Source organism: Sorex fumeus, unplaced genomic scaffold, assembly GCF_029834395.1.
Source record: "Sorex fumeus unplaced genomic scaffold, SorFum_2.1 ptg000093l, whole genome shotgun sequence".
Lineage (NCBI taxonomy): Eukaryota > Metazoa > Chordata > Mammalia > Eulipotyphla > Soricidae > Sorex > Sorex fumeus.
In genome coordinates, this window is record NW_026606150.1 from 4,403,198 (window position 1) to 4,525,093 (window position 121,896).

A 121,896-nucleotide genomic window follows, 5' to 3' on the forward strand; every position below is an offset into this window, starting at 1 on the left:
AAAAAACCTTTCATCAATTCATCAATGCTCCACAGAGCCCTGAAGCCCACCAGCCACACAGAGTGACTGCTTGGAGGGAACATCTTGGGGTGAAGGAAGGAAGAGCCAAAAGTCCCCATCCAGGACCAGAGCAAGAATCCAGAGGGGAGGGTATTTGCCTTGCACATAGCTGACCCGGGTTCGATCCCCAGCACCCCATATGATCTCTCCAAGCACCACCAGGAGTGTAGAGCCAAGAGTAATCCCTGAGCATTTCTGGGTATGACCCGAAAAGAAAAAAGCAAAATATAAGTCCCCATCCAGAGGCAAGACAGGATTCCAGGGGCAGCTGAGACCTGGGAACTAGGGAATCTGGGGGTTGTGCCCGAGCCGGGGGCCTCCAGGCTGAGGTGGAAGGATCCAGGAATGGCAAGTACTGCTGAATTTGATCTGATCCGCCCTGGAGATGCTCTCTGCTTCCTCTGAGGTCCTGAGGAAAGAGCACTGCGATTGATTGGCCAGGTCTACCGCCTCCTGCTGGATGAGTGATGCCTGCCTGGGCACCCGGGGTGCAAGGCCCGCGGGCTGCTTCCACCTGGGCCAGGAACTTCCAACAGCAACCACCAGTCTTCGTGTTTTTGGGGTTCTCACAGCCTGCTGGAGTGGCAAGGAAATAACCTCTGATACTCAGCAGCGCCCCCTGGCGGTGCTCTGCGGTGGGGGGGCAGCGTGCTCGGGGCCAGGGCTTGGACTGGGGTGGGCTGCACGCAAGGCGAGGTGGGCTGCTCGAACTCTCTCTCCCCCGCCAAGCTGTTTCGGCAAAGAATGAGATGAAGCCGGTCTTTATCCAACTGTGCGGGCCGGCCTGGCTTGCAGGGAGCTGGGGCACCCATTTCTCTGAATTATCTCTGTTTCCCGGAAACCCGGAGGGCTGGGACACCTGGTCCCGGGCAGGCACCTGAGCGGCTCATTAACGCACCCTCGAGGGAGGCTGGGGGGGGGGGGGGGCGGCTGGGCGGGGCAGAGTATGATGTAATTGCGAAAAAACACCTGCAGGAGGGCTGGGCCCGTTGTCCCCACCCCAGCCCCAGGAGGCCCTGGCCTTGGTCAAGGCAGGCGGAAGCAGCAGCCTTGAGGGTTGAAGTCCCCAGGGAGGCGGGCGGAGCCCTGAAGGGCGGGGCAAAGCCTCCTGCAAGCTGGGGTGACTTGGGTCCGGGCTGTAGTACCGTGGGGAGCGGAAGGGGGGGTGGGGGGAGCTTGCCTTGCACGTGGCTGATGTAGGTTCGATCCCTGGCATCCCAGGAGTAATTGCTGAGTGCAGAGCCAGGTGTGGCCCCTGAGCATCGCCAGGTCACTGGGTGTGACTCAAAACGCCAAAAAGAAAAAAAAAAGATGGGGTGGGGCTGGAGCGATAGCACAGCGGGTGGGGCGTTTGCCTGGCACGCGGCCAACCTGGGTTCGAGTCCCAGCATCCCACGAGGTCCTCCGAGCACCGCCAAGAGTAATTCCTGAGAGCAAAGCCAGGAGTAAACCCTGTGCATTGCTGGGTGTGATCCCCCAAAAAAGATGGGGTGACTTCCCAGGCTGGGAGGACAGGCTTGGGGGCACCGCCCAACCTCTCCCGGGAGGCACCACCGTCCTGTAACAGGGCTGGAGTGGGACACCAGGACGTCCCCCCTCCCCCGTCCTCAGCCCTGCTCCCCCGACACGAGGGCCAGCACGTCCATCTCCAGCCCCTCTGAAGCCTCCCCAGGCGGCCTCCCCGCTGGAGCTGTTGTCACTTCCTGGACACACCATTCCCACAGGACCTAACCAGCTCTGGATTTTACCAGAGAGGAAACTGAGGCACCGGGGAAGCAAGGGCGAGCCAGTGCTCTGAGCCAAGTCCGTCTACACGTCAGGGCATCCCGAGCTGCCCCTTCCTACCTGCACCCTGTCTCTGACGCCCGACTGCCTCGGGGCGCCTTGAGGAGCTGATGGAATCAAATCAAGGGGAGAAGGTGGGGGAGGGGCGTGAGGACCCAGTGTCCCCACCCCATCCCGCGCCTGACCCTCCTAATGTGGCATCTGCAAATAGGACTGAAGACAGATGGGAAGTTTTGGTGGAGCTGGGAGCATGGAAGGGCCTAGAATGTGCTGGGACCAGTCCTGGGACCAGCGCACCTCAGCCACACCAGCAAGTGGTGAACTCAGAGCAGAGGGGCTTGTATGTAGTGTCAGGGGAAAAAAAATGGGGTGGAGGACTGGAGCGATAGCACAGCGGGATAGCACAACGGGTAGGACGTTTGCCTTGCCTTGCAATCGACCCGAGTTCGATTCCCAGCATCCCAGATGGTGCCGTGAGCACTGCCAGGAGTAATTCCTGAGTGCAGAGCCAGGAGTAACCCCTGAGTATCTCCGGGTGTGACCCAAAAAGCAAAAAAAAAAAAAATCGTTGGCTTGCAGGAACAGGGATGGGTTTTTTCCCTAATGAAATAGCCTATCTTTCTTCTCTTCTTTCCTTCCTCCCTCCCTCTCTCCCTCCCTTCCTTCCTTTCTTCCTTCCCTTTTTCTTTTTGGGCCACATCCAGGAACACTCAAAGCCTACTTACTTCTTTTGAGTGGCTTGCGGGGGGATGGGGGAGAGGGAGAAAGAGGATTTGTGTGTTACTGCCAGTGATACTCAGGGAACCACGAGGTCCCGTGCATCGAATCCGGGCCTCCTACCTGTAAACCATACGCTCCAGTCCACAGCCCAGGCCCCTTGGTTTTATATGTCCTAACCCAAGCTCAAATGACTACCCAGCACAGAGGGGATGAGCTTCAGGCCCAGCTGGATCAGGGCGCCACACACTCTCCTCGGAGCAGACAGTGCTGACCCATCCACTCTGCCCTGGGCTGATTCTACAGCCAATTCAGCAGCCATCAGAAATGCCAGCTCAGTGTCTTCAGGAGCGGGGACGGGCGTCCGGGCCCCCACTGCCCGCCGAGTTCCCACACTCCCAGACCCAGCTGGCCTTGGCCTGGCCTGAGTCCCGCAGCTGTTCCTGACCCTACACGGGCATGGCCGGGCATGGCCCCTCCCCACAGGCCCTCACGGGAGAAAGTGTCACTTCCAGAGGGCACAGGTGCTGTGGGCAGGAGGGAGGAGAAGGATCACCGGCCTTGTCACACCCCCAGATGGGACAGACTGCCTGCCTGGGTGACACCAAGTCCGGTCCCCTCTTTTTCTTTGTTTGTTTTTTGGGTCACACCCGATGATGCTTAGGGGTTACTCCTTGCTCTGCACTCAGGAATTACTCCTTGGGGGACCCTATGGAATGCTGGGAATCGAACCCAGGTTGGCTGCGTGCAAGGCAAACGCCCTACTCGCTGTGCTATCGCTCCAGCCCCATGTCACCCTCATTGCATGGCTTTGTCGTGCCAGGGCGGCTGGCGTGAGGGCGGTGGGTCGCGCTGAGCTGACCCTGCTGTCAGGGGCCCGTGACAGAGGGAGCTGGACAGAGGCTGGTGGGTGACAGGGCACAGGAGAAAAGGCCTGGGCTGCTCCCAGACACTCACCGCCTCTGCAGTGGCACCTCCGGGAATGGGGTGACGTCACCCCGGCACTGTGACCCCATCGACACGGTTCCAGCCGAAGCAGGAGCCCCCAGCTGCTGCCCCCAGCCCTGCCAGCTGCAAAGTCTTGTACGCCGGACTCTCCCGGTTCCTGCCACGCACTTTCCTGGAAGCGGCCTTGAATTTCGGAAGTGATCAGGGAACATAAATAAACAGTGGGGCGCAGAGGGGTGGGGGGCCGGGGCGCTGGGGGAGGTGACAGCGGTGACCAAGAACCACCAACTTGGGCTCAGTCCTGTCTGTCCAGCTGCATGACAACGGACGAGGTCCCGGTTCCTCTGGGGCTCAGTCTTCTCATCTGTAAAACAGGGATAAAGCTGACCTTCAGCCATCGGCCACAGACACGGAAAGTTCTGTGGATAGTGGTCACCAGTGAGCTCCTGCCTGTGCCGAGGGCCTCCCCGGGAATGTCACTGCCTGAGAAGCCCAGGCTGGGGGGACCCCGATGAGATCCTGCACGCTGGAGGGACAGGCCTATCGCGCACCTCTGAGGTGCCCTCTTAGCTTCTGCGTCTGTTCCCCGAGGACACCGGAGCATCCCCGGAGGGTGGTGGGGAAGGGCCGCATGGCCTGGGCTGGCGGAAAAGGCCCTGGCAAGCCGGTGACCCAGCACCTTCTCGGCTCTGGGGGATGCTGAGAGCTGGAGATGGGTAAAGGGCAGCCCCCCATCCTCCTGCATCTCCTTCCCTCCTGCCACCGCCTGGGGTCCCCCCACAATAAGCACTTTTCTGCCACTTGAGCTGAGTAACACCCACTTGGACCCTTCCCCACACTCTCACCCAGGAGGGTGCAGTCCACTGAGGGCTATGTGCACACTCGGACACACACCACACCCTGCACCCGCACCCCACATTCCACTTCGTATCCCTCACCCCAAAACCCCACACCCCCATATCCCACACTCCCACATCCCACACCCCCAAACCCCACATCCCACCCTCCAACACCCCAGACCCCACACTCACCACATAAACGACACACACCAAACCATACACCAAATACTACAAACCACACCCACCCCACGCCCACCCCACACACCTCACATACACACGTCTCTGATATACCCCACAGCCCACACAACACATACACAACACACACATGCTCACACACCACAAACAGCCCCTCAGGCTTCTCCACAACTGGCAAAGGGGGGTTTCAGGTCCCCTCCTCAGGGCCCACTAATGTGTGAGTGTGGCCTGTGAACGTGGGGGGCATGCTGCCTCAGTTTACCGATCAGTTCTTTTTTTTTTTTTTTTGCTTTTTGGGTCACACCCAGTGATGCACACGGGTTACTCCTGGCTCTGCACTCAGGAATTACTCCTGGCGGTGCTCAGGGGACCATATGGGATGCTGGGAATCGAACCCAGGTTGGCCGTGTGCAAAGCAAACGCCCTACCCACTGTGCTATTGCTCCAGCCCCTTACCAGTCAGTTCTAAAAGACAGAACAAAGAACGCCAATGAGCCACCAGAAGGCAGAGACTCAAGGGCGCTGAGCTCCTTTCGGTGGGACTGGGGTGCCTTGTGCTCCCGGCAGGGCGCGCCTGGTAACCGGAGCTCCTCTGAACCCTGTAATTCAGGGACTTCCTGGAAGCTTCCCCAGTTGGCATAACCCATGGTTAAGTCCATGTTCCATCCATCTCCCTTCTCCAGAGAACGGGGATGGGCGGTCACGGCTGAAAAGCCCAGACTAAGAAGCACGGATGACCGATCCCCACTGGGCAGAGCCAGAGCTGTCCGAGCAAAGACGCCCCAATCACGCAGGAAATTCCCACTGTTGTTGGAGAGCCTGGTCGGGAAGTGGAGGCAAAGGCCCAGGAGGCCAACAGAACCGGCCTCCAACATCGAGGTCACCTGCGGGGGAGAGTGGCAACTGCCAAAGGGACAAGGGACAGGTGAGGGCGGGGGTGCGGCTGCTGGCCAGGCTCAGGGGTGCCAACCCTTCCAGACTTCCCTGGTTCTTTTTCTTTGTTTTTGGATCATGCCCAGCGATGCTCAGGGGTTACTCTTGGCTCTGCACTCAGGAATCACTCCTGGCGGTTCTGGGAGGACCATATGGGACTATATGGGATGCTGGGGATCGAATCCGAGTTGGCTACGTACAATCTAGGCAGGGAGCAGCACACGGAGCCTGGAGCGGCCCCGCTGGCCCGCACAGCCCAAGTCCATACTGAACTGGGGCTGCCACGGCCTCGCCTGGGGTCCAGGGAAGAAAATGGGCATCTGAGCTGGAGCGGAAATGGGAGTTTTTCTCCTTGAGGCCTCACTTCTCTGTGAACATAATGTGAACCTTCCAGACGAGAAGAACCAAAGAGAACCCTGGCCTAGAACAGAGGCTGCCAAACCTATTTGATCCGCTGCTCCCTTTCCAGGGAGGAAAAAACTTGGGCTGAAGAAGGCTGGAAGACTAGTACAGCGGGGAGGGCGCTTATCTTGCACGTAGGGTATGCGGGTTTGATCCCCGGCATCCCTTGTGATCCTCCAAGCACTGCCAGGAGTGACTCCTGAGCACAGAGCCAGGAGGAAGGCCTGAGCACCACTGAATATAATCCAAAATAACAAACAAAAAAATTGGGCTGGACAATTCAATCAGCCTAATCAATGGCTGAATAAATAGCAATACTCCTACATTAAAATAAATTTTAAAATAAAATTTAAAAATTTAAAAAAAAATTTGAAAAATTGGGCTGGAGAGAAAGTAAGGGTTAGGGCACATGTTGGGTCTCTAACACCCCATGTGGTCCCTCTGAGTCCCACTCAAGAGTGATTCCTGAGCACAGAGCCAGGAGTAAGTCTTAAGCATCGCTGGGTGTGATTCCCCTGACTCCTGAAGAGTGTTAAAAAAAACCTGCTCAGGGGCTGGAGCGATAGCACAGCAGGTAGGACATTTGCCTTGCACGCAGCCAACCCGGGTTCGATTCCCAGCATCCCATATGGTCCCCTGAGCACCACCAGAAGTGATTCCTGAATGCAGAGCCAGGAGTAACCCTCAGGTGTGACCCAAAAAGAAAAAAAAAAAAACTGCTCACGACTGGCTTGTAAATTTACCTTATTTGACTTAACCAGAAAGCATTCTGCCCCAAACGGCACGCAGGTTACCATTTCCCCTGGATCACTCCAGCGCCCCCTGGTGGGCACAAGTACTATCAGCCTCGGGAAAGGTGAAAATAAAGCAAGATGAAAAAACAAATTTTTTTTTTCTGATGTGGGGAACAGCGAGATAGTACAGGTGTTAAGAAGCTTATCTTGCATATGGCTGGAAAAAATAAAACATAAATAAATAAATAAATAAAATAAGCACTAATTTATAAAAATATTGTGTGTTTCTTGCTTGTACTGAATGATCAGCAACTCTATTTTTGAATTATTCTTATTTTTTTTCTTTTCTCAGTTTTTCTCCTGCAATCATATCTGAGCGGGATCTTCTCCTCTGGCTTTTGTTGTTCCAGAACAAGAAGACTTCTGTTCACTTCCCCCTCGTGATTAACAAAGGCGATGATGCATGGGAGAAAGAGGCATCAGTGAGGCTATCTCTTCCCTTGCTGTTGTTGTTTGTGATGTTTGGGTCACACCTGGCAGTGCTCGGTGCTCATGAGTTACCTCTGGAGGTGCCAGGCACCCACCACCCCCAAGCCCATCTTCCTCCCCTGCTCATAAACTCGTGTTTTCATTTTTATTTATTTCGTTTTGGGTCACACCCGGCAATGCTCAGGGCTTATTCCTGACTCTGCACTTAGGAATTAGTCCTGGGAATGCTCAAGGGACCATATGGGATGCCAAGGATCAAAGTCAGGTTGGCTGTGTGCAAGGCCCTCCCCTCTGTACTGTCACTCTGGCCCCTGATCTCGTTTTTATTTATTTTGTTGTTGTTTGGAGTCCACGCCTGGCAGTGCTCGGGAGTTACTCCTGACTCTGAGCTAGGGAACCTCTCCTAGCATATTCAGGGGACCATTTGGGATGCTGGGGATTAAACCTGCAAGGCCAGCTCCCTACCCACTATACTATCTCCCCAGATCGGGGACTGAACCTGGTTTGGGAATCAAATCAGGGTGGCTGCATGCAAAGCAAGTTCCCCACCTGCTTTGCTATCGCTCCAGCCCCACCTCGTTTTTTTTTGGGGGGGGGGGTCACACCCGGCAGTGCACACCTGGCTCATGCACTCAGGAATTGCTCCTGGCGGTGCTTGGGGGACCATATGGGATGCTGGGAATTGAACCCGGGTAGGCCGCGTGCAAGGCAAACGCTCTTCCCGCTGTGCTATCACTCCAGCCCCCACCTCGTGTTTTTCAAGGCATCAACACTCTGTATTGGTTCGAAAGCTTCCAAGCCATCTCTGTCTCATTAACAAAAGTTATTGGAGAGCTGGAGAGTTGGTAAAGGGCTGGAGACTCTAGCCTTGCTTGCGGCCTCGCCTGGTGTGATCCCCGCCCCACCCGTTCTGATCCCTGAGCTCAGAGCCAGGAGTAAGCCCTGAACACCGCTGGGTGTGACCCTCACACAAATAAAAATTAAAATAATAAGAATCCCAATAGCATACTAAATAATGCCTTTTAGGTCAGGGGTTGCGGCCTATGAAATGACCAGAGTCACATGTCCTCGGCATGCTGTGGCCGGAGGTTCCAAAGGATGGGGCAGTGCTGGGCATGGGGCCAGGCTGGCTGTGTGCAAAACAAGCGCCCTATATGCTGTACGACCACCCCAGTCCCTATTTGAAGTTTGGTTTTCTTTTTGGATCACATCCAGTGATGCTCAAGGGATCACTCCTGGCAGGGCTCAGGGACCATGTAGGGCCAAACCCGGTCAGCTACATACAAGGCAAGTGCCTTACTTGCTGTACTATCTCTCTGGCCCATATTTTAATTTTTTTATAAGGGCCTCATTCTGTGGTATTCAAGGGCCACTTTGGCCACTCTCGGCAGTGCTCAGGGGTGTCTGATGGAATTTGGGGCCCTCTACCAGTTGAGCTATATCTCTGACCCTAATATTGTTGTTATTATTCTGTATATGTGGCGGTGGACTTGAACCCCGCCAATATTGTTAACATTAAAATGAGGGCGGGTACCATAGTACAGCAGATAGGACGTGAACTTTGCACGAGGCTGGCCCAGGTTCGATGCCTGACATCCCATATGTAGCACTGCTAGGAATAATTGCTGAGTGCAGAACCAGAAAAAAAAACCCTGAGCACTGCCAGGTGAAGCCCCCAAACCAAAATAAATAAATAAACATACATTAAAACATAGGGCTGGAGTATTAGTACAGGGGGTAGGGCTAGGGGCGTTTGCCTTGCATGCTGCCGACCCAGGTTCAATTCTTCTGCCCCTCTTAGAGAGCCCAGCAAGCTACCAAGAGTATCTCGCCTGCACGGCAAAGCCTGGCAAGCTACTCATGACGTATTTGATATTCCAAAAACAGTAACAAGAAGTTTCATAACTTGTTGTGAGACATTACTGGTGCTTGCTCGAGCAAATCGATGGACGGGAAGACAGTGCTACAATGCTACATTAAAACATACTGAAATTTGGGGCTGGAGCAATAGCACAGCGGGTAGGGTGTTTGCCTTACACGCGGCCAACCCAGGTTCAATTTCCAGCATCCCATATGGTCCCCTGAGCACTGCCAGGGGTAATTCCTGAGTGCAGAGCCAGGAGTAACCCCTGTGCATCTCTGGGTGTGACCCAAAAAGCAAAAAAATAAAATAAAATAAAAAAACATACTGAAATTTGCTTCTTTTCACGGAATGCGGCACAGACATACTGGCAAGGTTCAGCTCCATCTCACCCTTCCTTTTGGGGGTTACACCTGGCGATACTCAGGGACAACTCCTGGCGCGGAGCTGGGGGGGTCATTCCAGGGACCTCGAGGTGCCAGGGATGGAACTCGGGGCGCCTGCATATAAGCGTGTGCTCCAGCTCTTTAAGCCCCCGCCCTGGGCCCACCTCACTGTACTTTGTGGCTTCGTGGTCTCCACCACGGCCGCAAACAGGAAATAACACCGAGAGTGTCCTGGTGGCGATGTCCCCAACTGGGCCACCCCGAATCTGTCATCAGTGCTCACGTGTCTGGGGATTTCTGTAGGCTCTTTCCCGGACAGGAAACCAGGAGCCCCATTTGGGGGGCTTGTGGTGTCTTTGCGCCTTTGAGTTTTGCTGGGAGGAGGGTGAATGGGGCTGAATGAGTCTCCCACCCAGCCCTCAGGTGCCCACAGCCTGGACGGGCAGGGTGGCAAATCCAAGCTCAGTCCAGATCACACCCTCTTGGGGCTGTCATCAAAGAGAAAACCATCCTCTACACTGACACCGCCCGCCAACACACACACACACACACACACACACACACACGATGGAAATGGATGTTCAAGCTCCTGCCAGTTTCTGGGAGCCACGATCTCATCTCCAAAAGAAAAACCAGCCTCCCAAGAACGCCCCAGGAGGAAGGGGCAAGAGGGGAGCTGCCCGCACCCATCAGCCAGTCGGGGCGCGCCTGGGCCCCTTCCCAAACTGGCTGCGCTGGGGTCCTGCTCGCTCATCTGGGTCTGAGCTGGGGAAGGGGCGCAAGCGCTCACCCCCCAGGGCTTCCCACCAGGTCTCCCTCTGCTGCACTCAAGGGCCATGGGGGTTGGGGGGGGACTCCGGGCAAAGCCAGTCCTGGGACAGCAGCCCTTTCCAGAGGCAATCACGGATCACTGTCGCAATCAGTTTTTCTCCTTAATAAAAGCAAGATCTGAGCTTCTCCATAGAGAAGCCGAGCGCAGCCAATTGCTGGCGCGGGCGTGTTCCCTGCTACAGGGACAGCTCGGTGGCGCCGGGCACGCTCCCAGGACGGGGCAGGCTCGTCCTCTACGGGAGCAGGGAAAGGAGGCGTGGGGCCGGCCGGCTTAGGACGCGGCCGGGACTCCTTCCAAACGCGGCGTCGGACCCGGATCCTGCGTCCTTCCAGTGCCCCGGGACCAGCTCGGCCACCCCCTCGGGGCTCGGCGCCCTGAGTCACGCCGCCTACGCAGGGTCACCGACGCCGCCCGGCTGGGAGCTTCAGGTGGGCATCGGCGGCCTCATTCCTGGGGTCCTGGGGAGGCGAGGCACGGGGGTGCCCTGGTCCCCCACTCCCCGCATCCCCGGGGTCTCGGGGGCAAACGCGGCCGATCGCGCGCCAGCTCCCGGGACCGCTAGAGGGACCCGGACCGGCTGCGCCGCCGGCCGCTCGGCGATCACGTGAGGAGGAAGGCGGGACCAACGCGCGGACCGGCCAATCAGATGCGCCGTCAGCAGGAGTGCCAGCCAATCGGAACAGGGAGGGGGGGTCCAGGACTAGGAAGAAACGGCGGCCGGGAGGGGGCTGCCGGGACCATGGGGCTTCTGACCATTCTGAAGAAGATGAAGCAGAAGGAGCGGGAGCTGCGACTGCTCATGCTGTATCCTCGCGCAGCCGGGCCCTTCAGGGGCGCAGGGGGTCCCGCCGGGCGGCGGGGCCGGGCGCCCCCTACTGGGCGCGGCCGGCCCGCACCAACTGCCCGGCCGGCGTCACTCACGTGGGTCCGACCACTGGGCTGCATCTGGGGGGCCGCAAAGAGGTTGTGCCAGTGGCTCAGGCCGGGGTTGGGGGCGTCGGTTCTCCAGGCCGGAGTCGGGGGCCTCGGGGCGCCGCGGCCTCAGACAGTGTCTCCGTGCGGGGGCGAGCTGGGGCCGGGAGGAGACCGGGATGCCCCCTCCGCCGTCCCTCCGGCCCGGGGCGTCCTCCCGCCCCTGACCCGCCCGCGGCTGACCGTCTGGCCGAGCCGTCGGGCCCCGCCCCCTCCCCCGAGCCAGCTTGCGATCGCGGGGGGCGCGGCCCCCAAGGTCGGCGTTTGGGGGAGAAGAGGGTGGGCTCAACCGCCCCCGGGGGGGGTGGTCCCCGCCAACCTTGGAGTTCGGCTGTGCGCCGGCCCGTTAGGGGGTCGGTGATCCACAAACCCGCCCGACCCAGACCCTTGGGCCGCGGGTACAGATACGGGTAGAGATGAAATTGATACCGTGTGTGCTTGAAAAAGCTCAAAGACGCGGTGACTCCCGAGCTTAAGGTGTCCGGCTCCCGGGTGAGGGGGAAACGCCCCAACGGAGCTGGGAGAGCAGGGGGCATCCGGCCTGGAGAATGCACCGAGCAGGAGGGACCCCACCCCAGCTGGATGCTGGGCCCAGGGAACAGTTGAGAAAGGCCTGGAAGGAGAAAGGCGGCTGCGGGAGGCCTGCGCAGTGCTTGGCCGCTCCTCTGAGCAGCGGGATGGGACCCTTTTGGGCGGCATCGGGGAGCAGGGAGGTGGGGGGCTGGGGGACCCCCCGCGGGCCGGCTGCTGTCAGCTGGGAGAGGGGGAAATCAAGTTTGAGGCAGCCCCCTTCCAATGCAAGGAAAGAGAAGGGGGTGGTCTCTGCTCTGGAACAGACAAACGCATTTCAGCTCAGCAGCAGACGGTTTGGAATATTCCAGAAACAGAAAAAGATAGATGGTTGCTTCCAGATACTGTTCTTTTTTTTTTCCCCCTTTTTTTGTTTGGGGGTTGGGAGAGAGGTTGGTATCAGGCTATGTTCAGGGCTTCCTCTTGGGTCTGTGCTCAGGGATCACCCCTGGCAGTGCTTGGGGGACCCCATGGAACCAGGGTTCGCTGCATGCAAGGCAGTGAGTGCCCTACCCACCGTACTGTCTCTGGGACCCGGACACTTGGCTCTTGTTTAGTCTTCTAGAATGTTCTTCCCCTAGTCCTTCAAAATCTGGCTCCTTGTGGTCCTGGGCTCAGTCAAGACCACCAGGGCCTCTGACCCGGTGGCATTTCTCATGCACCCCAAGATTAGTCTGTGCAAGGAGAGACTGTCTTTGGTGACCCTGGCACAGCATCAGAGGTGGGCCTGACCCAGTCAGAATTCAGTCAGCCAGCAAGAGATGATACTCTTTTTTTTTTTTCCCCCCCTGCTTTTTGGGTCACACCTGGCGATGCACAGGGGTTATTCCTGGCTCTGCACTCAGGAGTTACTCCTGGCGGCACTCAGGGGACATATCCGATGCTGGGAATCGAACCCAGGTCAGCTGCGTGCAAGGCAAACGCCCTACCCGCTGTGCTATCACTCCAGCCCCAGAGATGCTAAATACTCTTAGTCTCACTTTCCCGGGGGTCAGCCTGATGGTCCACCAATTTTGACAGCTTAGTGACAAAATGACGAGTCCCCAAAGAGCAGGCCTGGGCGGAGCTGTCCCCACCCTACCGGGCACTGAGCCTTGTCCTTAACCTGGCACACCAGTGGCCTAGACAATGCAGGCAAGACCACCATCCTCAAGAAATTCAACGGGGAGGACATTGACACCATCTCCCCCACGCTGGGCTTCAACATCAAGACCCTGGAACACCGGGGGTGAGCAGGGGACGCCCCTGTGGGCAGGGGGTGGGGGGGAGGTGGTGCCAGGCTGGGGCCCGGCTGACCCTCACCGTGCACCCCTCCCCCCTCTGCCAGATTCAAGCTGAACATCTGGGATGTGGGCGGCCAGAAGTCACTGCGGTCTTACTGGCGGAACTACTTTGAGAGCACTGACGGCCTCATCTGGGTGGTGGATAGCGCTGACCGCCAGCGCATGCAGGACTGTCGGCGGGAGCTGCAGAGCCTGCTGGTGGAGGAGGTGGGCAGGGCGCTGGGGGGCCGTGGGGACACTTCCTCAGAGTGACAGCAGGCAGGTCCGTTGGTCCCTGGGGACGCAGCAACCCCTCATGCCCCAGGTTCCAGGAGGGCCACCACACTGCAGGCGGGCCACAGTTGACCAATGCCTGGCTCCACGTGTGACCTAAAATCCTGTGGCATCACTGCTCTGTGTCACCGTGAGCCTCAGGGTCTGTCCCTTGAACCCGGGTTCTATGAAGAGGACTCAGGTGCCTCAAGCCTGGTTAGGAGTCTGGCAGCCTTTGCTGTGTGACCCCAGGCAAGGCGGCAAGGCGCATACCCTCTCTGAACCTCCTCTTCCAGAGGTGGGCATTGTCAGTCACATGAGCTTATGCTTTATTTATTGTCTGGGGAAGAGCAGCGGGGGGGGGGGGGTGTTTTTTTTTGGTGGGGGAGTTTAGGCTACCCCTGGCAGTGCTCTGGGTTTCCTCCTGGCTCTGCTCAGAGATCTCTCCTGCCAGCAGGGACTTGCTCTGGTTTCGGGGGTGGAACCAGGGCCGGCTGCATGCAAGGCCAGTGTCTCCCCACTGCGCCATCGCTCCGGCCCCCGAGCACAGTGGGCTTTGGCAGACTTTGAGCTTTACAGAACAGTGGCAGAGAGAGCGGCTTCCCCGTGCCATCTTCCCGAGGCTCGTCCAGACCCAGACCCGCCCCGGCGCTTGGCCACTGAGCCGCAGATCCAGTGGAGCGGCACCCCTTTCTCCAGTAATGTGCGTGGTCTGTCCCAGGATTCGAACCTGAACCATCTCCGCGTGGAGTGGTGCCCAGGACAACTCTGTGAGAGTGAGAGAGGGAGTTCCCACTCGTACCGGCCCGTGCGGGAGTGCCCCGGGCAAGACCGAGATCCCGAGAGGACAGACCGTGAGGGCCCTGTGGCAGAGGCCAGGCCCAGGCCTGCATCAGGGCCAGGGGCCCCCCATGGGGAGGGGTTCTGAGCCCCAGAACCAGAGGGACTCCGCCCAGTGAGGCCTGCTGGGAGCGGGAGAGTTACGGGGTCCCTGAATGGAACAAAGAAGGCCCCTTCCAGCAGGGACCCGTGGACAGTCGCATCCACCCCTCATGGAACCAGCTAGAAGCTCAGAGGGCTCCGGGCTCTTTTTTTTTTTTTTTTTTTTTTGCTTTTTGAGTCACACCCAGCAATGCACAGGGGTTCCTCCTGGCTCTGCACTCAGGAATCACTCCTGGCGGTGCTTGGGGACCCTATGGGATGCCGGGGATCGAACCCGGCTCGGCTGTGTGCAAGGCAAACACCCCACCTGCTGTACTTTCACTCCCGTCCCTCCGGGGTCATCTTGTGCAATGCCCACCCTGGTTTTGGATGAGGAAACTAAGGCCTAGAGAGAGGTGTCCCTGTCCTAGCCAGGGCCCCCACCCCATACCGCCTGACTGCCTGACCCTCATCTTCCAGGCTGCCCTCTGATCCCGGATGTGCCTCTCCCCACTTTCTTCTCTCTGCAGCGCCTGGCTGGAGCGACCCTCCTCATCTTTGCCAACAAGCAGGACCTGCCAGGAGCACTGTCCTCCAGCGCCATCCAAGAGGTGAGCAGGTTTTTTGCTTTTTTGGGTCACACCAGGCGATGCTCAGGGGTTACTCCTGGTTTATGCACTCAGGAACTACTCCTGGCCGTGCTCAGGGGACCATATGGGATGCCAGGGATTGAACCTGGGTTGGGCCGCGTGCAAGGCAAATGCCTTTCCCTTGTGCTATGGCTCCAGCCCTTAAGTTTTATTTTTTTAAATTTAATTCACTGTCACTGTCCTCCCATTGTTCATCAATTTACTCAAGCAGGCCCAGTACCGTCTCCATTGTGACACTTGTTCCTGTATTTGGCATATCGAATACATCACAGGTAGCTTGCCAGGCTTTGCCATGCGGGCGAGATACTCTTGGTAGCTTGCCTGGCTCTTCGAATTAATTCATTTATTTTTTGCTTTTTGGGTCACACCCAGTGATGCACAGGGGTTACTCCTGGCTCTGCACTCAGGAATTACCCCTGGCGGTGCTCAAGGGACCATATGGGATGCTGGGAATCGAACCCGGGTCAGCCGTGTGCAAAGCAAACGCTCTGCCCGCTGTGCTATTGCTCCAGCCCCTGGTTTATTGACTTAAGCAGCACTTTGAGCGCCTCTGCGGGGGGTGAGCAGAGGGTGCCTCCCTGCCTCGGGCGCTGGCAGACCTGGGAAGAGACTGTTGCAGGGGGTTCAGCCAACCGGAAGAGGATGCTTTCTCTGCATGCACCCACAGCACGGATTAGCTTACACCATTCTGACACACTGCTGGAGAAGTGGCAGCTGGCAGCTGGCCTGCTTTGAGGGGTGACATCACCTGCCCGAGGTCTCCCAGCTAGCAAGGAGACCTGCTCGGACCTCCTGACCCCGCTCCTGCCTCAGCTCTGAGCACTAGAATGAGTGCGAGAGGGGCAGGCTGAGTGCCAAGGCTGGGCTGCTGTCCCTGGCACCACGTGAACCCCAGCATCGCTGGGAGTGACCCTTAAGCGCAGAGTCAGGAACCGCTGAGCACTGCTGGGTGTGGCCCCGAAAAGAGAAGAAAGGGAGAGAAGGGGGTGGGGGACGCGATAGCACAGCAGGTAGGGAATTCGGGTGTTTGCTTGCTCGCCGGCTGACCCGGTTCAATCCCCGGCATCCCATGTGTTGCAGAACTGGGAATAACCCCTGAGCATCACTGGGTGTGACCCAAAGCAAACATGAAAAAAGACTAAGGCCGATTCCCCTGCAGTTGTGTGACCCTAGGTGGGGCGCTTGAGTCTCTCTTTTTTTTTTTCTCTCTTTGGGGCCAGCGATGCATGGTTCTGCACTCAGGAATCACTCCTGGCGGTGCTCGGGGGGCCATATGGGATGCTGGGAATCGAACCCGGGTTGGCTGCGTGCAAGGCAAACGCCCTCCCCGCTGTGCTATATCGCTCCAGCCCGTGCTTGAGTCTCTTGAGCTTTCAGTTCCTTGTCAGATGTCCCCGGCCACCCTTGGGTCTGCCGTCCTTGGTGGCAGGAAGGACCAAGAGTCCGCGTGTCAGGCGCAGAGCCCGGCCCGGGCCCAGGTCCCCGTAGCTGCCCAGCCTGAAGGGGCAGCGCAGAGCCCCACACCCGGACAGGGCGGCTTCTTCAGGGCCCGGGAGCCTCCCCACTGGCGGTCTCACCCGCACCTTCGCCCCCACAGGCCCTGGATCTGGAGTCCATCCGCAGCCACCACTGGTGCATCCAGGGCTGCAGCGCCGTCACCGGGGAGAGCCTGCTGGCCGGCGTCGACTGGCTCCTCACCGACATCTCCAGCCGCATCTTCACCACCGACTGAGCAGCCCCGAGCAGCGCGCCCGGCCCTCTGCGAGCACCACCGTGGGAGGGGAACGGGCGCGGCCCCCGCCCAGCTAACACTCCCAGCGCCTGCTGCTGCTCCTGCTGCCCCCGTGGCGGGAGGGCTGCCCCCCAACCCCCCCGACCCGGCCCGCCAGCGGCCGCCACCCGGAGGGCTGGGGCTGGTCTCCGCTGCGGCCGAGGCTGTGGGCCTGACCCTTTGCTCAGATGTGAGAATAAACCTTTCCTTGCCCCATGCCCCAGCTGCCAGCCACCACGGCGCTGACCCTTCCATCAGAGGGGGAACTGCTACCCCGTCAGAGGGATGCGTGTAGACTATAGATTCACAGCACCCAGCGAGAACTCAGGTGCTTGCGAGAATCCAGGTGGGCTTCTTGGAGAAGGAGACGTTAAAGTCAGGCATGAAGGCTGAGTCCAGGTGGGCCACCCAGTGCCCCAGGGGTGGGGGTGGGGTGGTCACTGCAGGATGCCCGTCCTCCTGGGGAGCCCTGGGAGACTCTTAGCCTCTGACAGTATTTTAGCTTTATAAAGTGAATTATGGGGCCAGAGTGATAGTACCGCAGGTAGGATGTTTGCCTTGCACACTTCTGACCCAAGTTTAATCCCCACCTCCATATACAGTCCCCGAATCCTGTCAGGAGTGAGTCCTGAGCACAGAGTCCTGAGCACTACCAGGTGTGGACTAGGAACAACCCCCCCCCCACACACACACACAGTAAATTACTATGAGGGTGTGGTGTTAGAATGTGGTATATTGAAACCTCGTCATTGAGAATATTGTGAATCCTGGTGACTTTGTGGGTGGGGGGCTTGGGGCCACACCTCGTGATGCTCAGGGCTTATTCCCTGGCTCTGGGGATCACTCTGGGGCCAGAGCAGTGGTACAGTGGGCGGGGGGGGGGGTGCGCATTTTGCCTGCATGTCGCCGACCTGGGTTCAATTCCTGGCATCCCATATGGTCCCCCAAGCAATGCCAGGAGTGATTCTTGAGTGCAGAGTGACCCCTGAGTATTGGCCAGGTGTGACCCAATAAGCCAAAATAAATAAATTATTATTATTATAATTTTTTTTTAAAAGAATCACTCCTGGTGGGCTCAGAGGAGACCATTTGAGATGATACAGATGATATCTGGATTGGCCCCCCGTGCAAAGCAAGCCCCTTACCCACTATACTATCTCTCTGGCCCTAAAGTAAGAATTTTTTTAAAAGGTGAATCAGGGGGGCTGGAGCAATAGCACAGCGGGTGGGGCGTTTGCCTTGCACGCAGCCAACATGGCCGACACAGGTTCGATTCCCAGCATCCCATATGATCCCCCCGAGCACCGCCAGGAGCAATTCCTGAGTGCATGAGCCAGGAGTAACCACTGAGCATTGCCGGGTGTGACCCAAAAAGCAAAGAAAAAAAGGTGAATCAGGGCCTGAGTGATGGTACAGCGGGGAGGGTGTTTGCCTTGCACGCCGCTGACTCTGGTTCAATCCCCAGCATCCCATCTGGCTCCCAGAGCCCACCAGGAGTGATCCCTGAGTGCAGAGCCAGGAGTACCCTGAGCCCTGCAGGGTGTGGCACAAAAAAGAAAAAAAAATGTGAATAACAGGGCAGGGAAGTGGCCCAGGGGCTGGCTGCTGGGCCTTGCATATGAGACCCTGGGTTCGATTCCATTCTGGCATCCCATATGGTCTGAGCAGGATATGGGATGCTGGGAATCAAACCGGGTTTGGCAGCGTGCAAGGCAACGCCCTACCCGCTGTGCTATTGCCCCAGCCCCGCGGCAACATTTTTTTTGTCTCCTCTAACAACACTGGGCAGGTGTGACCCCACGACCCCGTGACAATGGGGAAAAAAATAAAAAGTAGACCAGAGTACTAACAGGAGTGAAGGCACTTGTCCTGCTTGCAGCTGACCCTGTTTTGATCCTTAGCCTCACATACGGCCTGAAAACCCAAAATAAAGTTGGGGGGGGGGTTGGAAGTGTTAGAGTTATGCTCGTCTATGCTCAGGGTTTACTCCTGGGACTACGCTCAGGTATCAATCTGGTGATTCTCATGGGATCATGTGTGGTTCTGTGGCTCAAACTCACGTCGACCACATTCAAAGCAAACACATTAACCCCTATACTGCTCCAGTGCCCCAAAAAGGCTTCAAGTTTTTTTTTTTTTAATTGGAGGGGAGATGAATTTGAGTTTGACCTGGCATTGCTCACGGCTTACTCCTGGCTCTGTGCTAAGGGATCACTTCCTGGCATTGCCCAGGGGACCATATGCGATGCTGGGAATTGAACCTGTGTCAGCCATATGTAAGGCAAGTACCATAATCCCTGTACTATCTCCCCAACCTCCTCCATCAACTTTTAAAAGTCAGTCATGTGGTTAGAGACAAAAGCATCCAAGTTTTCACGGCTCACAAACACCAGCAGGATGCAGGATGCGGAGTGTGTACAGTGGCTGAAATTGCATCATAGGGACGCGGAGCCATAGTACAGCTTGCTTTGCAAAGCAACTGACCCAGGTTCGATTCCCAGCACCCCCCAGTTTCCCAGCTCTGCCAAGAGTTATCCCTGAGCTCAGAGCCAATACAGTTGGGTATGAACCTAAAACGAAGGACAAAAATATGTTGCCGCGGGGCTGGGGCAATAGCACAGCGGGTAGGGCGTTGCCTTGCACGCTGCCGAACCGGGTTCGATTCCCAGCATCCCATATGGTCCCCTGAGCACCGCCAGGAGTAATTTCTGAGTGCAGAGCCAGGAGTAACCCCTGTGCATTGCCGGGTGTGACCCAAAAAGAAAAAAAAATGTTGCCGTATATTATCAAGTATCCCCAGTGGGAATGCAGGAGCGGAGACCCCACTGCCCGGTGTTAGGACTTCTCTCTTCCACCTGCTAGGAGGCTCTTGTTTGCTTCTCCTTGGGGTGGAGCTGGGCACAGGTGATGTGGAAATCAGTTGCTAAACTGGATGAGGAATCTAGCTCGGTATGGACTTGGCGGACCGGGCCAGCAGGAGAGAAAGGGGGGAGGGGGAAAACTGGGGAAGGGCTGGGCTGGTGAGGGAGGGGCCAGGCGACCGAACTCAGTCCTGCTCCCCAAGCCTTGGAGAACAGGAGCAAGGACCAGGGACTCCAGGGGAGACTGGGTGTGTTAGGCCAAGGGCACTACCGGCCCATCCCAGCGCCCTCCTCACCTGTGCCCTGCCCCAAGTTTTGCACTTGGCCTGGATACCGGGGCTCCAGCAAACACACCTGAGTGGCCGTGAGCGCCTCCCCGCGGGGCTCAGTCTGACTTGAAGCTCAGCCTGGACCCGGAGGTGGTGTGGGCAGCATTCAGTGGCCTGGTGGCACCAGACACAGATGACAGCTGCCCCCCGGGAGGAAGGGCATTTCTTGGAAAGGAACAAGGGACTGAGGGGATCTCAAGGAAGCCAGGCCTGCAGGCTCAGACAACAGTGCTCCAGAGGCTGGGTAGCCACATCCATTGTCTCTACTGTCCACTGCGAGGGGAGGGGGGGGGAGGCCGTGCCAGTCTGTGCTTTGTCCCTCATAGGAAGGCAAAGTCTCAGGGGCCGTTCGCCAAGGAAAGGCGCTGGCGCCTCTGATTCTGGGGTAGGTGGCTGCAGGGCGTCCCCCAGGCAAACATGGGGTGCAGACAAGGACATGGGGTGAATGCTGGAAACAGCCGGGGGAAAGAAACATGCAGCGTGGTGATGGTGCCAGTAAACATCCCCAGGCTGGGGGGAAACTGAGGCTCTGGAGTTTGGGGAAACCCATCCAGCTCCCAAGAGGTTGTGGCCTCAGGACCCCAACACCCTTGGGGTTCTCTTTCTTTCCCCTACCCTTCCAGAAAACCTGAATTGGCCCATCTTGCGGAGGGAGACAGGGAAATAACTGGACACGGTAGAAGTTTGAGTAGACGGAGAGAAGGAACCGGGAAGCAGGGGAGAGAGCCTGCTCTGGAGCAGAGAGCTGAGGGCTGCCCCTGGGATAGGGTGTGTCTGATCTCGGGGCACAGATGCACCGGCCTGCCCGCCCCGGACCGGACTCCGCAAACGCCCAGTTTTACGCTTTCCTCCCAGTCGGGAACTTTGCAGACGCTCCCTGGGCCGGCCGGCCGGCCGAGAACTGCGCTGTCACTTGCGCCGGGCTCCCTGGGCGGGAGGACGCCGGGCGCCGAGTCCCGGCGCGGCGGCCAGGACCGACCCGAGGGAGGGGCGGGGGTGGGGGCGGCGGCCAGCGCGGCGGCCGCGGCCACGCCATGTCCCGCCAGGCCAAGGACGACTTCCTGCGGCACTACACGGTCTCCGACCCCCGGGCCCACCCCAAGGGCTACACCGAGTACAAAGTGACCGCGCAGGTGAGGGGCGGGGAGGGTGGGGCCCCCGGCGCGCGGCCGGGCCCTTTTAACGGGAGGCCGCCGCGTCTACCCTTAAGGCGCGGCGCCGCGGGACGCACCCTTTTCGGGAGGCAGAAATGCGTTTCCCCTTTAAGGGGCGGTCGCTCTTCGCGCCTCCGTTTACGGCGGCGGGCCGGGGGCGGGGCCGGGGGCGGGGCCTCATCCTTTTAAAAGGGCGCGGATGCTGCACTAGCCTTTGCGTTAAGTGTGTGCCCATACCCGAGGCCGCCCGTCCTTCTGAGCTAGGGACTGTGACTGTTGCGGGTGGCCTGGAAAACTGCAGCTCAACCCCAGTATCAGCTAATTCTCCAATCCGAGGACTTTTTGTTTCTTTTTCTTTTCTCTTTGCTTTTGGGGTCACACCTGGCGATGCACAGGGGTTACTCCTGGCTTTGCACTCAGGAATCACTCCTGGCAGCGCTCAGGGGACCCTTAGGATGCTGGGAATCGAACCCGGGTCGGCCGCGTGCAAGGCAAACGCCCGACCCGCTGTACTATCGCTCCAGCCCCCAAGTTTTGTTTCTTGCTTAGCTTGCCGTTTACATGAAAGGCTTATTATAAGGCATTCATTTTTCATGGCACGTGATTCCGGAGAATTTAAGGATCAGGGCTGCCAGCATAAAGAAGGAGGGGGAAACGGAAAAGTTTAAAACAGAAACGCATCCTGCCCCTGTAGCAGGATAAGCTGGAAGTCTTGGGGGAAGAATCTTTTGGGGTACCTTCAGGATGTTAAAATTAGGCAACTTCAAATGGTGACTATTGAAGTAGTTTTGGTCTGGGATCACTTCGGTGGTGCTGAGGAGTTGGGGGGATACCCTCTGCAGTGCAGGGGCCTAGGAGATCTGGGCCTGAGCATCTCTAATGTTTGTATATCCCTAAGGACTCTTCCCTGGGAGAGGCAATAGAGAGAAGAGTGATTACAGGACCCCCATCAGTGGAGATTTCCCCTCAGTGATGCCAGTGGAGTTGGGCCGTGTAAATCACTCTATCCAGCCCCTCTCCTTGGCCCCATTTCCTCATCTCTCTTTTTTTTTTCTTTTTGGGTCACACCCAGCCATGCTCATGGGGTTATGCCTAGCTCTGCATTCAGGACTTACTCCTGGCAGTGCTTGGGGGACCATATGGGATGCTGGGGATTGAACCCAGGTCAGCCACGTACAAGGCAAACGCCCTACCCACTGTGCTATCGCTCCAGTCCCGTGTATTCTTTTTTTTTTTTTTTTTGGTTATTGGTTATTGGGTCACACCCAGTGATGCTTAGGGGTTATTCCTGGCTCTGCACTCAGGAATTACTCCTGGCGGTGCTTGGGGAACCATATGGGATGCCGGGGATTGAACCCAGGTTGGCCGTGTGCAAGGCAAATACCCTACCTACTGTACTACCACTCCGGCCCAGTTTTCTCGCCTCCTAAATGGGCTGCGAACTGGGCCTGCTCCCCAGGATCAGGCATGAGGCTGTCCAGAGCCCCATGCTTCTCTCTGCCTCTACCCCAGGGCACCCCAGATGGTGTCTTGTATCTGGGGGTTCCAGTTTGAGCACAGGGCTTTCTTCTTTAAGGAAGGAGAAGTACAGGGGTGAAGGTGCTCACCTTGTATCCTGCTGAGACCACTTCAGTTCCTAGCACCGCTAAGAGTGACTCCTGAGCACCGAGCCAGGAATAGCCCCTGAGCACTGCTGAGTGTGGCTACTGCCAAAAAATGGAGGAAAAAAGAAGGGGCTCCTAGGAACAAATCTCATTTCTTTCATGAACTTGGAGGTTCTCTGATTTCAGAAGATGTAGCGTCTTATATCCTTACAGACTTGCAGGAACTGTGGCCGCGAAGGATGTGGTCTAGGGGAATGTTAGACCTGCTCCCATTTGACAGAGAAAGAAATTGAGGTGCACGGCAGAGAAAATGAGCTCAGAGTTCTATGCAGAGCCTGGACACAGGACACCAGGATACCAGGGACCAGTAGCCAAAGGGACCCACCATGGGAGAGTGTGGGAACATCCCAGCCCCCAGGGATCATGTTGGGCGGAGGAGTAGGTGACCCCTGCACTGACCTGCCCTATCTTCCTTCCTCAGTTCATCTCAAAGAAGGATCCCGAGGATGTCAAAGAGGTGAGGCCCCACGAAGGGCGGCCACTGCTCAGTTCAAGGGCCAGTGAAGGAAAGCACGGCTGGTCACTTGGGTTTTTTTTCATTTGTTTTGTTTTGTTTTTGCTTTTTGGGTCACACCCGGTGATGCTCAGGGGTTACTCCTGGCTCCGGACTCAGGAATTTCTCCTGGTGGTGCTCGGGGGACCCTATGGGATGCCGGGGATCCAACCCAGGTCCTCTGCATGCAAGGCAAATGCCCTCCCGGCTGTACTATCGCTCCGGTCCCAACGGCTGGTCCCTTGGAGAGGAGGCCAGCCCCCGCTTTCCTCCTGGGCCCGGGGAGGTGGGGGTGCCGGGGCGGGTCCCTGCTCCCCGCTGCCCTGTTCCAGTCCCCATGTCCCATCAGGTGGTGGTCTGGAAGCGCTACAGCGACTTTCGCAAGCTGCACGGGGACCTGGCCTACACGCACCGCAACCTCTTCCGCCGGACCGAGGAGTTTCCCGCCTTCCCGCGTGCCCAGGTGTTCGGTGAGCCTGGGGAGGGGAGAGGCGGGCAGGGGACTCTGCTGGAGGGGCGCGACAGCCACCCCGAGAGATGGCTTCTGTCACACACAGCTTGCCCAGAACAATGTCCAACATAGGTTCGATCCCCCTGAGCTCGGAGAGCCGCAGAGGGTCCCCCAAGCTCCACCAGGAGTGACCCCTGAGCACAGAGCCAGGAGTAAGCCCTGGGCACCGCTGAGTGTGGCCCCAGAACTGAATTAAATAACCCCGGGAAACTGAGGCTCGCGTTGCCTGGTGCACTGGGCTCTTTAAATGCCTCATCCTCATTCGCCCCCTTGCTAGACAGGGACACCGAGGGTTCAGGAAGTGACAGAAATCTCACCCCGGGTGGGACTCCCCTAGAGATGTGTCCCATCCAGAACCAGCGAACGTGTGCCCCAGGGTGCTAAGGGACCACGTACTGGGGGTGTCTGAGCTACTGGCCACGCTCGTGGATTTTCTGTTCTGGCGTGAGTTGTGTCTTTCCCTGCCTGGCCCCGGCCCGGTTCTGTCTCTGGCCGAGGGCACTGACCTGTTTCCAGGTCATTAGCCTTGCGGGAGACGTTTCTCCTCAGCCTGGAGAAGGACCCTGGCTGGTGGGTTGGGCTCGGGAGTGGACAGAGCAGAGATGCTCCGGGACCCCCGGCCCAGAGTTAGAGACTCTGCCTGCCCGCCTGGACACAGCGCTGGGGCCACGAAAGGGCATGACGGGCAGTGCTCCCTCTCTGAGCCTCCCCCTCCTCCCGGCCCTAGGGTTGGCGCATCATTTGCTGCTGCCCCCTGTGGTGTGGGACACCAGGAACACTCATTTCTCTCTTTATCTCTATTTTCCTTTCACTTCTGTCTGGGGGCCACTCCCGACGGTGCTCAGGGCTTAACCGCTGGCTCTGTGCTCAGGAGTCATCCTTGGCCGTGCTCGGGGTTGCGGGGACCATACATAGGGCTGGGGATTGAGCTGGAGTTGGCCTCCTTCAAGGCCAGTGGTCCTGTGAGGCCAACTCACTGTCCTGGCTCTTTGGCCCTCAGTCACCTTCAGATTCTCCCCGCCCTGTGCTCAGACAGTGACCCTGGCGGGGTGGCTGGAAGCAGTTAGGGCTAGAGGCTGTGCCCCCTCCTCTCCGGCCCCCTAGACCGTGGCCTGGAGGCCCTCACGAAGGTTACTGGGTCTTTCCTTTCTCATCCTGGGCCAGGCCGGTTCGAGCCATCAGTGATCGAGGAGCGGCGGAAGGGGGCAGAGGACTTGCTCCGGTTCACCGTGCACATTCCGGCGCTCAACAACAGCCCCCAGCTCAAGGAGTTCTTCCGGGTACGCCCCCTCGCCCCCCCCCACCTCCCTGCACCCTGAAGCTTCCCGCCAGGCTGCGCCCGGGACTCCCTTGGCTGGTCTTTCCCTCCTGCAGGGTGGGGAGGTGACCCGGCCCTCTGACTTGGCCCGAGACCTGCACATCCTGCCGCCCCCTCTCATCCCAACACTACCCTCCGACGAGCCCCGGTCTGAGGACTCCCGGCTGCCCCAGCCCCTGCCCGCGGAGAGGAGGGGCCTTGAGGAACTGGAGGTGCCAGGTACATTGGGGTGTGGGAAGGTGCCAGGTGGAGGTTGGGTGGTCCCTACCTGTCCTCGGTGACCTCCGGGAGGAGCCTGACTGGGTCCCACCTCCTCTCCCCTGACCTGCAGGGGTGCCCCGGTCATCTTCCATGTCTGCGCTCTGAGTCCTTCATCTGTGAACCAACGCCCCCTCCACACACAGATGGGCTTTTGTGTAGCCGTGGGTGCCTCGGCTCAGGGAGGGGGGAGGGTCCTTCCTGACAGGGGGCACGGGGGCCGGAGTGATAGTACAGCAGGTGGGGCATTTGTCTTGCACACAGCGCACCCCGATTCAATTGCCACCACCCCATATGGTCTCCCGCGTCCTCCCCCCCGCCACCCCCCATGATCCCTGAGCCAGGAGTTAGCCCTGAGCATGCTGAGTGGTGTGGCCCAAAAGAGAAAACTCAGGGGTGGCTTAGGGCAGACCCGAGACCCGAGTGTCCCCCGTGGTTTGTTCTTCAGCAGACCCTGCGCCATCCAGCCCAGCCCAGGAGGCCCTGGATCTCCTGTTCAACTGCGGGAGCACTGAGGAGGTGTCTGGCTCCCCGGCCCGCGGCCCCCTGTCTGACGCCGAGCTGGCCCTCTTCGACCCCTTCTCCAAGGAAGGTAACTGCTGGGACTAGTGAGGTGGGGTCAGGCAGAGCCAGGCCCTGGGCACGGTGCTCCTGAGGCTGAGAAAGCCCCTGTGGCCCGTAGGCATCATAGGTGAGAAGCAGGAGCAGGTGGCATGGTCCTGGGCGAGGGCTCCTAGCCTGGCCAGCTGGTGCCCCCGGTACGTGCCACTATCCAGGAGGCTGGAAATGACGGAGGTGCCAGGGCCTGCAGGGGTGCGAGCACCTTCCTTGAAAGCGTAAGAGAGGGTGTGCGGGCAGGCGTGACCAGAGGCGGTTCGAGGTGCACCTGTAACTCGCGTTCAGTCCCCAAGCACCACAGACGTGGCCTAGAGACGCTAAACAGTCCATTGAAAAATCCCGCTGCCTGGCTCTGCAGCAGGTCCTGCGTGGCCCGGGCACTGCCATCCAGCCCGGGTTCTTCATTTCTCTCTGCAGAGGGTGCAGGCCCCAGCCCTACCCACGCAGGCTTGCTGGCTGCCATGGAGGCTGAGGCGCAGGGACCGGCCCAGGAGCCCTGGGAGCCAGGAGGGCCGGAAGAAGAGGAGGAGGATGGGGATGGGGGGCCCCCCCCTGCCTATCTGAGCCGAGCCACGGAGCTCATCACCCAGGCCCTGCGCGATGAGAAGGCGGGGGCCTACGCCAAGGCACTGCAGGCCTACCGGGATGGGGTGCACATCCTGCTCCGGGGTGTGCCCGGTGAGTAGGGGTGAGGAAGGCCGGAGGGCGGGGAGGGGGAGGGGGAAAGAAGCACTTCAAGGGGCAGGATTGCACCTCACAGGCCAGCTGCAGATCTCAGCTGGCTCCTCCCTCCCTCCCACCCTCCCTCCCTCCTTCCTTCTTTCCTTCCTTCATTCCTTCCCTCCTTCCTTCCTTCCCTACTCCTGGTGGGACCCAGGGGAGCTGCAAACCAATTTTTTTTTTTTTTGGATCATACCCAGCATTGCTCAGGGGTTACTCCTGGCGGTGCTTGAGGGACCATATGGGATGCCGGGGATTGAACATGGGTCAGCCGCCTGCAAGACAAACGCCCTCCCCTCTGTACTATCGCTTCGGCCCCTCTAGGTGGATCTCTTATGCCAGGCAGGAGCCCTGCACTGTGCCTTGGGAGAATAGACACGAGTCCCAGAAAAGACGAAAGATGTGTGGTTGGTGAACTCCGTGCTACTTCGTGAATTAGAAGGGCTTAGATCAGGGCTTCTAGACTCAGGGGCCTGGGCCCAGGCCCAGGCACTAAGCCTTTTTCTCTCCCTAGATGACCCGTCCCCGGCCCGCCGGGAGGGCGTGAAGAAAAAGGCAGCCGAGTACCTGAAGCGCGCAGAGGAGATCTTGCACCAGCACCTGACCCAGGTCCCGCCCTGACAAGCAGCCGCCCGACCCCAGACTCTCGTGCCAGCACTGCCAGCCACACCTTCGTCTTCTCCCTGGTGCCCTTCGTCTTCTCTCCTGGTCTTCTAACTCCTGGAGCCTTTTCTGTCTGTAACTGGACCAAGAATGAGAACAATGAAATTCCCCCCTCCCCGACCACGCCTGCCACAGTGGAATCTCCATCTCCCGCCTCTCATCTCGTCTCTTATGTCAAGGTTCAAGCAGCAGTGCAGGGCTCAGGAGGTGGCACAGAGGGCTGCGGGTGTGGACGCTGGTACCGCGCGGTCATCCAAGCCCAGACTGCCCAGCCTCCTCCCCAAAAAGCAGCAGATCCAGCCACTAAACTTCTGTTTACACATCTCATCTGCAGCCACATGGGACCCTCTGCCTTTGTAAAGTCCATGACCTAGGATTGTTTGGGGACCACCCCTGGTGGTGCTCAGGGGCTATTCCTGCCTCTGTGCTCAGGAGTGACCCCCACAGACTCAGGGGATCTTATGTGGTACTGGGATTTGAATGCAAGGCAAGTGCCATAGCTTCTGTACTATCTCTCCAGCCCTTCTGAGGATTTTACTTTCTTTTATAGGGAAATTTATTTATAGAGAGAGGAACTTTATTTAAATTAATGAAGGTCTGTACCGATGGTGCAAGGTTTCTTTTGGGGGGCCACCATCTGGTGGTGCTCAGGGCTTACTCCTGGCTCTGGAGTTCCTGGTAGGGCTTGGGAAAGCATATGGGTACCGGGATCAAACCCAGGTTGGTCACATGCACAGCAAGGGCCCTATTTACTATTGTTCCGGCCTCAATGCAGGTTTTCTTTTGGGTGGTTTATTTATTGCTAGGATGAGTCACATGGTTTTCAGCTGCCTGAAGTTGTGTGTTTCTGATTTCCTGACTTGTGGGCCTGCCAAAGATTTTCTTTTCCTTGGCCAAATTTTAGCCAAGCTCCTAAACGTTTTCTTAGGTTGCGTGCTTCCTGTAAAATTCATTTTTACAGTTCCTCTATAGAGAACTTCTTAACGAGAACTGCCCGGACTCGCTATGTGATCAGGCGTGTGTCCTGTAGCATCGCACAGGTGAAGTCTTATTAACCTGGAGATTTTTAAATGTTTTCTTTAAGCAAATAATCTGAAAGATGCAAATCATTCCAAACAAGTATATAAAAATATTGGAGCAATTAAGTTCACTAGTTTTGTGTGGGACAGCTTTCCTGCCACACTGGCATGGTTGAATGGCTGCAGAATCGAGTAGTTTCCACCTGCAAGTCTCAAAACATTTATTGGGGTTTTTGGGGGGAGGAGTGGCAGAGGGGAGAATTATTGGACCACACCCATGAGTAACTCTTGGCAGTGCTCCCTGGATCATATGCGGAGCTGGGGAATCAAACTGGGTCTGTCCCTGCATGGCCAGCCCTTAAATTTTCCTGCACCGTATTTCCGCTGACCCTTTACTGATAATTTGCTGATCCCTGTTCTAGAAAATAGGGACGTTAGCTACCAGGGGAAAAAAAGGCAGTGAGGGTAACTGAGCCAGCTTACTGGGCGAAAAAGTTAGAGATGAACCCTTGGACCCAGAGTGCCCATCTTGGGGGAGGGGGTAGGAAGTGCAAGTGGGGAGAGAGGCAAAGGCGGGGATGGCTGGAGGCGGGAGCCCTGGCAGACGCGGGGCGTGGCTCCGCCCTGCCCCGCCCCTCCTGCCAGGCGATTGGTTGCCGAAGGAACTACGAACCGATGCATCCTGGGAGTGCGCCGGGCTCGCGCGCGGCGCACAGCGTTACGTCACGGGCGGGGTAGCGCGGAACTACAACGCGGTGCATCTCGGGAGGCGCGCCGAGGGGCCTTGTGGGAAGGCGGCGGGACGAGGTGAGGGGGCCGGGCTGGGCGGGGCCGGGCCGGCCGGGCTGGGCGGGCGTCCGTCGTGGGCGCGAGCACCCGCGGGGCCTCGGCCGGACTGGGCGTCCCCGCGCGCGGCATGGGGCGGGTGGCCGTGGCCGAGCCCGGGGTGCTGAGTGCCCACGCCCTCCCCGCAGCCCAGCCATGCGCGACTTCGAGCTGCCCGTGGGCACGTGCCCCGACATGTGTCCGACGGCCGAGCGCGTCCGGCGGGAGCAGGAGCGCCGCCTGCACCGCTTCGAGGTGACGCCGGGGTGCGGCGGGGCCCGGCCCCGCGCCGACCCGCAGCGCGTGGTGAAGGAGTACAGCCGCCCGGCCGCCGGCCGGCCCCCGCCGCAGCCCTGCCAGCTGCGGCCGCCGTCGGTGCTGCTGGCCACGGTGCGCTACCTGGCCCGCGAGGTGGCCGAGCGCACCGACGCGTCCCCCGCCGAGGTGGCCAGCTTCGTGGCCGACCGGCTGCGCGCCGTGCGGCTGGACCTGGCCCTGCAGCGCGCCGGCCACGCCGAGGCGGCGCTGGTGCTCGAGGCGGCGCTGGCCGTGCTGCTGGCCGTGGTGGCGCGGCTCGGGCCCGACGCCCAGCACGGCCCCGCCGACCCGGTGCTGCTGCAGGCCCAGGTGCAGGAGGGCTTCGGGTCGCTGCGGCGCTGCTACGCGCAGGGTGCCGGGCCGCACCCCCGCCAGGCCGCCTTCCAGGGCCTCTTCCTGCTTTATAACCTCGGTGAGTCCGAGCCCCGGTCTGCGCAGCCGCGAAGAAGGAAGGACGGTTCCCCGGCGCATCGTTAGCCTCGTCCCCGACCCCGACCCGCCTCCCGAAGGGGTGTCGAGTCCGTGCAGAGGATCACGGAACCCCGATGTGGGCCTTTGCGCCTGCCCCGTTTTCCCGTAATAAAAGCGGAGGGATCGGGTTTGGAACCGGCAGGTTGGCACTTAGTGATACACCAACTCTGGGGGGGACCGGAGACATAGTCCAGGGGTTATTAAATGACGCTTGCCTTGCGTCCTGCCAATTCCTGCACCAGTCCCGACTATACAGTCCTCAACCCAAGGGAGTCAGTCGCTACTGCGCAGAGCCAGGAAGGGCCGCAGGCGCGCTCCCGAACCCAACAAAATGAAACAGACTTGTTTTGTGGCCACGCGGGGCAGAGCTCAGTGCTGTGCTCAGGATTGCTGTTGATGCCGGGGACCATGCAGTGCTGGGACTCAACCAGGCTTCCGGCATATAAAGCAGTCTCCCTGCCCTGGCCCCCTGCGCTGATTTTCAAACCTCTTTTTTTTGAGGTGGTGATTTTTTGTGCCACACCCAGTGATTCTCCCGGAGTGCTCAGAGAACCATGCTGTTCTGGAACTCGGGCTCGCTGTGTGGATTTGCCTTTTTTTGGGGGGGAGGGGGTCACATCTGGCAATGCACAGGGGTTACTCCTGGCTCTGCACTCAGGAATTACTCCTGGTGGTGCCCAGAGGACCATATGGGTTGCTGGGAATCAAGCCCGGGTGCGCCATGTGCAAGGCAAACGTCCTACCCGCTGTACTATCGCGCCAGCCCCCTGGATTTGCCTATTGAGTCCCCTCTGTGTCCTGATTTTCTTTTTTTTTTCTTTTCTTTTTTTTTTTTTTTGCTTTTTGGGTCACACCCGGCTCTGCACTCAGGAGTTACTCCTGGCGGTGCTCAGGAGACCATATGGGATGCTGGGAATCGAACCCGGGTTGGTCGCGTGCAAGGCAAACGCCCTACCGGCTGTGCTATCTCTCCAGCCCCTGTCCTGATTTTCAAACTTTTAAAATACCTCAGTCATCAGGTTCAAAACAATTGAGCATATACATAACATCTGCCCGTGAAGCTATCTGAAAAGTTTCTAGACCAGGACTATTGGACAGCAGGTAGGGTGTTTGGGCATGTGCCTTGCTGACATGGGCTGATCCCTGGCATCCCAGATGGTCTCCTGAGCACAGCCAGGAGTGATTCCTGAGTGCAGAGGCAGGAGTAATCCCTGAGCATTGCCAGATGTGGCAAAAAAAAAAAAAAATTCTAGATCCTTTAACCTCTGTCCTATTGTAATAAATGTGGTTGACGCCACAAATGTGCTATCTCCAAGGTTCCAGTGGCTGCTAGACGGGAAGGCCGTGGGGTCCACTTCCATATAATTGTCCAATCAGCAGGTTGTTGATTAAATTATCCAGGCCTGCGCCCTTATCAGAAACCCTGCCTGAGTGCCAGAGACGGTGTCCAAGGGCAAAGGCTCTTGGATTCCGTGACGCTGACCCTGAGTGGATTCCCAGCACTGCATACTTTCCCCTGAGCACCGCCAGCAGTGGTCACCCCCCACTACACCATCCTAAAAAAAAATCCCATCTGCCTTATTACAAAAGGAGATGAGCTTAGTAGAGGCAGAGTGGGTGGCTAGACGGGATGTCTGGAGGCTGGGCCTGACCCTGGAAGAACCTGAATCCCAGCCCTGCTCCCTGCTCTCACAGGCTCCGTCCAGGCCCTCCATGAGGTGCTGCAGCTGCCCGCTGCCCTGCGCGCCTGCCCGGCCCTGCGCACCGCCCTGGCTGTGGACGCCGCCTTCCGAGAGAGCAACGCAGCCCGCCTCTTCCGACTGCTCCGGGCCCTGCCCTATCTGGAAAGCTGCGCCGTGCGGTGCCACGTGGGCCTCGCTCGCCGCCAGGCCCTGGCGCGCCTGGCTCGGGCCCTGAGCACCCCGAAGGGCCAGACGGTGCCCCTGAGTTTCCTGATCCACCTGCTGGCGCTGGACGGGTCCGAGGAGGCACAGAGCCTGTGCCAGTCCCATGATCTGCCCCTGGACGCAGAGCAAAGAGTCGTGTTCCTGCGTGGTCGCTACGATGAGAAGGGGCTGCCCCCTGCTGGGGACTGCACTGTGCTATTGAGAAGCAAAATCGAGGGGCGCACCCTGGAGGATGTGGTCATGGCCGAGGAGGAAGACGGGGGTGTGGGCCAACCCATGTCCCCAGTATGAGGAGGGCCTGTGGCACCTGCCAGAGCCCAAATGCCTGGCCAGTTTCTTTGTCATCATTCTCAGACAATAAAAGAACTTCCTAGTTTTTTTATTTATTTTTGTTTTTGCTTTTTTTTGGTTTTGTTTGGGGGCCACACCCGGCAGTGCTCAGGGGTGACTCCTGGCTGTGCTCAGGGAACCAAATGGGGTGCCCAGCATCCGTCCCGGATCTGCTGCGTGTAAGGCAAACACCCTCCCCGCTGTACTGGATTTCCGGCCCTCTTGGTTTCGTTCTTGCCTTTGGACAGGAGTGAGGCGTCATTTATTGTGAGGGTGGCAGAGGGGTGGAAACAAGGGAGAAGAATACAGACTGGCCGGGCCCTTTCCACTCTGACCTCGGTTTCCCCACATCCCTGAGGCCTGGCCGTGATGGTCTAACATGGGTCCAGTACAACCCATTCTCACGGGCCCATCACCAGAAGCTGGCGGGGGGTGGGGGAGGGTCACTCCGTGTCCCCCAGCTCTGGGTGTCTAGTGTGTGCCAGCAAGGGTCAGAGACATCCATACTGGGCTTGTTGCCTCTCAGGTGTCCATAACTGATGGCTCTTGAGGTCATGCCCTCTGCTGGCATGAGGGGCAGGGCGAGGGCTCACATCCTCCACTCCTCTGGGAAAAGTGGGGGGGGGGGGGAGCTGAGGGAGAGCTGGGGTCAGAGGTCAGCCACAGGCCTCATCATAGCAGCTGCGCCCTCCAGGGCGGCCACCACGATGCTGAACTGCCTCTGCACCTCGGCCCACTGTGGAGAGCCATCAGTTGTGCCTAGGGCGTTGGAGTAGGCGTTGGACAGGCCCGGGAACGTGGGGACGGAGCCGGTGCGGGGCGCCCAGAGCACGTGGCTGGAGGAGAAAGGGGGTGTCAGAGTCATGCCAAGACCAGGGAAGAGGAGGGCTCAGTTCTTCCCACACAAGGCATGAACCACCTCCCGTTGCCTCTGACAGTGGAGGCCCGGGCAGCAAAGGGGGTGTCAGAGGTCAGCTCTTAGTGCCCATTGCCCTGGGCCCACCTATCGGTCTTTGGGAGCTGGGCTGAGCTCAGCCCCTTGCCCACGCGGTCCGGGGCAGCCTCACCTGTAGTACAGTTTCTCAGGGAAGGCTCGTGGGTTCAGGAACGTCCGCTCCAGGAGCATCAGCTGGTCATTCAGCATCCGGACCTGCAGGGGCCTGGAGGGCACAGGAGCACTGAGTCACCAGCCTGTGTGGCGCGGGGCCACCCTCCCGGAGACCCGCGGGCTGCCCTGGCTCACTCGGGGTTGTTCTGCAGCTCTGACTGGTGTTGAATCAATGCCTCAGCGGCCTTCTCGAACTTCTCCACTGCGCTCCCCAGAGGCCCTGTGGGGGACAGCCAGCTGGTCAGTCCGGCCGCCGGGCTCCCCACGACCCCCACCCCCCAGTCCCTGGGCCCCAAGCTTCCAGGCCAGGCAGAGTCCGCACCCAGGTTGATTTTCTTCTGCGCCAACACCGCCCCTACTTCATTCTTCACTGTATCATAGAAGCTGCGGAGGGTCTCGCTGTAGTCCTTGACATTGAGGGGCAGGAAGAGGCTGTCGCTGAGACGAAGAAGCACATTCCCCGCCACCCGAGCCACTGTCTGGTGGCTGCTGAAGCCTGCGCGGAGAGTGACAGGCCAGGCTCGGTCTGCAGCCTCCCCCTCCTCCAGCCTCATGACACCCCCTCCCAGCCCCCACCGCACCGGGATCCACAAACTGGTCCACGTAACCAAAGGTGTCGAAGGCTGTGTGGTAAGTGGGGTAGATCCGAGCTGAGGTCTTGCTCTGTAGGAACAAGGCCAGAGATGTCAGGTTTGGGCTGAGAAGCGAGAAGAAATGAGCGAGGCTGCAGGAAAATGATCTCAACGAAATCACCACCGTGTCCAGGCAACTGTTTCTAGAAGGCCCCCTTGGCAGAGGAGGAAACAGCAGCTCAGAGAGCACGAACGGGCCAGGGCTCACGTCCCCAGGGAGAACATGGAGAACAGGGTGGCTGTACAGTTGCTTGTAGGGTGCAAATTCCAGCCCAGCATGAAGAGTAGTGTGGCCAGGAAGGAGGGAAAGGGAGACAGACATCCCTGATCTCTTGTGCCTCCTAAACATGTACACTTACAATTCTAGCCGTTTAAATTGGATAGAATAACACTTGCGCAAAAAAAAAAAAAATGCGGACCTGAGCGACAGTACAGCGGGTAGGGTGTTTGCCTTGCACGGGGACAACCCAGGTTTGATCCCCAGCATACCATGCGGTCCCCACCCCACCCCAGCACCGCCAGGAGTAATTCCTGAGTGCAGAGCCAGGAGTAACCCCTGAGCATCGCCGGGTGTGACCCAAAAAGTAAAAAAAAAGTATGCTCAGTGAGGTTAAGCAACTTAGCCCAAGTAGTACTGCCGCTGACTGGTTCAGCGGACTGGGAGCAGATAATCAAGCCAGGGCAAACTCCCACTCACCCGGTCATAGGTATAGGCGATGTCCATGGAGGAGATGCCCAGGAAGTGGATGAAAGATGCGTAGTCGCTGCCAGCGCCCAGAGAGCCCAGGCTGAGGGAAGAGGGCTGGTCTGTAAGGCTCAGGGACACACCCCCACTTACCCCTCACCCTCGATCCTGTCCCTGTCCCTGTCCCTGCCTCACTTGGGGATCACGCCATGCACGGGGCTGCTTCGGTTGAAATATTGGATCCAGTTGTCATAGACGCTGAGATTGGTGCCTAGAGCTTGGATCTGGGGGGAGAATTGGGTTTCTAGGGTAGGTAGCCACTCCCCTGGCACAACCTCCTAAAGGGTCCTCCGCCTCGCTCATTGGCGCTCCATAGGGTCGGGGTCTCACCTTCAGCCCGCCCACCAAGTACTAGCTCCAGCCCCGCCCCAGGTAACCCCGTCCATAACCTAGCCACGCCCACATGCCCGGTCCCGCCTCTAGTCAGGCCCCGCCCCCCAGACAACCCGCCCACAAGATTGACACGCTCTAAACAGGCCCCGCCCCAAAACTGACCACGCCTCGGTGGGCCACGCCCACAAAATAGTCCCGTCCCAAGGCCCCGCCTCACGAGACAACCACGCCTGCTGTGTAACCACGCCCCATCAGGCCCCGCCCACAGCCACCCAGGCCCCGCCCCATTAGGCCCCGCCCTTCCCACCTGCCGGGCTGCGGAGAAGATCACGCTCTGCACCTAGGGCGTCCCCTGCGCCCTCAGGGTGGCGTTGGCTGCGGGAGGGAGGGACGGAGAGCGATCACACCCGCGTCCCCCTCTCCCCGCCGCCCCGCACCCTGCACCCCGCGCCGGCCCGCCGCGTACCGAACACTGCGATGTCCACGTTGATGTAGGCCACGGTGCGCTCCTGCAGCTTGTTGAAGAACTCCTGCGGGCCAGGGGGGAGTCAGCCCGGCCGCCCGACCCCCACTATCGCGCCCACCCCTGGGGGGCCCACTCACTTCCGTGAACTCCGTGGAGCCTATGAGGCCAAACTCCTCTGCCCCCCAGCTCGCGAACACGATCGACCTGCGGGGGGGCGCCAGGTGCCTGGACAGGGAGATGAAGGGTTAGGGACGCTCCTCCCATGCTGGGGGCATTGAGGAGAAAGGTGAGGCACGTGGAGAGGAGGGCAAGGTTGGAAGGCGCCGCTGTCGCCGTTCCAGCCTTCCCTGAGCTTCCTCTTACACTGCCCCCCCTCCCAACCCCCATTTGCGGCTTTCTGCCCCCCCCAACACCTTCCGGAATTTTTTTTTTTTTTTTGCTTTTTGGGCAATGCACAGGTGTTACTCCTGGCTCTGCACTCAGGAATTACTCCTGGCAGTGCTCAGGTCACCGTATGGGATGCTGGGAATCGAACCCGGGTCGGCCGTGTGCAAGGCAAACGCCCTATCCGCTGTGCTATTGCTCCAGCCCCTCACCTTCCGGAATTCTTGGGGCTCTATCCACACTGAGCCAATCCTTATGTTTCAGGAAGAAAGGGGGGTGGTTGAGGGGGGGACCGGTAATGTATATTGGGGGAAAATATCATCTGGAACTAAAAGGTAAAGGTAAAGGCCCTCCCGTTGATCGTCGATTTGCTCGAGCGGGCCCAGTAACGTCTCCATTGGAGACTTGGTTGTTACTGTGTCTGGCATATCGAATACTCTCGGTAGCTTGCCGGGCTCTCCGAGAGGGGCGGAGGAATCGAACTCTGGTCGGCCATGTTGGCCGCTTGTAAGGCGAACGCCCTACCCACTGTGCTATCGCTCCAGCCCATCTGGAACTAAACCAGCCCAAATTGCTCTGAGACCCAGGACCCATCTGAGGGCCTGGAAAACCAGCTCCTGGTACTATTCTTTAGAAATGGCCCTGCCAGTGGCTGGCGGTGGGCAGAGCAGAACCTACCCCTCGGCCACTTCCCAAGGCTCCAGGTAGATGCCAGCCCCACCGGCTAGGGTGACAGGGCACCTGCTCATCACCCCCACCACCACCACAATCACGGGCAGAAGAATATGCCATTTAAAATTTGAAAGTGGGGGCTGGAGCAATAGCACAGCAGGTAAGATGTTCACCTTGCATGCGGCCACCCCGAGTTCTATCCTCACCCCATATATCCCCCAGGCACCGCCAGGAGTGATCTCTGAGTGCAGAGCGAGGAGTCAGCCTGAGCATACGGACTAAACATCCATCAAGAAAATTTAGACAAGGGCTGGAGCAATAGCACAGCGGGTAGGGCGTTTGCCTTGCACGCAGCCAACATGGCCGACACAGGTTCGATTCCCAGCATCCCATATGGTCCCCTGAGCACCTCCAGGGGTAATTCCTGAGCACAGAGCCAGGAGGAACCCCTGTGCATCGCTGGGTGTGACCCAAAAAGCAAAAAAGAAAAAAGAAAAAAAGAAAATTTAGACACCAGCATGTCTCACAACTCAGCTCCTCAGCAGCTTCCTGTTACATTGAACCAATGTCCGCCACTAGGCTGCAAAACCCCGGGGGCAGGTCCTGTCTGCTCCGGGCCCCACTCCGGCTCTTTGCTCCCAGGCCTGGTCCCCCCCTTCCCCTGCACTGCCTTCTGCACCATCAGGTCGCACCAAATGTTTTTCATAGCACTTTTTGTTTTGTTATATTTTGTGGTCACATCTGGTGATGCTCAGGGGTTACTCCTGGCTCTGCTCTCAAGGCATGTTAGGGGATGCTGGGCATCGAACCCGGGTTGCCTGCGTGCAAGGCAAAGCCTTCGCTGCTCCTGCCGTGCAGGGAGCAGGTGTGTTCTGAGGAGCATGCTCCCAGGCCGATTTGCGGGTTATGATTGGTCTGACCGAGACAAGAAGACACGAATCTCACCATGCCGTTTTCGACACTGGAGAAGAATTGTTCCTCGGAACATGCGATAAAAGAGGTGTTGGAGGCGTCGGTGTCCTTGTCAACACAAACTTGGCCAAGAGCATTGATTCATTCGAATGCCTAACAACCCGAATCGGACGTTTACATTTGAATAGATGTGGCTCACTGCCTGCAGTTTCTATCTTCGTTGTCTACGCACCAACATCTCATTATGATGAAAGAGAAATCGAGAAGTTCTACATGGAGCTAGAGAAGTTCTATAAAGAAGACCACACCTTCTACAAGATCATTGTGGGTGATTTTAATGCCAAGATAGGACCGAAAAGATCAGCTGAAGAACTTCACATTGGAACCCATGGCCTAGAATGGAACGAACAGGGTGAGAGACTGTCTGAGTTCATCATGTCGACCAAGACCATTCATGGTAACTCACAGTTCCAGAAGGCAGAATCTAAACGATGGACATGGGAGTCTCCCGGTGGACGATTCCACAACGAAATAGACCACATCATATTCAATCGACGGTTTTGCCTGACTGATGTCGCTGTTGTCCCAAAATTTCGAACGGGATCGGACCACCGTCTCCTTCGTGCAAAATTCTACTTCACAGAGCGGGGAGAAAGGGCTGCAAAGTTCAAAAAGAGAACTCCCAGAACGACCACCAACTGGGAACTCTTTGGTACTATTGCGGCAACATGGGAAGATGCCATTGTTGACAACATTGACGAGGAATACGATCGACTGGTTCAGCACCTCCATGAATGTGCGAGGAACGCCAAGAGAGAGATAGCCACAAAAAATCGCCTATCTTCGAAAACTCTTGAGCTAATTCGCCAGCGTGGTTTGGCGCATGCCTCAGGCAACCGCAAGCTAACGTCCGAGCTCGCAAAGCAGTGCAGAGATGTGATCAAGGAAGACCTCAAAGAGAGAAGAGAAGAAGTACTGGTAGATGCGGCAGAAGCCGGGAAAAGTATTCGTAACGCCCGCCTGTCCTTCGCCAACTATAAGACCAAGATGACTGCCCTCCGACGTCCTGATGGATCCATCACATCCTCCAGAACGGCAATGGAGAAGATTATCCATGACTTCTACTCAAATCTCTTCGATAGCCATGTCCACTTGCCGACATACCAAATTCCACAGGATGGGTATGTCGTTCCCAACGTTCTCCCTTCTGAAATCCGACACGCCATTTCATCAGTAAAGAAGCAAACAGCACCCGGCCCAGACAAGGTCAGACCTGAACACCTGAAGAACCTGCCGTCAGTACTCATCAATACACTGGCTCGGCTCTTCACTCGCTACCTGTCTGAATGCAAGGTTCCATCTCAATGGAAAACCAGCAGGACCGTACTACTGTTCAAGAAGGGAGACATCCATGACATTGGCAACTATCGCCCGATCTGCCTATTGTCTGTCATCTACAAGTTGTTCACTCGAGTCATCCTGAATAGGATTGGCAGAACATTAGATGAAGGACAACCATGTGAGCAAGCAGGGTTCCGCAAAGGATTCAGCACCATCGACCATATCCACACGATAACCAAACTCATTGAGGTTTCTCGGGAGTTCAAGATGCCGCTCTGCTTAACGTTCATTGATTTAAAGAAGGCCTTTGATTCTGTTGAGACGGAAGCGGTCATTGAAGCCCTAGCCAATCAGGGCATTCAAGCCCAATACATCAGGATCCTCCGTGAGCTGTATTGCGGATTCACTACCAGGATCTCACCATTCTACAAAGAAGTGATCGTTGATGTCAAGAGAGGGGTGCGGCAGGGTGATACCATTTCACCAAAACTCTTCAGTGCCACCCTCGAGAACATCATGCGACGACTGGAATGGGAAGGAATGGGAGTGAAGATAGATGGTCGGCAATTACACCACCTACGCTTTGCTGATGACATTGTTTTAATAACACCAAACATCAGCCAAGCGGCACAAATGCTGGCCGACTTTGACCGTGAGTGTGGAAAGGTAGGACTACAGCTGAATCTTACGAAGACAACGTTTATGAGAAACAGCCTCGTTCCTGACGCCCCATTCGCTCTCAACGGAACGACCATCTCCGAATACAACAGCTATGTGTACCTAGGTTGAGAAGTCAACATGACAAATGACCTGGCACCCGAGCTGCGCAGGGGGAAGAGAGCGGCTTGGAACGCCTTCAAGAACGTCGAAGAAATAGCTAAGAGGACGAAGAACCTCCGGCTCCGGGCACATCTCTTTGATTCCACTGTTCTTCCTGCATTAACATATGCCTCAGAGACCTGGGCCCTACGCAAACAAGATGAGAACGCCATTCAGGTCTCCCAAAGAAGAATAGAAAGAGCTATGCTTGGAATATCACGTTTCACTCAAATGAGAGAACGAATCTGGAGTTCTGACATCCGTCGACGATCAAGGATCAGGGACGCTGTCTCATTTGCCAAGGTGTCGAAAATCAGATGGGCTGGTCACGTAATGAGATTTAAAGACGACCGTTGGACTAGAGCTGTTACTGATTGGATTCCACGGGATGTCAAGAGACCGCGTGGCCGCCCACCTACCAGATGGTCAGACTTCTTTGTCAAGGTCATGAACGATCGGTTTGAGGCCCTCCATGTTCCCGGAGCGAAGAGATGCCATTGGGCTACACTAGCACGCGACAGGGACAAATGGAGACGTTACTGGCGCCCACTCGAGCAAATCGACGACTAACGGGAAGTTAAGTGATTAAGTGATTAAGTGATTGTCCAGCAGATGGGCATGGCCTGACTCCATTGCAGGGGTCACTGCTGCTGTCGTATGACTGTCCCCGGCCCCACCCTGGTGACCTGAGGCCAGAGCCATGTCCCTGCTGCCCCGCTTAGAGGGGTGACTGAGGAGGAGAGGGAGCAGGAGGAGGAGAGACAGGAAGTGCCCCAGCTCAGGGAGGTGACCCTTGTCCCAGCTGGAGAGGACCAAGGGGAGGGGACCAGCTCACCCTTCTTCAGCAGGGTCCCCAGGACCCGGGTGAGCTCCAGGAGGACAGCCGTGCCACTGCTGGGGTCCACGGCCCCGTGTACCCAGCTGTCCCTGTGGTTCCCGTAGATCACGTAGCGGTCTGGGGGAGGGGACGGCAAGTGAGGCAGCGGAGTGGGTGGGGGGTGGTAGTGGGGGGTAGGGCAGGGCAGGGGGTGGCGGGGGCAGGGCTGGGCTCGGGGAGCGGGCTGGGGCGGTACTCACCAGGCTCCACAGCCCCCCGGATGATCCCCAGGACGTTGGAGGAGTTGCGCAGCTCGACGTAATTGTGGATACTCATGTTCACCTTGCTGAGGGGTGTGAGGGGTGGTGAGGGGCGCGGCACTGCCCCCCAGCCCGGTGCAGGTGCCACTGAGGAGAGCAGGGTTGGGAGGGGCCCCCAGGGCAGGGAGCCGGCGACCCAGAACTCATCCGTGTTGGTGCGCTCACACTCATTCGCTCGTTCACTCATTCACTCACTCGTTCACTCATTCACTCATTCACTCACTCACTCGTTCACTCACTCGTTCACTCCTTCACTCATTCACTCGTTCACTCATTCACTCACTCGTTCACTCATTCACTCATTCACCCCTTCACTCATTCACTCACTCACTCCTTCACTCATTCACCCACACTCAGTCACTCCTTCACTCATTCACTCACTCACTCGTTCACTCATTCACTCATTCACCCACACTCATTCACTCCTTCACTCATTCACCCACACTCAGTCACTCCTTCACTCATTCACTCACTCACTCGTTCACTCATTCACTCATTCACCCACACTCATTCACTCCTTCACTCATTCACTCACTCGTTCACTCATTCACTCACTCGTTCGCTCATTCACTCACACTCATTCACTCATTCACTCACTCGTTCACTCATTCACTTATACTCATTCACTCATTTACTCACACTCCTTCACTCATTCACTCATTCACTCACTCGTTCACTCATTTACTCACACTCCTTCACTCGTTCACTCTCATCCTCCCCCCTTACTCACTCTCCTTCATTCCTCGTTCACTGCCTCTGACTCACTCACTGGATCATTCCCCGGGTAAATCTGCATGGGACACTCAGTGTGGGCCAACACCAAACTAAGATCTGGGCAATGACCGCCCCCCCGAACCCTGCCCTCGGGGGGCCCCCTCTCCTGAGGACAGGGAAGAACCCCAGGAGGTGACCAGGAGGACACGAAGAAGCCACGGAGATGGGATGGTGGAGAGTTCAAGCAGGCAGGGACAAAAAAGGGTGCGGGGGCCCTGACGGGGGGTGGCTGGGAGTGGGGCTGAGGGAGAGGGGAGCCCCACAGGATCTTGCAGACGCCCCGCTTCTTGTCTGCTCTTGGTGGATGAGGAAAGAGGAGGGATGGGGGAAGCTGGCGAGGGAAGCGGGCTGCGTCTTGGGGTGCCCCATCTCACCTGTCTTCAGAGAAGTTTCCGTACATGAAGCCGGGCCCCAGCTTGTACTCACAGCCCAGAGCACCCTGCCAGGAATCGGGTGCTGGGCCTCCCTGGAGGTTACTGTGGGATGGGGGGACACCCACAGGGTTAGCCTGGGTGTCATCGGGGTGAAGTTCAGAGGCCGGGGACCAGGGGAGCCCCCAGGGTCCCAGCTCACCAGAGAAGCATCTTGGCATCCTCGAAGCTAATGGGCTGAATGGGAATCGGGGGGAGCCCCGGGACGCTGCCCTGGTCCAGGCGGAAGGAGGAGGGGGTCGCTGGAAGATAGGGCGTCAGGGGATCCCCAAAGTTCTCAGAGAAGGAGCCTCGCTCCACCCCCGACGGAGGCATGTACCAGGAGTGTGGGAAGGTTTCATTTTCCTGGCTCCTGCCATCATTGATGTTGGCGGGGTCCGTGTAGACCAGCACACCCGCCACCCCGTACTTGAAAGCGTTGATGGCCTGAGGACAGAGGGCCAGGGACTGTGAGGGGGGGGCTCCCTGGCTGTGGAAGAGAGACAGACCCCCCTGCCCACCAGTGCGCTGCCCCCTGCGTGTCCTGATACTGCCTGAGATCAAAACCGGGGGTGCCGGGTCGAACAGACCGTGCAGCAGGGAAGGTGCTTATTTTGCACGCAGCTGAGCCCCAGAACCACAGAGGGTGCCCTGAGCCCCTTCAGGGATGGTCCCCTCCCCCAATAAAAGCTTGTGGGGGTACAGGCTGTGTTTCTCAGAGGGTGTGGCTGATGAGCAGGAAACCCCCACACCAATTTCTCCATGGGTGGAACAACATTGGGTGTGCACGGCTTGTTCCCGCCCAGGGTCCAAAGGTGGAATTGACCCAGATGGGCGGCCATAGGTGAGTGGGAACCCATAAAACAAAGTTCCCACAGGTAAGAATAATCTCTGAGCAATCCAGAGTGATCTTTGGCATGAGGAGGGCAGATAATTCTCCTGCACTAAAAGTTTGATAGTTCCCTCTTCAGAGGAAGACATTCTAGCTGAATTTTTTCCACTTTGGGGCTGGGGCTCAGCAAAAGAGCATCTGCCTTGCGTGTGCAATGTGTGAGGCCCGGGGTTCCATCCCCAGCTCTATGAGATCTATTACTTAATTAAAATGTTTAGACAGGGGCTGGAGTGATAGCACAGCAGGTAGGGCATTTGCCTTGCACGCGGTCAACCCAGGTTCGATTCCCAGCATCCCATATGGCCCCTGAGCACCGCCAGGAGTAACTCCTGAGTGCAGAACCAGGAGTAACCCCTGAGCATCACTGGGTGTGACCCAAAAAGCAAAAAAAAAATGTTTAAACAAGGGCTGGTGAGATAGTATTGCGGGGAAGATACTTGCCTTAGGAAGGAGGGGGTGAGGAACAAAAAAAAAGAAGACGCTTGCCCTGCATGCAACTGACCCAGGTTCAATCCCTCGCACCCACTATGGTCACCCAAGCACTTCCAGGGGTGGTCCCTGAGCACTGCTGGGTGTGGCCCCCAAACAAAAAAAAAACAAAAACAAAAATAAAGTGTGCAATTCAGCGCTATTTAGGAAATTCTTCTCATCAATGTGCAAACACCACCACCACCATGCTCTAGAACATTCTTTTTTTTTTTTTTTGCTTTTTGGGTCACACCCAACGATGCTCAGGGGTTACTCCTGGCTCGTGCACTCAGGAATTATTCCTGGCCATGCTCAGGGGACCATATGGGATGCTGGGAATTGAACCTGTGTCGGCCATGTTGGCTGCGTGCAAGGCAAACGTTCTACCCGCTGTGCTATCGCTCCAGCCCCTCTAGAACATCCTTGATTTCTTGATTTTGCAGATCTGAAACTCTTCACCCTTCGCGCCAACTCCCATTTCCTCGTTCACCTTCCTCTTTAGAAACACAGTTTGGGCCGGATAGAGAGCAGAAGGGATAAGGTGGTGGCATTGCAGCCGCCCAACCTCTGTCCAAAGCCCTGAGCATGGCCAGGGGTCACTTCTGAGCATAGAAACAAAAATAGCCCCTGGTGTGGCCCAACTCTGCTCCCCAAAAAGAAAAAGGTAAAGGTAAAGGTAAAAGCCCTCCCGTTGATCATCGATTTGCTCGAGCGGACCCAGTAACGTCTCCATTGGAGACTTTGTTGTTACTGTGTCTGGCATATCGAATACTCTCGGTAGCTTGCCGGGCTCTCCGAGAGGGGCGGAGGAATCGAACTCGGGTCGGCCATGTTGGCCGCTTGTAAGGCGAACGCCCTACCGCTGTGCTATCGCTCCAAAAAGAAAAAAGGAAAGAAAAATCAGTGTGAGCCATGAATACATCACAATCCTTAGTCAAGGGCCTGGCAGATAGCTCCGTGGCTGGCATGCACGGCGGATCCCCAGGGCTGATCCCCAGAACTGTGTTGTCCCCTAAGAACCATGGGAAAGAGGTCCAGAAACCGGCACCCCGCAAAAAAAAAAAAAAACGACACTAGTGAGAGCTCAGTGCGTGACGGCTGTGTTCTTCAGCCTTTTGACTCCTGCAGACACTGCCTGTCCCACACTGGCAGAGTGAAGGAAGGCACCGAACAGCGGTTTCCAACCCTTCTGCGCCTGGGGTCCAGGGGTTGAAGCTTATGCTTCGCTTGCCCCGGGTTTGGTCACCAGCACCACAAACGGTCCCCTGGGGCTGGAGAGACAGCACAGCGGGTAGGGTGTTTGCCTTGCACGCGGCTGACCAGGGTTCGATACCCAGCATCCCATAGGGTCCCTCGAGCACCACCAGGAGTAATTCCTGAGTGCAGAACCAGGAGTAGCCCCTGTGCATCGCCAGATCGCCAGGTGTGGCCCAAAGAGAAAAAAAAAAAAAACGGTTCCCTGAGCTCTGACAGGAACGACAATGAGGGACAAGCTGGGCCTAGCCCTGAACACTGCCAGGTGTGACACCCCCTCCAAATCAAACCAACCCTCCAAATGCCTGGCCCCAAGTTGCCATGGGCCAGACTCAAACTGGGTGGGGGTGGGAGGTGCCACGAGCACTTTTAGGGGGTGCTTAGGTAAAGCACTGCTCAGGGATTTGTGCCCAGAAGAACAAAATGGCAGTTTCCACTGCCCAGGGACACGCCAGCCCTGACAGCAGACACAAACACAGCTTCATCCCTTCCTGCCTGCCCCCCCCAGGACCCCTTAACTCCCCAGCCCCGCGCAGAAGGTGACTCACCTTTTCCCCACGCCCAGCACCCCCATAACGGGTCAGAGCAATCGTGTTCCTGAGATCCAAGCCTCTGTCACGGAGCACCCTGAAGTCTTCATCCGTGCCTCGGTTGGCATAGACCAGGAAGCCCTAATGAGAGAGATAAGTCTCAGGGCAAGGTGGGGGTGGGGGCAGAGGGGAGGGACAGGGAGCGCCACCATTGATTCTGGGTTCCCTGCCAGCTCCCTAGGGGGGGACAGAGTGGCAGCCTCAGGCCTGCCAGGAGGGTTTTGTTTTGTTTTGAATGTTTTATTGAGTTTATGTTTTCACTTTTTGGGTCACACCCGGCGATGCTCAGGGCTTACTCCTGGCTCTGCACTCAGGAATAACTCCTGGCAGTGCTCCAGGGGGACCACATGGGATGCCGGGGATTGAACTTGGGTCAGCTGCATGCAAGGCAAACGCCCTCCCTGCTGTACTATCGCTCCGACCCCAGGAGGGTTGGTTAAAAGACTGAGTGTGAGGGGCTGGAGAGATAGCACAGAGGGTAAGGCGTTTGCCTTGCACGCAGCCAACCCGGGTTCAATTCCCAGCATCCCATATGGTCCCCTGAGCATCGCCAGGAGTAACTCCTGAGTGCATGGGCCAAGTAACCCCTGTGCATTGCCAGGTGTGACCCAAAAAGCAAAAAAAAAAAAAGAAAAGACTGAGTGTGGATGGATGGAGTCTGCAGTGAGGACTGTGACGTAGGGACTTCCTGACACACCTTTACATTTCCGCCCGGACCATAAGCAGCATAAGGGGGCACCACGTTGGGGTCCTCCTGCTCCCCTGTCAGGTTCTTCTCCTTCTGGCGGCAGGAGAAGAGAGTTTTGCCAGCGGGATCCACTGTGGAGGGATTTTGGGGGTCAGGGCTGACCCAGCAACTCCCCCAACCCCGGGCGTTCCTGCGACCAAGCAGGTCCTCACCCACGGTCACGGTGTTGGGCTGCCCCTCCTGGGGAAGGACAGCAGCACTTCGTACTGGCAGGCCTCGGCTGCGTCCAGCCCCGACTCTGGGTTCCTCCAACGCTGTAGCAGCAGCTGCACTAGCTTCTCGTCCTGCGGGGTGGTGGCCAGGTGGGGCTCCCGGGAGAGTTCCCTGTGGGGTGAGGGAGAGACCCCCGGTCAGGCCGGCGGGATGGGGCCAAGGGAGGCTGTGGGTGGAGTACGCACCCTGGAACTCACCTGAGGTTGTCCCTGATCCGCACGGTGTCCAGCTGGGCCATGACCGTCTCCAGGACCTGAAAGTCCAGTTTCTGGGAGACTGTCTCCTTTGGAGGACTGCTGTCCCCCTTGGGAACCACATAGTGGCCCAGGATGATCCCCAGCCCTAGAAAGGCGGCAGCCCCCACGACACCCAAAAGCACCTTCACCCACTGCATCCTGCGGCATCTCGGTCAGCTGTGGCGGTGCCTTATATGTGCCCGCTAGTTAACCATTAGCAGGGGTGTCTCTGTACTCACACCCGGCAATGCTCAGAGCTTACTCCTGGCTCTGCACTCAGGAATTACTCCTGATGGTGCTCAGGGAACCATATGGGATGCTGAGCATCAAACCCGAGTCGGCTCCATGCAAGACAAACGCCTTACCCGCTGTGCTATTGCTTCAGCCCCTGCACTGTCCCTTTTTTTTTTTTTTTTTGGCTTTAGGGACACACCCCGAGGTGTTTATGGGTTACTTTGTTTCTGAAGTCGGGAATCACTCCTGGTGGGCTCGGGGGACCATAGGGGATGCCGGGGATTGAACCCGGATTGGCCGCATGCAAGGTCAGTGCCCTTCCCACTGTACTATCTTATGGCCCCAGTATTTGTTTGTTTTTTTATTATCACTAGTTGGAATTGAACTCAGGTCCCTTGCATTGAAAGCATGAAGCCATACACTTTGCCACTAAGCCACTTTCCTGGATCTCTGCACTTTATTATTTGGGGGAGGGGGGCTTGTATTGGGCAAACTCCTAGCAGAGCTCTGCCTGGTATAGGCTGGCAGTGCTCATGCCTACCTGGGCCCAGGGGCCACATGGTGCCCGAGAGGAAAATCAGGGTGTGAGAGATGCTAGGCTCAGTCACTTGAGCAATCTTCCCAGCCCTGTTTCTGCCTGTTGACTCCCCAAATGGCGGGGAGGATGAGGGGGTGTCTGTCCTGCAAGACGGGGAGGAGAGATTTACATCCACCACATCACCAAGAAGGAATCACCCAGAAGTTGAGTCCAAACAAAGATCCTGAGGTCCCAAGAGGGACGAGGTCTCCTCCAGGGCCTCAGAACAGAACTTGGAGTTATCAGTGACCTTGGGGCCACTGGACTGCCAGCACCTGTAGCCCTGACATCCTCTCCAGCCTCGCTAGAATAAACGGTGACCTTAGACCATTCACTTCGCTTCTAATTCCTTCTTCGAATCTAATTTCTTCACTGTAAAACCGGGATAACAGAATCTCTGCCACAAACCCGTGATGCCGTTCCAGTTCAACAAGACCTCCTCGTCAGGAACATCTCACCCTAGGGAGGGCAGAGAGGGCAAATTTGGCAGCTCCTCGGTAAATGATTTCCTCCTGAACCTGTCAGGATTCCATCTGTCTCTTCATCTATCCATCCACCTCTTTATCTGCCTCGCCTTCTCCTCGTGTCTTTAACTAATTATTAAATTAACCAGTTAGGGGGCTGGAGAGATAGCACAGCGGGTAGGCGTTTGCCTTGCATGTGGCCGACCCGGGTTCAGATCCCAGCATCCCGTATGGTCCCCTGAGCACCGCCAGGAGTAATTCCTGAGTGCAGAGCCAGGAGTGACCCCTGTGCATTGCCAGGTATGACCCAAAAAGCAAGAAAAAAAATTAACCAGTTAAATGTTAACTAACCCTCCTATTCACCCACCCACCTCCCCTTCCATCCATCCATCCACCCATCTACGCCTGTGTGTGTCCACCCATCATTCTTGCACCCATCTTCATTCATGCACTCATGTGTTGGATAGCATTAGTTTGTCCTTGCTCCTCTCACAGGGATCTTAGGTTTATCGAGTTACACCTGTCACAATGCTCCCAAGGCACCCATCAGGCACTCCCAATCCTCTGTGTTCATCTTTAACTTCTCTGTGCTCTTCCTCCCCTAACTGTTAATCACTTATTGTGAAAACTCAAAAAAACGGCAGCAGTGGTCTATCTCTCCCGCTGCCCGTGTTCGGTAGTCTCACGCCAGCTCCCCCATCCCCGGCAGGTCGATGGTGATGGACAGGTCCAGGAAGGAACGAGGGCCAGGCTGGTTGGTCTTAGTTGCAGCTTATTCCAGTCCCATCTCCATTCTTCTCTATTTCTCCTCCTGCTTCTTCCTCCCCCATGCTACTTCATTCTCTTCCTCAATTCCCCCTTCATTCTCCTTCTGGCTCTGGAATCTGGATCCCTTTCTCTTCCTTCTGGAGTCTGGATCCTGATTCCCCAGCCCACTCTTACTGTCTAGTTATATCCCCAAACCATGAGGGGTTGGGGTAACAGTTACACATAGGTGTGGTCACAATCAATGAGGGTAGAGTTCTTTTCCTCGGGAAAAGCCACTTCTAGGACAGACACTCTCTCAACAGGATGACGCACCCTAGAGGGAATCCCCTGGGTGTGTTTCTCCTCTCCTTGTCCAACAAACATATAAGCATTCATAATATTAATCATTTTGTATGGACACAGTAAGAGATACATTAAGTTTATAGAATTGCTCTCCTAGGGTCATTTCAATCTCAGACTACAGTGCTCAGGCCAGATAGTCTTTCCTATCCCTTGCCGGGTCCTAGTCTCATCGTTACTTTTGGACCATGACAGCATTTGTCTATGATCAAACTCTTAACTTATAGTTAAGAATCGTGGCGCTTTGGCCTGGCCCATTTCGATGCCAGGATAGCTCACAGCTTCTCTGGGTCCATTCAGTCCCTCGTCAGGACCCTGCTTTTGGGGTGCTAGGAACTAAGGGCAACGGAGGCTTAAGTCGAGAAAGCAGATGCCTGGGAGTGAGTAATATTCAAAGCCAGTTAAATCCTAAGTTACAAAAGCATAATATTAACTGTCTTTCTATATCTATACAAAAAGAACATTGCTTTAAAGTAAACTATTCCATAAGACATAAGGAGAGGAGAAAGGCAATATTAACTTACAATACAAGTTCAGTGTCCCAGAAGGATTTAACCTTACAAATTAACAGTTACTGATTAGGGGAAATGATGATTAACTGGGTGGGGAGGAGAGCATAGAGAAGAGTTTACAGATAAACACAATGGAATGGAAGTGCCTCAGGAGCACTGTGATACAACTGAGTTCCTTGTGGCAAGGGGGGAAAGGCAAACCAATGTTAAGCCTAAAATATTTGGAGCTATAGTCGAACAACTTACGTCCCTAAATCAGATCCTGTGACTTGTAAAGTTGAGTTCTTCTGAGGGCTTTGGGTTTTGTATATGTAAGTGAAATATCACGATCACGATCACAATCATCCTGTTGTTCGTCGATTGCCTCGAGCAGGCACCAGTAACGTCTCCTTCGTCCTAGCCCTGAGATTTTAAAAAGTGCCATATTCAAGGCTCTTTCAGGGTTAGGAGAATGAGACTCATCATTGTTACTGGTATTTGGCATACTGGGTCCGCTACGGGGAGTTTGCCAGACTCTGCCGTGTGTGGGCAGGTTACATTTGGTAGCCTGCCAGATTGTCCAAAGTAAGAATGAGAAAGTAAGAATGTGAGGGCAATCTGGCTGCGACATCTGTCACCCCATTGATAGCCAGGGTTGATTCGGCTGATCTGGCTGGCTAGGCGGGTGTTCCCTTCCTCCCTCACCGCTCCATGTGCGTCCCTCCCGAAGCTGCTCACTCGGTCGAAGAGGACAGCCTTCCCCGAATAGAGACGGACCGGTCTTCGGTCGAGGGTATACGAGTAGCTGCGCTCCCCTGCTAGAACCTCCAAACAAGCTCTCAAGTGAAATATCACTTTTTCTTTTTCCTTTATTGTCCTTTGCATGGTTAGCAATATCCTTTTTGTATAGACACAGGAAGACAGTTGATGTTATGCTTTTGTAACATGGGAGTTGACCCCGAATAATATTTACTCCTGGGCATCCGTCATAATCCAGTGGGTTCCTGATTAGCGTGAGGTATGTCAGGGAAAATCCTGGGTGTCAGGGAGATGCACCCAGAGCCCGTGAGGTGATTGCTCTTCTCTGTCACCTGAACTTGGCTCTTAGCAGAAACCCATCGAGGTCACATATTGGGGTGTGGACACATTTCATAGATAGCAGAGTGATTTGATGACTGAAACCCAACCTTGGACAACTTTGTAAGTATTTGTATCACGATGATTTAATTTTAAAACAATACTAAAGTTGCATATAAGTGGATCAACATGGAAAGTATCATGTTAAGTGAAATGAGTCAGAAAGAGAGGGACAGACATAGAAAGATTGCACTCATCTGTGGAATATAAAGTAACAGAATGGGAGACTAACACCCAAGAATAGTAGAGATAAGGACCAGGAGGTTTACTCCACGACTTGGAAGCTGGCCTCACATGCTGGGGGAAAAGGCAGCTCAGATAGAGAGGGGAACACCAAGCAAAGGCTGTTTGGAGGATCCGTTAGGGTTGGGAGATGCATGCTGAAAGTAGACAAAAGATTGAACACAATGGCCACTCAATGCCTCCATTGCAAATTATGACACCCAAAAAGAAAGGGAGAACAAAAGGGAATGCCCTGCTCAGAAGCAGGGTTTGGGGGGTGATGGGGTACAGGTGGTGGGAGGGATGCTGAGATCATTGGTGGTGGAGAATGGGCACTGGGGGAGGGATGGGTACTTGATCACTGTATGACTGAAACGCAAGCACGAAAGTTTGTAAGTCTGTAACTGTTCCTCACGATGATTCACTATTAAAAAAAATGCCAAAGATATCGGGGTGCTACAGCCTTACCAAGAGAGTCTGGAAGTGTGCCCTCCTGGCCTCTTTAGGCTTTGGAGGAGTTTGAGGTCAGGGCTTCACCCTTTGGATGTTTGTTAGAATTTCCCGGTGACACTGTATTGGTGCAGACAGAGGGGTAGAGACAGTGGAGACAAAGGAAGTGGGAGAGGGAGGAAGGAGAGGGAAGAAACAGGAGAAGTTTATTGGGATGCTCTCCCAGGCGGGCCCTATTGACCTCTAGTGAGGTTGGGGCAGAGTGGGACTTTTAAGTTGTCATAAAAAACTAGAGAGGGGACCCGAGTGATAGTACAGCAGGGAGTGTGTTTACCTTGCAGGCAGCCGACCTGGGTTCATTCCCCAGCATCCCATACGAAGGTCCCCCGAGCACCACCAGGAGTGATTCCTGAGTGCAGACCCAGGAGGAAACCCTGAGCATCGCAGGGTGTGGCCTTGGGGGACAGGGGTGCGGGGTCTGGCCTGCTACCCTCTGGAGGAGCTGGATGTGAGGAAGCCCAGGATGCAGCCCACCACTCCCTGTGCGGTGCGGGGAGACTCATCCTGGGACTAGGGGAGCTCAGGATCCTTTTTTTTTTCCTTTTGGGTCACACTTGGCAATGTACAGGTGTTACTCCTGGCTCTGCACTCAGGAATTACTCTTGGCGGTGCTTAGGGGGGGGCCATATGGGATGCTGGGAATCGAACCCGGGTCGGCCGCGTGCAAGGCAAACACCCTACCTGCTGTACTATTTCTCCAGCCCCTCCGGATCCTTCTTTGCCACCGTCTTAATCTGGCCTGAAAAACGTTCTCTTGGGATGGTTTCTACTTTTACTTCTATTCTTTATTTTTTTTGGAGAGGGAGGCACACCTGATGGTGCTCCCTGCTGGGCTGGAGGCACTCAGGCGAATCATATGTGGCGCCGGGGGTCGAAACCGAGCCAGCCACATGCAAAACAAGAGCCTTAACCCCAGTCCTATAGCACCCGCCCCTATTGAGGCTTTCACTCCGTTCTTTCCTTTTCCTCTTTTCCCTCTCTACCCATTTCCTAGGTGCCACCTGGAGGTTCAAGGTTTAAATATAAACAGGGTTGTGGCCCAGTAATAAAGCAAATGCCTTGCATGCCGGGTACCGGCACCACAGAAATCAATCAATCCTTGGGTCAGAGAGATAGTACAGTGGGGAGGGCATTTGTCTTGCATGTGGCCAATCCGGGTGATATTCAGCTTATGACCCCATTTTTGATTTTAATTTAATATTTTATATTTATTTAGTCTTCAATGTCTTTTCTTTTTTATTTTATTTTTGGTTTTTTTTGGGGGGTCACACCTGGCAATACACAGGGGTTACTCCTGGCTCTGCACTCAGGAATTACTCCTGGCCTGGCAGTGCTTGGGGGACCATATGGGATGCCGGGGGTCGAACCCAGGTCGGCACTTGCCTTGCACACGGTTTTCCCGGTTTCAATGCCTGGCACCCCATATGGAACCCAAGCCCTTCCAAGAGTGTTCCCTGAGTACAGAGCCAGAAGTAAGCCCTGAGCACAGTCAGGTGTACCCCCCCCCCACACACACACACATAAAAAAGAATTTTTTTTAAATAAGTGATAGTGCTGGGAGGTAAACCCAGGACCTTATGGAAGACAAATGTTCTACCGCTGATCTATACCACAGCCCTTTAAAAAATGTTTTATTTTTTCACTGTGAGATACAGTTACAAAGTTGTTTATGAGCACAAGAGGTAGTGCAGCGGGGTGGGCATTTGCTTTGCACACAGCCAACGCGGCTTTGATCCCCAGCATCCCATAGGGTCCCCCGAGCACCGCCAGGAGTGATTCCTGAGTGCAGAGCCAGGAGTAACCCCTGAGCATCGACGGGTGTGACACCCCCCCGCCCCCAGAAAAAAGATTAAAATAATTTTGGGGAGTAGCTGGAGCAATAGCACAGTGAGTAGGGTGTTTGCCATGCACGCGGCCGGCCCAGGATCGATTCCCAGCATCCCATATGGTCCCCCGAGCACCACCAGGAGTGATTCCTGAATGCAGAGCCAGGAGGAACCCCTGAGTATTGCCAGGTATGAGCCAAAAAGAAAATCAAAACAAACAAAAAGAAAACAACAAAAGTTGTTCATGGTTGATTTTTAGTCATACAATGGCCAACATCCGTTCCTTCACCAATGCACGTTTCCTGCCACCCATGCCCCCGTGTTTCCCTCCCCCTGCCTCTACAACCAACCTTTTTTCGGTTTTGAGGTCACAGGGTAGTGTTGGGGACTACTTCTGGGTTGGTGATCAGGGGTCACTCCAGGCAGTGTTGGGGAGCCTGCTGGTGGTGGGGATCAAACTGGGGTTCCCAGGTGCAAAGCCCGCACTCAGCCCGCGGACCCCCTCCCCCTCCACAAGCTTTCATTTCACTGAGGCACAAAGTTCCCCTGGCCAGAGCCCTCAGTCCCCCAACGTCCCGCCTCGTCTCCGCTCTCAGACACCCGCTGCTCTGGACTCTGTCCCCAGAACCGGAGACTCACACTTACTCATTTTCTTACTCTGAAGTGCTTTCAGGGGCGGTGGGAGGGCTGGCCCCAATTTTCACTTTCTGAAATACTACGCCCCCCAGTTATCTGCAGACCTGGGGGTGGGTCATCCCTGCCTGACAGCTCTGGGCTTCCGGGGTGGGGACCCAGATCTCGCTCAGGCCAGGTGTGTATGTCTTTTGTGATCTTCCTGAATTGTGGGCTCCCTCCTCCCTCTCCCTCCTCCCTCTCCCTCCTCCCTCTCCCACTTCCTTTGTCTTCACTGTCTCTACCCACAGCCTGATATAGTTTGTTTGTTTGGGGGCCACATCCAGCTGTGCTGACTCCTGGCTCTGCACTCAGCAGAGTTCAACGTTCAAAGGTACCATCTGAGGCACCAGGGATGGAACCCATATGGGCCATATGCAAAGCAAGTGCCCTCCGGGACTGGAGAAATAGCACAGCGGGTAGGGCGTTTGCCTTGCACGCGGCTGACGGGGTTCTATTCCCAGCATGCCATATGGTCCCCTGAGCACTGCCAGGAGTAACTCCTGAGTGCAGAGCCAGGAGTAACCCCTGTGCATCGCCAGGTGTGACCCAAAAAGCAAATAAATAAATAAATAAATAAAGCAAGTGCCCTCCCTGCTGTACTGTTGCTCTGGCATCTCTTTTTGGCTTGTTATTTGTGTGTGGGGGGCACTTCTGGCAGATGCTAGGGGCCATGTGGAGTCCTGGGGATTTGAACTTGAGGTGCCATGCTTGGTAGGCAGGTCTTGGCAGCCCCGAGACATCCCTCTGAGTCCTTACTCATTCCTGTCTCTCCACACCCTCCAAAGCAATGATCTTTGTTCCACTCCTGCTAATGTCTGGAGCGCATGACCAGTGCTCAGTTGAGAGGAAGACCTTGGGAGATGTTTCTAGAAGGGATGAGATGCTGACCTCAGCTGGTGCCTTCCTCAAGGCTGGGGTATCTCTGGTTGGGATCTCGGGGTGTCTGTGGGCATATCAATCAGTCCTCTGAGCAGGAAACTCCCCAGTGAGCTGCCTCTGTGGGGCTGACAGGGTGCCACAGCGCTGAGGCGCACACTGCCACCCTCCTGTGAGCCTCTAGGCACCAATGGACCCCCACAGCGGGGGCATGCACCCACCACCTCAGCTGTGCCCGGCGGAGCAAAGACGGGCATCAGCGAGACTAGGCCCTGTTCCTGCAGTCTCAGACCAAGCGGTGCCACCGGTCAGCCACAGGTGGGGACAGGCGGCCTCTGCACCAGGCACCCTCAAAGCGGTGACAAGCAGAAACATTCACTGAGAAAAAGTTCCCATGGCCAGAACCAGAGGACGGCGGGTTGGCGCTTGCCTTGCATGTGACCAGCTGGGTCCTATCCTGGTATCAGATATGTTCCCCCAAGCCCGCCAGGAGTGATCCCTGAGCACCACAGGGTGTGGCCCCCAAACAAAACAAAACACGTTCCTAAGGAACTTTTCCTAAGCTCTGGAAAAATCTATCCGTTCACACATATTTTCTCCGTGGAAGGAAGGAGCAGGGATAGAGGGAGGAGGGTGTGGCTGGCGTGTTCAGCCCGTGGGTCCCAGGATTGGGGGTTCCAGCTGCTGCTGCGGACTCCCCCGTCCTGAGGCTGGGGAGATGCGGGGGCAGGGTGGGCGTGGCTGGGCCTCCTACTTCTGTCCTTTGGAGTTAAAGCAGGTGTCTCCCCTGGCCTGGAAAATAGGGCGTGTGTGGGCACCCACCCCCCACAGTGCCAGCCTGGGGCCTATCGCATAGACTTTGCCCACGAGAAGACACTGACCAGTATCGCCTCTGCACAGGGAGGAGCCCAGGGGAATGTGGGGTTCATGCCAGAAAGTGGACCCCAAGACATGTGGGCAGCGAGGCTGGTGGAAGCAGTTTATTGCTGGGGTTTGGAGTGGGGTGAGCGGAACAACACCCCCCAGGTAGCGGCCAGTCTTGACTTGGCTGCTGGCGTTGTGGGGTGCACTAGGTAGTGGGGTGCACAGTGCTGCTTTCTGGAGGCTGGGTTGCTGCAGGTGAGGGGGCTCTGGAGAGGAGTTCTAGCAGGCACCCCAGTCCCACCATGAGCTCCCACACAGCAGCCTCTGTGCCTGGGACATCGCCGGCCTCTCCGGCTGGGGGTTCGCTTTCTCCACCGCCTCTGACCCCTGGCTCCTCTCGGGGGGTGTTCTCCTTCTCCGGGTATTCGTTCATTTCCTCCAGGAATGCCTTCATTTCCTCCTGGACAGCCCCTACTTCCTTCTGAATGGCTTCCATTTCCCGCTGGACGGCCGCCACTTCCTGCTGGGTGGCTGCCACTTCCTGCTGGACGGCTGCCACCTCCTCCTTCAGACACTTACACAGCGAACCGGACTGAAACACAGAGATGTGGGGTTCAGAGGTGGGGAGCCCCCGGGGGAGACGGGAGGAGGCGCCACAAAGGAAGAGGGGACACAGGGGTGGATGAAGAGATAGCTGGACCCGAGCCAGAGTGGAGAGGGCACTTGCCGTGACACAGCACAGCCGGGCTTGATCCCCGGGACCCCAGGAGTGACCCCTGAGTGCAGAGTGAGGGGTGTGCCCTGAGCACTGCCAGGGGTGGTCCAAAAGCCAAAAGGCCACCCCTGACCCCCCAAAAAAGAGAACGATGGAAGGACAGAAAGATGGATAGAGACATGGATGGACAGACGGATGGATGGATGGATGGATGGATGGATGGATGGATGGAGAGGCGAAGAGATGGCTGGACGGGCAGATGGAGAGATGGATGGACAGATGGATGGAGAAATGGACAGATGGAGAGATGGATGGCAGATGGAGAGACTGACAGATGGAGATGGATGGACAGAGGGATGGACGGATGGATGAACTGACAAGGTGGATGGACAGGTAGATGGAGAGAAAAGGAGGCAGGGCGGGGCTCACCAGGCTCTGCAGTTTCTCCTCCAGGGCCAAGTTGTCTTCGAGGTTGGCGTAAGCTGAGTCCCAGAGCCTAGGGGCGAGAGAGCCCCCCTCCAGGCTCCTGTGCTGCCGCCCCCCAGGACAGTCGCTGAGGACTGGAGCCTCCCCAGGAGCCCAGAGTGCTGCCAGCAGGAGTGACACTGCAGGGGCCCCAGCCACGAGGGACCAGGCCTTTTCTCTTCTTCGGCACGTGGGGGACAGTGCCACCCTATGGGCTGGGCCGGGGAGTTCCCAGGGCCCGCTCCAGAGATCCCCCCCACACACACACACCCCATGCAGTAAGTGCTTGGAAATTGCAACTGAAAATGAATAAGCATAATGGAACGGATTTGATCAGAGGCTGAGCGAAACGAGAGTCATGGGCCAGGATGGACTCCAGTGGCAGTGCTCGTGCGTTGCGTGGAGATGCCCTGAGTTTGATTCCTAGCACGGTATGACCCCCCGCCTGAGGACCCCTGGATGTAGCCGCGGTGTCCCCCTGAGCACCTCTAATCTGAGCAATTTAGCACAGGCCTGAGCACAGAAGCATCAGGTCCTATCACCAACAGACCTCGCCCAGCCTCCCACGGACAAGTGAAAATAAACCCCAAAATGTGAAAATCCATAAAAAAGGGAAAACAAGGGCTGGAGGGACAGCACAGAGGTTAAGGCATCTGTCTGACATGGGTCTGGTTCATCCCCAGGACCACAAACGGTCCCCTGAAGGGCTGGATCGGAAGTACAGCGGGGAGGGTGTTTGCCTTGTATGCAGCCGACCCATTCCCAGGTTCGATTCCCAGCATCCCATATGGTTCCCCGAGCACTGCCAGGAGTAATTCCCGAGTGCAAAGCCAGGAGTAACCCCTGAGCATTGCTGGGTGTGACCCCCCCAAAAAAAAGCAAGACATCTGCAGACCCCAAGAGCTCTACACCTCCATTATCTGAGTTCATTCATTCTTTCCTTATTTTCCAACCCGCTTCCTTCCGTTCAGAGGCCCGGCTGGTCACAGACTGTCTGGGCAGCTCCAGTGCAAGGTGGACCTCCCTAAGCCTTGACCAGGAGCCCCTTCTATGGCAGGGCGCCCGCCCACACACCCACACTGTCTCCCACTGGGACAGCTCAGGGATGGGGGCGGGAGGCAGAGGGACAGCCGCAGATCTGACCCCGGCGGTGCCCCCTCCTGCCCGGCGCTTAGCTCACCTTCTGCACTGATCCTGCAAGTCGCCAAACTCATCCGCGGTCTGCTGGGGGCCCCAGTCAGCTTCGGCCAGAAGGTCGCTCACCTCCATCTCCAGGTCCCTGCGGGGTGGCGGGGGAGGCTGGTGCCAAGGCGCTGAGGGAGGCCCCCCAAGTAGGGAGCCCCACCCAAGCAGGCTCCTGCAGCCTGTCAGTCTTCTGGCGGGGTGTGGGTGCAATCTCCCCGGCCCCCTCTTACATGTCGGGGACCCTGGGCTCAGCCAGCTCCTCTGTGCTCAGGAGTGTGAGCAGGAAGGTGACTCTGGGCTCTGGCTCTGGCTCCAGCACTTGCTCTGAGGACGATGGCGTTGGTGCAGGCGACAGACATCCCGAGAGGTCGGCATCTCTCAGCACCTAATAGCAAAACAGCTGCACAGCCAGCTCCCCACCCCACGGAGAAAGAAGCCCCCGACCCCCGCCCTGGTCTCCTGCCCTGGTGCTTCTTGTCATCACCCCACCCTGCCGGGCCCCCAGACCTCAGGGTCCTTCAGCGCTTGCTCCTCCTTGCACTGTACCCCTGGCTTCGTGGTGGCCTTGCAGAGTGCACTGCTGTCCTGGGGAGGCTGAGGGAGACAGAAGCCCTGTTGGAGCAGCGTCCAACCTAGGGGAGCCTCCGCTGGGGCTTCCCCTAAAGTTGGGGTGCCCCATCTGGCAAAGAAAACACAGGCCCCAGAGGCTGGAGAGATAGTACAGCGGGTAAGGTGCCTGCCTGCACACAGCTCACTCGGGTTCAATTCCCTAAGACCTCATACAGTTCCCTGAGCCTGTCAGGAGTGAGCCCTGAGCACTGCCAGGTGTGACCCAAAACCAAGGAAGAAGGGAGGGAGGGAGAGAAAGGAAGGAAGACAGGAAGGGAGGAAGGGAGGGAGGGAAGGAGGGAGGAAGGGAGGAAATGCAGGTCGCATGGTATGTTTTGGGACCTGCATCTAACAGTCCCTCTCAGCTCAGTGCTTAGGGACTGTGCTGCTGGGAGGCTTGAACCCGGTCCTCTGGCCTGCATGGCATATGCACTAGCCCTTGGAGTTTCCTCTGCAGCCCCAAAGCACATCTTCTGCAGGGGTCTGCCCCACACAGTGTTCAGGACTGCAGAGTGATGTGCAGGGCTGGAGCCTTGGTGCAGGGGGAGGGCGCTTGCCTTGCAGTCATCAGACCCGGGTTCAATCGCTGACACCCTGTATGGTCCCCTGAGCCCACCAGGAGTGAACCGTGAGCCCAGAGCACCACAGGGTGTGGCCAAAAAAACCAAAAAACAAGAAAACAAACAAACAAAAAAAAAACAACAAGGTGATGTGCTACTTTCTGATGAGCTGAAATTCACGGGTCATGGCTGTTCCTGTATTTGATTGGCGGCCCTCCCTACATGGCACGCTAAGTTACTCGGGCTGAACCCCTGCAAATGCTAGCTTTGGGGGGTAGGGAAGGCACAGCCACTGCAGGCAGGGAGAACAGCAAGGCCAGACTGCTCAACGGAACCGAGTGGATTTTCTCCAAACCCGACACAGTATCCCGTGTTAGGTGGAACATGCCAGGGCCCCTGAGCAGTAGTGTGGACCCTGGTTTTGACGCGACCCCCCCTTCTTGGGCCACCTCTGCTCAGACCAGGCAGGAGCCTCAGCCCCGTGTCATGTGCTCACACTCTTGCCCTTCCTCTGCCATGAGAACAGGCACCCTCCTCTTTGCTGCCGAGTAAAAGCAAACTTTTACTGCCTTGGGCACCCTCCCGGGAGGCCTGCAGCGGGGCTGGAGCTGGCGCTGGGCTGAGGGGGCCCTGCCCTCCCCATCCCGTTTCTCCTGGGTCAGTCTTGAGTCAATCAAAGGAACCGTCAACACTTTCCACGCCTGGATTTCACAGAATCCTGCTCATCTCTGGGCTTCTGGTTGCAGATGAGGAGTAGTCAGAGGCCACCAGTGAGCTCACCAGGGAGTTTTTTGCACCCCGCTGCACCGGGGTTCTGCTAGGATCCTTGGCTGGAGTTGTGAATTCCATAGCTGCACACACCCACGCCGACCATCCCCACCTCGGACCACAGCCCCTCTGCCTGCGATGCCGCAGCCCTGCCAGGAGAGGCAGCTGTGCCCAGGAGAGTCTGGGGCTAGCTGGTTGTGCCCCAGACCACTACACCAGCCTTGCTGCTGGTGACCTGGCTTTGAATCTGAGGGCTAATGAGACCACTTGGAAGGAAATAAAGATTTCAGAGAGCGCGCCATGGTAACCGACACGATCTGGTGCTTCCCGACACGCTAGAACATGCTTCACCCCTGCATCCACACCCGAGTGCTGGCTGGCCAGCAGGTCACAGGCTCCGGGCTGCTGGGTGGGCTGCCGGGGGAGGGAGCAGGGCTGTGCAGGCACCCCAGGCCTCCAGCACCCCCTGCTGGAGTGGGGTTTGTTCTTCCTCCCCAGAGAAGGGAAACCCAGAAGGGGACAGGGGCCAGCTAGGAGCCTTGGCGCTCCTGACCCTCAGCAGATGACCAGACCAGGCTAGGTGTCCCCAGGCCCCAGGCGGATTGGAGACCCTCCTGTTTGTGCATGCTCAGTGTGGCCTGGGCTGCGAGACAGATGGATGGGCCAGCAGCACTGTGGCACGTGACTAGCGTGTCCACTCTGGGGTGGTGTGGTCGGAGTTAGACCCAGCACAGTAGGGCATGATGGTGAGCAGGTGAGATGTGCGCCCAGTGAGGGCTGAAAACCCAGCAAGGGGTCGGGACGGGGAGTGGGCGTAGAGGGCCGGAGCATTTATTCTCTATGCTGATGCCCCGGGTTCAATTCCTGGAACTGTGTGGCTACCTGAGCACCATCCTGGGGACTACTGGGTGTGACCCGATAAAAATTAGCAGATATGAAGTTGGAGCAGTAACAGTTGGGTAGGGTGCTTGCCTTGCATGCAGTCAACTCAGATTAGATCCCTGAGTCCTGCCAGGTATAGCCCCAACCCCAAATTAATATTTTATTTTTTCATTTTGGGTCACACCCGGCAATGCACAGCGGTTACCCCTGGCGGTGCTCCGGGGACCACATGGGATGCTGGGAATTGAACTCAGGTCAGCCATGTGCAAGGCAAACACCCTACCCATCGTGCTATGGCTCCAGCTCCCAACACCCCAAATTAGTGAGGCTGGATCACACTGGATCATAGTGTCGTTCTCAGCATCAGCTGAGTCCCCAGACTGCAAGGGACACACTCTTACCACAAAACCAGTCCAACTCTGATAATCTGATTTGGAAGGTGCTGAAGAATCACTTGTTTACCTGACATTCAAACGTAATCAAGCCTCTGGGTTTATGAAGCCAGGTGACGCCCAGGTACCCACCCATAGGTGTTGGCCGGGTAACAAGATCGCACATGGCAGGACACAGCTCCCTGGGGAACGGCAGGGGTGAGGCGGCCCCGGTAGGTGGGGCTCTGAGAGTGAGGCGGGAAGGTCCATGGCTTGTGGCATGGCCCCTGCGCCGCTGAGCTCCCCAGACGCCAGGCTGTCCAAGACAGGCAGGTGCTTTATTTGGACTTGGGTCAGACAGATCAGCACAGACTCCACAGAAGACTCTGCAGCCTCCAGGTTCAAGTTCCAGGGCTCAAAATCTAAGACCTTTCCTGTGTTGATCAGTGGGGGAAGGATGCCGGAGAGAGCGCCCTCTGCAGGAGCTGCTCCAAACTGCACCGGGCAGGAGAGAAACAGACCTCGGAGGAGGCTGAGCATAGGGTCAGTCCAGCAACGCAGAGCGCCTGCAGGGACAGCAGCCTGCTCCAGGCCCGGTGCCAGGATCAGAGTGGCAAGTGATTGGTGCTAGGGCGCTCAGGACCAGAGTAGAGGCGCGCAGAGGGGAGCCAGCTGGAGCCGTGGGGGGCTGCTGCATGATGCCCCTTATGAGTGAAGGTTGGTTCCTGCGGGAATCCAGAACGGATCCTTCGTAACTGCTCCCACATGCAGGAAGGCATTCCGCGCATCTTCCTCGCTTTCACCAAAGCTCTCACAAGGCCGGGACTCCTGTTCCAGAACCTGCCCCCTTCCCAGGAGCCTGAGGAAACTCCCGGGCTCCCCCTCCCCCACCTGCCTCTGGAACAGGTGGGCAGGAGGCCCAGGCAGCTCTGGCTGGTACCTGCTGGGAGCAGAATGATCGGAACCGCCAGCCCCTCTCAAGAAACAACCTCCCAACGGGGAGAGCTTGGTCAGTGTCCAGGTGTTTTATTGAGAGAAAGAACGAACATCTGAGACCCCCTCCAACTTCAGGTTGCAGGCTCTGGGTATCTGCCGCCAGAGGGGTTTGTCCCAGCTGTATGAAGCGTTTGCCCTGCCCTCAAGGGCTGGACCACCTCCCCGGGGAGCAGGAGCAAAGCAGCGCTAGCCACCCGGCACCCACGCCCCAATGTGCAAAGGTGTGGCACAGGGCAGCTGGAAGGCACCTTCGCCAGCACGGAGAAAGGGGGTGCCCTGCAGACACCCCGTCTCAGCTCCTAGTGCTGACCTCTAGCCGCGATCTCAAAGGTCAGATGCTCTCAGCAATGGAAGCACAGAGCCCTTGAGGACTGTCACCCGGGCACATCACAAACCAGAAGAGCCGGGGGAAGCCCCTTCCGGCCGATCCAAGCGTGAGGCCTCGGGTCTGAAGCTGTGCGCTGGCAACCTCCTGCCCACTGCCCGGCGGGAACCCAAACATCCCCCTGGGACCAGAGAGCGCGCACGCATGGCACACAGGAGGCCGGGGTTGCATCCCTGGCACTGTTTGGTCCTCTCAGCAACTGGTCTAGATTAGCTTAGCACACCCCTAAAACGAATCCCCCAACAGCAAAATACAGAACTATGAACAGCTTCTAGGTAGGAAACACCCCGAGCCCGGCCCAGGCTTGCCTCGCTCTGTCCCTCCTTCCGTCCAAACATCCCGCCAGGCCGAGCAATCGAGCGGTTTCCGCCCCAGGCATGCAAGAGTCTGATTCTCAGTTCTCCTTGGGATTCCATCCCGAAAGTCTCCAGGCTCGGAGCAGCTAATAGGAGGCAGCCGGGGGCAAGCCGTCTCACCGGGGAGATGTAGACGGGGGCATGACCCCAGGTGTGCACAGGGGGCCCCTTTCCTGCTGCCGAGCGGCAAACCTCAGTCAGCCATGGAACAAGCTGGGGGATCAATCCAAGAGACCCCGGTGGCCATCCCCACAGGGTGAGGGGGCTATGTACAGGGAGCGGGGCGGGTCTGGCCAGATGCACCCCAGAGCATCTCATTCAATCAGAAGATCAAACTCCTCAGCAGCTGCAAACTCGGCATTCATGGCCGCGGCCCATTCATCCAGCTCGGATTTCTGGGGGGAAAGAAAGTGGAGGTGAGGGGAGGACGGGGGGCGGGGAACGGATGACGGGGGGCCCCGGTGCCGGATTCAGCCTGTGGACATCGCCTAAGTGCCCCCCCGCTGCCCCACTCACCAGGATTCCCGGAACCTTCTTCTTCTTCCGTTTCTCTTTGGCCACCAGGGGCGAGATGCCGGGGAGCATGGTGTCGGGGACCCAGGGCTCCTGGGGCGCCCGCAGGACCTCGGTGGCCTTGGAGCATACCACGGGCGAGACCCTGGGCGGCTCCTCGACTGCCAGCAGTCCCTCAAAGCCGAAGTAGGAGGGGCGGCCGGCGGTGGGGGTGGAGGTGGTGGCGGCGCCGGGGCTGCCCAGGCGGCTGTAGGAGCGCCGAACTTTCTTGGACATCTCCAAGTCTCTGAGGTCCAGGGCACTGGCGCTGAGCGGGGGCACCAGGGGCGTGGAGGCGGGGGTGTCCGGCGCCTCACAGGACTTGAAGAGGTCCTCCCAGGTGGGCTCTGGTCCGGGGGGGCAGTTCTCCTTCTCCAAGAGGGCGATCTGCAGGGAACAGACGAGAGCCAGTGGCCCTGCGGTTACTCCCCCTGAGACCCGAGCCCTGGGGGACACGTGGGGGACAGATCCGGACACACGAGACTGAAACAGCGGGGAGGAAACCAAGAACTACCCACACCCCATTACTGCCGTTCTGGTTTCTTCCCTGGGGGTGGGGGTGACGGGGTGGTCGGGGGCTTTGGGGCGGCAAATGGCAGTGATCCGGGTCTACTCCTGGAACTGTGCTCAGTGATCACTCCTGGCGGTGCTGGGAACCACATGTGGTGCCAGGACTTGAGTCAGGGTCAGTCGCGTGCAAGGCAAGCACCCTAACCCCTGTGCTATCTCTCCGGCTTCCACTGCGTTTTCCATTTGTTTTGGCTTGAATCATACCCAGCAGGGCCCGGATGCTACTCCTGGCTCTGTACTGGGGATACCCAGGGAGGCTGACGGGGGCACGTGACGTCAAGGATGGTGGAGTTTTACACACACACACACACACACACACACACACACACACACACACACACACACACACACACACGGCATCCCCCTCCCCCTGTGACTACCTTTTTATTTCTCTCACACACAGGCTGACTGGCAGCCCGGCTCGCACAGAGCACCCTGAGAAGGGCCTTCCAGCCCGGCTTCCCGGGGCCCCAACGCCCCAGATGCGCTCGGTGCTGAAAGATGCCAGGATCTGAGTGCAAGGCAAGCACCCTAACCCCTGTGCTATCTCTCTGGCTCCCCCTGCTTTTTTGATTTGTTTTGGCTTGAATCATACCCAGCAGGGCCCGGATGCTACTCCTGGCTCTGTACTGGGATACCCGGGGAGGCTGAGGGGGGCACATGATGTCAAGGATCGTGGCATTACACACACACACACGGCATCCCCCTCCCCCGGGACTACCTTTTTATTTGTCCTGCACACAGGCTGACTGGCAGCCCAGCTCGGATAGGAGCACTCTGAGAAGGGCCTTCCAGCCCGGCTCACCGGGACCCCAATGCCCCAGCAGAGGCCTGCGGGGAGACGCGCTCGGCGCTGAAAGATGAGCTTGGGGGGCTGCCAGGGATGGGCAAGACGGGGGAGGGGGCTCCTGTCATCTCAGAGAAGTGCGTCGCTTCTCCAGACAGCGGCTTCCAGGCTAAGGGCGCTGGGCAGTCTGCCCTGTGGGTCTCAGTCAGAGGCTGAACAAAACGCAGCTTCCCTCGGCTGCTGTTTCTTCTGTCCCTAGAGCCACCGTCAGTTTCCCAGCAAGCACCAGTTAACGTGTGTTAAAGGGGGCTGGAGCGACAGTGCAGCGGGTGAGGCGCTTGCCTGGCACCCCAACACAGCGTCCCACACGGCCACACATCAGGAGTGATCTTGGAGGACGGAGCCAGGAGTAACCCCTGAGTGTCCGGTGCGGCCCCGAAACCACAAAACAAAACAAAATGAGAATATGCGCTTAACGGAGGGGGCCCAGAGTTACCCAAGAGACACTTGCGACACAGGCCGACACATGTAAGGTCAAGAACTCCATGGACTGGGGGCTGGAGCAATAGCACAGCGGGTAGTACGTTTGCCTTGCACGCGGCCAACCCGGGTTCGATTCCCAGCAGCCCATACAGGCCCCTGAGCACCGCCAGGGGAAATTCCTGAGCGCAGAGCCAGGAGGAACCCCTGTGCATTGCTGGGTGTGACCCAAAAAGCAAAACAAAACAAAACAAAACAAAACAAAACAAAAACCTCCATGAACTGTGACAGTGAAAGTGAAATCACAGCCGTGCTTCAGGAAGACTTCTAGGAGGAGGTGCCTCCCAGCTGAGGTGAGCTGAGGGGTTGGGAGAACACAGCATGATGACAGAGGGTGGGCGTGGCATTCTGCCACCATTCCCAGCACCCCCCCTACCCGGATGCCGAGGCTGGAGAGATAATACAGGGGTAAGGCGTCGCCTTGCACACTGCTGATGCTGGGGTGATCTCTGGCATCGCCTGTGGATCCCGAAGCATTGCCAAGAGGGACTCCCTGAGCCCAGAGCCAGGAACAGCTGGGCACCACCAGGGGTGACACAAATGCCCAACCCCTAAAAAGAAAATAGTACCTGGTCTTGGGGTCTCCTAGGCTTTCTTCAACTCAAGCCCCAACCCGTCCAGACCTTTCTAGAAGACAGTGCTTGCCTCAATCACTACCTTGCTTCTGACTCCAAAGGCTGTGTGCAAAGACTCCAAAGACTCAGGCTGCAACCCAGGCCCTGAGCGTGGCTCTCGCACCTCCTCAGCCCTGGCCGGCTCAGCGTGTCCCTCCCAACGGGGCAGCTGGCCCTCGCCAGACCTCAGGCTTCTCCTTAGGGACCCTGGGTCTCTGCGCAAACACAGGCTCCTTGGCCCAAGACACTCCGCAGATCTTTAAAGATTCCATCTTGGGGCTGGAGCAATAGCACAGTGGGCAGGGCATTTGCCTTGCACACGGCCGACTCGGGTTCAATTCCCAGAATCCCATATTGTCCCCTGAGCACCACCAGGGGAATTCCTGAGTGCAGAGCCAGGAGTAGCCCCTGTGCATCGCCGGGTGTGACCCAAAAAGCAAAAAGGCCCTCCCGTTGATCGTCGATTTGCTCGAGCGGGTCCAGTAACGTCTCCATTGGAGACTTTGTTATTACTGTGTCTGGCATATTGAATACTCTCGGTAGCTTGCCGGGCTCTCCGAGAGGGGCGGAGGAATCGAACTCGGGTCGGCCATGTTGGCCGCTTGTAAGGCAAACGCCCTACCCGCTATGCTATTGCTCCAGCAAAAAAAAAAAAAGAAAAAGAAAAAGATTCAATCTCACTGTGTTACTTCCCTGAGTGCCTTGCCTGCATATGGCATGTCCGCAGTATCTAGAACTTTCCTTAGAGCAGACATTACCATACGTCTGTGGGTTTGGCAGTCCCCTCGCTGGACTGTGAGCCGCACTGAGTTCCTCCCACCTCCACACCTATTCAGCACACGTTGACAACAGAGCCCAAGTCTTTCGTCCACTGTAAAAACATCCCACACTTATCTCCCAAGGACCAAATGAGCCCCGGGGAGAGGGTCAGAGACAGCTCGATGTGCTGTGCACAGGTTTTGTATGCAGGAGTCTGAGTTCAATCCCCGCCACTGCCTGTACCAACCAGGCACAACACCCGAGCACTGAGCCTGGAGTAGCCCCCAACCACCTGCAGGTGTGGTCAAAAAACAGAACACCAAACAGCTGGGGAGGGGTCAGAGAGACAGTTCGGCGGGGAAGGCATTTGCTTTGCAGGAGGCCGACCTGGGTTTCATTCTCAGCACCATGAGGTTCCCTGAGCCCCGCCAGGAGTGATCCCCGATGGCCGAATCAGGAGTCAGCCCCGAGCCCACGGGTGTGACCCAAAATAAAAATCAAGGCTGGGTTTGCATCCCCCCCACCAGTTAAGAGTATATAATCTTTGCGGGAACCACAGTGAGGAGGAGAGGGCATTGCATGTGCACAACCTGGGGTCAGTCCGGGAGTCATCCCTGAGCGCCGCGGGGAGTGATCCCTAAATGCAGAGGGGGGGGGGGTAAGCCCTGCGTCTAGCCTGGCAGTGGCCCCCAAGCCAAAACCAATGAATCCGGCCACCTGGCATCCCTGCTCTCAATCCCGACCGCCCGGGCCAGGACCCTGAGCCGCGACAGCACCATCCCCCAAGCGGGCAAGTCCCAGCCCCGCCGGCGTGGGGCGGGAGGGAACAGAACCCGGACTCACCCTTGGGCTCCTGCGAGGCGTGTGGACCGCGGGGCTCTGCGGGAGGGAACAGGCGGGTCACGGATGCGGTGGGCGGGGAGCCCCGCCCTCCCCTCCAGCCCGGCACCCCGGGGCCCCGGCGCTCACCTCGGCCGCGGGGGCCACGATCTTTCTCAGCACGATGGCCTTGGGGCGCGGCTCCGTCGGAGGAGGGGGCGCCGCGAGCTCCGTGCGTTGGCCGGGGCGGACCCCGTGCGACGGGCTCCCGCGCGGGGGGCTGCCGGGGCCCCGCAGCTCGGAGACCGACTTCCGCTGCGACCTCCGCAGGGGCTCGGCGGGGCTCGCGGGCCCTGGGAACAAGCGAGGCCGCCCCGTGAGGCACCGCGACACGCAGAGGGCCCCGCCCGGGTTCCAGTCGGCGCGTCCGGCCGCGCCCGCCCCGCGCGCCCGCCGCTCACCCGAGCGCCGCGCCTGCTTCCCGGTCATGCCTCGTCCCGCTCTCGGCCGCCGCTTCCCGGGCTCGCGCCGCCACGAAACCGCCTCCCGCAGAAACGTTCGAATTACCCGCCCTCCGCGCCAGGAAGCGGAAGTGACGCCAGGCGGGAGGCGGGCCGCCGCGCTCGCCCCGCCTGCTCGCGCCCGGGGGGGCGGGGCCGGGGCCGTGGCGTCATCAGCGTGCGCCGCACCCGGAAGAGACGTGGCAGCGGAGGGATAAACCGGAGCGGCTGGGGGCTGGAGGCAGCGGAGTCGGAGCTCCGAGTGTCGTCTGTCCTTCCGCGCCTCGGTCCGGCGTTCGTAGCTGACGGGACCGGCTCCGCGAGCGATCAGTAACCCGGAGAGGGGGGTCGTTGGAGGAGGTGGGGGCGGGGCTCGGGGGGCGGGGCTCTGGCGGGGCCCTGGGGGCGGGGTCGATAGTGCTGGAAGGGACGCTGGTGGGCGCGCCTGGCGGGGGCGGGATCCCAGAGGAATGATGGGGGGGTCGGGGGTGGATCTCGCTTGGTGGCCCGGAATGAAGAGGGGCGGCGGACAGGAGTTTGGACTTGGAGCAAAACTGAGGGGTGTCTGTGAGAGTTAAGGGGGCCAGCGAGCTGGCACGCTACAAGTCAGGCTCCTTCTCCAGGGCCGACCATGGGGCTTTGCAAGTGCCCCAAGAGGAAAGTGACCAACCTGTTCTGCTTCGAACACCGAGTGAATGTCTGCGAGCACTGCCTGGTAGCCAATCACGCCAAGGTGGGGCCTCCAGGGATGCAAGGGAACAGGGCACCGGGCGGGCCCGCAGTTTTGGCTTCTCCCTGTCCGTGAAGGGCGTCCTCCGGAACGGAAGCTCCATGCGGGCAAGAACGCGGTGTCTGTGCCCCCCTGCCCTTAAGACAGCCTGGCACACAGCTGTGCTAAATAAATGCTGATGGATTTGGACAGTCCAAAAGATGCTTCTCTGTGATGAGAGAGAGGCGGCCGGGCCTTGGGGAGATGGGCGCGCTGCCCCCTGCTCCAGTTGTGACCTCTCTCCCCGAATCCAGTGCATCGTCCAGTCCTACCTGCAGTGGCTCCAAGACAGTGACTACAACCCGAACTGCCGCCTGTGCAATGCACCCCTGACCACCCGGGAGACCACCCGCCTCATCTGTTATGGTGAGACCTGGGGCACGCGCGTGGTGGGGAGCAGGAGGCCCAGCTAGGTGAGGCAGGTTCCTCCCAGGTCCTCTCAGTGAGACCCTCCTGACCCCCACCCCTCAAGCCTGGAAGACTATAGCCGATATTCAGAGTCCTCACCTGGTCCTTAACTGTCACTCAGTGCTTTCTCTGCTTATGTCCTGCAGGGCTTGAGCTCAACAGCTACTCAGGCTGGGGGTAGGGAGGTGGCCGAGAGGCCCTTTCAGGATCTACTCTCCGTTCCCAAACAAACACAGCAGAGTAAGGTGCCCTTAGGAAGGCAAAGACCTCACCAGAGGGACAGAGAGAGAGAGAGGGAGAGTGAGAGCGAGCAGGACAGGCGCTTGCTTTGCATGTGGAGGCCCAGGATCCATCCCTAGCAATCGCATGGTCCCCTGAGCGCTGGGCGGAGCCCCTGAGAACAGTGAGATGTGACCCAAGAATCAAAAGATAAATGAAGTTCGCATCAGATTGGAGATGGGGTTGGAGCAGTAGAACGCGCATCTGGCATGTATGAGGCCCCCGCACCATGTGATTCCCCACCTCCCCAAAAAAAAGCTGGGCATTGCATTCGTGACCCTGAGCACCTCCATAGTGACCTCAGGCCTAGGTGTCCAGGTGTGCTCAGAACCCTCCCCCAGTACCCCTGAGGAGAAGTTGGCAGATAATGTTCTGCATCCTTGATCTTACTGGTGCAAGAACTTTAGTTCCACAGTTGTTTGTTTGTTTGTTTGGGGGCTCGTGAACAGTTCCCCATGGGCTTGGAGATCACCCCCGGGGTACTCAGCCCCTGGGCCGGACAGTTCAGTTCAGCGAGGGCCCGTGATATGGTGATGTGGACGGTCACATGCCAGGGACCAAGCCCATGTACCCGTGCATGCAGGCCATCCCCCACACACACCCCTTTGATCCATCTCCGCATCTCCGTTTTTCAGTGGTTATGGGGGTTCGCACCTGGCAAAGAGCTGATGGGGCCGGGAATCAAATCTGCGGCCTTACCCTTGCAGGGCACTGCCCTGCCGCCCAGGTCACACCCCTCGCCCTGGCTCCACCTTTTTGGGCTGTGTGTGGGGGGGGCATACCCTGTGATGTTTGGGGCCGCCCCGGCAGTGCTTGGGGGGTCCTTCTGGTGGTGATCAGGGGACAGGCAGTATCACTGTATTACTATCATCCTGTTGTTCATCGATTGCCTCGAGCAGGCCCCAGTTACATCTCCTTCGTCCTAGCCCTGAGATTTTAAGAAGTGCCACATTCGAGGCTCTTTCAGGGTTAGGAAAATGAGACCCATCATTGTTACTGTTTTTTGGCATATTGAATTCGCCATGGGGAGTTTGCCAGACTCTGCCGTGTGGGCAGGCTACTTTGGGTAGCCTGTCAGGTTCTCCAGAGTAAGAACTGGATAATAAGACATTGCGCGGCTGCAAATGTGGCCGCGTGCTTCCAGGAGCAGGGTTTTATAGTTTCTGGGTCTTGGCTGGACAGGCAAGTACCGGGTTCAAACCTGCACTCAGCACTTTGAACCATCTCCCTCCTGGCACTAAAGGGCTAGATAGAGTCACTCGGTCTTTGTGTCTGTGCGCCTGTGTGAGCGCACACAGGGAGGGTTTGCCCGTGATGCGTCTCGTAGAAGTCCCAGCACCTTTGTAAGCATAGGGTGAGTGATGGGGTCTGGAGTGTTCGCAGGCACTCGGGTGTGTCGATGTGACAGGTCGTGTGGCCCTTCGCCCATATGGTGGCTGGTACTTCGCAGATATGCCACGGGCATGCACAGGCTCCATGGCTGGGTCTGGGAACCTCTTTGGGCGTCCACTGCACTGGTGATGAACAGGGTTTGGGCAGACACGGGAGGAGGAGGTGGCATCCCCCCCGCACCCTGCCGTGGGTCAGGCTGCCCAGTGACGGCTGAGAAGGCTGCATTCCCGGGCACAGCTGGTGGGGCGCAGGCTGAGATGCCAGACGGGGCCTCTGCTGGGTTCGAGGCCCTTTGCCGCCCCCTCATGTCTCTCCTCCCCTATTTTCCTGGCTCCAAAGATCTCTTCCACTGGGCCTGCCTCAACGAACATGCTGCCAAGCTCCCCGAAAACACAGCGCCTGCTGGCTACCAGTGCCCCAGCTGCAACGGTCCCCTCTTCCCCCCCGCCAACCTGGCCGGCCCCGTGGCCTCTGCATTGAGAGACAAACTGGCCACAGTCAACTGGGCCCGGGCAGGACTAGGCCTTCCGCTGGTGAGCGTCCCTCTGTCTGCCTGTGATTGTGCGTGTCCCTCTGTCTGCCTTTGATCATGGGTGTCTGTCTGTCCATCTGCCTGTGATCGTGGGTGTCCCTTTGCCTGTGATCATGGGTGTTCCTCTCTGTGTCTGCCTGTGATCATGGGTGTCTGTCTGTTCATCTGCCTATGATTGTGGATGTCCCTCTGTCCATCTGCCTGTGATCCTGGGTGTCCCTTTGTCTGCCTGTGATCATAGGTATCCTTCTGTCTGTCTGCCTGTAGTTGTGGGAGTCCCTCTGTCTGCTGCCTGTGATCGTGGGTGTCCCTCTGTCCATCTCCCTGTGATCGGGGGTGTCCGTCTGTCCATCTGCCTGTGATAGTGGGTATCCCTCATTCTGTGCGTGTGATCATGCATGCCCTTGTCTGTCTGTCTGTGATTGCGAGTGTGCCTTTGTCCTGGGGCCCTCCTGGTCAGCTGGATGGATGGGGACAGCCGTGAGCGGGCTGTTGACGCGTGGCTTCCTTTAGATCGAAGAGGCGGAGAGCCCAGAGCCCGAGGCCCTCAGCACGTCCAGCTTCTCCGACTGGGCCAGCTTTAACGGTACGTGAGGCCGCCCCCGCTGCTGGGCCGGCACCCCCGCTCCGCTCACTGTGCGCTCCTACCCACAGCAAGCGGCCCCGAGCACGAGGAAGCGACTGGGGTCTCCGCAGCCCCCACCTTCTACAACCCCGCCCCACCCCCCAGCCGGCCCGAGCAACACACAGTGATCCACATGGGCAGCTCCGAGCCCATGGCCCATGGTGAGTCGGGCCGTGGTCCAGCCCAGAGGAGCGGGAGGGTGGGACGGGGCGGACGAGTGTTCTCAGGGCTGAGCCTCTGCCCCGCCCCCCCCCCCCAGGCTCTGCTCCGAGGAAAGTATACGACACGCGGGACAGTGACCGGGCAGCAGGTGTCCAGGGCGACTGTGATGATGACAAGTACCGGCGCCGGCCTGCCCTGGGCTGGCTGGCCCAGCTGCTCCGGTACGTGGCCCCAGTTGGCATCGTGACCTTGGGGCTCAGCCTGCAGTGGTGCCAGGGGCCCCTGGGGTGGGGGTGGGGGAGTCCTGGGACTTGTCCGTGTGTGGGTGGGGCTGGGTCTCTGCCTGGCGGCAGCCTGTTAGAGGCACATAGTCACCCCACGAGCGGGCAGGAGTCGGGGTGGCCCTTGTCCCAGCGTGCCCCGGGAGCTCACCTGCCTCTCCCCGCCCACAGGAGCCGGGCCGGGCCCCGGAAGCGGCCGCTGACGCTGCTGCAGCGTGCGGGACTGCTCTTCCTGCTCGGGCTCCTGGGCTTCCTGGCCCTGCTGGCCCTCCTGGCGCGCCTGGGCCGGGCGGCGGCTGACAGCGACCCCAACCTCGACCCGCTCCTGAACCCTCACATCCGCGTGGGCCCCTCCTGAGTCCCACGCCTGGCTGGGCCTGCTGCGGACCTGGGGGGCCTGAGGTGGGGAGACAGGGGGGTAGGGTGGGGGCCTGGCCCCCCCCGGGTGCCGCCCCGACCCCCTTCCGGCCTTTGACACTACACTCCCCCGGCCCGCACCCCGCCCTCCCCCGCCGCGGTCCGGGAATAAACAATAGACTTTATTAAGACGCGGGAGCGGCCCTCTTGCTTGCCCTTCGCAGCCGCGTGCCTCAGTGGTACTCCTCGCGGTACTGAATGGCCACGAACTCCAGCCACAGGCGGTTGAAGAACATGACCCCGTTGAGCACTGGCAGCAGAGCGGAGCGTCCCCGTGAGTGCCCCTGGGTGCCGGGGCGCCCCACCCCCACCCCAGCCCCCACTCACTCAGGACAATCACGGAAAAGAAGCGCCGGGCCTCGTCGTCCGTCATCTCGGCATAGAGCGACCCCATGGCGGCCCAGCAGATGCTGATGACGTGGGAAAACTGCGGGGGCACCCGGTGGGGGGGTGAGGGGACAGCGTTTAGGCACAGATGGGCGCGGGGGTCCCGGCAGCCCCCCGTCCCCCCAGCCCCGGGCCGCCCCAGCCTACTATGAGGACAACGGTGTAGCGGAAACTCATGCGGTCGTAGTGGTGGGTGACGTAGAAGTTGTGGATGTCGCTGGCGAGGACGCCCAGGTGGATTAAGAAGAGCACGATGGCCGCCAGCGTGAGCATCATGCCCTGGGGCAGGAGGAACACCAGGATGCGGTCCCGCCAGGCCATGGGCTTCGACTCGCGCGTCCAGTACCCCGCGCTCGGCTGGGCGGCCTGCGGGGGCATGGCCCGGGACTCCATTTCCGCCGCGCCGTCCGCAGTGCGGCTCGGGCTTCTAGAAGGCAGAGAGAGAACACCAGAGGGGCCGATTCCAGAACCCCAGGGGCGGGGGTGGGCCCGTCCAGGAGAGCCAGAACGGAGGGGGGCCTAGCCCGGAGCCCCTCCTCTTCCTTCGTTCTCCTGCCTGGCTGCCCCACTGAGGACAGTGGAACTGGGACGCTCGGAAGGGCGAGGGGGCCTGGGTCGCACTGTTTTAGGGAGTGGAGAGGAGAGGGACCTGCTCAGACAGGAGACACTTGAGGGGGTCCCCAGGCCGGGGCTGGATGCCGTATGGGGGCCCACGGGGAGGGAGGACAGCCGGCTACCCCAGCACCCTGCCCCTGCTGTGGCTCGGAGACTCACCAGTCTCTGTCCCCAACTGATGCCATCCTTGGATGTGAGGGCGATCTGGCTGCGACATCTGTCACCCCATTGATCGCCACGGTTGATTCGGCTGATGTGGCTGGCTAGGCGGGTGTCCCCTTTCTCCCTCACCGCTCCATGTGCGTCCCTCCCGAAGCTGCGCGCTCGGTCGAAGAGGACGGCCTTCCCCGAATAGAGACGGACCGGTCTTCGGTCGAGGGCATACGAGTAGCTGCGCTCCCCTGCTAGAACCTCCAAACAAGCTTCCAGCTGATGCCATCCAGCTTGTCCCTCTCTGCCACCTTCTGTCTCACATCACCGCTGTTGTTCCCAGAATGTGGAAAAAGCTGGACCGGGCACTCATTTCCCGCGGAACTCAGGCCCCGAGGAGTGGTCGCTGAGAATCACTGCTGCCCAGAGTCAGTACTGAGACAGGACCCCATTCTGGCCTCGGGGTGGGCCACGGGAGTGTCCCCTGGGTACGAGGAGGGGGTGGAAATCCTAAGACTCAGGCCAGAGAAACAGCAAGTGGCCACATGCTCTGCTTCCTGGGGCCCGGCCCAGGCTTCGAGTTCGAGGATAGGCCTGGAGGGGTTGGGAAGAATGGGATGCGTGCTTGGCATGACAGGTGACAGGCAACTTTGATTCCTGGCACAACACGAGCCCCTAAGAACTGGGAGCAACTCCTGAGCGGGGTATGGCCCCCCTCAAACAACAAAGACCCCATATACTCCACCCGCTGTGAGATGATAGGGTTAGAGCCCACCCCCTGCCCCCTACATGCTATGTCCCGTGTCACGTTACAGTCACACGATGAAACAGTGCATGGTACCCCAGTTCCCATTTGAATCCAGAAGAGCTTTTTAAAAATGTTTTGTTGGGGCTGGAGAGATAGCACAGCAGGCAGGGCATTTGCCTTGCACGCAGCCAACCCAGGTTCGATTCCCAGCATCCCATATGGTCCCCTGAGCACCGCCAGGAGTAATTCCTGAGTGCATGAGCCAGGAGTAACCCTTGTGCATCGCCGGATGTGACCCAAACAGCAAAAAAAAATGTTTTGTTTGGGGGGGCCACACTCATCAGTGTTCTGAGACTGTTTCCTGGCTCTGCTCAGGAGTGACCCCTGGCAGGGTTGGGGACCATATGCTGTTCCGGGGAACCAGACCAGACCCTGACTCATGCAAAGTGAGTGCCTTACCCCGTCCTTTCTCCACCCCCCTGCAAGAACTTTACCGCATTGGGGTTCCAAACTCGGTGCCAATTCAGAGAGTGTGGACTGGAGAGAGAGGGCATTCACCTTGCCCGTGGCTGAACTGGTATCATTCAATCCTTGGTGTTATTTGATCCCCAAATCCCATATGGTTCCCCCAGCACTGGCAGTGGTAATTTCTTGAGTGCAGAGCCAGGAGTAACCTCTGAGCATCACCCAAACAAAATCACGATGAGGCCAGAGAACTCTGGACTGGGCAGGTGAGTGCAAGGTTCCCATCCCTGCACCACATCACTCGCCAGAGCACAGCCCAGAGGGAGTGGGGATTACTCCCCAGCGCCTCTGCTGTGGCCCCCAAACCAAACAATGAAGTTCATTATTAAAATCAAACTGGGGGGGCTGGAGCAATAGCACAGCGGGTAGGGCGTTTGCCTTGCACGCAGCCAACCCGGGTTCGATTCCCAGCATCCCATATGGTCCCCTGAGCACCGCCAGGAGTGATTCCTGACTGAAGAGCCAGGAGTAACTCCTGTGCATGGCTGGGTGTGACCCAAAAAGAAAAAAAAAACTGTGAAGGGATTTCAATTAATTTTCAAAACCCTCACTATCAGGTTTCGATTTTTAAAGTTAAAAACATGACCTCTAAGGCCAAGCTTATGGCTCGTGGGACATGTTTAACATGTGCCAGACCTTCAGTCTGCCCCCACAGACCCAGGCACCAACCCCCAAAATATCAGAGCCACATGGGACTGGGAGGACGAGGCCTCTATTCCCAACATTTAAAACTCCAGAAGCTGGGCTCCTGGTTCATGCCGTATGGGTTTGCATGTCTGCTATACACACAGAATGTCCTGGCTTTGGTCCCCAGTGGAACCAGTTGTGACTGTGCTTTTTCGGGGCCAGAGCAGTGGTTCAGTGGGTGGGGTGACTGTCTTGCACTCAGCCGATGTGGTTTTGATTCCCGGCATCCCATCTAATCCCCCAAGCACCGCCAGGAGTAAGTCCTGAGTGCAGAGCCAGGAGTAAGTCCTGAACACTGCCAGGTGTACCACCTCAAAAAATCCAAAACCTAGGGCAGAAATTGCTCCATAAGCGAATCACATGCTTTACATAAAGGAGGCCCAGAATCAATTCCTGGCTCACAAGGGCCTCCAACACTGCCAGATGTGACCCCTGAGCACTGTCAGCTACGGCCCCAAAATAAACCAAAAAGCCCCAAACTGGCTCCCTGCCATCCTGAATACTAAAGGACAACTGCGGCAGGGGAACTGAGGGTCTAAGGCCACCTTTGTTTTGTTTTGGTTCCCACCTGACTGTGCTCAGGGCTTACTCCTAGTTGGTGCTCACTTCTGGTGGGCTGGGGGAATGACCAACGGGGTCTGGGGATCTAACTTAGTTTTGTCACGGCAAGGAAAATGCCGTAACCATTATACTATCTCTCTGGCCCTCTACGGCCACATTTGCTTACAAGCAAGGGCTTTGGAAGCAGAGGACAAACATAACTTGACTTAAAATTGAAGGTGTTTAAGTGCGAGGTGAGGGGCTGGAGCGATAGCACAGCGGGTAGGGCATTTGCCTTGCACGCAGCCGACCTGGGTTCAATTCCCAGCATCCCATATGGCCCCCTGAGCACCGCCAGGAATGATTCCTGACTGCAGATCCAGGAGTGACCACTGAGCATCACCAGGTGTGACCCAAAAAGAAAAACAAGTGCGAGGTGAAACACTTATTTCTGGGCCAGAGCCATAGTACAGCAGGTAGGGTTTTTGCCTTGTACGTGGCCAACCTAGGCCTGAGAGATAGCACAGCGGGTAGGGAGTTTGCCTTGCAAGAGGCCAACCCGGGTTCCATTCCTTAGCCCCTCTCGGAGAGCCCAGCAAGCTATGGGGAGTATCCTGCCCACATGGCAGAGCCTGGCAAACTCCCTGTGGCGTATTCGATATGCTAAAAACAGTAACAACAAGTCTCGCAGTGAAGACGTTACTGGAGCCCGCTCAAGCAAATAGATGGGAGGATAGTGCTACAGTGCTATGTGGCCAACCTAGGTTCTATCCCTGGCATCCCATGTGGTCCCCTAAGCATCACCGGGAGTGATTCCTGAGTGCAGAGCCAGGAGTAACCCCTGAGCATCGCCAGGTGTGACCCAAAAAGCCAAAAAAGAAAAAAGAAACAGTTCCTGAGAAAGGAGTTTATGGGTACCAAGAATCCCACAGTAACTCCTGGTGGCAACACTAAGAGCCGCACAGTGACCCCTAGTGGTGACTCCTGGTGGCAACGCTAAGAACTCCACAGTGCCTCCTAGTGGCCATTCTAACAAAAAATGGCATCACCTAAGGTAAGTGGAACAGAGGCAGGGTTTGGACCAAATTCTGAAACCACCTTCCTGTTTCTGATCACTGGACACAGGACACGCGATGCTGTGTTGCTCTCAAGGATTTAAACCTACTGAACAATGAAGTGCAGATAAAACTCAGCACATGACATCTGCTACAGAGGCATCAGAGCAGATGAATTTGCTCATATCCCATATGTTCCTGCATAGCAAAATAGTCTTGTGAACTCAGAGGCTTGAGACGATTTAGGTTTTTTCTTTTTACGATTCTGGGGATCCCTAGCTCCCGTTGGCATGTGCTCTGCTCGTGAGCCTCATGCCCACCTCAATACTCCAACAGGGCAAGACTTAAAGAGGAATGTTGGCTTGTGATGACTAGGTTTGACAGGTTGTACTGGCAATAAAATGAACTTGTGGGGGGCAGAGTGATAGTCTAGTGGGTAGGACACTTGCCTTGCATGCAGTCAACCCGAGTTTGACCCCTGGCATCCCATATAGTTCCCTGCCAGGAGTAATTCCAGGGTTTTACTCTGGCTCTGTTGAGGAATCACTCCTGGCTGGGAACCTGGGAACCATATAGGATCTTGGGGCTCCAACTTGGGTAGGCTAAAGACAAGCTAATTGCTCTATACACCATACTAGCTCTTCAACCCCAAACTTTTTAGGTATCTTGGATGAACATTTTTCTTTTCTTTTTCTTTTTTGCTTTTTGGGTCACACCCAGACATGCTCAGAGGTTACTCCTGGCTGGCTCTCCACTCAGGAATTACTCCTGGTGGTGCTCGGAATACCATATGGGATTCTGGGGATTGAACCCAGGGTCGGTCACGTACTAGACAAGCTCCCTACACACTGTACTGTCACTTCAGTCCCAGGATGAACATTTTTCTCCCCTGGAGAATATCCAGGTGGTTTTTCGGTCTGAACCCTTAATATGGTAAACAAACACCGCGGGCTAGAAAGAGGGCGTTACTCAGTGACAAAACTTGTTAGGCCTCACAGGATGGGGGTGGGGCCGGTCCTGGTCTCCCCGTCCCAACAAGACCCCAAGTCATCACCCACGAACAAGCCGGCTTCTCTGGCTACTGATCAAGCTGCTCAACGGCCATGATCCCAGAGACTCAGGAGCAAATCTTGAAACCCAGTGTGTGTAAACTCACACAAAGGGGGCACAGCATACAGCGGCGGTGGCTCTATCTCTCCCGCCGCCCGCGTTCGGTAGTCTCACTCTTCTCCCACCCGGGGAGGTCGATGACGATGGTCAGGCGGAGGAAGGAAATGAGGGCCAGGCTGGTTGGTATTAGTAGCAGTTTATTTCATTCCTCTCTCCATCTACACCAGTCTCTCTTGTCAGTCTCTGCTTCCCTAGGCCCCTTCTACAGTCTCATTATATCTCTCTCCAAGAGGAATTGGGGGAACAATTACACATAGGTGCGGTCACAATCAATAGGGTAGAAATCAATAGGGGTAGAAATCTTAGCCTCAGGGAAAGCCGGTCCTAAAACAGATCCTTTCTCAGCAGGGCGATCCACCCTAGAGCGGAATCCCAAGGGTGTGTCTCTCCTCTCCTTGTCCGACAAGCATATAAGCATGTATAATATAAATCATTTTGTATGGATACAGTAAGAAATATCTTAAACTTATAGAATTGCTCCCCTAGGGCCATCTCGAGCTCAGACTACAGTGCTCAGGCCAGATAGTCTTTCCCACCCCTAGCAGGATCCTAGTCTCGTCGTTACCTTTGGATCATGACAGCATTTGTCTATGATCAAACTCTTAACTTATAGTTAAGAATCGTGGCACTTTGGCCTGGCCCATCTCGCTGCCAGGGTAGCTCACCGCTTGCCCTGGGTTCATTCAGTCCCTTGTCGGGACCCTGCTTTTGGGGTGTTAGGAACTAAGGGCAACTGAGGCTTAAGTTGAGAAAGCAGATGCCTGGGAGTGAATAATATTCAAAGCCAATCAAATCCTAAGTTACAAAGCGTAATGTTAATGGTCTTCCTGTATCTATACAAAAAGATATTGCTTTAAAGTAAACTGTTCATAAGGCATAAGGAGAGGATAAAGGCGATATTTCACTCATACATGTAAAATCATAGATTTCTGGGAATCTGATCTTACAAATTAACAGAGTCTGATTAAGGGGAAAGCTGATTAACTGGGTGGGAAGGAGAGCATAGGGAAGACTGTTTACAGATAAACACAATGGAAGTGGAAGTGCTTCAGGAGCACTGTGATGGGTGTAACCAGATTGATGGGTGTCAAGAAGGGCAAAGCACGCCCTCTCCTCTCTGGAAAGAAAGATGGTGGCTGCATGGGAGCCTTGTGGACAGCAAGTATGAGCCGGGGGAGTGGGGGCGACTAAAACCTCATGGGAAGGGGGGCGTTCCAGTCCGTCCTTCACGCCCTACCGAGGCCACCAGTTGCCCCCCACGAGCGGCTCTCCAGCACGGCCACAGCCCCAGAAGCACAAGGACTTAATGCAGAACCCGGCAGCTTGGAGCAGAAAAGTGAACGGACTATGCGTTAATCCAGACCATCAAGTCTGCCGGAGGGGAAAGGGTGTTGCCCCATTCGCCCTCTCTTCTCTGGAAAGAAGGATGGCGGCCGCATGGGAGCCTTGTGGACAGCAGGTATGAGCCGGGGGTGTGGGGGCGACTAAAACCTCATGGGAAGGGGGGCGTTCCGGTCCGTCCTTCACGCCCTACCGAGGTCACCAGTTGCCCCCCACGAGCGGCTCTCCAGCACGGCCACAGCCCCAGAAGCACAAGGACTTAATGCAGAACCCGGCAGCTTGGAGCAGAAAAGTGAAAGGACTATGCGTTAATCCAGGCAATCATTTCTGCCCAGAGGGGAAAGGGTGTTGCTCCCTTCCGCCCTCCTCCCTCTGGAAAGAAAGATGGCGGCCACATGGGAGCCTTGTGGACAGCAGGTATGAGCCGGGAGTGTGGGGGCGACTAAAACCTCATGGGAACGGGGGCGTTTCGGTCCGCCCTTCACGCCCTACCGAGGCCACCAGTTGCCCCCCACGAGCGGCTCTCCAGCACGGCCACGACTCCAGAGCACAGAAACCAATTTCTTAACTATCTGACTTTCAGTAGAAATACTTCCAGGGTCAATAGGTAAAATAGCAGAAATCCAAAACCAACATTTAATTCTTGAACCCAGCTGTAGAAAGCAAATCACTTCACAATGCTTTTTCAGTATGTCTGATTTGGGGGGGGGGTAAACTCTAAATAATAGTGGTGAATCTTTTATTGAAACAATGAATCTAATCAAAGCAGATAGAGTGTTAACTAGAATTCATCTGCCTCACAGGGACGGGGAGGGGTGGGGGGTGGGGTTTTATTGGGGTTCTTCATGGTAAAAAATAAGTATTGGTAAAGGGAAATGTGTTTGATATTTGCATGACTGAGACATAAACCTGAAAGCTTTGTAACCTTTCCCACAGTGATTCAATAAAAAAAAAAAAAAGTCTGTCAAGGAGACGGACTTGGAGGGTGGGAGAGAATCTGTGACATTTGTAAAAAGCAGTTGACACTGCTGGCAGTATTGGTGCTGGAACATTATATGCCTGGAACTATGAATGACTTTGTAAATCACATGACTTAATTAAAATATTTCTAAAAAAGAAAAAAAAAAGGGCAAAGCAATGTTATCCTACACCAGTGACTTTTGGCAGAAATCCCTCCAGATTTAAATGTTAAAATTTCGGAATTTCAAAATCACATGGCCCTACTGCAGCCACGCGACATCATATGTTATTCATAACCAGCAATAAAACACAAAATTGTCTACTGTTGCCTTTTCAGCAGATCTGAGTGTTGGGGTAAAATCTCAAATAACAATGGTGGATCTGGTGTCGAAATATTGAATGTGATAGAGAGTAGAGAGAGAGTAATGTGGAAATCATCTGCCCCACAGGTAGGGGGAGGGTGTGGGATGGGGGTACACTGGGGTTGTTGGGGGTGGAGAATGGGCACTGGTGAAGGTACGGGTGTTTCATTGTATGACCGAGACTTAGACCCGAAAGCTTTGTAACTGCTCTCACAGTGATTCAATAAATAAAATTATAAAAAATGAAAAAAAAGTAAGGTGGAGTTCATCCACAATTCAATCAGCTAATCAGTGGCTGAATAAATAGCAGTACTCCTACATTAAAAAAAAAAAAAAAAAGAGGGCGTTACAGGCTGCAGCACATATTTTGCATGCAGGAGATCTGGATCAGGTCCCCAGTACCCCACGGCCCCCCATGCACCACTAGAAGCGACACCCCCTGCCCCAGCACAGGGCTGGGAGTAGGCCCTAACCACCACTGGGAGGGTGCAACTGTCCACTGTCCTCCTGTTGTTCATCGATTCGCTCGAGCGGGCCCAGTAACGTCTCCATCATGAGACTTGTTGTTACTGTGTTTGGCATATCGAATTCGTCACGGGGAGCTTGCCAGGCTCTGCCGTGCGGGCGAGATACTCTCGGTAGCTTGCCGGGCTCTCTGAGAGGGGCGGAGGAATCTCGGAGGAATCGAACCCGGCTTGGCCGGAGCAAGGCAAACATCCTACCGCTGTGCTATCGCTCCAGCCCGCAAATACAACCAGCAAGAATATTTTGCCAGAGGCCAGAGGTGCCCGGGGCCACCAAAGCCATACATGCTGCTGCTGGTGGTGGTGGTGGCTGCCGCAGTGGCAATGGTGTTTGGGGGCGTGCTGGGCATCAAACAGGGGCTGAGCTCAGGGCCTCCCATCTGCCAAGACTGTGTTTTGTCTCTTGCGTCACATCCCCTGCCTCTGCACTTTGTTGTTGCTTTGCAGCCACACCTGACAGGGCTCAGGGACTACCGGGGCCTCAGGCATGCCAAGAATGAATTCCAGTTCGTTGAGGTATCTTTCAAGCCCCATCAAAAAAAATTATTTTTTCTTTGAAGTGAGGATGTTCCTTAGGACTGAGAACCCGGGGACTGTCCGAAGAGGGGCCAAGCCTGGGGTCTGAGGGCCAGGGCTGAAGCGCTGGGTAGGTGCTGGGTGCTGGGTGCCGTGGGAGCACCAGCCCAGGAGCCCAAGAAGGAGCCCCGGGTATGAGGGTGCCCAGACAGCCCCCTGGATAGTGTGTGGAGGTGGTGGGGGGAGGGAGCCCGTCCGGCCAGGATACAGCAAGCGCCTTGACAAAAATGCCTTGACAAGTGGATTTTTTTTTTTTTTTTGCTTTTTGGGTCACACCCAGCGATGCCCAGGGGATAATCCTGGATCTACACTCAGGAATCACTCCTGGCGGTGCTCGGGGGACCATATGGGATGCTGGGAATCAAACCCAGGCCAACTGCATGCAAGGCAAACGCCCTACCCGCTGTGCTATCTCTCCAGCCCTGGACAAGTGGATTTTGGGTGCGAGAGAGTGTTCCCAGGCAGGCGGGGCGCCTTGCTGTGGCTGATCCTGGGTTCCATCCCTGGCACTGCTGTAAGCCGCTCAGTCACTTCCAAGCCTTTGGGCCGCTCAGCTGTCTTCTGGGTTCCTGTTTTATTTACTTGTTTTTATACAGGGCCAACGGGTAGGGCATTTGCCTTGCACGCCGCTGACCTGGATTCGATTCCTCTGTCTCTCTCGGAGAGCCCGGCAAGCTACCAAGAGTATCTTGCCTGCACAGCAGAGCCTGGCAAGCTCCCTTTGACTATTTGATATGACAAACACAGTAACAAGTCTCACAATGGAGACGTGACTGGTGCCCGCTTGAGCAACTCGATGGGAGGACAGTGTGTTACAGTGTTTTCTTTCAAGTATATAGGCTTCCTGGCACAGACCTTATGATTTCCAGCCAGAGAAAAGGTTCAGGGGTGAAGGCATGTGCCTTGCATACAGCTGGCCCAGGTGTGATCCCTCACCTCATATATGGTCCCCCAAGCACCACAAGGAGGGACCCCTGAGCACAGAGCCAGGAGTAGCAGCTAAGCACTACTGGATGTCATTATTATCATTTCCTGGGTTGAAAGCTTCGTGGGCTAATGCTGTTAATATAGCCTCTGAACACCACAGGATCAGAGGGCAGCAAAGCACCGTGGAGTAAATGTTTCAAGTTTTGTCAGCCACACGGTTTCTATAGCAACTACTCCAAGCAGAGGTTATTGTGCAAAAGTGCGTTCATTTATAGGAAGACAAAAAGGCATGGGTATATTCCAAAAGACTTTAAAAGGCTTTTTATTCACAATGACATAGGAATTCCATAGATCTTTTACATCATGAAATGACATTTTCAGTCATTTAAAAATGAAGTGAAGTGGACGGCGGGGGGGGGGGGGGGCAGGAGAGATAGTAGTGGAATAGTGGCACTTACCTTGCATGCCACTGAGTGGGTTCGATCCCCAGCACCCTATACGGTCCCCGGACGTTGCCAGGAGCGATCCCAGTTTGCAGAGCCAGAGGTAAGCCCTGAGCACTGCGGGGGTGTAGCTCAAACACCAAAAACTTTTTTTTTTTTTTTGCTTTTTGGGTCACACCCGGTGATGCACAGGGGTTACTCCTGGCTCTGCGCTCAGGAGTTACTTCTGGCGGTGCTCAGGGGACCATATGGGATGCTGGGAATCGAACCCGGGTCAGCCGCGTGCAAGGCAAACGCCCTACCCGCTGTGCTATTGCTCCAGCCCCCCAATTCTTTTTGCTCGAGGTAAAAGGTAAAGACCCTCCCGTTGATCGTCGATTTGCTCGAGCGGGCCCAGTAATGTCTCCATTGGAGACTTTGTTGTTACTGTATTTGGCATATCGAATACTCTCGGTAGCTTGCCGGGCTCTCCGAGAGGGGCGGAGGAATCGAACTCGCGTCGGCCATGTTGGCCGCTTGTAAGGCGAACGCCCTACCCGCTGTGCTATTGCTCCAGCCCCCCAATTCTTTTTAATTAAAATAAATTTAAATGAAGTGGCTGAAGACAGAGTCCAACAGCTGGCGCTCATGCTTTGCATGCCGGGGGCCCATCTCTGACCCAGATTTGACCCTGAGCACTGCCAGGAGGAAGCCTTGAGCCCTGAGCACCGAGCCAGCATAGTGTCAGAGCCCCACTGGGTGTGACCAACGAAATGAAGAAAGCAGGGGTGGGGTGGGGTCGTGGACTGTGTCTGCCCGCAGGTCTCCCTCCAAAGGGTAAAATCAGCGCTTTTCCCATTTCCGCCATCCCAAGGTTCAACACTGCCCATGTCCTTTTTTCTTTTTTTTTTTGCCCAGTTCTCGTGGGGCTTCACCTTGAGGGAGAGCTGCAGCCCTGTTCAAATAAGGAGCATCATCCTCCACGGCCCCAACCAGCCCACTGGGCACGTCCCATCAGTACCCTGATACGTCCAGGAGTCTTTTTTTTTTTTGCGGGGGGATGTCACATCTGGAGATATTCAGGGGTTACTCCTGGCTCTGCACTGAGGAATGACTCCTGGCGGTGCTCAGGGGATCGAACCCAGGTTGGCTGCGTGCAAGGCAAATGCCCTCCCCGCTGTGCTATCGCATCGGCCCCACATCCAGGCTTCTATGCGGATAGACTTAGCTGCCCCTGAGCCACTTAGGGGATTGGAATGCAAGAAACTGAGAGTGGGCGAGATCGGGTTGGCCGGGGTACAAAGCGCCGCAGGTCTTTCGAGAGGTGGTTACGCCGCGCATCCGAGCACGGGCCTGGAGAAGCACCCACCCTCGCCGACACCCCTGCAAGCCGGGCCCCCGGGAGTGCCAAGCGGGGGGAGGCATTGAGCCGCTGTCGGGGAAACGACACGGCCTTGGGACGCCAGCACCTTCCGGCCCTCCTTCCAGCTCCGTCCATCTCATCTAGGAACCGAGTGTCTGCGGTCCCCGAGCCTGGGAGATGAGCGAGGGCGTCGCGATTGCACGACCCCAGCCACCGCCGCGGTCGCCTCCCCCCGCCCCGGAACCTACGGCTCCGAGTGGCAAGTGCCGCGGGGGAACCTTCCCTGGCCGGACCGCCTCGCTGCCCCCGCCCATGGTTCCCGGAAGTGCCCCCTCCCCGAGCGCGTCGCAGCCATGGCGGCGGCGGCCGCTGCGCCCGGGCCGGGCTCGGGCCTCGACGACACGTCCGAGGTGCCCGAGGCGGAGGCTCCCGAGCCGCGGCGGAAAGCGCACGGGATGCTGAAGCTTTACTACGGCCTGTCGGAGGGGGAAACGGCGGGGCGCCCCTCGGGGCCCGACCCCCTGGACCCCACCGATCTCAACGGGGCGCACTTCGACCCGGAAGTTTATCTGGACAAGGTCGGTGTTGGCGGGGGCGGGGACCCGGCCGGCGGGGCGCGTCCCGCGCTCCTGGATGTCGCCTCTGACTTGGTCGCGGGGCGGAGAGAGGGAAGCCGGGGGGCTCCCAGGGGGATGGCAGCGCTCGGTTACGACCACCCGGGCCGGAGGAAGGGGCGCAGGGGCGAGTCCCGGGGCACCTGGTGCAGACCGATTGTCCGGCACGGGAGGGGGCGTGGCCCGGCGCTGACCCCCACCGGCCCTAGTAGGTGGCCCGGATTCCCGATGGGGACGCCAGCGGGTTTTTTTTTTTTTTTTTTTACGGCACCCAAAGCCCCCCGAGGCAGGCCGGGTGCTCCAGACCCCAACACTAACCATGCCATCCCCCCCAGCTGCGCAGAGAGTGCCCCCTGGCCCAGCTGATGGACAGTGAGACGGACATGGTGCGACAGATCCGGGCGCTAGACAGCGACATGCAGACCCTGGTCTATGAGAACTATAACAAGTTCATCTCGGCCACAGGTGATTCCCGCGTGGACTGGGGGTCGACCTGGCAGGGACCCGCCTCCCACTCGCGGTGAGGGGTCGCTGGAGGAATCCGCCCCGAGGATTGGCTGCGCTGGCTTTTCATGTTTTGGAGGCCACGCCCCTTGGTGCTCACGGGCTCCCGCTGGCTCAGTGCTCCAAGGTCATTTTTTGGGTGTGCTAAGGTGCATACCAGGCCCCTTGTGTGCAAAGCTTGTGCTCGGCCGTTGAAGGAACGCTCTGGCTCAGATTGATTTTGATTTTATTTGTTTTGGGGGCCACACCCGCGGTGCTCAGGGCTTACTCCTGACTCTGCACTCAGGAATCACTCTTGACAGTGCTCATGGGACCATATGGGATGCTGGGGATTGGAACCCAGTCTGTCGTGCACAAGGCAAACGCCCTCCCCCCTGTACTGTCACTCAGGCCCCTCCTCAGGATTGTTCTGAGTATCACCAAAGGGGGAAAGGGACAAAATGACATCCCACTCATTATTTGGATTCTGTTTGGCAGTGCTTAGGGGTTGTTCCCAGCTCAGTGCTCAGGGGTCACTCCCAGTGCTCAGGAGACCCTGAGGTACTTGGGATCAGTCCTAGGCCTTTGCCTCCGAAGCATGTCCTCCAGACTGCTGAGTGCTGTCTCTGGCCTGAAGATGTTGTTTCTTTGCTTCTCTGTATTTTTGTTCATGAACCACACCCAGGAGTGCTCAGGGCTAACTCCTGGCTCTCTGCTCAGGAATCACACCTGGTGGTGCTTGGGGGACCATATGTGGTGGTGGGGGTTGAATGCAAGTCAGTGGCATGCGAGGCAGGTGGCCTACCCGCTGTCTCATCAATCCAGGCCTGGCCCCCAAGTTCTTTTTTTTTTTTTCTTTTTGGGGCTTCTTGGGTCATACCTGGCTATGCACAGGGGTTACTCCTGGCTCTGCACTCAGAAATTACTCCTGGCGGTGCTCAGGGGATTATATGGGATGCTGGGAATCGAACCCAGGTCGGCTGCATGCAAGGCAAATGCCCAGCCCGCTGTGCTGTCACTCCAGCCCCTGGCCCTCCAGCTTTTGTTTATTTTTTTGCATTTTGGGTCACACCCGGCGATGCTCAGGGATTACTACTGGCTCATGCACTCAGGAATTACTCCTGACGGTACTCGGGGGACCATATGGGATGCTGGGAATCGAACCCGGGTCAGCCATGTGCAAGGCAAACGCCCTACCCACTGTGCTATCACTCCAGCGCCAACCCCAAGCTTTTAAATGAAAATTATGTAAGCACTTAAAGACTCTCTGATACCAAGAAAGCCGAGTAAGAGTCATTAGTCCCGCTTGTGGTAACTGTCTTTTCTGGTCCAGCCATTCATTGAGGATGAACTGGCAGACACTCCCTCCCACCCTGAATCCTTCCCTCCCTCATGGGCTTTTAATTTTGGCAGGGGGGTCGGGGCGGGGGGGGGCTGGTTCCTGAACTCAGAGCCTCGTGCAAGAGACAGGCTTTACCACTGAGCCTCTCTCCAGCCTCAGCATTTTTGCTTTTATTTTGGTGAGGGTCCTCATTCCCCGGCCCTGAAAGAGCCCCCAATATGCCATCAGGCTACACTAGCACGTGACAGGGACGAATGGAGATGTTACTGGCGCCCGCTCGAGCAGATTGATGAAGAACAGGGTGATAGTGATAGTGATTTGGTGACTGAGGGAGGGTGCCTCCCATCAGTGTTAAGGGAGATCAGGGGATATTTTCAGAGATCCTTAGTGCTCTCAGATCCAGCACTTTCGGGGGTCAGGGAGGGCACCCTATTGTGTGGGGGGATATGCAAGGCCAGGAATTGAACCTGGGGCCTCCACGTGACACTTTTGAGTTCCAACCCTTGAGCAATCTCCCTAGTCCCCTTTCCTTCAGTTAAGCAAAGATACACCCCCCCCCAAAAAAAATGGGGCCTGAGTAGTATTCAATGGGTAGGGTGCTAACTTAGAGCACACCAACCTGGGTTCAATTCCCAGTTCCACATCCAGTCCCCCAAGCATCATCAGGAGTGATTCCTGAGCACAGAGCCTGGAGTAAGCCCCAAGCACAGTCAAGTGTGCTAACGATTATGACAGGGGACACAAAGATCTATGGTCCCCTTATTTTCCAGTCAAGACAGCTCTAGAAAAATGTCTGTCAGCTTCGCGAGCTTCTGTCTTCCATTGGCTTCATTTTGTTTGTTGATTTTTTTTTGTTTTTTTTTGCTTTTTGGGTCACACCCGGCGATGCCCAGGGGTTACTCCTGGCTTTGCACTCAGGAATCACTCCTGGCGATGCTTGGGGGATCATATGGGATGCTGGGAATCGAACCTGGGTCGGCCGCGTACAAGGCAAACACCCTACCTGCTGTGCTATTGCTCCAGCCCCTGTTGATTGGTTTTAATTGGTTTTGGGGCCATAGGTGGCGGTGCTCAGGGTTTACTCCCGGCTCTGAGCTCCAGGTGGGTTTGCGGGGTCATATGTGCTGCGGGCGACGGAGCCTGGGTGAGTCACGTGCCTCCCTGCTGAACTGTTGCTGGCTGACACTGTGAAGCTGACTTCAAAACGGCTAATAAACTGGAGGCAGAACTGCAGGCTCTGCAGCGCTCTGCGCATCGACGTGGCGGCGGCAGAGTAACCTACTGTCTTTGCTCCTTTACCTGTGACTAGGTTCCTCACTGCGTGCTAATGTCACCGTCAAAATAAGCAAGAAACCACGACTTCGGTGCTGAAGCATTTCTTACAGGGATCTTGCAAAACGTCCTATTTTCTTAGAATATACACATTATCTCTTTTTGAGCCACACCTGGCAGTGCTCAGGGCTTACTCCTGGCTCTGCACTCAGGAATTGCTCCTGGCGGTACTTGGGGATCCTATGTCATGCCAGGGATCGAACCCGGGTTGGCTGCGTACAAGGCAAACACCCTTCCCACTGTACTGTCGCTCTGACCCCAGAATATACATGATGTCAGGGATTCTGAATCTCTAGACTGTAAAGGAATACTCGAGGAATACTCCCTGGACCTTTCTTTCTTTTTTTTTTTTTTTGCAAAAGCCTGTTTTGGGAATTGCACCACAGAGTCCCCAAGACTGTAGGAGGGCCTGGGTGTGGCTCCAAAGACAAACAGAACATTTTATGAGATGACTGGGTTGACGGGGAGAATGCAGCAGGAATTTAGCAAATAACGCTGATTGTGGCTTCGTCTCATTTTAGGTGGCAAGTGCGATGAAAATATTACTCGGCAGAGTAGACACAGGGCCCGGTGAGCGGTGCTGAGAGAGGAGGCTGAGACCTCAGATGCCCAGAGTTGATCCCAAAGCAGGTGTGGCAGGGGCTTCTGTTGTGAGTGGCACATGGAAGGTACCTTCCATGCTGCTGAATCCACATCAAATCTCAGGAACATTCTGTTTTGATGTCTGGGCAGCTAATAATCAGGCTCCCTCCCCTCAATACTTAAAAAAAAGAAAACTGGGCTGAAGAGATAGCACAGTGGAGAAGGTGCCTGCCTCATCAGTGACTGACCCAGATTTGGTCCCCTGTTTACTAGACTGTGTCTGAGCGCCTCCAGGAGTGATCCCTGAGCGCAAAACCAGGAGTAAGCCCTGAGCACAGCTGGGTGTAACCCCCAAACAAAACAAAAGCAGTTGATTTATCACCAGAAACCATAAGCATCAAGAAGGCAGTGGATTTCAAAGTGCTGCTAGGAAAAAAATAACCAACCAAGATTTCTATCCCTGGTAAAAACTATCATGAATACTGCAGGGTACGGCCTACCCCCACAAGAAAACAACAACAAAAAAACACCCAACCTATCATGATCCAAAAACAAAGAGACTGGAGTATCTGCCTGCAGCAGCCTGGGGTTTGGTCCCTGACATCCCAAGTCACCCAGGCACCACCAGTTATGATTTCAAACAAAAAAGATGTGACGTGTGGTAATTGCAGTATAGAGGAATGGCAGGATCTATTACGAAGATTTTTTTGCAGCATAAAACTTAGGTTGGTAATAATCTAAACCAGCTTTTTGGGGACCTTCCCCAGTAATTCTTGTAGAGTCTGGGGAACCACTTCTGCACTGCTCAACCAGCGGGGCTGGGTGGTTCGGTGCCTGGGGCTGGCAGTGTTGGGCTGCTTGGACCCAGAGGTCCTGGTGGCTCTATGCCTGGAGTCAGCCGCTCCGGGGGCTTGAACTCAGGACCTTGAACATCTCCCCGCCCTTTGAACTATCTCCCTGGCCCAAGAACCAGATTTTTAGAAGTTAAGATTCCATGATAACCCCCAGGGCAAACATTGAGAGGCCCCTAAGGGGGCCGGAGAGATAGTGCAGCACGTAACGCACATGGTGGTCAATCCCTGGCGCTCTCTCTGGTCCCCCAGCAGTACCAGGAATGAACCCAGAGTCAGAGCCAGGAGCAAGCCCTGAGCACACTGGGTGCAGACCAAGCAACAACTGCTCCCCAAGAAACCCACCTAGGAATATATACATTTATATAAATAAATCAACAGGGGCTGGAGCACAGCGGGTAGGGCGTTTGCCCTGCATGCGGGTGATCCGGGTTCGATTTGCAGCATCCCATGGTCTCAACACCCGAGCACCGCCAGGAGTAATTCCTGAGTGCAGAGCCAGGAGTAACCCCTGTGCATCGCTGGGGGTGACCCAGAAAGAAAACAAATCAACAAGGGTTATTTTTGGAGCAGTAGCAGGGAAATGGAAACACGGAATAGCAAGTGGGCACGTGGCCTGTCAGCAGCACGGCTCAAACCCCCCGCTGGCTTAGCTGTTGCCTGTCAGAGACATGTTTGTATTCAGGCTACACAGAACATGAAAACGAAGTCAGGCCAGAGAGCTCAGGACTGAACACCTGCAGATTCAGCCCCGGTCACCCGAGAACTGCTGGGAGTGACCCCCACACCCCAGCACTGCTTGGTCTCAGTAAGCACCACAAAAGCAAGGTATTCCATGCAAAGAGTAACCAAGTTACAGTAGCTATTTCAACACCAATATAGAACTGAAGGGGCCGATAGTACAGCAAGGAGGGCTTTTGCCTTGCATGCGACTGACCCAGGCTTGATCCCCAACACCCCATGTGGTCCCCTGGGCTCACTAGGAATGATCCCTGAGTGCAGAGCCAGGATCCCAAAGCACAGCACACACCCACCCACCCACAAAGTAGTAGAACTTAAGAGCCGGAGAGAGAGTATAAGGGTTGGGTGAGTACAACAGACTCCAGTTAAATTCTCAGCACCACAGGCTGAAGAGAGCACAGTGGGAAGAGAGCTTGCCTTTCTTTTTTGTTTATTTTTTGCTTTTTTTTTGGGTCGTACCCAGCAATGCTCAGGAATTACTCCTGGCAGTGCTTGGGGGGCCTACAGGATGCCGGCGATTGAACTGGGACCAGCTGCATGCAAGGCAAACGCCCTACCCACTGTACTGTCGCCCTGGCCCGAGCTCTTGCCTTTTATGGAGTCGGTTGGGGTTCTGTCCCTGGCACCCCCTATAGTCCCCCAAACCCCACCAGGGGTAATTCCTGAGTGTAGAGCCAGGAGTAAGCCCTGCTGGGTGTGGCCCCAAACAAACATCTCAGCACTGTACATGGAGCCCAAGCCAGGGTGTCACTCCTGAGTACTATAAAGTGTGCCTCAATGCCCTGCACCTCCCTAAAAATGTAGAATTGCAGACAAGAACTGTTAGAGAAAAAGTACTCTTTATAATAATAAAAGATAGTGCTGGGGTAAGACACTTGCCTTGCATGAGCCCCGCACAGACACAGTCCGGGTTGGTCCCTGGCACCATGGGGCACCTGAGCACAGAGCTGCCAGTAGCTGCAGAGCACTGATGGGTATGGCCCAGGACGCCCAAAAAAGGAAAAAAGAGGGTCACGATTATGGTTCAGGGGCTGGAGCGATGGCACAGTGGGACTTTTGCCTGGCACGTGGCTGACGCGGGTTTGATCCCCAGCATCCCATATGGTCCCCTGAGCACCGCCAGGAGGATTTCTGAGTGCAGAGGTAGGAGTAACTCATGTGCATTGCCTGGTGTGACCCAAAAAGAGGAAAGAAGATTATGGTTCAGTGATTAGAATGCAGGAGACCAGGGTTCAGTCTGCCACACGGCATGGTCCCCCAAGATCTGAGCCAGGAGTAGCCTCTGAGCACCGGCTGTGGTCCAGCCCCTCCCCCCAAATTCAGTCCATCAAAAAGATGCGAAAAATCATGACCATATAAGCACCTAATGGCTGAGCCCCAAAATTCATGCAGCAAAAATGGATAAAATTGAGGGAAGAACTAGCAAACCAGCAGGAATAGTTGAAAGCATCAAAATCTCACTGCCGTAAAAGGACAGAACTCGAAAGAAAAACATCCAGAAAAGAAAAGATTCACCACAGACAGAGGCTAACGGGGCTCGCAGAGGCTCCCAGACCCTGCGTCCAAGGGAGCACAAGCCACATTTTCAGTTACACACGGAGCATTCTCCAGGACCCTGCTTCGGCTCATCCCCATTTGCTAATATACTTAACAAGAATTTAAATCACATCGAGTGTGTTGTGTTGTTTGACCCCAGTGAAACTACAGACCACAAAGAAATTCGAGAAATTCACAGACCTCAGACTACAGCTGTTTATAAATACTCCAGCGCAGCAGTGCACTCAGTGGTTTAGCAGGGGGCAGTGCCTTGCGCCGCAGCCCAAGGCTCAGTTCTCCGCATCGGGCAGCCAGACAGGCTAAGCGCCGCACGCTGTCACGTGGAACACAAGCTCAGTGATGGTTCAGGAGATTAATTCAGGCGCAAGACAAAAGCTGATGACCTGGGGCTGGAATGATAGCACAGCTGGTAGGGCGTTTGCCTTGCATGCGGCCAACCCGGGGTTCGAGTCCCAGCATCCCGTATGGTCCCCAGGAGTAATTCCTGAGTGCAGAGCCAGGAATGCTGTTGTGCAATGCCAGGTGTAACCCAAAAAGCCAAAAAGAAAAAAAAAAGCCAGTGACCTCTGCCACAAGTGACATCGAAGCAAAGCAAAGGAACAGAGTTGACAGGACAAACTCGAACCAGTGGGAGGGGGGCTCTGAAAGGGTTGAGGGGGGCAGTCAGCCAACTGTGGTGGAAGGATGTTGACACCACAGACATGTGTGGTAACATTGTAGCCCTGAAGCATCAGCAATTACAGTCTTACACAGCAGCGTTCCTTTCATAAAATAAGCCAAAAATGTGCACGCATTAAAGCACTGCTTTTTTTTTTTTTTTGTCTTTGGGCCACACCCAGCAATGCTCAGGGGTTACTCCTGGCTCTGCACTCAGGAATCACCCCTGGCAATACTCGGAGACCATATGGGACGCTCTCGATTGAACCTGGGTCAGCTGTATGCAAGGCAAACACCCTCCCCACTCAACTATCGCCCCGCCCCGAAGTGCTGCTTCTGTGTTCAATGTACAGGACCCTTTAGTCCATAGAGACAGAAAGTGGAAGCAGGAACCGGACAGGGGTTGAGGCACTTGCCTTGAATGCGGCTGACTGGTTTGATCCCCGGCTCTGCATATGGTCCCCAGGGCACCATCAGGAGTGAGCCCTGAGCATAGGCAGGTGTGCATGGGTCTATTTCTAAATAAATGTAGAAATGATTTTATTTATAAATGATAAATTTTATATATTAATATAAGTTATATATATATACACATAACAGCTGAGTGGTGCCAAGGACTGAGGCAGGGGTGAGGGAAGTGTCTGCCGTGATTCACAGGGGTTCTTTGTTTTCCACTTCAGTGGTGACATTTGGTGCCAGCCTGTGTACATGACTAAGTAGAGGAAGAATCACTGAATTTTATATTTCAGTTAACAAACCAAACAAGTGGCCCAGGGAGACCGTACCAAGGATCAGGCACTAGATGTGCCACAACCATGATTTAAATCCTGGCACTGTGGCTGGTGCGATAGTGTAATGGGTAAGGTGCCTGCCTTGCACACAGCCAACCCAGGTTCAATCCCCAGCATCCCCTGTGTTCCCCTGAGCACTGTCAGGAGCAGTTCCTGAGTACAGAGCCAGGAGTAAGCCCTGGTGGTGGCCAGACTTGGCTCCTAGGCCCAAGTTTGCTAACCCCTGGCCTAGACACTGAGATTGGTTTTGAAATTTCTGTGGGTTGAACTGGAAAGGGGACTGCAGTGAAGAGCCTCTTCCCTCCCTACCTCCGGCGAAGAGATCTCTATCTGGTTTCTCTCTGTTTATCTTTGTGTGGGACCAGGGTTGCGCGGGCTGTCTGTCACGCATGCGCTTTACTCTTGAGCCACACCCCAGTCCAACGAAGCCGTCGGCCCCAGCCCGTGTCGTGGGAGATGGCAGACACAACGGGGCATGGGTCAGCAGGTAGCCCCTTGGCATTCATGAGTGGCACAGCTCCCAGGCTCAGCCCCAGTTGACACCCAGCCCCCTCTCTGGGTGACTAGCACCCCGGAGGTGGCTGACAGATGGCTGCCACTCAGCCTAGTGCCAGGCGCACATGGGGACCGGCTTCTGCCGGGGCTCTGTGCTGCTTTGTCGTCTGTGGTTGTGGCGATGGCTTTGCAGTCAGCCTCAAGGAGACCAAGATGGGGAATTCTTTTACCCTGCTCAGCGACAACTTTGCTTTGAGTTTCATCCATTGGAAATGAGGTTCAAAAATTCTGGGGTGAGGGGCTGGAGCAGTAGTATAGCAGCTGGGGCGTTTGCCTTTCCAACCCAGGTTCAATTCCCAGCATCCCATATGGTCCCCTGAGCACCGCCAGGAGTAATTCTTGCATGCAAAGCCAGGAGTAACCATTGTGCATTGTGGGGTGTGACCCAAAAAGCAAAAAAAAAAAAAAATTCTGTGGTGGGTGGACACAGCCAGTAGTGCTCGGGGCTTACCCCTGGATCTGCTCAGGGATCACTCCTGGCAAGGCTCGGGGTTGCCTCGGTGATGCCAGGCATCAAACTAGGTTAACCGTGCATGAGCGTCTTAACCCCTGCACTACCTCTCTGGCCCCTCAGATGTCTTTTGGGTCCAGACACCTCTGGATCTGTTCTTGGGGACTTGGGAGGGAGGACAATGGAGAGGGCGCTTGCCTTGCTAGCGGCTGACCCAGGTTTGATCCCCGCCCCCCCCCCCCCATGTGGTTTCCCAGGCCTGCCAGGAGTGATTCCTGAGTTCAGAGCCAGGAATAAGCCCTGAGCTATAGGTGTTCCCAGCCCCCACCGCTTTCCCCCCCAAAATAATCTGTTCTGGTGATAGCATTTGGCAGAGTGGGATGGAGGTGGTTGGACCCTGGGCCGTGCGGTTTGTAAGTGGAATGAGAATGTGCTTAGAGCTGGTGAAATGCGTCCCCACCATCCGCTCAGGATCCCTCTCAACGCTGTTTCCAGCTTCTGCCTTCGCTCTTTCGTTCCTTGTTTGTTCGGTGGCTTACTGGGCCACACCTGGCTGTGCTCTGGGACCGCTCAGGTGACTATATGGGGCGCTAGGGCTCGACTGGGGTCAGTCTCATGCAAGGCTGTGCTGTGTCTCGGGGTCCCCGCTTTGTTGTCTCTTTGCCCCCCACAACATGCTGTTAAGTAGGTCCACAGGCAGAGCTCGGGCAGGGCCGGGCAGCCGTGCCCACAGCACAGTCTCAGCCATGCCCACAACACAGCCTCAGCCGCATGGGATCTGCCTTAGTAGATCCGGGGCGGCCCTCTGTCCGTTCAGCCTGGAGAGTTTTTTCTTTGGGGGGATTTGGGGCCACAACTGGCAGTGCCCGGAGGCTACTCCTGGCTTTGTGCTTAGGATACCCAGGATCAATCCAGCCGCTCACTGAGCAGGTGCCCTAACCACTGGACTGTCTCTGGCCTCGGCCTCTGGATTTGGAGGAAGCTGTTTGCTCGTATTTTCTCTGTGAAGCCACATGGCCAGTGGAGAGGTGGGGCCTGGATTGGAGTTGGGGGTGGGGGGCTGGGCAGGTGAGGTGTCTGGGAAGCTGGGACAGCGGACCCATCAGAGAGGTGGGAAGGACGAATGCATGGTGGCGCTTTGCAGTCATCATTTATTTATTGGTTTGGGGGCCACACCCAGCGATGCCCAGGGGCTACTCCTGACTGCGCTCAAGAATTACACCTGGCAGTGCTTGGGGGACCATATGGGGTGCTGGAAGCCGTACTATCTCCAGCCCCTTGAGACCCTGATTTAAAGGAGGTTCCGTGGCCAGTTTTCGGCTGAGTGCATGGGGTTCGCTAATAAGTGGCAGAGGGTGGCACAGAAAGCTGGTGCGTCACGGACGTGGAGGAACAGGGGAAACATGGGGCAGTGAGGGATGTTCAGAGTGATCAAGGCAGGCCCGGAAGCGTTCAGAGGGGTGTCAGTGGGAAGAGGGCCTGGCGGTGGGTTTAGAGGCACCATTCTTTGCCTTGCACGTGGCGCGGCCTACCCGGGTTCAATCCCCGGCATCCCTTATGGTCCCCTAGCACCGCCAGGAGCTATTCCTGAGTGCAGAGCCAGGAGTAACCCCTGAGCATCACTGGGTGTGGAGTCCAAAAAGCAAAAATAAAATAAATAGAGGTGCCATTCTCTGTGAGGCCCAGGAGAGTGGCAGCGAGGTGGCAGAGGCCAGACGGAGTCAAGATGGGCCTGCGAGGTGCTGGGATCCACGGGGAGGTGCGGGCTCAGGAAGGGAGGGGTGCGGCAGAGAACACCAGTTTTGCGCGAAGCTGGAGTGTGGAGGGCAGAATCAGGGCACTGGGGGCCGGAGCAACAGCACAGCAGGGAGGGCGTTTGCCTTGCACGTGGCGGACCCAGGTTCGATTCTCAGCATCCCATATGGTCCCCTGAGCACTGCCAGGAGTAATTTCTGAGTTCATGAGCCAGGAGTAACCCCTGTGCATCGCCGGGTGGGACCCAACAAGCGAAAAAAGAAAAAAAGAATCAGGGCACTGGAAGAGGCTGGGACTGAGGGTGGAGGGGAGAACGGCCCCCCCAGTGCCGGTGATGAGGGTGAGCGGGTGTGGATTGTGCCACCTGGAGGTCTAGGCTCTGGGTGGCTGGACTGGGATCCCGCAGGCCCCCTCAGCGTCAGGACCAGGGGTACAGCTGGGGCGGGGTCAGTTCCTACGGACTGGCCCCGGGGTCACCGAGCCTCCCCTGCTGTTCTCTGCCCGTGCCCCCCCCAGACACCATCCGGAAGATGAAGAACGACTTCCGGAAGATGGAGGACGAGATGGACCGGCTGGCCGCCAACATGGCTGTGATCACGGACTTCAGCGCGCGCATCAGTGCCACCCTGCAGGACCGCCACGAGCGCATCACCAAGCTGGCAGGTGGGCGCTCCCCCACCCCGGCCCCCGGCCCCCACCACCGTCTGGGTGGGCTCCCCCACCCTCGCGGGGCCCGGCCACTCACCCGCCACACCCTCCGGCCCCCGCAGGGGTGCACGCGCTCCTGCGGAAGCTGCAGTTTCTCTTCGAGCTGCCCTCGCGCCTCACCAAGTGCGTGGAGCTGGGCGCCTACGGGCAGGCCGTGCGCTACCAGGGCCGCGCGCGCGCGCCGTGCTGCAGCAGTACCAGCACCTGCCGTCCTTCCGCGCCATCCAGGACGACTGCCAGCTCATCACGGCGCGCTTGGCCCAGCAGCTGCGCCAGCGGTTCAGGTGGGCCCCGGCCCGCCCGCCCGCGCGGCCCCACCGAGCCCCCGGGGATCCCCCCCACCATCACCGCCTCCCGCTCCCCGCAGGGAGGGCGGCTCGGGCGCCCCGGAGCAGGCCGAGTGCGTGGAGCTGCTGCTGGCGCTGGGCGAGCCGGCGGCCGAGCTGTGCGAGGAGTTCCTGGCCCACGCGCGCGGGCGGCTGGAGGAGGAGCTGGCCAGCCTGGAGGCCGACCTGGGCCCGTCGCCGCCGGCCCCCCGACGTGCTGGAGTTCACGGATCGCGGGGGCAGCGGCTTCGTGGGCGGCCTGTGCCAGGTGGCGGCGGCCTACCAGGAGCTCTTCGCCGCCCAGGGCCCCGCGGGTGCCGAGAAGCTGGCGGCGTTCGCCCGCGAGCTGGGCGGCCGCTACTTCGCGCTGGTGGAGCGGCGGCTGGCGCAGGAGCAGGGCGGCGGCGACAACTCGCTGCTGGTGCGCGCGCTCGACCGCTTCCACCGGCGCCTGCGGGCCCCGGGGCCCCTGCTGGCCGCCGCCGGGCTGGCCGAGGCCGCCACGGAGATCGTGGAGCGGGTGGCCCGCGAGCGCCTGGGCCACCACCTGCAGGGCCTGCGGGCCGCCTTCCTGGGCTGCCTGACCGATGTGCGCCAGGCCCTGGCCGCGCCGCGCCTGGCAGGGAAGGAAGGCCCCGGCCTGGCCGAGCTGCTGAGCAACGTGGCCAGCTCCATCCTGAGCCACATCAAGGCGTCACTGGCCGCTGTGCACCTCTTCACGGCCAAGGAGGTGTCCTTCTCCAACAAGCCCTACTTCCGGGTACGCCCGCCCCACCAACTCTCTTCCTCCCGGCTCTCTCTGCTGGTCCTGAGGCTGCCCCCCAGGACACAGAGCTTCTCTGGATGTAGCTTCGCAGTGTCCTGTCATAGCCCCGGGTGGGGGGATGACACCCCTGATGTCTGTTGCAGGGTACCCAGTGTGGGCTCAGTCCCCTCAGACCTCCCCTGTTGCTGGGATACAAGACTCTTTCTTGGGGGGGGGCTGGGGCATTCAGGGTCCCTCCCCAGGAGGAGGGACCAGCTGGGAACCGGCTCCCACACCTCACAGGGCGAGTTCTGCAGCCAGGGCGTCCGGGAGGGCCTCATCGTGGGCTTCATCCACTCCATGTGCCAGACGGCCCAGAGCTTCTGTGACAGCCCTGGGGAGAAGGGGGGTGCCACGCCGCCCGCCCTGCTCCTGCTGCTGTCTCGCCTCTGCCTGGACTACGAGACGGCCACCATCTCCTACATCCTCACCCTCACGGATGAGCAGTTCCTCGTGCAGGTGAGCCGTCCGCACCTGGGGCACCGGGCCAGCACCCCAGGGCGTGCCCGGCACTCACCGCTGCTCGGCCCCGTGTCCCCGGCCAGGACCCGTCTCCGGTGACGCCCGTGAGCACACTGTGCACTGAGGCCAGGGAGACCGCCCGGTGCCTGCTGACACACTACGTGAAGGTGCAGGGCCTGGTCATCTCCCAGATGCTGCGCAAGAGCGTGGAGACGCGGGACTGGCTGAGCACGCTGGAGCCCCGCAACGTGCGGGCCGTCATGAAGCGGGTGGTGGAGGACACCACGGCCATCGACGTGCAGGTCTGCAGCCCCGGGCACGGGGGTGCTCCCCTCCACGGCCCCAGACTGTGGGGTCACGGGGTGCGGGGCCAAGGGTGGCTCTGAAGATGGAGAGGGGTACCAACTTTGGGGGGTGCTGGAGCTAAAGCCCAGAGCTGCTTGTGAAGTGTGAACCGCGCCATCAACCCTTAAGTACCAACTATATTTTTTAAGTGGGGGATGTTGGCCACATCCTGTGCTTGGTGCTAACTCCAGGCGCTGCACTCAGGAATCACTCCTGGTGGGACTCAGAGGATCCTGTGGGGTCTCAGGGATCAAACCTGGCTTGGCTCCAAACACCCCAACCCAACAACAAACCCTACTGTCTTCCCGGTTCTAAGTACTATTCCGTCCCACCTTTGCCCCCTCCACATGGCTCGTATTCATGGTGACCGAAATGATACCCAGTGGCCTCTTGAAACAGTGTATCTATCCCTTTGGCCCACTACTCCGGCCCCCCCTGCAGTACCTCCTCTCACCACCAGGTGGGACTCCTGTACGAAGAGGGCGTGCGCAAGGCCCAGAGCAGCGACTCGAGCAAGCGAACCTTCTCGGTGTACAGCAGCTCTCGGCAGCAGGGTCGCTATGCACCCAGCTACACGCCCAGGTCTGCCTCCCGGCTGCCCCGTGAGGCCCCAGGGGCAGCGGATAAAAGATGGGGGTGCACACAGGCTCTGATTGCATTTCTCCACCCTTGTCAGTGCGCCAATGGACACCAACCTCTTGAGCAACATCCAGAAGCTGTTTTCAGAGCGGATTGATGTGTTCAGCCCTGTGGAATTCAACAAGGTCTGAAGTCCCCGTGTCGCTGCCTTCCCGGGCCCTGGGTGGGGCTGGGTGGCTGCAGCAGACCTATGGAGCCCTCGAACTGACCCCTCTGCTGTCCCTGGGGGCCGTTTCTAGGTGTGCGTGGTGGTCCAGAGCCCCACCATCCACTTCATATGTGGTCCTTGGCCATGACCTTGCTTCTGGCCAGGATCTCGGTGCACCGCACACACGCCTGTCCTTGTCCCACAGTGCCATGCCCATCCCCTTCTTCCTGAGTCCATGTTCTGCCCAGCACAGGACTTAGTGCCCCCTTCTGACCCAGTGAGCCTCTTCCTGTCCGCCCCCGCCCCCGCCCTGGGTCTCCGAATCTCCTATCTTACTTTCCCTCTCCCTCCCCTTTGCTGCCCCTCTTAGCCCCTGCCTGGCAGGTGGGGCCGCGCCGCACTCCCCAACACCTGTGTCCCTGCCCGCAGGTCTCCGTGCTGACCGGCATCATCAAGATCAGCCTGAAGACGCTGCTGGAGTGCGTGCGGCTGCGCACCTTCGGGCGCTTCGGGCTGCAGCAGGTGCAAGTGGACTGTCACTTCCTGCAGCTCTACCTGTGGCGCTTCGTGGCCGACGAGGAGCTCGTGCACCTGCTGCTGGACGAAGTGGTGGCCTCGGCCGCCCTGCGCTGCCCAGACCCCGTGCCCATGGAACCCAGTGTCGTCGAGGTCATCTGCGAGCGCGGCTAGGCCCACCGCGGACCCCCTCCTCTCCCACCCTCGGATCCCCCAATAAAACTGTGTTGCCACCGCTGATTCGCCTCTCCCGGGAGCTGCGGGCCGGGCCGGGGCGGAGCTCGGAGACGCGCGTGGCGGAGACGGCGGCTGAGCAGCCCGCGCGGGTCCCGCCCCCGGCGCCGATTGGCTGCGCGGCTGGGCCCATGGGCAGGGGGCGGGCCGGGCTAAAGACCTCGGACAGCGGCGGCCGCTGTCCAGGGACAGGTGCAGCGCGGCGGGGCCCGATTCTCCGCGTCACCGAGCCCAGCTGGGGATGGGGTGGACTAAACCCTGACCGGCTTTTGGGAGCCTCAGCACCCCCGGAGGAGTAGAGACCATGGCCCCTCCTCGGGGCTCTCAGGCCCCACTGGAATTCGGGGGACCCCTGGGTAAAGGGGCAGGGTGGCCAGGGCGGGAGTGGGGGCGGGCTGGATGGAGGACGGCAGGCTCGGGAGAGCATCCCGAGAGAGGGTCTGGGCGGCTGCGGGACCCGTTAGGAGGGAACCGAGTAGGGATCCATAACGGGGGTGGCGGAGCGGAGACTTGGGGCGTGGCCTGGGGGAGCAGGAGGTGGGCTTGGGGACGGCAACCGAGACGGGACCACGGGAAGGGGCGTGGGGGCCGAGAGTGGGATCTGGGAGACGCGATGACAGTCCTTAGAGACGGCGGTGCAGCCTCCCAGACGAGGACTGGGAGCGGACGCGACGCCCTCGCCCCTTCCTGCAGGCGCCGCGGCGCTGCTGGTGCTGCTCCCGGCCACCATGTTCCACCTGCTCCTGGTGGCCGGCTCCGAGTCCGCGCGCATCCTGGCCCTGCCCACCTCGCTGCCGGGGCTGCAGGCGCTCTGGAGCCCCCGGGCGCTCCTGCTGTGTGTCACCTGGCTCGGCCTGCAGGCGGCGCTCTACCTGCTTCCCGCGCGCAAGGTGCGGGGCCTGGAGGGGTGGAGGTGAGGCCAGGGGGGCCGGGCAGGCGAGAGGGGAGCCCCCACTCAACCCTGATCGAGGCCTTTGTGACTGCAGGTGGCCGAGGGGCTGGAACTGAAGGACAAGAGTCATCTCCGTTACCCCATTAACGGTGCCTGGGGCGGGGGGGGGGGGGGCGGTGGTCCTTGAATTAAGAATTGCAGGGTAGGGGGCTCGGCTCCAGGCACGGTGCGGGGCACAAAAACGCAGCCCGACCGCATTCCACCCCTTTTCCACCTGGGAGGCGTTTGACCACACCCCTTGTCTCACCTTCCCGCCCCTCCCCCTCCCCGTTTCCTGTGACTGCACCCCATCGGCGGTGCCGCTAACCCTCTCATGGCTGGGGTGAGGTCTATGACATGGGGTCTTGGGGCTGGAGGGGTGGGGTGGCAGGGGATAGTCTGGAACTCACCGTGGGCTGCTCATCAGGCTTCCAGGCCCTGGTGCTGACAGCCCTGCTGGTGGGTCTGGGGGTGTCGCTGGGCCTGCCGCTGGGAGCACTGGCGGACATGCTCTTCCCCTTGGCATTGGCCGCCACCCTCATCGCCTTCATCTTCAGCCTCCTCCTCTATCTGAAGGCTCTGGCAGCTCCTGCCCAGGACCTGGCACCCGGGGGAAGCTCAGGTGAGAGGGACACAGTCGGGTTGGGCAGAGACAGATGGTGGGGTTCGGCGCCCCTCACCCTTCATTATTCTCCAGGCAATCCTATTTACGACTTTTTCCTGGGACGGGAGCTCAACCCGCGCATCGGTTCCTTTGACTTCAAATATTTCTGTGAGCTGCGGCCTGGCCTCATCGGCTGGGTATGCTGGGCGTGTGTGGCCAAGCCGGCTTCTGGCCAGGAGGTGGGGGCGGGGTTGGGGGGACGGATGGACACTCAGAGTTTTGGCAGGGCAGAGCCAAATCAGGCAGAAGCACATTCCACAGTGTTGGCCGAGTCCTTGTGTCTAGGTACCGGGAGACACAAAGCTACAGGAAAGAAAACAAGACCCGGAGTCTCCATCCAAGCAGAGCAGAGAAATAGGACTAGAGGGCTGGAGCAGACAGTACAGCAGGCAGGGCGCTTTCTCGCATGTGGCCAACACGGGTTCGATTCCCTGCACCCCATACGTTCCTCTGAGCTCCACCTGGAGCTGATCCTTGAGCACAGAGCCAGAAGTCCTGAGCACAGCTGGATGTGACCCCCAAACAAAACAAAGCAAAAGGGATCTTTGGGGGCTGGAGAGGTAATACAGTCTGTAGGGCACTTGCCAGGTTTGATCCCCAGTATCCCCTGTGTTCCTCTGAGCCTCACCAGGAGTAATTCTTGAGTGTGGGAGTAAGCCCTGAGTGTCCCTGGGTGGCGAGAGAGAGAGAGAGAGAGAGAGAGAGAGAGAGAGAGAGAGAGAGAGAGAGAGAGAGAGAGAGAGGTGCTTGCCTTGACCCAGGTTCAATTCTAGAACCTTATTTGTCCCCTAAGCGTCACCAGGAGTGATCCCTTAGCACAGAGTACTGCTGGGTGTGACCCAAACTCCTCTCCCATGAAAAGAAATAAAAAGGAGCTAAGTCAGGGTACTGAGGGCTGGGAGGAGAAACGGGGCTGGCAGGACGGGCCTGAGCAGGTGCAGCTATAAGTAAAGCCGGTCAAGTGCAAAATCTATTTCAGGGTGAGGGGAGGGTTGTGCAGGGCTAGAACGCATGGGCGGGCTTGGCAGCTGGCCAGTCCAGGAGGCCTTGACAACTTTCCAACTGTGCTTCTGATTCCGCACTCCTGCTGGACTGTGGTCCTGGTTTCCAAAGCAAATCCCGGGCAAGGTCCCTCCTGTCACTCTAGAAATCACTAGCTCCTGAGTGTCCCCTACCCCCATCTGGCCTTCTCTTCAAGGATGGTCTGAAGAAGGCCACTGTGGGCTCATCAGAGGGCCCTTGAGTGCCTCAACCCAGAGCCTCAAGCATGGGGGTGTTGCACTGCCTGAGGGCCCCGCATTTGGGCCGGGAGCCTGCAGACCCCTGGGGGCAGGGCGGGTTCTGGCCAGGGCAGTCACCTGCCCACCCAAGGAAGCTGACTCAAGCCAGGTATAACCCTGGAACCTGGATTGTTTGATGACTTCCAGGGCTGCCCCGGGAAGGGCACACTAGTGAGAGCATGCACGGGTGACACCGGGCTGATCCCTTTCCACACAGGACCCCGCTGAGAAGGAAGGGGGCTTCAGGGGCTGGGCTGGGACCAGGATGTGCTCTCTCCTCCCAGGCCCTCATCAACCTGGCACTGCTGATGCAGGAAGCCAAGCTCCGGGGCAGCCCCTCACTCGCCATGTGCCTGGTCAATGCCTTCCAGCTCCTCTACGTGGGCGACGCCCTCTGGCATGAGGTGAGGCGGGACTGGGCGGGAGATGGTGTCTGAGGAGCCCTCGGGGGCTCAGCGGCTACCGGGTGCCGGCCCTGCAGGAGGCGGTCCTCACGACCATGGACATCACCCACGATGGCTTTGGCTTCATGCTGGCGTTTGGCGACCTGGCCTGGGTACCCTTCACCTACAGCCTGCAGGCCCAGTTCCTGCTGCACCATCCCCAGCACCTGGGGCTGCCCCTGGCCTCCGTCATCTGCCTCATCAATGGTCAGTGGGGGTCAGCAGGGCACCTCCTCCTTCCCACCTTCCGTCCCTCGCTGTTCCTCTGGGCCACTAAGTGGGATTGAGTCAGTTCCTTCTGGAAGCCTTCGACTGGGGCTGGGATGGGGACCTTGGGGGAGCTCTCATTTCACCTAACCTCACCCTGACCCCCACTTCCCTGGTCCCCAGCCGTTGGCTACTACATCTTCCGAGCGGCCAACTCCCAGAAAAACACCTTCCGAAAGAATCCCTCTGACCCCAGTGTGGCAGGTGAGCTGGGGTCTAGGGACCAGGAGACGGGGCGGCTGGGCTCCGGGACCCCCTGCCCACTGCCTGTCATTCCCCAGACCTGGAGACCATCTCCACAGCCACGGGACGGCAGCTGCTGGTGTCGGGGTGGTGGGGCATGGTTCGCCACCCCAATTACCTCGGAGACCTCATCATGGCTCTGGCCTGGTCCTTACCCTGCGGTGAGTGGCTGGGGCAGGGGGCCACTTGTGAGAGGCAGGAAGTGATGCCAGTCTGGGTGTGGCACGAGCAGAGGGCGGACCCCTGTAGAGGGAGTTGGGCAGGAGGTGGGACTGACTCCACTGGGGCAGCCCGGCTGGCACTTCCAGCACCTTGGGTCACCCCTTATTAAGCGTGGGAGCTTTGGACACAGGGCAACTGACGGTGGGGTACGGTGCCCCTCTCCCTCAGGGGTGTCCCACCTGCTACCCTACTTCTACCCCATCTACTTCACCACGCTGCTGGTCCACCGGGAGGCCCGGGATGAGCGTCAGTGCCTACAGAAGTACGGCCGGGCTTGGCACCAATACTGCCAGCGGGTGCCCTACCGCATCGTGCCCTACATCTACTGAGGCAGCAGCCATGCCCAGGATGGCCATGATCCCGCGTCCCTTGAGACTCTGGCAGGGGCCCTGCCCTGAGCCCCCAGAACAGCCTCTGCGAGGCGAGGCACCTGGAGGGAAAGAAGCTGGCACCCAGGGGGCGCAGGTTTCCCTCTCTCTTGGTGAATAAACATCTAGAACCTTCTCTCCGGAAGCTTTTTCTCTCTTTCTGGGACTTAATAAACCCTGCGGGTGGGAATGGGGGGCCCAGAGAGATAGTTCCGGGGTTAAGGCACTTGCTTTCTGCCTTTCTTACCCGGGTTCTATCACCCACCCCCTACAAAGAAACCCAAACGGGCTGGGTCTGCCTTGACGGGGAGTACCCAAGAAGCGAGTTGTGCGTTCAAGTGTCCGGGGTTAAGCCAGGCATGGTGGTCACTCAGAAACGGCCGCAAGGTCACAGCTTTATTTTATGCCACGGGCTCCGGCGATCAGCCGGGGAGTTCCTCGATGAGAGTCCTCGGTGCTGGCGGCATCGGGCCCCCCCAGAGCCGCTCCAGCTCCCCGGTGAGCTCGGCCACCTCCTGGGCGGCGGCCTCGTGGGCCCGGTGGGCCTGGGCACACTGCAGGGCCAGGGGCGTCAGGGCCGCCTCGTTCTCGTTGGTCCAGGCCAGCAGGTACTGGCACTTCTTCCGCGCCCGGTACAGGCGCTCTCGCTCCTCGGCGGTGGCGGCCAGCTTGCGGGCCCGGCCCAGGCTCCGCGCCAGGTGGCCCAGCGCTGCCAACGTGTAGCGTTTCTGCGTGGCCGGGCCCTCGCCCAGCAGGATGCGGGCGGCCTCGCGCATGGCGCCCCGCGTGCCCAGGGGCCCGGGCGGGTGCTCGCCCGCCTCCAGCACGTGCGCGGCGGCCTGCAGGGCTTCCTCGGTGGAGGCGAAGACTTGCTGGGCGCCCAGGGCTCCGGACACGCCGAGCAGCGTGGCGCAGAGGTCGGGCAGCAGCGCGGCGTCGTCGCCGCCGTGGTACAGGGCCAGGGCGTGCGCGTAGGCGAACAGCACGTTGGGCAGCTGGAAGCGCACGAGCGGCGAGGGGCGGCCGCGGCTCAGGCTGGCCAGCGCCGGCAGGTCGGCGGGCGGCGGGGGCGCACGGACGTCGGGGGCGTCTCCGAGCGGCGGATCGGTGCTGCCGGGCTCCGTGGCCGCATCCTCCTTGGGGTCCAGGGGCGCCCCGGCGGGTGTCGGCTCCGGAGCGGCGGGGGCAGGGCCCGGGGCATCACCCAGTTCTTCTAGAAGCCGCGGCTGCGTCCCGCGGCCCCACCACCATGGGCGCCACGGGGGCAGCAGCCGGCCGGCCTCGCCCCGGCTCAGCAGCCGCTCGAAGGCCGCCTGGTCGGCGGGGGCCAAGCGCTCCCAGAGCCCCGAGAGGGCCCCGGGCCCCGGGCCGGCCCTGAGGCCCGCGTCCTCGGCCTCGTCCTCGGCCTCGCGTTGCTCACGGAGCCGGCGCAGGGCGCAGGCCAGGCGGCTGGGCGAGGCGTGGCGGCCGCGGAGCTCGCCCAGCACCTGGTCGCGGTAGAAGGCTTCGGCGCAGCTGCCGTGCGCCCGGTAGCAGCGCAGCGAGCAGTAGGGCACGTTACAGCGCGGGCAGGTGTAGCGCGCCGGCTGCGCCTCCCCGGCCGCCGGGCAGAAGGCGCAGGGCCCGGCCGGTTCCATGGCAACTGGCGGCGCGCGCCCTCGCACGCGGCCCCGCCGCTTCCGGCGCCTCCCGGCGACTTCCGCCCGCACCAGGGAGCCGAGCCCCGCCCACGCGACTGCGCACGCGCAGGAAGAGCTGGTGCAGGTCCAGCCCCGCCCGTGCCCGGCCCAGCTCGCCGCCCAGTGGCTGCGTGTCTTCCTTCCCACCGTTTGTCCCAGACCTGAGAGCATCGTGGGTTGATGTTTGTTGGGCCTGTCGGGGTCAGGGGGAGATAGATTTCAAGAGTGCGAGAACGGGAGATGGTACTGGAGTTAAGTCGCTTGCCCTGCTGATCGGGTTTCCGCTCCCTGGCACCACATAAGGTCCTGCCAGTCTGACCCCTGAGCACAGCAGGCTGTGACCGAAAGATCAGGTGGTTTTTTTGCTTTGTTTTGTTCTGATGTTTTTTTAAAAAGAATGGAGGAGGGCCGGAGCGATAGTACAGCGGGTTGGGCATTTGCCTTGGACGAGGTGGACCCACGTTCGATCCCCAGCATCCCATATGGTCCCAAGCACCGCCAGGAGTAATTCCTGAGTGCAGAGCCAGGAGTAACCTCTGAGCATCGCTGGGTGTGACTTAAAAAGAAAAAAAAAAAAGGAAAATGGAAGAATGACTAAGATGGGTTAGCGAGGGTGTGAAAGGCACTTTCCCTTGTCAGGAGAAATCAGCATTTCTCTGTAGCAAAGGTTCAAATGTCCAGTTTAGTTTCCTTCTCCACACCTCTGCTCCAATCACCAGCTGTCGTTGTATCACTGTATCGCTGTCATCCCATTGATCGTCGAATTACTTGAGCAGGTGCCAATCACATCTCTATTCCTCCCAGCCCTGAGATTTTAGCAGCCTCTTCTTTTCCCAGTGATTGGAAGCTCCTTTAGGATCAGGGGAATGAGACCTATTTTCGTTACTGTATTTGGCATCTCAAATACACTACGGGGAGCTTGCCAGGCTCTGCCTGTGTGAGTGGGATACTCTTGGTAGCTTGCCGGGCTCTCCAGGAGGCATAAATGGGTAGAAAGTGTCTTAAAATGTGCCGTGCAGCCACTTCCTGGAAAAGGGCCTGGAGCATGGCGGTGGTTGAGCAGTGGAGGTTGGCTGCTGGAGCTGGGTCCCTTGGGGTTGGGAAGGCTCTCACCTACCCCACAGCCTGGTGATGAGTCCTGGGAGCCTCCCTTTATACTCCGTCTGGGAGAAGCATCTGTGATTTCTGGAGGGTGGTCGATGAAGAGATTATCTGGTGCCGGCACCAGGCTGTGGGACAGGTGAGAGCCCTCCCCACCCCCAGGGTACCCAGTCCCGGCAGCTGACCTCCACTGCCATTCTTCCAAAATGCCACGTATGCCAATCAGTACTTCCTTAATATTGATGACCATAGAAGCTGGCCTTGTTTTGGGACCACACTTGGTGGGACCCCAGCTCCCCAACAATGTGTTCCACCCCTTTGAGCTACGGCCTTAAGAGTGCTCCTATCCCCCCACGATCACTTGTCCCAAGACTAGGATGGCACTACCTTAATTCGTTTTCTAACATTTGCCCAGAAAATGTGGCCAGAAAAATCAGATCACAGAAGGCCCTTTACTTGAAACCCTTCCTCCTGGTCTTGGACTTGGGATTGACAGGAACCAGTTCTGCCACACCTGTGGGTGGCGCTCAGGTCTCATCCATCCTCCCAGTGTCCAACTCCAATCCCACCAACACACCCTTAAAGTGACGAGTTTCTGTTTCCCCACAGGAATGGAAGTTCCTAGGAAATTCGTGTCTTTCTATGAGGCCAGTGTGCTTGCCTGCTGGCAGAGGCTATTCTAAACACTGAAGTCTTTTTGTTTTGGTCTTACCCAGTGATGCTCAGGAATTACTCCTGGTTGTGCCAGGAAGTTTTCCTGGCGGTGCGGTGCTAGCGGGAAACATATGGGATGCTGGCGATCAAACCCAGGTCCACTGCATGCAAGGTTAAAGCCTCACTTGTCATACTATCGCTCCAGTTCCATACTTGAATAGCCTTATTCTCCCCCAAGTTCTGGAGACCGTAGCATGGAAACAGCCAGCCAATAAACAGAGCAAGGATATGACAGAGTAACCCAGAGCCCTGAGCTGGATTTCAAGAATCAGCAGGTCCACAAACTCAAGCAGAGGTCGTGAATTTATGCCCCACCAGAGGAACACTGAAACCAGCCCGAGTCCTTTCCAAAGTGGGGCAACTGGTGCCCTGTCAAGGGGGTCACCTGATTGGTTCCCATTATCTCGTTTCTTTGTGTGGGAAGCCAGGGGAGAGGGGCCCACATCTGACTATGCCCAGGGCTTACTCCTGGCTCTATGTTCAGGGGACCATATGGGATGCTAGGATTGGAGCCCAAGTACACTGTGGGCAAGGCAAATGCCCTCCACCCCTGCACTATAGCTGTGGCTCTAATTGTGTTTCTAAAAATGGGAAGAGGGGCCGAGCATTTGCCTTGCATGCACCTGACCTGTGTACTTTTCTGAGCCCAGTAGATGTGCCCCCCCCCCAAAAAAAAAACAATAAAAAAACCCAACACAAATAACAAAAAAATTTGGAAGAGGCAATATTGACAGGTTTTTGTCATCAGTCCCAAGCACCACCAGGAGTAGCCGCTAAACAATACCATGACCCCAATCATTCCCTCCAAATACTTTTTGTTTTTGGGCCACAGCTGCCTGCACTCAAGATCACTCTTATAGGGCTATGGGAACCATACGAGCTGCCTGCAAGGCAAATACCCTATCCCTGTACTCACTCCACCCCCTCCAAAACTCCAAATGCATTTTATGGGGGGGGGCACATCAGGTTTTTGGGGGACCATTTGGTGTGCCAGAGACTGAAACCCAAATGGCTGCATGCAAGGCAAGTGCTAGATCTGTTTTGCTATACTAGGGTTCCCAACCCCTTCTTAATACTTTTTTCTTTTGCTTTTTGGGTCACACTTGGCAATGCACAATACTCCTGGTGGTGCTCAGGGGATGCTGGCATTCAAACCCGGGTCAGTTGCATGCAAGGCAAACGCCCTAGCCGCTTTGCCATTGCTCCAGACCCCCAAATACTTTTTTTTTTTATTACTCCTTTGCTTTTAACAAGGACCTGGAGAAGATCACCATACTTTTCAGGTCTGGAAATATCTCTCAAGTCTGTCTGAAGGGCAAGCACCAACAGCCATCAATTTCCCCAGGAAGCATCCCCCTGTAGCTCACCACTTCTTCCCAAATTGGAGGGTCCCTGCCTTTACCCTACACCAAGGCTGTTAAGTCACCCCTGACACCCTCACACAAAGACGCAACACGGGAGCCATCTGGACTATGCGCGGCTTTATTCCGAAAAGCCAGGATTACAGAGTTAGGAGTTGGCATTGGGACCTTTCTTCTTGCCGAAAGTGGGCACCACATTGACAAAGCGCCGGTTGTACTGCATCCGCCGCTTGGCCCGGCCCGTCTTCTTCTTCTTCTTCTCCTGCTTGGCCACCTGGGGAGAGAGAAGTGGGCGGTCAGAGCCCTCTCACCTATGCACAGAGCTGGGGGGGGGGGGGGGGCGGCCAAGGATGTTGACTGGGCACAAAGGCCGCCCGCCTCCTCGCACTTACCTTGGGAGTCTGGCCTCTCACTTTCCCCGCGCGGGCCAGAGAGCCATGGACTTTACCTGTGGGTGAAAGCAAAAACCATTAATTCTGTCTCCCACGGCCCTTGGCAATTCCTCGGGAACAAAAAAAAAAAAATGGGGCGTGGGGTGGGAATCGCGCACGGGATTTCCCCCGCGCCGTAGGACCTGACGCTCCCCGGCAACTCACCTCCCAGCATGCGGCCGGCGACCTCCAGAGTGGTCAGCGCCTCCACCCCGCACTGGCCCAGGGTCGCCTCATCCTCCAGGGGCGTGCCGGCCAGGAGGATGACTTGGTCTTCCGGGGCGATGCCCTCCAGCGAGGCTACATGACTCTACGGCGGGACATGGGGGGGGGGGCTCTGAGTCTGCGCGCGGCGGGGCGCCCGCGTCCACCCCAGCTCCCCCCGCCCCCGGAGACCGACCACCGCCCAGGCGGCGACCCCGCAGGCTCACCTTGATTTGGGCGACCGTCTCTTGGCCGGTCACCTCGAGGGTGTGGAGCTCCTGAGCGCGGACAAAAAGCTGCATGTCGGCGACTGCGGGGGGAGGGGGAGGGAAAAAGGCTTGTTGGCGACGAAACGCTCTTAAACGGGGCGTGGGGCACTGGGGCGGCGGGTGGGAGACGAGCTCTTCGGCTTCGGAGGGTCCAAGGGTCGCGGTCTCACGTGGGTTGAGCCGCGCCGACCGGGAAGATCCGACGAGAAACCAAAACTGGCCCGCGGGCGGCCCCGCTCTCCTCCTCTCCGCCCGCGCCCCGTGACCCGGCACCCACCAACCGTGGCCCGAGAGCCTCCAGGTCCAGCCAAAGTCCAAATCTTACCTGGACCGCGGCTGCCGCTGCCGCTACCGCGAAGATGGAGTCGAGAAAGAGGAAGGAGCGAGGGCGCGCACGTCCCCACCGCCTCTTGCGTGCCGCGTCACTGCCAAGCGACCGCCGCGCGTGCCTGTTTATCCCGCCCCCTCGCGCATTGCGCAGGCGCGCCTCCGGGACAGGGCGGGGCGCGCCGGAAGGGGCGTGGCCATGGCGGCTGCGCGCGCACCAGACGAAGGTCAGGGGGCGGACCAAGATGGCGGCGGCCGTACTCCGCGCTGTCCGTCGCGGCTGGAGGACGGCCGTGCGGCCCGGCTGCGGGCGGCGGCCGCTGGTGAGAACGCTGAGACCGGGGCAGAGGGCCGGAGGGGGACTTGTGTGTGACCTCGGAGCCGCGTGCTTGCCAGAGAACTGCCGGGGCGTGGAGGGAGCAGCGGGATGTGGCGGAGCCGGGACCTGGCGGGAGGCCACCCGGGTTCAGGTCGGGCGGGGTGGACAGCAGCTGCGAGGAGCAGCTGCGTCAGCGCAGCCGATCGGCCCCAGATGTTTGGTAGCGCCGGCTGGGAGCCCGGAGCCCCGCGAGCCGCCGTTATGTGAAGAAGGCTGGGCAGGCGGCGGGGCATGACCTGCCCTAGATGGTTTTCCAGCGTCTAGATTTTCCTTGGATGTAAAGAGTTGATAGGGCAGAAGCGCTGGTACAGCGGGGAGCGCGTTTGCTTTGCACGCGGCCCACCGGGATTCGATCCCCAGCATCATCCCATATGGTTCCCCCGAGCGCCGCCAGGACTGATTTCCTGAGTGCAGACCTCGGGCATCGCTGGGAGTAGCCCAAAAAGCCAAAAAGCAAAACAAAAACGAGGAGTTTAAATAAAGTACCCACTTGGTCGCTTTTTATTTTATTGGCCCACCGTGAGATAGACCGTTAAAAAGCTATTCGTGATTGGGTTTCAGTCATACAGTATTCCCACACCCATTCCGTTCACCAGTGTACGTTAACCACCACAGTGTCCAAGTTTCCCTCCCACCCCACCTCCATCTTCCCCTGCCACCTCTACCCCCCCTTCAGTGGTTGGTGCGGTCGCTTTTTTTTTTTTTTTTTTTTGCTTTTTGGGTCATACTTGGCGATGCACAGGGGTTACTCCTGACTCTGCACTCAGGAGTCACTCCTGGTGGTGCTCAAGGGACCATATGGGGTGCTGGGAATCAAACCCACGTCGGCTGCGTGCAAGGCAGACGCCCTACCCGCTGTGCTGTTGCTCCAGCCCCTTGGTCACATTTTAAAGGTTCTAAGGAGTAAGTGGAAATATCTCTCAGCCCAGGTTATTACAGTGCCCAAAGATTTCTGTAGGAGACCAGAATGTTGCGGGCATGGAGGCTGTCACTGCATGAGTGTAGTGGGGAACCATTGCTGTTGCTGACAATGACTAATTCTTAAGTAGATTTTGATGTGTGTGGCGAGGGGAAGGTGTTGGCGCCACACCCGGTGGTGCTCAGGGGTCACCGCTGGCTCAGTGCTCTGGGATTACTCCTCGCAGTGCTCGGGGAACTGCCTAAATGGTGCTATGCCAGGCACTTAACAGGTCACTTGTGGACAAGCGTCTAACCCTGTATTATCTCTCCAGCCCTTTAGAATGTTTAAAGGACTCTACTGGAAAACGCATTATTGTCTCTGTCCGTCATTTTTTGTTTTTGGGTGGGACACACCCAGCAGTGCTCAGAGATCACTCCTGGCTTTGTGCTTGGGGATCATACCTAGCGCAGCTCAGGGGACCATATGTGGTGCCAGGGTTCCATTAAAAACCCTGGTTGGCCACGTGTAGAGCAAGCATCTTACACGCTGTACTATCATCAGCTTTTTTTTTTTGCAGGGGGGGGGTCACATCCAGCGTTGCTCAGGGGTTGCTCCTGGCTCTGCACTTAGCAATTACTCCTGGTGCTCAGGGGACCATATGGGATGTCAGGGATCGAATCCGGGTCGACCGCATGCAAGGCAACCGCCCTTCTGGCTGTACTGTCGCTTTGCCCCCCTGTCATTGCCTTTTATTTCTATAGTCTCTGGAACAAGCAGTTCCTTTCTCTGTTTACCAAAGTTCCTCCCATCCTGGGTGGGTGAGGAGAGACTACGCTGATCACATTTATTTATTTTTTTCATTCTTGTCGCAGAGCCAGGCCCAGGGGCCTCCCAGTTACCGCGGCTTCATGGAGTCTGTGGATGAGTACCAGTTTGTGGAGCGCCTGTTACCCCCCACCAGCATTCCAAAGCCCCCCAAACACGACAGTTATCCTACTGCTAGTGGCTGGCAGCCCCCCAGAGGTAGGCCTGGAGGGTGAAGGATTGGCATGGGGAGGAAACGTCCCTTCCTCAGGGCGGAGGGCCTGCAGCGGCTGGGTTCAGACCTGCTGAGATGGTGCCGAGGTCCTTCGGGATGGGCTCGTTATTGCAGGGATGTACCTGGACTGGAGCTCTGCTTTACTAGTGTTTATCTAGCTCTGCTGCTGGGGTGAGGGCACCCCAGAAGGAAGCTGAGGCTCAGAGGATCCTCAGGAGGCCCTGCTCCCTCGAGTAGATCCTGTCGGCCCGTTGACAGTCCAGCTCTGGAGTTGGGTGGTTCCGTGATGCGATTGGACTTTGCTCCGTCCCTCCAGTTTGTTTGTTTGGGGGCCATGACCGGCAGTGCTCTGGGTTTACTTCTGGCTCTGCACTCCCCGGGGTTCCAGGGACCACATGTGGTACCAGGGATTGAACCCGGTGAGGCCCGTGCAAGGCCAGCACCCTCCCTGCTGGACTGTTACTTTCGGCCTCAGTGCCTGTAGGATCTTGAGGTAGTCACTGAGATTTTGCTTGTGTGTTTTGGGGCCCTCACCTGACAACGCTCTTGGGGTTCCTTCTATTCACTTCTGACAGTGCTTGGGAAACCAGAGAGGACAAAAACAGGATTGTGCCCCAAGTGAGTGTCCCTTCAACAGAGCCCACTGGAGGCAGAGCGTGGCGCTTGGCGCTTAAGCCCGCCCCTTCCTGGCGGAGGTCAGTTTCAGCACCCCCCCACCAGAGATGCAGAGTTGGTGGCCCTGACTTATGTCTCCTTCAGCACCTGCTGGTTCCAGGCCAGCACTCTGGCACCATGTGGAGTACAGCGTGACCAGGCACTGGCCTTGCACAGAGATCAGGTCCCCTTCCCTGGAGTCACGTGACTGCATCCTGGGATAAGGCGACTAACCCCCACCCTCCCTCACAGACCCTCCCCCCGACCTGCCCTACTTCGTGCGGCGCTCTCGGATGCACAACATTCCCGTCTACACGGACATCACGCACGGCAACCGCCAGATGACCGTGATCCGGAAGGTGGAGGGGGACATTTGGGTGAGTGTCTAACCTCACCCTTCCCCCGGCCGGCGGGGTGGTGGGCCCTAGTGGGTTAGGCCCCTGACTGGCCCCTCTCTCCTCTGCTCCCAGGCCCTGCAGAAGGACGTGGAGGAGTTTCTGCGCCCGCTGTTGGGCAAGACACCCGTCACTCAGGTCAACGAGGTGACAGGCACCCTGCGAATCAAGGGCTACTTTGATGAACCCCTTAAAGCCTGGCTGCTGGAGAAGGGCTTCTGAGGGGGATAGGCCAGACCTCGGAGGGCCTCAGGAAGGAGGGAGGGAGGGAGCAGCTAAGATGGGGCACAGAGTTCGGGGATAAGGACCTGGGCAGGGCAGAGCTGGGCACTGGGGCCATGTGCAAGAACACTGGGAACCCTCTAAGATGGCCCAGCACCTGGGCACCATTAGCTAACGTGTGTCCCGCCCCCAAGCAGACCCCCAGCTTTGGCCTGTTGCCCTTGTTCATACTTCTGACCCGGTTTCCCGTTGTGGAGGTGGGCTGACGTCCACCCCACTCCCACCACAGCGAACATCCCATGGCCCTTGTTCTCACGGTGACTAATAGTGGTCCTGGGGGTCAAGTCCTAAGAGTGGTGCCAGGCATCAGACATGGAGGGCCCATGTTAGCCTGAAGAACACCTGGGCCTGCTGCTTGCCCAGTGCCCCACTGGAGGGGGCATCAACTGGCCAGCTCCTGGCCACAGCTCCCTCTGTCTGGGCTAGCTGCCCCCCCTCCGGAGCGTCCTCCCTTCCTGCTGGCTCCTTTCTGGAGCCCAGGCCTGTGCTCTCAGCTGACCCCCCTGCCCTGTATCAGCTGGACCGCAACTCCCTGTAAAGGCCTGAGCTCAGTGCTTGGGCACTGGCTTCTGGAAGCAACTCGCCCTGCCCCCAGATTCCAGACTGTTCTCCGGCCGCCCTGCTGCTGGGCAGGCCCTCACCAGCCCCACCGGTCTGTAATGCAAGTTTTTATTCAGCTGTATATACAATTCAAGCTAGTAAAATTTGTACAATATTTACAAATTAAATAATCATCTGAAACTGTCTCCAGCAACTCTTGTAACACAAAACTGGGGTGTTGGTGGGGGTGGAAAGAGGTGATGACACTGGCGGGCGAGCCTCGGCTCCAGGGGTCCCTGCCCCGCCCCTCTGCACCTCTTTCCTGGGTTCAAGCATTCAAAGTCAAAGACAAAATTTAAGCCAAAAAGACAACAGCGGGGAAGTAATTCCAATTCTTCTGAACTCCAGGAGACTCTGGGAGCCAAGAAGCAGCGTCTGGAGGTTTGGGGCCCACAGTGGTTCAAGTGCAGACACGCCCGCAGCCTGCAGGGGCTGGGCAGTGGCTGCCGGGGAGCAGCAGGGCAGGGCCCCCCCCAGGCTCTCCACCCCGAGATGTGCGGTAAGACACAGGCGGGCCGCAGAGGGGTCCCGCGGGGCGGGGGAGGACGTTGCGTACCCGTCTTGGTGAGTGGCCAGGGCATGTGCTCCTGGCCTGCGTCCACCCCGAGTCCCCCCGGGAACGGCACTAATACTGTCCAGCACTGCACAGCAACTGCGCACACGAGTGGGGGTGCGGAGAGGGCCATCCTCACCCGGTGGGGGGACAGGACCTCTCAGAGGTCACGCCTTCTGCCTTCAGGGTCCCCACAGCGCTGGAGAGGGAGGCGGGGGACCCCAGACCCCAGGACTGTCAGGCCCTCAGGCCTCTTCCCACTGGCCCTTGGGTCTCGCGGGCTGACTCCCTGGCACGGAGGGAGTTGGCACTTGGTGGCAGGACGCGTTCCAGAGAGGGGGCAGGGCCAGGGCGGGGTGCTGTCAGTGTGTCACCGGGGACTCGAGCTTCTGCAGGCGGCGGCGGCGGAGCTCGGCGGCGTCCGGCTCTCCGTCCTCCAGCTGCTCCTCGGCGCCGGCAGCGCCCACCGACTCTGGGGCTGCAGATGGGCAGGTCAGAGGGGTCTGTCCCCGGGCCCTGACCCCCCCCACCCCCCACCGACCCCACTGGCTGACGTTACCCACCTGGAGGCTTTTCGGGTTCTGGGGCTGGGGAGGAGGCTCCTGGGGCTGAGGGGGCCGCCTCGGAGCTGGGGGTGCTGGTGGAGGCCGCCGGGGTGACAGCGGTGGGGGCAGGCTCTTCAGCAGGGGACACAGAGCTGGCGGGCCGGGGCGGCCTAGGGAGAGAAAGGCCGATGTGATAGGAGTAAGGGGCCGCCCCCACCCCCCGGGGACCTGCAGGGCCACTCAAACTGAGTCTCCGGCCCTCGCAGCGAGGAAGCCACTGCTGGCCGTGTCCGCGCCAGGCCAGGCTCTGGCCCGGGAGGTGGCACTCTCTGGGAAGCCACCCAAGGCCTGAGGCAGTACTCGTGCTCAGACCACGACGGGTCGGGCCCGCCAGCTACCGAGCCTCTAGCAGCTCCCCGGGGGAACCAGAAGTCCAGGCGTCCTCCACGGCGGCCGTGCCTGAGGGGCCGGGGCAGGCACGCTGGCACCGGCCCGGCCCGTGTGGGACGTGGCTGTGGCTCCCAGCAGGACTTAGCCCCGCGCCCGGGCCGTACCCCAGGGAGGCGAGCACGGTGAGGTACTGGTTGATCTGCAGCATGGCGGCGTCCAGCAGCGTGTGGATGTTGCGCAGACTCTGCAGCCGCGCCTCCAGGTGCTGCCGCTCGTGGCCTTCCAGCGCGCGCAGCTCCTCGGGGGTCAGCCCGGCGAAGCCGGCGGGGGGCACGGGCATCGGGGGGAAGGCTGCGGAGAGGCGGGGGTCAGCCGGGATGCTGAGGGCCTGAGCCCCGCTCCCCACCCTCCGGAGAGCCCGCTCACTCACCGAAGGGCGGCGGCAGGGGCATGCCCATCCAGGGAGGCGGGAACGGGAAGCCGGCGGCAGCAGCGGCCGCCTCGGCGCCGGGTGCAGAGCCGGGGACCGGGGGTGACGCAGCCACGCCTGCGGGCCGAGAGACTGTTCCTGTGGGAGCAAGAGAGCCCAGTCAGGGGGCTCCACGGCCGCCGTCCCCCCACACCCCAGTGCCCCTGGGGCTCACCTGCACTGGTGGACGGGGCCGCGGCCTCTCCAGAGCTCGGGGGAGGCGGGACAGGTGGGAAGGGAGCCATGGGGGGCCACAGCGGAAACATGCCCGGAGGGAAGGGGGGCAGGAGGCCGTGGGGAACTGCAGAGAAGAGGGGGAGGTGAGGGCCACAAAGGGACCCACCCATCAGGCTGGGTGGCCTGCGTTGCAGCACTGATCACCCCCCAACCCCCACCCTGCGCCCCCCATGCACAGACCAAGCTGGAACGTAGGGACTCGTCCCCTCCCCCGACCCCCGAGACCCAACCGAGGGCAAGAACTCTACAGTGTGCTGGATGACCGGAAGGCAGGGAAGGCACTTACAATTGGGGGGCTGGGGCAGAAGGGGCGGGGGGTGGGCGGCAGGAGGCGGCCCCTGGTCTGCAGGTTCGGGGGGTGCTGGCGACTGGGTGGGCAGTGAGGCCCGCAGGACGTCCATGCGGCAGGTGGGACAGGTTTGCTGCCGCTGGAACCAGGAGCGCAGGCAGCTGCGGCCAGAGCAAGGTGCAGGTCAGTGGGGCCTGGGGTGCTCCCCCGCAGCCGGCCCTGGTGACCTCCCGCGGCCCACCTGGTGTGGAAGATGTGGTTGCAGGGCAGCCTCTTGGCGCCGGTCACCATCTCCTCCCGGCAGATGATGCAGACGTTGTCCATGGCCTGCAGGTCCTCGGGGGTGGCGTCGGGGTACCTGGGGCCAAGTGGCAGGTGAGCGGCCGGCAGGAGGCGGGGAACGGGGGCGGGCAGCTGGGGAGGGAGGGGTGCGTACTCACAGCGTGTTCATGTTGCGAATGGCCCGGCGTGACATGATGGCGTCCGTCACAGCTTTCTTGAACTGCCTGGAAGGACAGTGACCGTGACGGTGGGAAGGGGCGGGGCCCAGGGCAGGGCCGGAAGGGGCGGGTCTCACCTCATGGCCAGGTACATGGGCCGGATGGCGAAGAGCGGGAACGTGTGCACCTTGATCATGATGGTCATGAAGGCCATGTACAGCAAGACCTTGATGAAGCCTGCGGAGATGGAGTGCGGCCGTCAGGGGCTGGTGGGGAGCGGGTGAGGGCGGTAGGGGTTTCCTGGGGCTGTTCCCACCTGTGAACAGCTCCGTGTACAGCATGTACACGGCCTTGTTGTCCCAGGGGTTGTCGCTCTGCAGGTCCACGCTGTGCAGCACATACTTGATGAAGATGGTAAGCACCATGGTCATCAGGATGGCGTACTGGAGAGCAGCAACGGGAGGTGAGCACGCTGCCCCCGGCTCCAGCTCTGCTCTGCTCCCCCGGCAAGGGTGGGTGGCACAAGCTGGGGCTGGGACGTGGCGCTGCCCCAGTCACGGGCGGCCAAGGGCTCAGGACGGACCTGGCATGCAGGAAGCACCCACAGCCCAGAGAGTCCATCACCCGTGGCCAGGGCCACCCCTGCACCCCGCGGTCCATCACGCTAGTTCCCTCCTGTCCCGGGTACCCGCCACCTTCCCACCAGCCTCCCCGAAGGCAGCTCTCCGAGATGAGCGCCAGAGCGGGTGCATGGCCTGGGGGCCAGCCTCGCCGCCCCCCTCCCCAGCCTCACCTCAAAGCCAAACACCAGCTGCACGGAGGCGCCCCGCGTCAGGATGCTGTGGTAGGCGTGGCTGACGAAGAAGAAGTCCAGGACGCCCAGCAGGCACATGAGGGCTGTGGGGACCCCCAGGGGAGGGGGTGGGGAGGGTCAGTCCGGGCCTGAGAGCCACTTCCTCTTCTAAGCCAGAGCCTACCCTCAAGGCGCCAGGGCCCAGGCATGGTGGGTGCGCTTCGCTGAGTCCGCCCCCCTCCGCCCCAACCCGGGAAGGGGGGCAGCCCAGACTCCGGGTGCCTAGGGCTGCCGCCCCGACAGTTGCAGAGCCTTGGAGTGGAACAGGGCAGACAGGATGCAAATCAACTTCCTAAATTATCTTTCCTGTCCACCTGCGCCCCGGGCCTGCCCGGAGGGGGCCGGCGGCTCACTCACACACGATGCGGCAGTGGAAGAGCCAGGAGATGTTGGGGCTGCGCTCCATCTGCGGCAGAATTGGGGGGGGGGGGCGTGGCGTCAGGGAAGGCCAGGGCTCCCGCCCCAGAGCCCCCCAGGTCCCCCCAGCCCACTCACGTAGTCCACACGGTCCTCCGCCAACCAGTGAAAACACTTGAGGAAGAGGAGGAGGGTGAAGAGCGCCACGAAGCGGGGGCTGAAGTCGTCCCGAAAGACGGTGAAGGCCAGACACGTCTCGGTGACCGCATACCAGGAACGTTCCAGAAGGTGCTGGGGGGGTGGGCAAGGACTCCGGTAGCTGCAGCCATCCTGCCCGCCCGGCTCCCCGGTGCTGCCCCGGGGGTCCCACGCCCCTTACCTCCATCTCTGCCGCCCGCAGCTGCCCGAAGAACACCTTTCCCATCACCTTGCCCAGGAGGAAGACCAGCACGAAGGCCTGGATGTACAGGACCTGCGGGCGCCGGCTGAGGTCACCCTCGGCCCTGCCCGCCCTGGCACCGCCCACCACCTCATCATCACGGTTTATTCAAAGTGGGGGGCCCCCCTGGGCTCGCACTCACGGCCATGCTGGGGCTGGACTTGGTCAGGTACACCACAGTGGGGTAGAACTGGTGCTTGAGGTAGTAGGCGTGCGCCACCACGGCCCCGGTCAGTGCCATGCTGGCCGCCATCACCACGGCGGTGCGGAACATTGCCCCGGCCTGGGGACCTGCGGGGCACAGGGCCGGGAGGGAGAAACAGCTGGAGCCTCGGAGGACCGGACGGGGCGCACTGCTCCACCCCCCCAGCGCGCGGGGCTGAAACGCGGCGGGCAGGAATAGGACAGGGGGGGAAACCCCAGGGCCCGAGCCGTGTGGTCCGTCAAGCATGACAGCGGCCAACCCATTTTGCAGACGGGCAAACTAAGGCTCGGCGGGCTTTACAGAAGGGCAAGCGCACCGCCCCAAGCCCCGGGCCCGGGCCCGTCTGGTTTCAAATTGAGAGGCTCTTTCGCTGTCGGCCGAGTGGCCACTTGCTGGGGGCGAGGGGATGGGGGGCGGGCCGAGAAACGGCAGCGAGCCGAGGCGGGGGTAATGCCCGGCAACATCCGAGCCGAGCCGCGGCGGGCAGCGACCCCCGACGCGGGGAACCGCCGCCGCCTGGGCGCCCGGGGACGGGGGACGGCGCATTCCGGACAGGCGACAGCGCCGGCGACAGCCCGGCCAGGATGGGCGGCCAGGGGGGGACGCGCGCCCGGCGGCAGCGGGCAGGTACGTCAGCCTGGAACCCTGGCGACCCCGGCGCCCCCTCCCCCAGCAGTGTCCACTCTTCGGGGCCCCGGAGAAACGGCCGCCCCGCTGGGTGCCGCGGCGGGGCCCCGGGTCGCCCTCGGGGCTGCGCGTCCCAGGCGGCCCCGGCCGGGGCCCCGCGTCCGCCTTGCGCGGCCGCGCCGGCGCCCCAGGTCTGCAGGCAGCTGACAGGCGAAAGCGGGCGGCGGGCCGGAGGGGGCGCGCCGGGCCGCGGAGACGCCGAGCGGGGGGCTGGGGGTGGGCGACCCGGGCTCCCGCCGCCTCGCACCCCCCGCCGGGCCCGACCCCGACCCACTCACCCGGAGCCCGGCGCCGCGAGCCCACTCGATCCCCGCGACTGCGGAGGCGGCTCCGGTTAACAACACTGCCCACCCCCTGCCGGCCGGAAGTCGGGCCGAGACACCTCACTTCCGGCGGCGCGGGCGCGGCGCGGCGCCTACCAAGTGCGCGCGCCCCCCCCGGCCGCGCCCCCGGCCCCCCGCGACCCGGATGGGGCCGCCACCATCCGCGGGGGCTCGGCGGGACGCAAGCGCGAGACCCGAGAGGCGGCCGGAGCGGAGCGGGGCGGCCGGGGTGGCGGCGCGGTTCCGACCCGCGCCCCCCCGGGCTTAGTGCCACAGTGGTACCGTCCGGGCGGCCGGGTGGCTTCGACCGAGCGGCGGACCCGGGCCGGGCCGGGGGGTGGGGCCAGCGCGGGTCGTACCACTCGGAGGGGGGCGCGTGCCAGGGACAGACCTCTCAGGACTGAAGGCAATAACATGTTTTCGGGACCCCCCATCTCCCCTCGCAGCAGTTTCATTAGCGACGCGCTTTTCCGGGGACCAGGACTCAGGAAAAGAAGCTCCTGCTTCCTCCAGGGTCACCCCCCGAACTGTGTAGGAGTGAGTTGGGTCCCCGTGGCCGCTTCTGATTGGTCCGGATAGAGTTACGCGGACCAATGGGAGACAGGAGCGCCCCGGCGGGCCTATCGGGGAGGAGA

At 58.3% G+C, this 121,896-nt stretch overlaps 13 protein-coding genes across 14 annotated transcripts; 7 read left to right on the top strand and 6 right to left on the bottom strand.

Moving 5' to 3' along the window:
• Positions 1 to 10,786: 10,786 nt before the first annotated feature.
• Positions 10,787 to 16,691, top strand: ARL2 (ADP ribosylation factor like GTPase 2). Its single transcript, XM_056131837.1, has 5 exons — positions 10,787 to 10,985; positions 12,841 to 12,951; positions 13,051 to 13,213; positions 14,710 to 14,790; positions 16,427 to 16,691. Exons 1-5 carry the CDS (start codon positions 10,828 to 10,830, stop codon positions 16,559 to 16,561), a joined length of 648 nt encoding a protein of 215 aa, XP_055987812.1. The 5' UTR covers positions 10,787 to 10,827; the 3' UTR covers positions 16,562 to 16,691.
• Positions 16,692 to 20,715: 4,024 nt separating this feature from the next.
• On the top strand, positions 20,716 to 27,518 carry SNX15 (sorting nexin 15). Its single transcript, XM_056131809.1, has 8 exons — positions 20,716 to 20,923; positions 23,030 to 23,065; positions 23,451 to 23,571; positions 24,777 to 24,892; positions 24,987 to 25,149; positions 25,637 to 25,780; positions 26,224 to 26,484; positions 27,041 to 27,518. The coding sequence occupies exons 1-8, from the start codon at positions 20,825 to 20,827 to the stop codon at positions 27,145 to 27,147; spliced, it is 1,047 nt and encodes a 348-aa protein (XP_055987784.1). The 5' UTR covers positions 20,716 to 20,824; the 3' UTR covers positions 27,148 to 27,518.
• A 1,543-nt stretch (positions 27,519 to 29,061) lies between these two features.
• SAC3D1 (SAC3 domain containing 1) lies at positions 29,062 to 32,107 on the top strand. Its single transcript, XM_056131787.1, has 2 exons — positions 29,062 to 29,763; positions 31,518 to 32,107. The coding sequence occupies exons 1-2, from the start codon at positions 29,190 to 29,192 to the stop codon at positions 32,018 to 32,020; spliced, it is 1,077 nt and encodes a 358-aa protein (XP_055987762.1). The 5' UTR covers positions 29,062 to 29,189; the 3' UTR covers positions 32,021 to 32,107.
• A 601-nt stretch (positions 32,108 to 32,708) lies between these two features.
• Positions 32,709 to 46,351, bottom strand: NAALADL1 (N-acetylated alpha-linked acidic dipeptidase like 1). The gene is given in 20 exon segments (XM_056132007.1): positions 32,709 to 32,895; positions 33,127 to 33,219; positions 33,303 to 33,387; positions 33,490 to 33,663; positions 33,749 to 33,830; positions 34,497 to 34,587; positions 34,680 to 34,749; positions 35,163 to 35,252; positions 35,344 to 35,407; positions 35,481 to 35,555; positions 35,558 to 35,568; positions 40,307 to 40,426; positions 40,549 to 40,634; positions 41,757 to 41,858; positions 41,956 to 42,239; positions 44,955 to 45,077; positions 45,694 to 45,815; positions 45,897 to 45,926; positions 45,929 to 46,068; positions 46,155 to 46,351. Coding segments are annotated over 20 exon segments (2,226 nt in total).
• A 16,340-nt stretch (positions 46,352 to 62,691) lies between these two features.
• Positions 62,692 to 67,681, bottom strand: CDCA5 (cell division cycle associated 5). Its single transcript, XM_056131807.1, has 5 exons — positions 67,571 to 67,681; positions 67,260 to 67,462; positions 67,134 to 67,169; positions 62,985 to 63,407; positions 62,692 to 62,863 (listed from the first exon to the last, which is right to left on the bottom strand). Exons 1-5 carry the CDS (start codon positions 67,596 to 67,598, stop codon positions 62,783 to 62,785), a joined length of 771 nt encoding a protein of 256 aa, XP_055987782.1. The 5' UTR covers positions 67,599 to 67,681; the 3' UTR covers positions 62,692 to 62,782.
• Positions 67,682 to 67,811: 130 nt separating this feature from the next.
• Positions 67,812 to 72,446, top strand: ZFPL1 (zinc finger protein like 1). Of its 2 annotated transcripts, none has more exons than XM_056131806.1 (8): positions 67,812 to 67,939; positions 68,233 to 68,342; positions 68,633 to 68,744; positions 70,797 to 70,990; positions 71,503 to 71,575; positions 71,644 to 71,775; positions 71,874 to 71,997; positions 72,229 to 72,446. In XM_056131806.1, the coding sequence occupies exons 2-8, from the start codon at positions 68,241 to 68,243 to the stop codon at positions 72,413 to 72,415; spliced, it is 924 nt and encodes a 307-aa protein (XP_055987781.1). In that variant the 5' UTR covers positions 67,812 to 67,939; positions 68,233 to 68,240; the 3' UTR covers positions 72,416 to 72,446. The 2 variants fall into 2 exon arrangements, with proteins under 2 accessions (XP_055987781.1, XP_055987780.1); XM_056131805.1 differs by having other exon boundaries at positions 67,822 to 67,969.
• Positions 72,447 to 72,578: 132 nt separating this feature from the next.
• Positions 72,579 to 73,266, bottom strand: TMEM262 (transmembrane protein 262). The gene is made up of 3 exons (XM_056131808.1): positions 73,009 to 73,266; positions 72,802 to 72,901; positions 72,579 to 72,724 (listed from the first exon to the last, which is right to left on the bottom strand). Exons 1-3 carry the CDS (start codon positions 73,252 to 73,254, stop codon positions 72,648 to 72,650), a joined length of 423 nt encoding a protein of 140 aa, XP_055987783.1. The 5' UTR covers positions 73,255 to 73,266; the 3' UTR covers positions 72,579 to 72,647.
• An 11,884-nt stretch (positions 73,267 to 85,150) lies between these two features.
• On the top strand, positions 85,151 to 100,723 carry VPS51 (VPS51 subunit of GARP complex). The gene is given in 12 exon segments (XM_056131790.1): positions 85,151 to 85,404; positions 85,776 to 85,905; positions 97,054 to 97,200; positions 97,308 to 97,414; positions 97,417 to 97,529; positions 97,613 to 97,778; positions 97,780 to 98,331; positions 98,620 to 98,835; positions 98,922 to 99,140; positions 99,644 to 99,765; positions 99,860 to 99,947; positions 100,400 to 100,723. Coding segments are annotated over 12 exon segments (2,346 nt in total). The 5' UTR covers positions 85,151 to 85,179; the 3' UTR covers positions 100,661 to 100,723.
• Positions 100,724 to 100,812: 89 nt separating this feature from the next.
• On the top strand, positions 100,813 to 105,143 carry TM7SF2 (transmembrane 7 superfamily member 2). The gene is made up of 10 exons (XM_056131791.1): positions 100,813 to 101,076; positions 101,414 to 101,610; positions 101,707 to 101,761; positions 102,079 to 102,273; positions 102,349 to 102,452; positions 103,880 to 103,999; positions 104,077 to 104,245; positions 104,429 to 104,509; positions 104,587 to 104,709; positions 104,939 to 105,143. Exons 1-10 carry the CDS (start codon positions 101,025 to 101,027, stop codon positions 105,097 to 105,099), a joined length of 1,257 nt encoding a protein of 418 aa, XP_055987766.1. The 5' UTR covers positions 100,813 to 101,024; the 3' UTR covers positions 105,100 to 105,143.
• Positions 105,144 to 105,495: 352 nt separating this feature from the next.
• On the bottom strand, positions 105,496 to 106,836 carry ZNHIT2 (zinc finger HIT-type containing 2). Its single transcript, XM_056131803.1, has one exon. The coding sequence runs from the start codon at positions 106,773 to 106,775 to the stop codon at positions 105,561 to 105,563; it is 1,215 nt and encodes a 404-aa protein (XP_055987778.1). The 5' UTR covers positions 106,776 to 106,836; the 3' UTR covers positions 105,496 to 105,560.
• Positions 106,837 to 110,096: 3,260 nt separating this feature from the next.
• FAU (FAU ubiquitin like and ribosomal protein S30 fusion) lies at positions 110,097 to 111,367 on the bottom strand. Its single transcript, XM_056131830.1, has 5 exons — positions 111,223 to 111,367; positions 110,856 to 110,938; positions 110,590 to 110,734; positions 110,386 to 110,441; positions 110,097 to 110,267 (listed from the first exon to the last, which is right to left on the bottom strand). Exons 2-5 carry the CDS (start codon positions 110,928 to 110,930, stop codon positions 110,142 to 110,144), a joined length of 402 nt encoding a protein of 133 aa, XP_055987805.1. The 5' UTR covers positions 110,931 to 110,938; positions 111,223 to 111,367; the 3' UTR covers positions 110,097 to 110,141.
• A 39-nt stretch (positions 111,368 to 111,406) lies between these two features.
• Positions 111,407 to 115,620, top strand: MRPL49 (mitochondrial ribosomal protein L49). Its single transcript, XM_056131829.1, has 4 exons — positions 111,407 to 111,547; positions 113,377 to 113,527; positions 114,450 to 114,574; positions 114,668 to 115,620. The coding sequence occupies exons 1-4, from the start codon at positions 111,470 to 111,472 to the stop codon at positions 114,812 to 114,814; spliced, it is 501 nt and encodes a 166-aa protein (XP_055987804.1). The 5' UTR covers positions 111,407 to 111,469; the 3' UTR covers positions 114,815 to 115,620.
• On the bottom strand, positions 115,530 to 121,369 carry SYVN1 (synoviolin 1). Its single transcript, XM_056131828.1, has 16 exons — positions 121,217 to 121,369; positions 120,189 to 120,337; positions 119,987 to 120,079; positions 119,746 to 119,898; positions 119,608 to 119,656; positions 119,191 to 119,294; positions 118,714 to 118,840; positions 118,535 to 118,634; positions 118,398 to 118,463; positions 118,199 to 118,315; positions 117,955 to 118,118; positions 117,607 to 117,732; positions 117,393 to 117,530; positions 117,127 to 117,313; positions 116,591 to 116,742; positions 115,530 to 116,505 (listed from the first exon to the last, which is right to left on the bottom strand). Exons 2-16 carry the CDS (start codon positions 120,318 to 120,320, stop codon positions 116,390 to 116,392), a joined length of 1,824 nt encoding a protein of 607 aa, XP_055987803.1. The 5' UTR covers positions 120,321 to 120,337; positions 121,217 to 121,369; the 3' UTR covers positions 115,530 to 116,389.
• Between the last annotated feature and the right edge of the window lie 527 nt (positions 121,370 to 121,896).

Excerpts from the sequence above, each read along its gene's own strand:
- FAU (XM_056131830.1), bottom strand. The coding sequence starts at position 110,930 with ATGCAGCTTTTTGTCCGCGCTCAGGAGCTCCACACCCTCGAGGTGACC. Across the intron at positions 110,442-110,589 it reads CGCCGGCCGCATGCTGGGAG|GTAAAGTCCATGGCTCTCTG; the intron begins GTGAGTTGCCGG and ends TTTCACCCACAG. Across the intron at positions 110,268-110,385 it reads TGAGAGGCCAGACTCCCAAG|GTGGCCAAGCAGGAGAAGAA; the intron begins GTAAGTGCGAGG and ends CTCTCTCCCCAG.
- TMEM262 (XM_056131808.1), bottom strand. The coding sequence starts at position 73,254 with ATGGAGTCCCGGGCCATGCCCCCGCAGGCCGCCCAGCCGAGCGCGGGG. Across the intron at positions 72,902-73,008 it reads GCTACACCGTTGTCCTCATA|TTTTCCCACGTCATCAGCAT; the intron begins GTAGGCTGGGGC and ends GTGCCCCCGCAG. Across the intron at positions 72,725-72,801 it reads CTTTTCCGTGATTGTCCTGA|TGCTCAACGGGGTCATGTTC; the intron begins GTGAGTGGGGGC and ends CTCTGCTGCCAG.
- CDCA5 (XM_056131807.1), bottom strand. The coding sequence starts at position 67,598 with ATGACCGGGAAGCAGGCGCGGCGCTCGG. Across the intron at positions 67,463-67,570 it reads GAAGCAGGCGCGGCGCTCGG|GGCCCGCGAGCCCCGCCGAG; the intron begins GTGAGCGGCGGG and ends GCTTGTTCCCAG. Across the intron at positions 63,408-67,133 it reads CGCCTCGCAGGAGCCCAAGG|ATCGCCCTCTTGGAGAAGGA; the intron begins GTGAGTCCGGGT and ends TGTTCCCTGCAG.
- SAC3D1 (XM_056131787.1), top strand. The coding sequence starts at position 29,190 with ATGCGCGACTTCGAGCTGCCCGTGGGCACGTGCCCCGACATGTGTCCG. Across the intron at positions 29,764-31,517 it reads CTTCCTGCTTTATAACCTCG|GCTCCGTCCAGGCCCTCCAT; the intron begins GTGAGTCCGAGC and ends CTGCTCTCACAG.
- SYVN1 (XM_056131828.1), bottom strand. The coding sequence starts at position 120,320 with ATGTTCCGCACCGCCGTGGTGATGGCGGCCAGCATGGCACTGACCGGG. Across the intron at positions 120,080-120,188 it reads AGTCCAGCCCCAGCATGGCC|GTCCTGTACATCCAGGCCTT; the intron begins GTGAGTGCGAGC and ends CGGCGCCCGCAG. Across the intron at positions 118,635-118,713 it reads GTACACGGAGCTGTTCACAG|GCTTCATCAAGGTCTTGCTG; the intron begins GTGGGAACAGCC and ends CCATCTCCGCAG.
- ZNHIT2 (XM_056131803.1), bottom strand. The coding sequence starts at position 106,775 with ATGGAACCGGCCGGGCCCTGCGCCTTCTGCCCGGCGGCCGGGGAGGCG.
- SNX15 (XM_056131809.1), top strand. The coding sequence starts at position 20,825 with ATGTCCCGCCAGGCCAAGGACGACTTCCTGCGGCACTACACGGTCTCC. Across the intron at positions 23,572-24,776 it reads CCCGCGTGCCCAGGTGTTCG|GCCGGTTCGAGCCATCAGTG; the intron begins GTGAGCCTGGGG and ends ATCCTGGGCCAG. Across the intron at positions 26,485-27,040 it reads CCTGCTCCGGGGTGTGCCCG|ATGACCCGTCCCCGGCCCGC; the intron begins GTGAGTAGGGGT and ends TTCTCTCCCTAG.
- TM7SF2 (XM_056131791.1), top strand. The coding sequence starts at position 101,025 with ATGGCCCCTCCTCGGGGCTCTCAGGCCCCACTGGAATTCGGGGGACCC. Across the intron at positions 101,762-102,078 it reads TCTCCGTTACCCCATTAACG|GCTTCCAGGCCCTGGTGCTG; the intron begins GTGCCTGGGGCG and ends GCTGCTCATCAG. Across the intron at positions 104,000-104,076 it reads GCGACGCCCTCTGGCATGAG|GAGGCGGTCCTCACGACCAT; the intron begins GTGAGGCGGGAC and ends CCGGCCCTGCAG.
- ARL2 (XM_056131837.1), top strand. The coding sequence starts at position 10,828 with ATGCGCCGTCAGCAGGAGTGCCAGCCAATCGGAACAGGGAGGGGGGGT. Across the intron at positions 10,986-12,840 it reads GAGCTGCGACTGCTCATGCT|TGGCCTAGACAATGCAGGCA; the intron begins GTATCCTCGCGC and ends CTGGCACACCAG. Across the intron at positions 12,952-13,050 it reads AAGACCCTGGAACACCGGGG|ATTCAAGCTGAACATCTGGG; the intron begins GTGAGCAGGGGA and ends CCCCTCTGCCAG.
- ZFPL1 (XM_056131806.1), top strand. The coding sequence starts at position 68,241 with ATGGGGCTTTGCAAGTGCCCCAAGAGGAAAGTGACCAACCTGTTCTGC. Across the intron at positions 71,576-71,643 it reads CGACTGGGCCAGCTTTAACG|CAAGCGGCCCCGAGCACGAG; the intron begins GTACGTGAGGCC and ends TCCTACCCACAG. Across the intron at positions 71,776-71,873 it reads CTCCGAGCCCATGGCCCATG|GCTCTGCTCCGAGGAAAGTA; the intron begins GTGAGTCGGGCC and ends CCCCCCCCCCAG.
- MRPL49 (XM_056131829.1), top strand. The coding sequence starts at position 111,470 with ATGGCGGCGGCCGTACTCCGCGCTGTCCGTCGCGGCTGGAGGACGGCC. Across the intron at positions 111,548-113,376 it reads GCTGCGGGCGGCGGCCGCTG|AGCCAGGCCCAGGGGCCTCC; the intron begins GTGAGAACGCTG and ends TTCTTGTCGCAG. Across the intron at positions 114,575-114,667 it reads AGGTGGAGGGGGACATTTGG|GCCCTGCAGAAGGACGTGGA; the intron begins GTGAGTGTCTAA and ends CTCTGCTCCCAG.